This window comes from Moschus berezovskii, chromosome 2 (assembly GCF_049115385.1).
Source record: "Moschus berezovskii isolate FMDL1 chromosome 2, NW_MosBer_1.0, whole genome shotgun sequence".
Lineage (NCBI taxonomy): Eukaryota > Metazoa > Chordata > Mammalia > Artiodactyla > Moschidae > Moschus > Moschus berezovskii.
In genome coordinates this window covers 56,379,153-56,523,331 of record NC_142461.1, presented here as the reverse complement: position 1 = coordinate 56,523,331, position 144,179 = coordinate 56,379,153, and the positions used below count along the sequence as shown (strand labels likewise).

The window sequence follows — 144,179 nt, the reverse complement described above, 5'->3', positions numbered from 1 at the left end:
AGCAAGCTGAGATTATTTCTAATCTAAAGGAAACTTTCCATTCTTAGAAGAACTAGTTTTCCCACCTGAGCCAATAAAGGTTGGACAAAAGTGTCTAGCCTTATTCTACTCCTTTGTTATAATAAAGGCATTTAATTGTCTATCTCACACAGCCAGACTCTTTCTTAAACTGCCAAGTTTCAAAAGCCTTAGCAAGTTATAACTGAAATCTTATGCTTAGCCATGCTGGTTTCTTGGACTTGAATGGTAAGAAAGTTCTGAGTCTTAAGAACAAACTCACTAAAAAGACTATAGTGAAAAAGACAAACAATAACAACTATTAGTGAGGATGTAGGGAGACCGGATGCCTTATAAATTGCAGATAAGAATGTGAAATGGTTAAGCCACTTTGGAAAATAGTTTGGCAGTTCCTAAAAAGTTAAACATAAACTTGCCAGATGACACAGCAATCCCAGTCCTAGATACTTACCCAAGAGAAATGAAAATGATTGTCTATATGATAACATGTATGGGAATGTTCATAGTATGTTATTCATAATATAGTGCTACACTGAAAAAAATACAAATCTCTATCAACTGGTAAATGAAAAAAACCAAAACGTAGTACATCTGTACAGTGAAATACTCTGCAATGATAAGAAGTAAAGAAGTACTGATACATGCTGCAAGGTTGAGGGGCCTCCCAGGTGGTGCTAGTTGTAAAGAACCCACCTGCCAATGCAGGGGATGCAAGAGATGCAGGTTCTATCCCTGGGTTAGGAAGATCCCCCAAAGAAGGAAATGGCAACCCTCTCCAGTATTCTTGCCTGGAAAATTCCATGGATACAGGAGCTTGGCGGGCTATATTCCATAGGGGCTGCAAAGAGTGGGACTCTGAGTGGCTGAACACACAACACACAAGGTTGAAAAGCCTCAGTAATGGTAACATTATGCTAAGTGAAAACAAACAAACAAAAAACTTATATGATTCCATTTATGTGAAATTTTTTGTAAAGGTCTATCAACGAGAGACAGAAGCAGAATGGTGGTTGTTTGGGGGCAGGGGCTAGGAACAAATGGACAAAGGTCTTTCTGGGGTGACAGAAAGTTTGCACATTTTGCACTACTGTAAATTTAGTAAAAATCATTAAATTTTATGCCTAAAAATGAGTGAATTATATGGAGTGTGAATTACAATTCAATGAAATTTTAAAAAACCCAACACAACAAATAAAGGCCTTTGTTAATTAGACTTGGCCATTGATTTTCCTTGCCGGATGACAAATCCCAGCATGGCTACGAGTCACCCAGTCACATCTTTTTCTTAGTAGATTAGGAAAGTGGTAAATAAGTTCCTAGAGGAGGCAGTGGTAATATCAGGCCCAGAAAACCCACAGATGCACTGACAGATTTTTTTTTTTTTTTCAGCTGTGGGCACACTGATCATGTTGTCTACAGGGAAGGACATGACTATTCATTGAGTAACCACAGCTGGCCCTAGGAGGGAATGATGTTCTGTGGAGGAATGTGTCCCTGTTGTCATCTGCATACTGGGGGAGCTGTATTGGATGTAGGGTATTGCACTATCTTGATCCCAGGAGACAAAGATAGTTCTTGAGATGGTTTCTTTTACCACCAACCTCTTTCTTAACAAATGTCCTCTCTTTGGGCTATAGCAGAATAGGAATCTCATAGGGAACCTTCTGGTTTTAACTTGGGCTTTTGCTGTTGCCAGTGAAGAACATACTGGAGCTTGTTCCAGAACAGTCATATGTAAGATGGCAGTTCCCATAAGGGGACCGGGCCAGGAGTTGGGAGAGCAGGAACTTTGGCAAGGAGTCTGTGATATTATTCCAGGCCTAGGGGGAAAACAATACACTACTTTTGTCCATAAAACTAGCAAACTGGGAAATTAGGAAGTACATACTGTTTTAATTTGGAGTTCTTAGAAAATAATGGATTTGGGAGTATAGTCTGGGTGACTTAATTTGCTTCCAGAAATACCTCTAAGGAATGTTTCACACTGGTGGTCTAGTTCCTCTGCCCTGTGGCCCCACCTACCTTTTCATCTTCATGTTCTTTTATTTTCTTGTATGTAACTGATTTTTAAGGTGTATTCACCCCTTAAAAAGAAACTTTAAAATTCTTTTCCTATGCTAAAAAAAACATGAGTTCTGCTTTCCTGACAAGTTTTAAGTACACAAAATACAGTATTGTTAACTATATGCTGATGTTGTACAGCAGATTGCTAGAACTTTTTCTTTTTGCACAACTGAACCTTTATAACCATTGAATAGTAACTCCTCATTTATCCCTCCCCCAAGATCCTGGCAACAACCATTCTATTTTATTTCTATGAACTTACTATTCTATGTACCTCATGTAAGTGGCAACATTCAGTATTTATCCATCTGTGTCAGTGATATACCACTTAGCATAATTCCCACCAGGTTCATCCATGTTGCCCCGCATAGCAGGATTTCCTTCCCATTTAAAGCTGAATAATATTCCATCATAGGTATATATCACATTTTCTTTATCCATTCATCTGTCACCTGGACATTTAGGTTTTTTCTATAACTTGGCTATTTTGAGTAACATAACACTGCAGTAAACACGGGAGGGCAGAAGCCTCTCAAGTATTTTGGACAAATAGTACTGGGGTTGCTGGATTATACAGTAGTTCTATTTTTAATTTTTTGAGGAATATTCATATTGTTTTTTATGACAGTTGCATAATTTTACATTCCTACCTACAGTGCACACGTGTTCTCTTCTCCACATCCTCACCAACAGTTAACTTTTGTTTCCTTGGTAATGGCCATCTTAACAGCTGTGAGGGGAAACCTCACCGTGGTTTTGATTTGCATTCCTCTGATGATTTGTACTTACCCTTCTATTACTAGTGCTTGGCAATGCCTGCAACACAGCAGATGTTCAATAAATATTTGTCAAAGAAGTAAATTATTTAAAAGTAAAGTCATACTCTGTACATGTACAAATGAAGATTCAACTGGGGGTGGAGGGTGAGGGGGCAGTAAGTAGTGTCTATGACACAAAAGCAAAAAGTCTCCAGGCTGATTGGAGTTCCTTCTGCTTTCATATTAGAAGGCTACCCAAAACAGCTGGGACCTGAGGACTTGAAAATTTCACCACAATGGAAAGAGATGAGTAATTTTAGAAGGAGAAAAATTTAAATGTTTTGCACAATCTTTTAAAAATCATTATCTTAAATATTTACATTTTCTGAATGTTTATGCTCTGGAGCAAACCCCAGAAATTTTTTTTTTTCTCTCTCCTGTCCTTCACGACTTGCCTTAAAGCATCTATCTCCACAGTTGCTTTTCCTGAATCTTTCAGATTTTTTTTCAACAAATATTTGTGTCCTACCTTCCTTTGAACCCCCGTATCCTTTGCAGCACTCTTCCTGCCCACTCACTCGCCCCACCTCTGTCTCTTGTGACAGTTCTCTGTTCTTATCTAATTCTCCCCTCTTGAAGGCAAGCTCTGTCGTGACAGCAGCAGCTCTTTGTGTCCCATACATAAACTCTAAGGTACTAAAGATTTGTTTGATTGGACTGATTGATCACTTGGTTGGTAACAGATTACTTTCTTAGGAAAGAGATACAGCTCTGAAGACATGGCTTATAGACCCCATGTACTATTTTAAAATATTAATAGCTCCTCTTCTGGAAACTGATGTCTATACATAGGTGTTATGATCCAATTTTTAAATAGAAAAACAACACTTTTTTCCCTAAGAACATTTACCAACTTGAAGGTAAAGAGAAAATATTTTCAGTTGATCAAGTTTATCAAAACAATGCCTAATTTCATGAAGGAAGGAAGAACTGGGGTGAAATTCCATTGCTATATTTGATTTTTGCTATGAAAATACGTAATCAATATTTCACACTAGTAAACAGTATTTATGAAATGTTTTTCCCTGTGTGGATAAGTCCCTACGTGATATTTTTTAATATGGACAATTCAGTTCAGTTGCTCAGTTGTGTCCAACTCTTTGTGACCCCATGAACTGCAGCACACCAGGCCTCCCTGTCCATCACCAACTCCCGGAGTTCACTCAAACTCATGTCCATCAAGTCGGTGATGCCATCTAACCATCTCATCCTCTATTGTCCCCTTCTCCTCCTGCCCTCAATCTTTCCCAGCATCAGGGTCTTTTCCAATGAGTCAGCTCTTCGCATCAGGTGGCCAAAGTATTGGAGTTTCAGCTTCAACATCAGTCCTTCCAATGAACACCCAGGACTGATCTTCTTTAGGATGGACTAGTTGGATCTCCTTGCAGTCCAAGGGACTCTCAAGAGTCTTCTCCAACACCACAGTTCAAAAGCATCAATTTTTTGGCACTCAGCTTTCTTTATAATCCAACTCTCACATCCATACATGACCACTGGAAAAACCATAGCCTTGACTAGACGGAACTTTGCTGGCAAAGTAATGTCTCTGCTTTTTAATATACTATCAAGGTTGGTCATAACTTTCCTTCCAAGGAGTAAGCGTCTTTTAATTTCACAGCTGCAATCACCATCTGCAGTGATTTTGGAGCCCAGAAAAATAAAGTCAGCCACTGTTTCCCCATCTATTTGTCATGAAGTGATGGGACCAGATGCCATGATCTTCAGTATTTGAATGTTGAGTTTTAAGTCAACTTTTTCACGCTCCTCTTTCACTTTCATCAAGAGGCTCTTTAGTTCCTCTTCACTTTCAGCCATAAGGGTGGTGTCATCTGCATATCTGAGGTTATTGATATTTCTCCCAGCAATCCTGATTACAGCTTGTGCTTCCTCCAGCCCAGCGTTTCTCATGATGTATGCTGCATATAAGTTAAATAAGCAGGGTGACAATATACAGCTTTCACGTACTCCTTTTCCTATTTGGAACCAGTCTGTTGTTCCATGTCCAGTTCTAACTGTTGCTTCCTGACCTGCATATAGGTTTCTCAAGAGGCAGGTCAGGTGGTCTGGGATTCCCATCTCTTTCAGAATTTTCCACAGTTTATTGTGATCCACACAGTCAAAGGCTTTGGCATAGTCAATGAAGCAGAAATAGATGTTTCTCTGGAATTCTCTTGCTTTTTCAATGATCCAGCGGATGTTGGCAATTTGGACAAGGCAAGCTTTAAAAAAGAAATCAGTTTAGACTTTTGGAGCTGCATAATATCTGTAAATATTTCCAATGTACAGCATTCCTGATATCTTTGCCATCCTCTTATTAGCATGGGCATTTCTAGGAAGACCCCAATTTTCCTTTCTGTCTCTATATGGCATGAAGGAAGCCATACTAATTGGGTAATATTTATGTGAGCTGGATTCTAGCTTTGACTTTGGCAATGCATAACTGAGTAATCTGAAATAAGTCTCTTGGCATCTCAACTTTCTTATCTGAATCTGAATTATGAGGGAAGTGGACATCAGGATTTGCCGTGTATAGCTTAGGATTTCCTGTCCCCTCAACACTGAGGATCTTTAGTTCACTTCCTTTTCTCCCTCCATCCAGCTGCACCCAATCACTGTCCAAAGAACCAGATTCATGGGTCAGGAGGCTGAGTGACAGATGACCTGTCCAGGATAGAAAGGCTATGTTGACACCCTTGGGATAGATATGTGGTGAGGTGGGATGACGTGAATAAGCCTAAGCATAGACAGAACAAAGGCTGGAGAAGAACTTGCAGTAAGAATGGATCCTGCACGTGTAGCATCTTGGGGAAGAGAAGACAAGGGGTGAGGACAGAGGGCACCAGCTGGGCTGGGAGACCTGTGCTCAGGTTGACTAGACTCCAGGTTCTAAGTTTGTCACCAGGAAGCCTGGGTCCTTAAACAGTACCCTCTCCCTTCCAATCCACATAAACTCCTGGACAGACTTCTAGAAGCCTCATTAAGGGCCAATTCTGACCAACCTAGATAGCATATTAAAAAGCAGAGACATTACTTTGCCAACCAAGGTCTATCTAGTCAAGGCAATGGTTTTTCCAGTGGTCATGTATGCATGTGAGCGTTGGACTGTGAAGAAAGCTGATCATTGAAGAATTGATGTTTTTGAACTGTGGTGTTAAAGAAGACTCTTGAGAGTCCCTTGGACTGCAAGGAGATCCAACCAGTCCATTCTAAAGGAGATCAGTCCTGGGTGTTCATTGGAAGGAGTGATGCTAAAACTGAAACTCCAATACCTTGGCCACCTCATGCGAAGAGTTGACTCACTGGAAAAGACTCTGATGCTGGAAGGGGTTGGGGGCAGGAGGAGAAGGGGATGACAGAGGATGAGATGGCTGGATGGCATCACCGACTCGATGGATGTGAGTTTGAGTGAACTCTGGGAGTTGGTGATAGACAGGGAGGCCTGGCGTGCTGTGATTCATGGGGTCGCAAAGAGTCGGACACGACTGAGTGACTAAACTGAACTGGTTTAAAACCTTCTTCATTATAAGATAAGTAAGTTATAATACCAAGTGAAGATAAGACATTGAGCCAAAGGGCATGAGAACATTGTGAGTCTAAAGTGGGACCAGGCCTTCTCTCCATTGGCTCACAGGGGAAGGTCCTATGAATGAAGGAAGCCCGTGGGATCTTCTTTCTCTTTCCCAGTTGGAACTCATATAAGCCCACCAGTGCCGCACTGGACTCTGCCTCCTTGAAGGTTTACCTCTGCTCCTGGGCTCCATGCTTCCCAGTGTTCTCATTTTTCTTCAGGATTGTTGTCTATGAGCCCCTCAGGGCTGGACATCAGGAATGCAGGGCTAAATGCTTCCATTCCTCTCTTTAGGCCCATCTGAAACATTCTTTTAAATTGGTGGAGGAGTTATAAAGAGGACGCAAACAGGAGTCACAGCTTGTGTTACTTTCTAATTTTGCTTGAGATGGCTGAGCCTCCCAACAAAGAGACGTTTTTTAAACAGACTAACTCCAATACTTTGGCCACCTCATGTGACAAGTTGACTCACTGGAAAAGACTCTGATGCTGGGAAAGGTTGGGGGTGGGAGGAGAAGGGGACGACAGAATGAGACGGCTGGATGGCATCACTGACTCTGTGGACATGAGCTTGAGTGAACTCCGGGAGTTGGTGTTGGGCAGGGAGGCCTGGCGTGCTGTGATTCATGGGGTCGTGGAGAGTCGGACACAACTGAGCGACTGAACTGAAATGAAAGTAAAGAAGCCAGCAAACAAAGAGTGCAGGCAGCGTTTGGTGTCATGGAGTGCCTCATGTACTTTAAGGAAACATGCTGCTCTCCATTTCTTCTTAAACTCTTCTGCCATGAGTCATGCCTTTCCACCTTGGCTGATAGTTGTGAGCTGTGCCTTTCTGCCTTGGCTGATAATTGTGACTCTTGACTTGTATATCATGTCTCCCTGTCTTGTCTAGGATTTAATTTACTTTGAAACTTTCCTGACAGGACAGGTATACTAATGTTTCCTGAAAGCATTCATTACCCTAGTCCTCCCCATAATTAAACTTAAAATTTTTTTTTTCTTTTAGAGAAGACTGTGAATAGAATTTAATATTTCAGATGACTATTAAAGAAATCTAACTGCTTTGCCCTCTCTGCCTTTCAATCCAGATTCTACAGGACATTGTTTTATTTAGAGTTAGGGTGTGCATGGACATGAACTTGGGCAAACTTTGGAAGATGGTGAGGGACAGGGAAGCCTGACGTGCTGCAGTCCATGAAGTCGCAGAGTCAGACACAACTGAGTGACCGATCAACAACAGGGTGTTGAAAATGTTAACTCCTTCATCACTTTATCCTCAGTTTGGAACGCCTGCAGAGAAATTTCTCCTGGATCTAAGGGCAGGAAACCTTTTGCTTCTTCTCTTTAATCAGTACATGTTCATAGATAGTCTTGTGATTCTTATAATAATCATGTTATTTTTTATTTTGGCACAGTTCTACTATAGTAATTGTGCAAAATGCTATAGCATGTCTCCTGTCTACTAATTTTCATATTGGGTCTCATCACTGCCCAACTTTGTATGGCTGGTGTTGATTTTTTTCTTAATTCTGGAAGAAGAGTTCTCTCCAATCTGTTTATATTTCAAGCTATTTTAAAACTCTTTATTTTGAGCAAATTTTAGATTTATAGAAAAGCTGCAAACATAGAACAGAGAGGTCCTGTGTACTTTTTACCCATCTCCTCTTACTTTTAATTTTGTTCTATTGTATGTATTTGTAGAAGGCACTAATAATTCCTTTTCGAGCAGGCATACCGGTGTGTCACTATTTTGGCCATCTGAAACTCTGAGCCTCTGGTCAAATGGGTTGGAAATTACTTATGCATACACCTCTGGCAACTCTGACATGGGAAGAATGCCTAGCTTAAAAATGAACTACACCTTCTAATAATTTGCTAAAAAGTGACTTGGCCACAAGGAAATAGGAACTAAAGTATATGATTCAGAAAACTGGCCAACAGGGCAATCTGGTTAAAATTCTGAATTTGTAGAAACTGAATTTTTTAATGTTCATAATCAGTATTAATCATAAGGTGGTTTCGTATCTATATAACTGTCTATAAGCATTTGCGTCCATGTATCATATTTTCCCTGTACTATTTGGACTTAAAATAATTCATAACTAGTTTTTCATCAATAGAACATTAGTAATTTTTTCAGCGATCTAGCAACTAGTGGCCTTATAATAGATTATATTAGAGGTTATGAAACATAGAATGAACCTACTTTTAAGGAGCAGCTGTGCGTGCGTGTGTGTGTGTGTTGGAAGGAAATAACTCAAGATTTCAAAGTTTCAACTAGATAGACTGAATTTATGTGTTCATAATATCCCTTTTTGCATGTCTATATTTTCTAAATTTTTTGGATTGAGTAACTTTGCTTTTATACCAAAAGAAAGTTAATGAAAGAACTTTAATAAAGCATGGAAGAAAACATAAAATTCTGTTCTAATGAATTCCCCTATAAAAGGATATTAACTTGTTTTAACCAATCTACTTTTGTCAGCCATTTAGGCTATTCCACTGTTGTTGAACAATTCTTTTTTTCAGCTTTTCGGACAAACAGCATAAATGATTGGCAACAAGAGCAACACCCAAAGAAACAATTTTAACAACCAGACAGTATGCTATGATTTTACTAAAATCTGAAATGACATTGGAATTTTGCCATAAAAAACATTTTATCTTTCCAGGTATTGACTTTGCAGGCAATTGTCACAAAGCTAAACTGAATGAAGACATCTAGTGGCTATTGTCCCCATGTTACAGCACAGTGCCTTTTGTACACATTGAATTTGGAAAGGGGAGTCAGGGACAGGCTTAGGAATCAGTCTCCTGGATGGTTGGTAACCGAAGGTGACTTGCAGAAGAGAATCACGAGTTTAAGTTTTTCATAAGAAGTCTTTTTTATTTTTTTTTGGCGCCACATCACCATTCTTAAAACCCTGCACAGTCTGAGGCTGTGATTTCAGGGATTTTTTTGTTTTGTTTTGCCTCTAGTATCCCCACACTCTACTTGTTCTAGGATAGTTTTACAGCATTTATTTTAAAATAAAAATACTGGGATTTCCCTGGCTGTTGCGTGGTTAAGACTCCATGCTTCCACTGCAGGAAGCTTGGGTTTGATCCCTAGTTAGGAAACTAAGATCCCATATGCCAAACAATGTGATCAAAAAATAAAAAATTAAAAAAATAATTCTGCATAGACCAAGCAAATCTGTGGATTGGAAAACAGCCCTAAAATCTATGGTTCTCTTCCTAACTATGCAGCTAACTTCTTGAGAGTGCTGTGATAAATCATTGATGACTTTGCTCCTTAGTTTCCCATCCATCTATTCATCCATCCTTCTGACAGATAATCATTAAGCACCATGACCCTGTGGAAACAAAAATCAGTAGAACCTGATTCCCTTGTCAAGATACTTGGAATTTAGGGGAAAAGACAAGCAAAAAATCAAAGATTATAATTCAGTGTGGCAAGTGTGATATTGAAAGTGTGCAAAGAGTGCTAAAAGAGCAAGAAAGAACATCAAGTCACACTTGGAGATGTAGAGGGGAGCTCCAGACCACTGTGAAGAAAAGATGATGTCTTCATGGAAAGTTGAACTCTATTAAATGGGAGAGATTCATTAGTTGATCTAAAAGAAGTGTCTTACATCTATACTCCTATGTTAATTGAAGAAATGCTCATGTGAGCTCCCCATACACGAAGAAGCTTTGCAGAGTTTCAAGGAAGAAACAAAAGATACATGAATTTGCCTAGTTTATCCATGGCTGCTTATATCCTAAAGAGTGGTCTAGGTCTTAATCCCTTTTTCCTAATGTGCCCCAAGAAGAAAATATTTGTTTATAGGATCTTCCTGTCACTTGGTATATTTATAAGTAGTCATTTGAAGGGTACCTGACCTTCATGAAAAGCAATCACCTCTATAGCCCCCTTCCAACAGGTTTGTCCTCCAAACATTTCCTTGTGGTAAACTGTGTAGTCTTGTTTTTCTAGGTTAATCCAAGTGCTATAATATGGACAGAGAAGCAACCCCCAAATTTTGTTTCCATTTATGGGCACACATACTCTCAACATTAGTTTTCTGCTAAATATCTCTGGTTACCATTAAAAAAATTTTTTTATTAAAGTATAAATGCTTTATAAATATTAGTTCCTGCAGTACAATGAAGTGAATCAGCTATATATATATATATATACATATATTCCTTCCCTTTTGGACCTCCCTCTGCCATCTTTGATCCCACCCATCTAGGTCATCCCAGAGCACTGAGCTGAGCTTCCTGTGCTTTACAGCAGGTTCCACTAACTATCTGCTTTACATATGGTGGTGTATATGTCAATCCTAATCTCCCAATACATAATACCTCCCTTTTCTGAAAATGATCTGCTCCAAATGTGAATTATAGACACAGTTGCAAATCTAAAAAAAATTGTTTTAAAAAATCATAAGCAAATCATTTCAGTTCCTAGAATACACTGCTGGTTCCTTTCCCAATGTTTACTCCCCACGCCCCTCCCCCCGCCCCTGCTTCTTTTTCCTAAGGGAATTCCACTTTGGCCCAGGGTAGATGCTAATTAGCCCAAATCAATCCTGAGGACTCTATCCCCTTCGTTAGTGGTTGGTTTAGGAAAGGGAAATCACCTGGAGTGGAGCGGCGGGGGAGTTCAGGAAAGGTTCCCTTCTCCTAAAAGAGGAGGAGGTGTTCTCTTTCCTTCTGGAACACTGCTGGGTCCAGATGTGCCTCTGGAACCACTGCAACCATAGTGCCTCCAAAGGGAGGATAAAGCCAGTCATGGACAAAAGCAGAGCTAGAAGAATCATCCAGGAGTAAAACAGCCTGAAGTATCATGCCTGGATTCCATCTTCCTTGGGCTGTCTTAGTTCTATGGAACAATAAACAGCCTTGCTGTTTGAGCCATGATGAGTCAAGGTTTTCAATTATTTGCAGCCAAACACCCTAACTAGTAGCCAAGTACACACTAAAGTTTGTGCACTCTGTTTATAGAGCATGATGTCAGGCATTTAGTTCTAGGAAACAGGCTTATCCAATTTCCCAGTTCATGGCAGATTAGAAACAACAGCATGTTCAGAAAGAAAGACTGTTAGAGACAGGTAGCCAGAGAGAGAAGGAAGAGAGGTAAAGGAAGAAACATGAACTGAGGCTGAAAACAGTAAGGGCTTATTTAATGTTGGAACAAACAAGTCCACCCACCTCCATAGCCTTTGTGGGTATCAGAGTGCATCTCAATGACTAATCCATAACGAAGGCCACATATCATCAATGGAAGTTTGCTTTCTGTTTAGTGTATTCTGTTTTGGAAGGGATTAAAGCTGATTAATATTTAAAAAATATTTCTTTGTAAGTAAGGAAAAGGTTAAATGATTAAAGGGATAAGATTATCTGAAAAGGCACACAGAGAACAACTCTCTCCCTTTCAAAGCTCAATAAATGAGTGCTCTGCTGCTGCTGCTAAGTCACTTCAGTCGTGTCCGACTCTGTGTGACCCCATAGACGGAAGCCCACCAGGCTCCCCTGTCCCTGGGATTCTCCAGGCAAGAACACTGGAGTGGGTCGCCATTTCCTTTTCCAATGTGTGAAAGTGAAAAGTGAAAGTGAAGTTGCTCAGTCGTGTCCGACCCTTAGCGACCCCATGGACTGCATCCTAAGAGGCTCCTCCATCCATGGGATTTTCTAGGCAATAGTACCGGAGTGGCTTGCCATTGCCTTCTCCGAAATGAGTGCTCTACATATATGCAAATAGAATCTGTTAGAAGTTTGCTTCATTGAAAGTAAAGGGAGGGGGGAAATAAAGTAGTATTTTGTTTGCTACACTGAGAGGCTCATTTCACTTTTGATCCCCATGTGGAGCCCCAGCAGAGCAGAAGCAAAGCTGACAGATGAGGACGTGGTGCTGCTCTTCTGCAGGTTTCTTTATTTTGGTTGAATGGCTCGGCAGGCCTGGCTAAGCTGTTTCCTCAGAAGCCTGCCTGTAGCAAGTAAATAAGCTGCTTGACTCTTCTCCTAGAGGGGGTTGAACACTTGTAATTAAAATGTAAATAATTCTCAGGGCCAACAGCTCATAGACAAAAATAACTGGAAAGATCATAACCGAAACTGCACGCAAAACAGGTCCTAAGTCTTTGTCTACACAAACGCTATACCCACCAGTTGCTTCAGTCACCTTGGTGAGAAATCATGCAAACCAAGTCATTTGCAAGCATGAAAAGGAAACCAGCTGGTTGCTGTACACTGCTGACGCCAGGGACTAAAGTTGAGGGAGGCTTGTTTACCAAGTTCCCAGGGCATGGACAACTCAGAACACAAACGTTACAATGAATTCAGGGCTTTTCTGCAATCAGCTGGTACATTTGCAGGCCCACACACCTTCCACTCCCTGATTGGAAGAGCTGCTCCTGGCCCCACAGCTGTAGGCTCAGCCCAGACCCCCACAAGCCTGCCCACTGCTGAGGCTGGAGGTGTAAGATGAGCTGTCTGCACAGGTCCCCACCCACCCTTTGGTTTTAAAACTCTCCTTCATTTGAAGAGGTTCCTAAACTTTAAAAAAAATGCAAAGGCTCAGTGGTAAAGAATCTGCCTGCCAAGGCAGGAGATGTGGGTTCAAACCCTGGGTCGGGAAGATACCTGGAAAGAGAAAATGGCAACTCACTCCAGTATTCTTGCCTGGGAAATCCCTTGGACAGAGGAGCCTGGTGGGCTACAGTCTATGGAGTCACAAAAGAGTCAGACACGACTTAGCGACTAAACAACAAAAAGTTAAATAAAATGGAAGAAAACCTAACATCTTTCTATCTAATTACTAACAAATGTTCATGTGCCTTACATAGATAACAAATGATTTATTAATGAATATGAGAGAAATAAAGAATTAAAGAATTTTATTAAGAACGAAGCTTAAGATTATTTCAGTTAATGGTTTTCAATGGCATTTTTTTCACCTTCACACTAGTATATTACCATCCATACTGAGAATATTAGTGATAAGCTGTTGTTGTTGCCAATATTTTGGTATTTCCTATATGCTCTACATTCATCGTTTCATTCTGTTATCACGATAGCATGTGTACAATTATTAAACCCATTTCACGGATGAAGAACATGAAACTTTGAGATGTAATTGGCCTGGACACATGGAGGAAATGGTTGGATTACCAAACAGGTCCATTCCAATGCTAAAGCCCTAACCACTACATAGTTACTGACAATAGTTGTACTGACAGTTTCCAAGAGTTTCTAGTTTTTTATTTAAAAAGAACTAAGAATGTCTCACTTGCATTCTAATATGTTGCTTTGAGAGAGTGATGAGGCTAGAATCATGGCTAATATGTGGAAAATAATGAGAAACCATGTATGCTCATGAAATCTCTTGTATGTTTGTCACAGGGAGAAAAGATTGAGACCTAATTTTAGAGTTTCTTTTTCAGGGAATTCTAATTTTTGAAACTGAGTTTAGTCCAACATTACAGTACTCTCCAATTCAAGGTTCTAAATACTCTTGCTTCTAGTTTTTTCATTCTGAAATGCTTGCTTGATTTTTAAGTTTCATTTTAAAAAACTGATTTTAAAGTTTTTTTACATTACATTCATTCATATTTTAGACTCATTCTTTCAAATAGTCATTATTTATTGCCTTCATAATGTCTAAACAATTCCAAGCCTGCAGAAAAAGGTATGGTACTAGTGGCTTGTTTCACAGTCATTCTTGGAAGATCCCACTTTCCTCCTTGATTACCTGGTTTGGGTTCACAAGGTATACAGGGTTTCATTTTGGTGATCTCTAAGTGGCTTCTACTTAAACTGCCCTTGGGATATATAGGCTAGTTCAGGTACCTGTATTTTAGTATACTATTTTTCAATATTAAGTATATATATATATATATATATAAATATCATATTTAAGTTAATATATGTGTATGTATATTTGCATGCTTAGTCACTCAGTTGTGTCCAGATCTTTGCAGCTCTTTGGACTACAGCCTGCCAAGCTCCTCTGTCCATGGATTTTTCAGGCAAAATACTGGAGTGGGTTGCCATTTTCTCCTCCAGGGGATCTTCTCCACTTAGGGATCAAATCCACATCTCCTGTGTCCCCGGCATTGCAAGAGGATTCTTTACCTGCTGAGCTATTGGGGAAGTCCTTATGTATATATACATATATGTATATACATGTGGATATATGTTATAAATACATGCTTGCTATTCCAGTAGCATATGCTCACTGGAATAAAGTATTAAATAACAAGAAGCATATGAAGTTGAGGTGAAAAACTTAGATATTTTACTGCCAAAGATAAACCTTTTATGAAGTTTAGTGTTTTACCTTCAATGTTTTGGAGTTAACAACCTTGTGAAAATTCCCAACTCTCCACCACTTTGTGGCAATTTCTTTTCCCTTCATATTTTTAACTGACCCTATTCTACTTAATTTGAGCCTCTTGATGAAAGTGAAAGAAGAGAGTTAAAAGTTGGCTTAAAACTCAACATTCAAAAAACGAAGATCATGGCGTCAGGTCCCATCACTTCATGTCAAATAGATGGGGAAACAATGGAAACAGTGAGAGACTTTATTTTGGGGGTCTCCAGAATCACTGCAGGTGGTGACTGCAGCCATGAAGTTAAAAGACACTTGCTCCTTGGAAGAAAAGCTATGACCAACCTAGACAGCATAGTAAAAAGCAGAGACATTTCTTTGCCAAAAAATGGTCAATATATTCAAAGCTATGGTTTTTCCAGTAGTCATGTATGGATGTGAGAGTTGGACTATAAAGAAAGCTGAGTGCCAAAGAATCGATGCTTTTGACCTGTGGTGTTGGAGAAGACTCTTGAGAATCTGTTGGACTGCAAGGAGATCCAACCAATCCATCCGAAAGGAAATCAGTCCTGAATATTCACTGGAAGGACTGATACTGAAGCTGAAACTCCAATACGTTGACCACCTGATGTGAAGAACTGACTCATTGGAAAAGACCCTGATGCTAGGAAAGATTGAAGGCGGGAGGAGAAGGGGATGACAGAGAATCAGATGGTTGGATGATATCACTGACTTGATGGACATGAGTTTGAGCAAGCTCTGGGAGTTGGTGATGAACAGGGAAGCCTGGTGTGCTGCAGTCCATGGGGTCGCAAAGAGCCAGACATGACTGAATGACTGAACTGACTGACTGATTTTACTCAATTTGATCTCACTTCCATCTATTTCTCCTCTGGGTGGTGCCCTGTCCAGGAAGGGAGCTGCTGTCCCCAAATCTACGACTTTGTGGATCTCCTTGTCTAAGATTCTCCAGACGCCCAGTTGCTCCTCTGCATCCATCTGCACAGATGCTGTCTGTGGTTTACTGTCACCCGCTTTTACTTCATGGTCTATGTACACACCTTGCACACAGTGCAATAGCATATATTATTCATGGGTTTTGGGTATTGTTGTGTTTTAGTCATTTGTTTTCACGCAGAAATACAGAAAGATTAAAAAACTATGTTGCTGCTACTTCCGTCTTCCCAGAATCTCCCTCTACTCTCAGATTTTCTATTTTATAACAAGTTAAACTAGCTACAGAGAAAGATCAATGCATCTTTAATGGGACCCAGTCTTAGACATGAGGTTCTACATAGGATATGTTTGTCAACTTTGGCTCACATCAGCACACCTTGGGAGCTGTAAAAGCACCTGACGCCAGGGTCCCATTCCCGAGATTTAATTGGTCTGGGGTGGTTTGCTCCCCAGGTGATTCCAATGCAGAGCCAAGGTTGACAACCAATAATAGTAAGAAATAAGAAAAACAATTTTCAAAGCCCAGCAAGGTCTTTAGCAATCTTATCGCATGTGATTCAGGCTAGGCTGGCCCATACTATAGCCACTGGAGTAGTCAAGTTACCCAGGTGTAGCCAATCAGGGTGCTCGATGAGGGTAGACACATGACCCAAGTTGAACCAATGAAAAAAATTTCCCACCATATTTGCTCGAGTTATCATTAAAGAAGTACTTTCTTTTCCTAGAAATTATGAACTGCAAGATTACTGAAACCTTGAAATTCCTGAGGCTGTCGTTACTCCAAATGAGGAAAATCTGCCTGAGACTCAAGCATAGAGAGGAAAGCACTGTTGAGAGATGGAAAGAGTAGACAGAATCTTGGTAATGGTACTGATGGAGTTTTTAGGGGTCCAAAATATAATGCCCCTCTTTGCCTAAATTCAGGATAAAATGAGAGAGAGATGCAGAGGTTAGGTAAATGGAGATGAAATAATTTTATTACTGAGAATCTGACTGAGGTCATGGCTTTGGATTGCTGCCCCAAAGAACCTTCTAACACTCCGTTCCTTAGTTAATCTGATTTACAACCAGTCACTGTCAAAGTCTTTAGACTTTGCCCTCCATTGCAGGTTGCATGAGGTAGGAAGGCAGACTGAAAGACAGACTTTCTGACCAGAGAAAATGAAGGGTACTGGGAGAGCAGAACCATGTCCACATGCCAGATCCTTTCCCCAGTTCCTCAGCTGAATAACTCTCTCCAGAGCCATGGCCCATGGTGTGGGGACCTGAGTTTCTGCTAAATTTTGGCCTCTACTTGCCCTACGATATCAGTGCGCCTTCAGACCCCGATCACGCCTCCTACTCTCTGGAGAAATGAATGAGGAGAAGGAGAATGCCAGAGTTCTTCTCATGCTTGTTCATCCTGAGCGAGTCACAACTGCTTGAGTTCCTGGATCCTGCTACATATAAAGCCACTTGCACTCCTGAATTTCCTGACTGCGGTCAAATAAATTCTCTTTGTTTAAGTCAGCTTGACATAGGTCTTTGTCATTTAGAAGTGAAGTTTTGATGAAATAAAATCAATTTCAAGAAATATGTAATGAGTGGCTGTAGGGAAATACCATTTTTCTAGGGGCACAAATGGGCCTCCTTTGAGGGCATACATGTTAGGTTTGGTATTGGATTTGTATATGATTGTGCTCTTGAAATCTTTGTAACATGGCCTTATCGATAGACTTTCCAAGTTCCCATCACTGTTCCTTCACCCTTTGCCTTCTGCTCTGGGGTGATGAGTTTCAGTATTGCTGGTCCCAGCATACTGCACCACTTAGTTACCTGCCTACACCTTTTGTAAACAGTCCTTTGATTAAGCCTCCTGGAGTTATTCCACTTGTTCTTTGACTGTCACCTTTCCCCACTGGCCTCCTACCTGATAGCAGATCAGTTACTATGTTACCTTGACATAGACATACCTTCACAGGCACTACAAGGTCTGCAGAAGAGCTGACATAGTCACTTCTATATTTAGCTACTATACAAAGGTCAAAACCTTTGAAAGTTTTACCTAAGAGAAACTTTTTTTCCACCCCACCCACTCCCCCGCCTGGCAAATAAGGATAACATTTGGCTATCTACTGAAGAAAAATGAGTTTTTCAAAAGAAATAGTCCCCTCCTTTTATCCCTGATCAGATTATCAAGAATAAAACACACAAAAATCCAGATAGGAAAAGTATGCTCATCTCAGAATTCTCCAAGTGGTGAGAAGACATTTAAAAATTCACTTAGTTAATTTAAATTGTAAATGTTGGTTTAAAGTATCACATTAAAAAAAAGAACTTAAGAATAAAGTGTTTTTTTGTGGGGGAGGAATAATGTGCTATGGCTTTTTATGTAGTATTATCAGATGAGTGAATAATTTCTTTCTAGCTTTTCTCCTCTTTTCTCTCTTTAACCAAGGAAGAAAGAATCAAAAATGTTCTAATTTTTGTTTTTTCTCATTTCCTATCTACTAACTTCATTTATTATTGAAAGAGCACTATACATAATTAAAATTACTTTTTGAAAGGGTATTTTAAATGGTATTGAAGTGATACTAAAGTTCTTTTAGTTACACAGTATAAACAAGTCAATATCTTCAACCACATTTCAAAATAACCAATGAGAAAACAAAGGAGAAAAGACACATCCTATGCACAACAGTATGAAAGAGCATAAAATATTTATAAGTAGCTTTAACGAGAAATGTGCATGACCTATATGAAGACAATTATATAATTTTATTGAATGTATAAAGGAGATGAATAATAATAACAAACAATAACATTTCTTTGTACTTTGTGCTAGGCTCTATTTCCCTGTGATACCTTCTTATCTGTGAAGCACTGCTAAGCACTGCAGTAGCCAGCACATTCCTGAGCCTGACTCAGTTTCCTTAACTTCTCTGTGCTGCAGTTTCTCCACCTGAAAAACCAGGAGAGGTACAATATGTATCTCACACAATTGTAATAAGATTTAAATGTCACTGCAAATAAGGTGCTCAGAATGGTCCCTGGCAAATAGCAAGCAACTGCTATATATTAGTTATTTTCACCAGTTCTTACAACAATCTCATGACATAGGTCCCATTATTATAATCAGTTGTTGTTGTTGTTTAGTTGCTAAGTCACGTCAGACTCTTTTGCAACACTATGGACTGTAATCCGTCAGGCTCCTCTGTCTGTGGGATCTCCCAGGCAAGAATACTGGAGTGGCCATTTCTTCCTCTAGGGAATCTTCCTGATCCAGGGATTGAATGCGCATCTCCCATTTTCTCCTGCATTGGCAGGTGGATTCTTTACCACTGAGCCACCCGGGAACTGATTATCAGGGAGGCAAGGGGCTTGTCTAATGTCATCCAGTAAGTAAATAACTGGGATTCCTATGCTGGCTTGTCCAACTCAAGAGCTAGAACTCTGTACTTATATATTTGTGTTTCTAGATGAGAAGGCAGTGGTATTTGTTTTGATACTTTGTAGAGTAATTCTAGAGTTCATCTGGTAAAAATTAACAGGTAGAGTATTTTAAAAATAGAGAAGCAATGGGAGATTAGTCATAGATGATTGCATCAAAATTATAAATAGTTCTATGTTAAAATAAAAGATAATTAGGCTGATGGACCTGCTCTCTATCTTCGTTGTAGCAGTAGTTACACAACAATGTGCTCAGTCGCTCAGTCGTGTCCGACTCTTTGCAACCCCATGGACTGTAGCCCACCAAGGCTCCTCTGTCCATGGGGATCCTCCAGGCAAGAATACTGGAATGGGTTGCCATACACTCTTTTCAGGGGATCTTCCCAACCCAGGGACTGAACACAGGTTTCCTGCATTTCAGGCGGATTCTTCACCGTCTGAAACACCAGGGAAGCCCTTCCCAGCAATAATCCTAGCTAAAACTCTTAAACTTTATACTTACACGGGATGAATTTTATGTATGAAAATTTTTCTGCAATAAAACTTGGGAAAAAAGAAGCTAACCATAGTTAAAAAGATAAGCAATCAAGTAGGGGGGAAATTTACCTAAGTAGAACAAAGAGTTAACAAACTTGCTATAGCACCAACCAAAGCTAGTCAATCATATAACCTATGATGCAGCAATTTCAGTCCTGTGTATAAATCTGTAAGTGTGTGATTATATCTGCCAAAAGATATGTAAAGAATGTTTATAGCAGCCTTATTTGTAATAGTTCCAAACTGCAAACAACACAAATTTCTAACAACAATAGGATGAGTAGATGAATTATGGTATATCCATACAGTAAAATAATAACACAGAGGTGAAAAAAGAATAAATGATATGTGCAACATGGATGAATCTCCCAAACACAATGGTGAACGAAAGAAGCCTGACATATGATTACATACAGGATGTTTCCATTTATAAGACATATAATACAGGGTAAACTTATCTATGATGACAGAGATTAGAATATTTGGGAGTGGAGACTACTGATGGGAGGAGGTAAGGAGAAGTTCTGGGTGCTAAAAGTATTCTATAACCTTATCCACCTAAATGTTCATAGCAGCACTATTTAAACAGCTAAGATATGGAAGAAACCTAAGTTTCTATCAACAGATGAATTAATAAAGAAGATGTGGGGTGTGTATGTGTGATAAAATACTACTCAGACATAAAAAAGAAGGAAATTTTGCCATTGACAACAATATGGAGGGACTTGGAGGGTATTATGCTTAATGAAATAAATCATACAGAGAAAGACAAATATGTTATACATGGAATCTAAAAAAATAAAACTAGTAAATATTAAAAAAAACAAAACAGACTCACAGATAGTGGTTATCAGTGGGGAGAGGAAAGCGGGGAGAGGCAAGATAGGGGTAGTGGTTTAAGAGATACAAGCTACTGTGTTTAAAATAAATAAGCTATAAGGATATATTGTAGAGCACAGGGAATACAGTCTATATTTTATAATAACTATAAATGGATTATAACCTTTAAAAATTGTGGTTCACTGTGATTCCCTTCTCCTCCCACCTTCAGTCTTTCCCAGCATTAGGGTCTTTTCCAATGAGTCAGTTCTTTGCAAAATATTGGAGTTTCAGCTTCAACATCAGTCCGTCCAATGACTATTCAGGACTGATTTCCTTTAAGATGGACTGGTTGGATCTCCTTGCAGTCCAAGGGACTCTCAAGAGTCTTCTCCAACACCACAGGTCAAAAGCATCAATTCTTTGGCACTCAGTTTTCTTTATAGTCCAACTCTCACATCCATACATGACCACTGGAAAAGCTGTAGCTTTGACTAGACAGACCTGTGTTGGCAAAGTAATGTCTCTGCTTTTTGCTATGCTGTCTAGGTTGGTCATAGCTTTTCTTCCAAGGAGCAAGCATCTTTTAACTTCATGGCTGCAGTCACCATCTGCAGTGATTCTGGAGCCCCCCAAAAATAAAGTCTCTCACTGTTTCCATTGTTTCCCCATCTATTTGCCATGAAGTGATGGGATCAGATGCCATGATCTCAGTTTTCTGAATGTTGAGTTTTAAACAAACTTTTTCACTCTCCTCTTTCAATTTCATCAAGAGGCTGTTTAGTTCTTCTTCACTCTCTGCCATAAGGGTGGTGTCCTCTGAATATCTGAGGTTATTGATATTTCTCCCAGCAATCTTGATTCCAGCTTGTGCTTTATCCAGCCCAACGTTTTGAATGATGTACTCTATATTTAAGTTAAATAAGCAAGATGACAATATACAGCCTTGATGTACTCCTTTCCTGATTTGGAACCAGTCTGTTATTCCATGTCCAGTTCTAACTGTTGCTTCCTGACCTGTATACAGATTTCTCAAGAGGCAGGTTGGGTGGTCTGGTATTCCCATCTCTTTAAGAATTTTGCACAGTTTGTTGCGATCCACACGGTCAAAGGCTTTGGCATAGTCAATAAAGCAGAAGTAGATGTTTTTCTGGAACTCTTGTGCTTTTTTGATGATCCAACAGATGCTGGTAATTTGATCTCTGGTTCCTCTGCCTTTACTAAGTCCAGCTTGAGCATTTGGAAGTTCACGGTTTACGTACTGTTGAAGCCTGGCTTGAAGGATTTTGAGCATTACCTTACTAGCGTGTGAAATGAGTACAATTGTGCAGTAGTTTGAGCATTCTTTGGCATTGCCTTTCTTTGGGAATTGTTGTACACCTGAAACATAATATTACAAATCAACTATATCATACATGCACAAAAATGTTCTATATTGATCTGGATGGTGGCTACATGGGTGTGTACATAAGTAAAAATTCACTGGACTGTACACTAAGGTTTGTTTACTTGTCTGTATGTAAACTACACCTCAAAAATAGAATAAGGAGCAGAACTTGGTGTGTAAATGACATTGCATAGTTTATTCTGTCTTACGTGATCTGGGCTTTCATACTCCTCCTCTATTAGTCAGAAGTTGACTACCTGTTGCCCTGGGGTGACGGGGAAGAACATCAACTTCTTCCCATCCCATTCCCCATTTCTGGCTCCCAGTGCATCCTGCCTAAGAGGTTGTTGTAGCTCAAGGACAGGTTTCTGGGTCCAGAAGTTATGCTAAAGTTAATCATGCAGAAGTTAGGGCAGGGGGTGGAGGTGGGGGTGGGTAGGGGAGTGGACAGATACAACACGGAATCTAGGTGGAGTGTTGATGGTATCTGCAACAATTGTCTTGATGTGATGTTAGGGGTTTAATAGCCTGAGGTATCATCTTGCATAAGATAGAAATGACCAGTTATGACCAGTTGAGCAAGTAGATAAATACAGCCAGGAATGTGAATGAATAAATCTTGTTTCCTCAAACTACTCTTTCCAATAAATTTCTTATACTTTTTATATAAAACAGTTGCTTTATTGCCAAGATTAGCCAAAGGGACATATAGGCAAAGAGGTGAGGAGTTGATTTGTTCAGGAAACTTCAGATTCTATTGAAATCTTAGAATTTGACAGGTCATGTTTATGTGCCACTTGGGTTGTGAAACTGTGTGTTTGTTTTCTCTGGCAGGTCTATTTAGTCAGACTCCACTCTTGTCCTACCTTGTACAGTCATATATAGCCCCCTTCTTTGCTAGAGTATGTTGCACTTTAAGATATTTTACCTTTAATGATATCCTGTGAGGCAGCAGGGCCAATTGTTTCCCAAATGAACTAAGTGTAAAGTTAGATCCTTTCTTTCTCAAATTTAGCAGCACATCACAGTCAGTCATGAGAGTTATGTAAACTGTTGCTTGGCATGCCTGGAGGTGCAGAGTGATCCTTGTTTTTTAAAAACCTCCCAAGGTGATCCTGAAGTACAGCCAGATGTGGGAACACTGAGATTAAGTGACCTTCCCAGGTTCCTGAGGAAAGTAAGAAAATACATCCAGGCCATTAATTTATTTCTTAATCATCCACCCACCTATTTACTGAGCATTTCAATTTATGACAAGCATTCTGCTAAATATTGCATCAGTAAAGACAGTTGTAATCCCCTTGGCCTCATAAAAGATCATGATCTGGGGAAGGGCTTAAAGTGGGAGCAGTTGGGTATTGCAGCACACAGTTCCCTGGATGCCATTCAAAGTTGGGCAGACAAAGCCTGCAATGAACTTGGGAATGAGATAGACACTGAACTAAGAATTCCAAATATGATAAACCTTATAAATTAAAGCTTTAGTGTATTTAGGGAATAATAATGTCAATCATCTTCACATATAGGTGTATCTCTGGTCATTTGGGGGCACTGGCACTTTCCTGTGAAGGCAATCAAAACTGCTAACTGGCTATTTATATCAAGTGCTCTCTTTCATTAAAATATTACAGAAGCTATGGGTTGGCTGTTGCACAGAGGTGACCCTGACCATTTGATTTCAAATTCCACAAACCAGATTAAACTCCATATTGTGGTTTTTTGTTTTTCAGTTAACTAAGCCAAAGACAGTCCTACAGAGAACTTGCCAAGAGTCCAAAGAGATATACAATTCATCTTTTATTTCCTATCTTCTCCTAATAATTCAGTAGAGGACTAGAGGACATTCTCAAAGATAAGAGAGGTAAACAAATGGCACTTGGTGAAGGTGAACCACAGATTTTAAGGTTTTAAGGTCTTTAAACAAGCATCCATCTATCTTACATGTATGGATGTGAGAGTTGGACCATAAAGAAGGCTGAGTGCCAAAGAATCGATGCTTTTGAACTTTGGTGTTAGAGAAGACTCTTGAGAGTTCCTTGGACTGAAAGGAGATCAAACCAGTCCATCCTAAAGAAAATCAATCCTGAATATCCATTGGAAGGACTGATGCTGAAGCCGAAGCTCCAATACTTTGGCCACCTGATGTGAAGAGTTGACCCACTGGAAAAGACCCTGATGCTGGGAAAGACTGAAGGGAAAAGAAGAGGGTGGCATAGGATGAGATGGTTGGATGGCATCACCAACTCAACGGACACGAGTTTGATTAAACTCCAGGAGCTGGTGAGGAACAGGAAAGCCTGGCATGCTGCAGTCCATCAGGTCACAAAGAGTTGGACATGACTGAACGACTGAACAACAACAGATAAGCATTCTCCCGAAGCTAGTGTGGGCCATTTGTCTGAATCCTATAGCAGAGAACATGGTGAGGGCAATGGAATGGAATTCCTCTCGCATGAGCACTGGAGAAGAAAGGCTTTCCTGGATCAGGGCAACTCCATGGAAAGTCCAGGGAAGAGATGAGGGGACTTGACTCTGGCATGCTTTCCTCTACACAGCAACTGACAGGACATAAATTTGCCCCATAGAGTTGAGCTCTCTTGGTGTTTAAAAATCTAATCTATTTCTGCAGTGTATCCTTAGCATACTTTTAGCAAGCCTCAAGAATATTTTGAAGAATGATTTAGTCTTCCTAACTCTATTCTTATAGACCTTTGCTGTTCTGATTGTCAAATTGTCTTTTTTTCATGTTGAATTCATCAAATTCTCCCTGACAATCATGTCAATTTCTTTAAATTCTTCTCCTTTTTCTTCCTTTTTGGTATTATTTATGATCTCATTTGGGGTGTGTGTGGGGTGGTACTACCTGAGTTGGTTAAGATTTAGATTTCAAAGTGTTTCCCTAAAGACAGTGTAAGATCAACAAAGCAAGTAATTAAACTGAGTAGATGCTGACTGTGGATGAAGTGTATGCCAAGATGTTAGCACAGCAAGTCATTAAGCAAAGTGACTACTAAACTCAATAAAGGAAGATGTGCCTTGGATAAGCTAACCTGGGATAATATGATAAACGAGTTGACTGCATTAGGAAAACTTTCAACCAGGGAAAAGCTTGAAGACAAAAGATAATTTGGCACTAAACAACCTTTCAGAATTGGAGAACTGGAGATCAGAAGATCTCAAAAGATCATCAGGTCCAAGCCCTGTTCTTAAATATATGATTAACTGACCCCTCTGGGCTATATTGGTTGGATGGCATCACCGACTTGATGGACATGAGTTTGAGTAGGCTCCGGGAGTTGGTGATGGACAGGGAAGCTTTGTGTGCTACAGTCCATGGGGTTGCAAAGAGTTGGACATGACAGCAACTGAACTGAACTGAACTGGGCTATATTCCTGTCAACTCTAGTTTTCAAAGTTAATCAGAATATATATGAAACTTATTTCTTAAAATGGCTAATATTGTAAATGGTTCTTTCTTGTGTTCAGGTGAAGGCTCTCCCTCATTTAAGATGTTTTCCTTGGTCAAATTTCTGGCCTCTTGAAAGGAATTGCTCATCATATTTTTCATTAAAGGGATTAAACCTACAGACTCTAGAGTCAGGTTGCCTTGGGCCCAAAGCTTCTCAGCCTCTTTCTTAACCTACCTGAGTTTATTAATTGGTAAAATGAAAATGCTAACAATTAGCTAACTCAGAGAACTTCTGTGAGGATTAAATGAAACAATATTTTTAAAGTTCTTGAAAAGTAATAGACATACTCTTTGCTCTTATAGTGTTTACAATCTGGCAGGAGAGGCAGATTTAGTAAAGCAGTAATAAAGAATGAGGATGTAATTAATAAGTGAGATAAGTACTATAAAGACAAGAAGCATGTTTCTGTGTGACTATATTAAATAGAAGCCTGACCTCACCAGGTTTCCCTGAGGAGGTTAACTCTAGAACCAAGACCAAAGCACTCAGTAACAGGCTGGAGCCAAGTGAAGGGGGCAGTTAGGCTGATTGAAGCAGCTGTGGGAGGGAGTTGCTTTGCCTGAAGGGGCCTGTGGTGAGGGTGGGTGGTGGGGAGAGAATTGGGAGAAAAATGAGGATCAGAAAGAAAGGCAGTGTGGCTGGGGTACTGACAGCAAAGAGAGGAGTACCACTAGATAAGGCCAGAGGAGATAAGCCAGTTCCTGCAGGCCCGTACAGGCCTTGCTAAGGATTACTGTTCTTATCTACAGAGTCTGGGAAGTCACTGAAGATTCTAAGCAGATTGTGTAGAACAACATCTGACCTGCATTTTGCAAAGGTGACTGTGACTGCAGTGAGGGAAATGGACAGGTAGTTCAGTTCAGTCGCTCAGTCGTGTCCGACTCTTTGCGACCCCATGAATCACAGCACGCCAGGCCCTCCTGTCCATCACCAACTCCCGTAGTTCACTCAAACTCATGTCCATTGAGTCGGTGATGCCATCCAGCCATCTCATTCTCTGTCGTTCCCTTCTCTTCCTGCCCCCAATCCCTCCCAGCATCAGAGTCTTTTCCAGTGAGTCAACTCTTCGCATGAGGTGGCCAAGGTATTGGAGTTTCAGCTTTAGTATCAGTCCTTCCAATGAACACCCAGGATTGATCTCCTTTAGAATGGACTGGTTGGATCTCCTTGCAGTCCAAGGGACTCTCAAGAGTCTTCTCCAGCACCACAGTTCAAAAGCATCAATTCTTCGGCGATCAGCTTTCTTCACAGTCCAACTCTCACATCTATACATGACCACTGGAAAATCCATAGCCTTGACTAGACAGACCTTGGTTGGCAAAGTAATGTCTCTGCTTTTAAATATGCTATCTAGGTTGGTCATAACTTTTCTTCCAAGGAGTCAGTGTCTTTTAATTTCATGGTTGCAATCAGCATCTGCAGTGATTTTGGAGCCCAAAAAAATAAAGTCTGACACTGTTTCCACTGTCTTTCCATCTATTTCCCATGAAGTGATGGGACCAGATGCCATGATCTTTGTTTTCTGAATGTTGAACTTTAAGCCAACTTTTTCACTCTCCTCTTTCACTTTCATCAAGAGGCTCGTTAGTTCCTCTTCACTTTCTGCCATAAGGGTGGTGTCATCTGCATATCTGAGGTTATTGATATTTCTCCCGGCAATCTTGATTCCAGCTTGTGCTTCTTCCCGCCCAGCGTTCAGGTAAGGGGGCTGTAATTGTTGCAGGGAGATCAGTAAGGAGACAACAGGAGAAGTGTGAGTGAAATGTACTGGTGATTTGAATGGGTGTTTTCAAAGGACGGATGGGAAGAAATGGACTCATGTTATAAATATTTAATAGGCAGGACTCGTTGATAGTTACCGTGGGGGCTGAGGAGGAAAAAAGAGTTAGAATGACTCCTATGTTTCTGACATAAGTAACTGAAAGAATGAGGTACCACTTACTAAGATGATGAACACTGTATGAGAACCTAGTTTGGGTGTTAGATTATTATGAATTTTGCCTTAGACATGTTGTTTTATATAATTAGAAGATTTCCAGTGAGCATGGAATTCAAACAAACTATGGGGAGTCCTTATAGACATTGCGTCCAACTATGTTTATCTAACACAGCTCTTTGGTGGCTGTGTTTTTGTTTCCTGGGTTTAGTATCTGTCCTTCTAGAGTAGTTAGAACAAACCTTGCAAGTTTTTCTATCACACACTGATAATGGCTTAGGATCTGGGTCAGTCCTGTTAAAGATGTCATATTGAACATAAACATTCAAATCCCTTCCTTCTTTCACCCAGTTAAGAAGACAACAGAATGATTTTTAATGAAACATAAATGCACAAGGACAAAGGGAATAGGAAAGGAGACAGCAGCAATAAAATATAAAAAACTAGGAAGCAGAGAAACAAGTACGAACTGAATTAAGACAGTCAAGAAAGCTGAATCTTAAACTTAATGATAATAATCCAATTTACAATACAGAGCCCGAACAAAATTGGAGTAACAGATACTTTAGTAAATGAGAATGAGAGTGGTGATTACACAGGGGGTTTGGTGGGAAGTCTGTTTAAGAAGCTGGTAGATCAGATTCCCAATTCCCTACTCCTATCCCTTGCAGGCAAGAGACTGATTCTTCCTTATTCAGTATGAAACTGAAGGCTTATTCCCATGCCAAGAACTAACATGGGTACTCTAGACTGAGATTACCAGGAAAGGAAGAGGACTGCTATATTGGAGACTGCGGAATTAAGTATAAATAATTAATGGTGTGTTGAGACTTCCTCAATCTTCTTCCTCCACTTGGTTCCCAGAACACTGTTAGCCAGGCATATGTTTTCTTGTCAAAGGGCTGGAAGAATCCTCTGGGTAATCTAATCAGCCTAAGAGAAAAAATACTGACATGGGTCCTGTATGTTGGCTTATGTTACATCATTCTGTAGTAAATTCAATGGAGAATCCTCTTTCACATGCAGCACATCCTCTTTTCAGTGCCCTGTCTTAAAACTCGACAGTCAGTGATCACCAGATATTTGAGGAATGCCTATTAATGCAAGCTACAGACCAAAACAAGCAGAAGAAAGCAACTTGAAGGAAACAAACTCTGTCAATACAAAATTTAGAAAATGAACTATCTTGTCTTTGGAGAGATAAGAGAAGATATGAAACAATAACAGGGTTGTCTATAAAAGGAACGGTCAATAAACTCAAAAGGAACTTATATATTAAAACTATGACATTAGAAATGAGAAATTCAATATAAGAGCTAAAAGATAAAGTTAAGGCATTCTCCCAAGAAGTAGAAAAGAAGAAAAGACTAACATACAGATAGTAGGAGAGAAAAGATGAAAATTATTAAAAAGCAGAGACATTACTTTGCTAACAAATGTTCGTCTAGTCAAGGCTATGGTTTTTCCAGTGGTCATGTATGGATGTAAGAGTTGGACTGTGAAGAAAGCTGATCTCCGAAGAATTGATGCTTTTTGTGGTGTTGGAGAAGACTCTTGAGAGCCCCTTGGACTGCAAGGAGAGCCAACCAGTCCATCCTAAAGGATATCAGTCCTGGGTGTTCATTGGAAGGACTGATGCTAAAGCTGAAACTCCAATACTTTGGTCACCTCATGCGAAGAGTTGACTCACTGGAAAAGACTCTGATGCTGGGAGGGATTGGGGGCAGGAGGAGAAGGGGACGACAGAGAATGAGATGGCTGGCTTGCATCACCGACTCTATGACATGAGTTTGAGTGAACTCCGGGAGTTGGTGATGGACAGGGAGGCTTGGCGTGCTGTGATTCATGGGGTCGCAAAGAGTCAGACATCACTGAGCGACTGAAATGAACTGAACTGAACTGATAGTAGGTCCATTAGGGCTTCCCTGGTGGCTCAGAGGTTAAAGTGTCTGCCTGCAATGCAGGAGACCTGGGTTGGATCCCTGGGTCGGGAAGATTCCCTGGAGAAGGAAATGGCAACCCACTCCAGTATTCTTGCCTGGAGAATCCCATGGACGGAGGAGCCTGGTGGGCTACAGGCCATGGGGTCGCAAAGAATCAGACAGGACTGAGTGACTTCACTTTCACAGGGGGGTCCAATATCTAGTAATCGGGTTACTAAAAGAACTCCACAGGGACTGAGCCAGAACTGTGTTTGAGTGTCTCCTGTGGAGGTATGGGTCAGCAGTGGACTGCTGCAGGGGCAGGGGCTCTGGATGCAGTAGACTTGGGTATGGCATAAGCCCTCTTGGAGGAAGTCATCACCAACCCCACCATAGAGCCACCAGAACTTACACAGGACAGGGGAAGTGACTCTTGGAGGGCACAAACAAAAGCTTATTTGCCCCCAAGATCCAGGAGAAAGGAGCAGTGACCCCACAAGAGACTGACTCAGACTTGCCCATGAGTGTCCAGGAGTCTCCAGTGGAAGTGTGGGTCAGCGGTGGCCTACTACAGGGTAGGGCACACTGCGTGCAGCAGTGCATGAATGGGAACTTTTGAAGGAGGTCCCCATTATCGCCATTACCTCCACCATAGTTTGGCCTCAGGTCAAACAACAGAGAGGGAACATAGCCCTGCCCATCAACAGAAAATTGGATTAAAGATTTACTGAGCATGGCTCTACCCATCAGAATAAGACTATTTCCCCCTCCATCATGCTCTGCCATCAGGACGCTTCTATGAGCCTCTTATTCTTCTCCATCAGAGGGCAGACAGAATGAAAATCACAATCACAGAAAACTGACCAATTTGATCACATGGACCACAGCCTTGTCCAACTCAATGAAACTATGAGCCATGCAGTGTAGGGCCACCCAAGATGGACAGGTCATGGTGGAGAGTTCTGACAAAACATGGTCCACTGGAGAAGGAATGGCAAACCATTTCAGCATTCTTGCCTTGAGAACCCCATGAACAGTATGAAAAGGCAAAAAGATAGGATACTGACAGATGAACTCACCAGGTCAGTAGGTGCCCAATATGCTACTGGAGATCAGTGGAGAAATAACTCCAGAAAGAATGAAGAGACAGAGGCAAAGCAAAAACAACACCAAATTGTGGATGGGACTCGTGATGGAAGTAAAGTCTGATGTTGTAAAGAGCAATATTGCATAGGAACCTGGAATGTTAGGTTCATGAATCAAGGCAAATTGGAAGTGGTCAAACAGGAGATGGCAAGAGTGAATTTCGATATTTTAGGAATCAGTTAACTAAAATGGACTGGAGTGGGTGAATTTAACTGAGATGACTATTATATCTACTACTGTGGGCAAGAATCCCTTAGAAGAAATGGAGTAGCCCTCGTAGTCAACAAAACAGTTGAAATGCAGTACTTGGATGCAATCTCAAAAACAACAGAATGGTCTCTGTTCGTTTCCAAGGCAAACCATTCAATATCACAGTAATCCAAGTCTATACCCCAAACAGTAATGCAGAAGAAGCTGAACAGTCTGATGAAGATCTACAAGACCTTCTAGAATTAACACCCCCAAAAGATGTTATTTTAATGATAGGGGACTGGAATGCAAAAGTAGAAAGTCCAGAGATACATGGAGTAACAGGCAAATTTGGCCTTGGATCACAAAATGAAGGAGGTCAAAGACTAACAGAGTTTTGCCAAGAGAATGCAAACACCCTCTTCCAACAACACAAGAGAAGACTCTATACATGGACATCACCAGATGGTCAATACCTAAATCAGATTGATTGTATTCTTTGCAGCCAAAGATGGAGAAGCTATATATAGTCAGCAAAAACAAGACTAGGAGCTGACTGTGGCTCAGATCATGAACTCCCTATTGCCAAATTCAGACTTAAATTGAAGAAAGTGGGGAAAACCACTAGACCATTCATTTCAGTTCAGTCGCTCAGTCATGTCCAACTTTGCGACCCCATGAATCACAGCACACCAGGCCTCTCTGTCCATCACCAACTCCCGGTGTTCACTCAAACTCATGTCCATCGAGTCGGTGATGCCATCCAGCCATCTCATTCTCTGTCGTCCCCGTCTCCTCCCACTCCCAATCCCTCCCAGCATCAGAGTCTTTTCCAGTGAGTCAACTTGTTGCATGAGGTGGCCAAAGTATTGGAGTTTCAGCTTTAGCATCAGTCCTTCCAATGAACACCCAGGGTTGATCTCCTTTAGAATGGATTGGTTGGATCTCCTTGCAGTCATGGGACTCTCAAGAGTCTTCTCCAGCACCACAGTTCAAAAGCATCAATTCTTCGGTGATCAGCTTTCTTCACAGTCCCACTCTCACATCCATACATGACCACGGGAAAAACCATAGCCTTGACTAGACGGACCTTGGTTGGCAAAGTAATGTCTCTACTTTTTAATATGCTATCTAGGTTGGTTATAACTTTCCTTCCAAGGAGTAAGAGTCTTTTAATTTCCTGGCTGCAATCAGCATCTGCAATCAGGTATGACTTAAATCAAATCCCTTATGATTATACAGTGGAAGTGAGAAATAGATTCAAGGGATTAGATCTGATAGAGTGCCTGAAGAACTACGGACGGAGGTTCATGACATTGTACAGCAGGCAGTGATCAAGACCATCCCCAAGAAAAAGAAATGCAAAAAGGCAAAGTGGTTGTCTGAGGAGGCCTTACAAATATCTGAGAAAGGAAAAGATACAAAAGGCAAAGGAGAAAAGGAAAGATATACCTATTTGAATGCAGAGTTCCAAAGAATAGCAAGGGGAGTTAAGAAAGCCTTCCTCAGTGATCAATGCAAAGAAATAGAGGAAAACAACAGAACAGGAAAGACTAGAGATCTCTTCAAGAAAAATAGAGATACATCTCATGCAAAGATGTGCACAATAAAGGACAGAAATCATATGGACCTGAAAGAAGAAGAAGATATTAAGAAGAGGTAGCAAGAATACACAGAAGAATTATACAAAAAAGATCTTCACGACCCAGATAATCATGATTATGTGATTACGCACCTAGAGCCAGACATCCTGGAACACAAAGTCAAGTGGGTCTTAGGAAGCATCACTACGAACAAAGCTAGTGGAGGTGATGGAATTCCAGTGGATCTACTTCAAATCCTAAAAGATGATGCTGTTAAAGTGCTTCACTCAATATGCCAGCAAATTTGGAATACTCAACAGAGGCCACAGGACTGGAAAAGATCAATTTTTATTTCAGTCCCAAAGAAACGCAATGCCAAAGAATGCTCAAACTACTGAACAATTGCACTCATCTCACATGACAGCAAAGTAATGCTCAAAATTCTCTAAGCCAGGCTTCAACAGTATGTGAACCATGAACTTCCAGATGTTCAAGCTGGATTTAGAAAAGGCAGAGGAACCAGAGGTCAAATTGCCAACATCCAATGGATCATCGAAAAAGCACAAGAGTTCCAAAAAAAAATCTGCTGCTGCTGCTGCTGCTGCTAAGTCGCTTCAGTTGTGTCCAACTCTGTGCGACCCCATAGACGGCAGCCCACCAGGCTCCCCCGTCCCTGGGATTCTCCAGGCAAGAACACTGGAGTGGGTTTCCATTTCCTTCTCCAGTGCATGAAAGTGAAAAGTGAAAGTGAAGTTGCTCAGTCGTGTCCCACTCTTAGTGACCCCATGGACTGCAGCCCACCAGGCTCCTCCATCCATGGGATTTTCCAGGCAAGAGTACTGGAGTGGGGTGCCATTGCCTTCTCCGAGAAAAACATCTACTTCTGCTTTATTGACTATGCGAAAGCCTTTGACTGTATAGATCACAACAAACTATGGAAAATTCTTAAAGAGATGGAAATACTAAACTACCTGACCTGCCTCTTGAGAAACCTGTATGCAGGTCAGGAAGCAACTAGAACTGGACATGGAACAATAGACTGGTTCCAAATTGGGAAAGGAGTACATCAAGTCTGTATGTTGTCACCCTGCTTATTTAAATTATATGCAGAGTACATCATGCAAAATGCTGGGCTGGATGCAGCACAAACTGGAATCAAGATTGCTGGGAGAAATATCAATAATTTCAGATACGCAGATGACATCACCTTTATGAGAGAAAGTGAAGAAGAACTAAAGAGCCTCTTTTTTTATTTTTAATTTTTAAAGTTTTTAAAATTTTAATTGGAGGCTAATTACAATATTGTATTGGTTTTGTCATACATTTACATGAATCCGCCTTGGGTGTACATGTGTTCCCCATCTTGAACCCCCCTCCCACCTCCCTCTCTATATCATCCCTCTGGGTCATCCCAGTGCACCAGCCCCGAGCATCCTGTATCATGCATCGAACCTGGATTTGATGAAAGTGAAAGAGAGTGAAAAAGTTGGCTTAAAATTCAACATTCAGAAGACTAAGATCATGGCATCTGGTCCCATCACTTCATGGCAAATAGATGGGGAAATAATGGAAACAGTGAGAGACTTTATTTTTGGGGGCTCCAAAATACTGCAAGTGGTGACTGCAGCCATGAAATTAAAAGATGCTTGATCCTTGGAAGGAAAACTATGACCAACCTAGATGGCATATTAAAAAGCAGAGGCATTACTTTGCCAACAAAGGTCCGTCTATCAAAGCTGTGATTTTTCTAGTAGTCACATATGGATGTGAGAGTTGGACTATAACGAAAACTGAGTGCCAGAGAATTGATACTTTTGACCTGTGGTGTTGGAGAAGACTTTTGAGAGTCCCTTGGACTGCAAGAAGATCCAACCAGTTCATCCTAAAAGAAATCAGTCCTGAATATTCATCGGAAGGACTGATGCTGAAGCTGAAACTCCAATACTTTGGCCACCTGATGCGAAGAACTGACTCTTTGGAAAAGACCCTGATGCTGGGAAAGATTGAAGGCAGGAGGAGAAGGGGACGACAGAAGATGAGATGGTTGTTTGGCATCACTGATTCAACGGACCTGAGTTTGAGTTAGTTCCGGGAGTTGGTGATGGACAGGGTAGCCTGGTGTGCTGCAGCCCATGGGGCTCTAAGAGTCGGATATGACTGCGCAACTGAACTGAAAAGAACAGAGGATAGTAAATCACAACAAAAATATTAATGGAAATATCCTGCAGTCCCAGTTTCCAAGGTGAAGAGCCCACCAACTACCCTTAACAATGGGTAAAAAAGATCCCTACCTGAAAATATCATGATAAATTTTTATTGACATAGGATAGCACCTATAATAGTGTCTAGCACATAGTAGGAACACAATAAATTTGTACTGAGGAATAAGCAAAAAATCCAAAACAAGAGGGACAAGGACATCTAACAGAGAATATTAGATGTAATGAAAATCACAGTATTACTGTCTTAAGTCTGTTCAGGCCACCATAACAAAATACCACAGACTAGATGGTTTGTAAGTAACAGAAATTTATATCTCACTCTTCTGGAGGCTGGAAAGTCCATGATGAAGGCATTGGGAGATTTGGTATCTGGTGAGTGCCCACTTCCTGGTTAATAGATGATGCCTATTGCTCTAACCTTACATGCCAGAAGGGCTTCCCTGATAGCTCAGTTGGTAAAGAATCCACCTGCAATGCAGGAGACCTCGGTTCGAATCCTGGGTTGGGAAGATCCGCTGGAGAAGGGACAAGCCACTCACTCCAGTATTCTTGGGCTTCCCTTGTGGCTCAGCTGGTAAAGAACCTGCCAGCAATGTGGGAGACTTGGGTTCGATCCCTGGGTTGGGAAGATCCCCTGGAGAAGGGAAAGGCTACCCACTCCAATATTCTGGTCTGGAGAATTCCATGGGCGGTATAGTTCATGGGGTGGCAAAGAGTCAGACATGACTGAGCGACCTTCACTTTCACTTTACATGGCAGAAGAGGCAAGGGAATCTCTCTGGGGTCTCTTTTATAAGGGCACTAATTCCAGTCATGAGGGCTCTACCCTCAAGGCCTAACCACCATGGAATGGCCCTAATTCCAAACATAATCACATTGGGAATTAAATTTCAAGAAATGAATTTTGGAGAGCCACATTCAGGCTACAGCAGACTACACAGAATGGGCAGAGGGGAAGAGAGCTCACGATGGGAGTCGGGGATGGGGGAGACAGAGGACTAAATCCTCATTTTCTAGGGTGGAATGACAATAAAGAATGTCTAAAATGTAAAACCCATGAAGTAAGAATTCAAATATGTTATTTAGCAATACGGAGGCAAATTCCTTAAGAATCAGCTGTTTAGGTAGGGAATGACTCTAGACTGTGAGAAATAGGATAGGGAGGTAAGGAACAGGGACTGTTGTTTTCAAATAAACCTCGAAGAACTCTGATTTTTTAAATTATGTGTATGTATAACTTTAGTAAAAATAAAATATGAATTAGACAAATCAGACCCTGGAAGTGCCCACGGGTCCAATTCCTAACACATTAATTGTATGGTGTTGAATAGGTTATTTAATTTCTTTGCCTGTCAGTTTCTTCATGTGGAAAATGAGAATGGCAATTGTACCTATTCTGTAGGGCCACTGAGATGATTAAATTAAGTTTATAAAACTTTATCTAGCACCATGCCTGGTCTGCATTCTGGCATTTGGAGGGTTCCTTTTGCTTTACTTCTTGCCAATCATTTTTATTTTATTCACTCAGTTTTTCCTTGGATTATCATATTACTATCACGTTTCAGATCAGATTGGCTTCCCAGATGTTAAACCCACTTTATTTTACTTGGAATTCTGAGTGCTCTCAAATACATTGAATGATTATACCAGTATCTCGCTAAGTGCCAAAAGCATATACAGCATGGTTACATGTACATGAGAAATTCTTCCACAATATCTGGTATGCATTTACCATGAGTTATGCGCAATCCATATTTTCTCCTTTATTGTCTTTTTTTTTACCCCAGTACAATGGACACATTCCCCCTCTATAAAATCAGGGGGAAAATAGACATTTTAAAAACAACTCTTCTGTCATAAATTTATAATTTCATCTGTCTTTCTCATCTATTATGTGTGAATTTTACTAGTTTGACTCTGTAAGAGCCAAATTATTCCCAAGTTTCTAAGGACACCTCATTGTTCCTATCCGCCAAAGCAATATTCACAGCCTGTTTGGGGCATAAAAGACTCCAGTGTGCCAATATAGAAACTGAGGATCTCTGGCTTGTTTGCAAATCACCACCAGAAAGGGGCAGGGTGAAGACTCAAGTTCATCTTTTCTCATTCTAAGCTAAGTATTCTTTCTGCCATATGAACTGAGTGCCCATCAATAAATGACTTAATCTCTCTGGTCTCAAATTCATGACATGAAGGTATAAAGTAGATAACCTATAAGTTTCTACTAGCCTGAACATTCCATGAATTACTGAGGTATTTCAGGAGTTTCTGACTCACAAGAGTTAGCCTGTATCATTAACCATATTTATTTCTTCCATATAGGGACTGTGGTTTCCACCAAGTGCCAATAATCTGTATGATTGTGTAGTCCAAGTTACTTACGTGGAATTTTCAATCTTTGTCTTATTCATAAATACCAAGGCACAAAATAGCTTTGGGTTTTATTTTCACATTCACAATCACTTGGGAATTTTATCAAGGCTGAGCAAGAGATTTGGAAAGTCATAATGCATTTCCCAGGAAGCTGCAAGGGTTGTGAAATTCACAGGGCTCTAGCCTTCCTGAGAGAGTGGGAGCTGACTGGACAAGACAGCTCATTTCCAGTAATGTTCCTGGGTAATTCTCTGGAAATAATGGCAAAGGCATGGTAATTGCTGCCCAGTTTTCTGCTTTCAGCTAGGGTTTGTAAGCAGTGGAACACCCACAGGCTTTTCTCCTCCCTCAGCCCCAGACTTTCACTCAGCAAGCTCCACTTGGAGCTAGGAGAGGCCATAAATAATACAGCCCAGCCCAATCCCCTATGGGAACTCAAAGGTACAAAAACCAAGTTAATGCCACTGAGAGTTTCAAACTGGATACAGATCAGAGAGGGAGATTGCTTTTTGTTTAACTCTTGGCTAAACTGTGTGCAATTAACTGTTTGACCCACTTTTTTAGGCATTCCACTTCACTTGCACACACCTTACATCAATTAGTCAGGGGTCTTCCTTAGTCTGAGTGGTTTTAGCCCTTGATAAATTATACCTCTGTGAGAGATAGCCATCAGTCTATGCTTAAAGACCTATGATCAACTCTTAAGAAAATTCTTTTGAAAAAGAAATTGCTATGAAACTTCTTTTTAGAGCTGATTGGGAATAAAGGCATAGTACTAAATACCCTTCATAAGAATCCATAAGCAACTAAAGATAGTCTGATGCACTGATTAGAAATTACTGATCTTTGAGCATGTCAATGCTTAATGAACCACTAAGTAAAGTTAATTTTTATAACAATGCAGAGTCAAAAAATCTATCCTGGCCTTTGCTTTTCCCATGCCTCATAAGGGAGGGCAGGCAGTTTGGGGCATAAAATTGGGAGAGGGGTGATGGTGGTGATTATATTTCAGGGACTACTCTTGAGGCAAACTGAACTTTTACTGTGTGTCAGTGCTTCCTTGTCAGTGGCAGTCTATCCCCACCTAACAATGCATCCATAGGGCTCCCCCATTAAAATGGTGTCCTGTAAAGAACATGATAACATCAAGCAAAATGATTTATAAAACCTGGTTCCATTTACAGTGTTCCCTCTTTCAGAGATCTTCCCTGGTGGCTCAGATGGTAAAGAATCTGCCTGCAATGCAGGAAACCTAGGTTTGATCCCTGGGTTAGGAAGATCCCCTGCAGAAGGGAATAGCTACCCACTCAGTATTCTTGCCTGGGAAATCTCACGGACAGAATTTGGACAAGCTGTGGGAGTTGGTGATGGACAAGGAAGCCTGACATGCTGCAGTCCACGGGGTCGCAAAGAGTTGCACACTACTGAGTGACTGAACTGAACTGAACTCAAAGACAAGAATGCTGTAAAGCTCTTAGCATAGTGGTAGGCACATAGTGAATGCTTAATAAATGTTTTCATTCAATCTCTCAGTTGTGTCTGACTCTTTGCAATACCATGTACTGCAGCACGCTAGGCTTCCCTGTCCATCACCAAGTCCTGGAGCTTGCTCAAACTCATGTCCATTGAGTCAGTGATGCCATCCAATTATCTCATCCTCTGTTGTCCCCTTCTCCTCCTGCCTTCAATCTTTCCTAGCATCAAGGTCTTTTCCAGTGAGTCAGCTCTTCACATCAGGTGGCCAAAGTACTGGAGTTTCAGCTTCAGCATTAGTGCTTCCAATGTATATTCAGGACTTACTTCCTTTAGGATGGACTGGTTGGATCTCCTTGAAGTCCAAGGGACTCTCAAGAGTCTTCTCCAATATCACAGTTCAAAAGCATCAATTCTTTAGCACTCAGCCTTCTTTATAGTCCAACTCTCACATCCATACATGACTACTGGTAAAACCATAGCTTTGACAATATGGATCTTTGATGGCAAAGTGATGTGTCTTTTTAATATGCTATCTAGGTTGGTCATCGGAGAAGGCAATGGCAAGCCACTCCAGTACTCTTGCCTGGAAAATCCCATGGATGGAGGAGCCTGGTGGGCTGCAGTCCATGGGGTCGCTAGGGGTCGGACACGACTGAGCGACTTCACTTTCACTTTCACACATTGGAGAAGGAAATGGCAACCCACTCCAGTGTTCTTGTCTGGAGAATCCCAGGGACAGGGGAGCCTGGTGGACTTCCATCTATGGGGTCACACAGAGTCGGACACGACTGAAGTGACTTAGCAGCAGCAGCAGCAGCAGGTTGGTCATAGCTTTTCTTCCAAGGAGCAAGCGTCTTTTAATTTTATGGCTGCAGTCATTGTCCACAGTGATTTTGGAGCCCAAGAAAATAAAGTCTGTCACTATTTATATTGTTTCCCCATCTATTTGCCATGAAGTGATGGGACCGGATGCCTTGATCTTTCTTTTTTGAATGTTGAGTTTTAAGCCAGCGTTTTCACTCTTTCACTTTCATCAAGGGACTCTTTAGTTTCTCTTTGTTTTCTGCCATAAGGGTAGTGTCACCTGCATGTCTGAGGTTATTGATATTTCTCCCAGCAATCTTGATTCTGGCTTGTGCTTTATCCAGCCTGGCATTTTGCATGATGTACTTTGCATATAAGTTAAGTAAATAGGGTGACAATGTTCAGCCTTGACGTACTCCTTGTCCAATTTGGAACCAGTCTGTTGTTCCATGTCCAGTTCTAACTGTTGCTTCTTGACCTGCATACAAGTTTCTCAGGAGGAAGGTAAGGTGGTGTGGTCTTCCCATCTCTTTAAGAATTTTCCAGTTTTGTGGAAAATTAGCAAATGTTAGCTAGTATTTTTATTATAATTTTATCATTATGTATCCTATCACTTAGCTCCTGAGGGTACCAACTGAACATTCGTTGATAAGAAGGTGGCATCAGTTCAGTTCAGTTCAGTCACTCAGTCGTGTCCGACTCTCTGTGACCCCATGAATCACAGCACGCCAGGCCTCCCTGTCCATCACCAACTCCCGAAGTTCACTCAAACTCATGTCCACAGAGTCGGTGATGCCATCCAGCCATCTCATTCTCTGTCGTCCCCTTCTCCTCCCGCCCCTAACCTTTCCTAGCATCAGAGTCTTTTCCAGTGAGTCAACTCGTCGCATGAGGTGGCCAAAGTATTGCAGTTTCAGCTTTAGCATCAGTCCTTCCAATGAACACCCAGGACTGATCTCCTTTAGAATGGACTGGTTGGATCCACCTTAAATAAAGTGCTTGGGGCTTGCTCAGAGTCTATTGGCTTCTGGGCTGGTAACTAGAAAGCAATGCATTTAGTTTTCTTGACCCTTGATAATGAGATCCTTATAATCCAGGGGCTTATAAATTTACAAACTCTGACAAGAAAAAATTTTCAAAGTTTTGGACATATACACACTTCCCCAGAAGGGCCGCAAACCAAGAGACTTTGCTGAGATGTCAACTTGAACTGAAAGGAGTTTTCTGAGGCCAGTAAACAAGTTGTTATGCTGATGAACAAGGCCAGAAAACTGCCTGGCATGTGTGTCTCAACTTTCTGGTATTGTTCTTAACTCATTTTACAGGCAGTCGATGGTGTTATTATTTTGTGTGTCTCCCAATTGCTAGTTCTGGCAACGCAAGTGAAGTTCTAAGAAAATGACTGTTTTTAGCCAGGCAGCAGAGTTTTGGTGTAGATGAGTATGTAGAATGTATAATTTGGAAGTAATTTCAGTCTATGACAGCCATGAATGAGTCTTTCATACCAAAAAAACAAGAGTTTAAAGTGTTTTAGTGAGTATTCCCAGTGCAAAAATTGTTTATCAGGTGAAAAGAAAATTTTGGTGAAATGAAAAGGCAGTAATTTATACAATAGATATCTTCCCAAAATGACATATGCCTCAGCTTAAACATTACAGCATTGTTTGTAATATCTAAAAATTGGAAAAAATAACTCAAATATCCATCTGACTCTAATCCCATGGACTGTAGCCCACCAGGCTCCTCTGTCCATGAAATTCTCCAGGCAAGACTACTGGAGGGAGTAGCCATTCCCTTCTCCAGGGGATCTTCCTGACCTAGGGATTGAAACTGGGTCTCCTGCATTGTAGGCAAATTCTTTACCATCTGAGCCACCAGGGAAGCCCATCAAATATCCATCAACACAGGATTAATCAAATAAATTATAGTACATCCATCAATGGAATATCATTAAGACCTATAAAGTAATAAGCAAGCTATATATCAGATAAAAAGATCACCAAGCCATATTATAAAGGAAAATAAGCAAGGGGCAGAATATTGTAAAAAAGAAGTGGAGGGAAAGAATATATATATACTTATTTACTTATAAAGGCACAGGTTATTTCTGTAATGACACAGAAGACACTGGTAACTTTGGCAGTAGAGGGGAATGGGAAACTGGGTGACTGGGGACAGAGATAGGAAAGACATCTCACTAGAGACAATTTACCTTAAAATTTTTTAATCATGTGAGCATGATATTGTCTCAAAAATAAACTAGATTAAATTTGTTATTAAAGATGGAATTAAAGGCAGTAATTTGTAGGATGTGATTTTGTGTACAGGAAATGACATGTCTACCTGAGGAACAAGCAGAAGCCAGAAACATATGAAATTTTTCTTTTTTTCTCAATTTTGTAAATTTCAAAAGTTTTTAGAAATACCCTTTAGAAATGTCAAGCAATGACACTGAACTTGTATGATGAACATTTTTGGTCATTTATGATCAGTTAAATCTGTGAGTGTCAAACGAGAGAGTAATAATGACAAACCAATATGCTTAATTAGGATTGTATTTTTTTATACTGTATCATAGCAGGCCCTCCATTACAAAATCATGTTTATTATAAGTGAATATGGTGATGGTCTGTCAACATCCATTTGATTCCACCTTTAAGATTAGTTGTCCTATTGTTGGGTGGCCAGTGGTGGCCAAGACTACTGTAAAACAATCACCAAGGACTTCCTTTATGGTTCAGTGGTTAAGACTCTTTGCTCCCAATGCAGGAGGCACAGGGTCAATCCTAGGCTGAGGAACTAAGGTCCTTCCTGACATGGCTGAAAAACAAAACAAAAGAAAAAACAATCGCTGTAATGCCATCTTCCTTACAAATATTTAACTGGTAGCCTAACCAAATGGGCAGCCTAAACCAAACCTGAAAAGTTTTTCTGTATGTATTAGTTTTCTATTTCAGTTCTATTAATTTATTGGTAAGGTTATATTTTTATAGCAACAATATTATTTAATGTTTTTCTTCATACATGTTTTCAGCTATCATGTTACCTAAAGAATAGTCTTTGTAATGAAATTCCTTGATGGACAACAGGTCAGGGCAAGAAGAATTGACTCATTTTATAAAATGCTTCCTCCAGGATGGGGAAGAGTCCACAGATTCCCCAGCACCTCCCTAGCAGTACAGCTTTCCAAGTGCCTGTCTGACATTGAACCTTACTCCCTGACACAGCACTGGATATTGATTGACAAAGGTTCTATTCCAGAGGTTGCTACAGTTTTTCTGTAAAAGGTCAGATAGTAAATATTTGGGGCTCTGAGTGGTCTCTGTCACAACTACTCAACTCTGCCCTTGCTTAGAAGCAGGCTTTGGCAATGGGTGTGGCACTATTCCAGTACATCTTCATTTACTAAAACAAGTTTGGGGTCATAGTTTGCTGACCTCTGTTCTATTTTATTTTTTTAATTCAATTTCTAAGCAGAAAATTCCATTTGGGGGATGATATCCAGCATAGGCTACATTTAATTAGAGCTATTTATATCTTGTGATCTGATAACCCGGCCTCCTATATTGGGTGGTAGAGACACAAACTCTGGAGTCAGAGAAACTAGGTTGAAATTTCAGCTCTGCTCTGCAGTGGCTATGTGGCCTGGAGTTTCTCTCTTCTAGCTTTATTTTCCCATCTGTGGAATGTGGATCAGGGTCCTATTTTAGACGGGTGTGTAATGATTAAATGAAAGTATATGTTAACTACCTGACACAAAGAAAATGATTAAAACATTTTAGTTTCCTCTCCACCCCCACAAAACCACATGCAAATTGGGCAATACCCTACCTTATTCACACATATTTTGCAAACCCTCTCTTAGATGGCTAATGTTGGAAATTAAAAATTAAATCTAATTACCTTTAATTTCAGATTATGCTATTTTTTTTTTTTTTTTTTAGCTCTTTCTAACTCCTACAATTTAACAGCCAGCCAGGACATGTCATCAGAGCATTCAAGCAAAGGCCTTAATTCTGATAATTCTGATTAACTCTCTAGGGAAGTAAAGAAAAGCTATAAACACATATAACTGGATTTTAAAAGTCCAATACTCAAAAGAGATTCTGCCAAAAGAGTAACAGTTTAGATTCTATTTGATGTTTGCTATGACCATGACTCAGCTTTTTAGAACTGATTTTATTGTAAAACTTCTTAGGGAAATCACTCTCAGTGCCATAAGTGGTGGATTTTAACAGCTTGACATTATTCCCCTTTGATACTTAATACTACTTTAAATTACCCCCCTTTGATAAGTTTAATTTAAAAATATACATGCATATATGGGGCACTAGTAATAGGAAGTACTTCCACAGCAGGAGAGCGATTCTGTGTGTTTATTTACTTGTATAAATATACTGTTACCACAACATTGAGTATATTTATCACACGCTTTTTCAGTTGGGAAATATTTAAGTCCTCCCATAATTAAAAAAAAAAAAGCTTCAAAGCTTCCTCACTAGGGAAATGATGTGAATCAATGTCAATATGGCTATTTAACATCAATAAAACAATAACATCTTCAAAGAAATATTGTACCACAAAAGCAATATAACTTTGGAAAATAATAAAACATCCCAAAAGATATTTATTGTTTCAAGCATGAGAACTGAGAATTGTCTTGGTCAAGGAGTCTTGTCCATTACTTCTGGAATCAGAACTCTTCAATAAGTGACTCAATACATGTTTCTTGGTTCCTTCATTCATTCATTTACCAAATACACACTTATTTAAAAAATTACCATTTGTGAAGCACTATGCTAGGTTGTGGTCAGTCTCTAAGTTGTGTCCGACTCTTTGCAACCCCATGGACTGAAGCACGCCAGGCTTCCCTGTCCTTCACCATCTCCCAGAGTTTGCTCAAACTCATGTCATGGAGTCAGTGACACCATTCAAACATCTCACTCTCTGTCGCCCCATTCTCCTCCTGCCCTCAATCTTTCCCAGGATCAGGATCTTTTCCAATGAGTTGGCTCTTCGCATCAGGTGGCCAAAGTACTAGGTTCAGTAGGAACTTAATTCATTTGGAAGATAGATGCATAAAGAGTTAATTATAGGATGTTTTACAAGTGTTACTGCAGAAGCATACAGCCGTAGCTAAAACAGGAGTGCAAAGAGGAGACTTCTTTTAAACGATGGCAGACGAGAATGTGGGTAGAGCAGTGGTCAGAGACACTTCACGGAGGATGTGAACAGCATCCAGGCTAGGTATTTTCTGAGGACGAAAAAATAGGAATTCTGGACAGAGTGAAGTACATGATCAAAATTTTAAAAGGATAAAAATATACTTAGCACCTTTGTATTAATAACTATTAATATAGTTGTGAGTAGTTTAATAAAACTGGAGCATAGTTTCATGGTGGTGTGGGATGGTTCATGCTATATTACAAATCTGAGTCTTTCAATCTGTTGATCAGTGATCCCTTGATCACTATATTGATTTTCTCTCTAACGTCTACCCTCTGAATGGCTAAAAAAGCAGGTGTATTAATGAGGCCCTTTCAGGTTATGAGGAGCACAGACATGATGCTAATCTTGGGTGCTGGGCATTTACTATATGAGGAGCCTGGCAGGCCATGGTCCATAGGGTCGCAGAGAGTCGAACACGACTAAGCATACATGCACGCATAAGAGGAAACTAGGAAGCAAACATATGGGAGGTCACTTTTGATAAAACAGTTAGGCCTCATGAAGAGCACTGTTTACTGGTCTCCAGGATCACCTTGTAATTCCCATTTCTGCAAAGGAATACTGGGGTGGTCATCATGTAAGGGTGCTTATTCTTCCTGCACAAGATGCCCTTCCATTCTATTTGGCTTCTTTGTTCTCTGCTTCTTCCTCCTGCTGTTGTTTCTGCTCTCTGGCTACTCAGTTTATTTACCTCATGGCTTCTGAGCGACTGAATTGAACTAACTCATGGAGTCTGCTTAGTCTCTGTTTAGTTTCCTGGTTTATATTCTGCTCCGCTTCAAAGAGATCTCTCTCTGTGCCTTTATGTGAAAGAAAATGAAGTTGCTCAGTCGTGTCCAACTCTTTGCGACCCCATGGACTGCCGCCTACCAGGCTCCTCTGTCCATGGGATTTTCCTGGCAAGAGTACTGGAGCGGGTTGCCATTTCCTTGTCCAGGGGAATCTTCCTGACCCAGGGATCGAACCCGGGTCTCCCGCATTACAGGCAGACGCTTTACCGTCTGAGCCACCAAGGAAGCTAGAAAAGTTAGTAACAGGTCCAAGACTACTGTTCTTAGAAAGATCTGTTTGCAAGGGTGGTCCTTGACTGGCATCTGAGAATTTAGGTTTCTGTAGAATTCTGACCATTTGCTAAACGATAAGCATGGTTCACTGTGTCTAAACTGTTTGTACAAACAATATGGTTTATGCTAGGCATCTGTTTTCCTTTTGGCGGTCAGAAATTGGTATATGCTAGGAAGAGAGTTAGGGCTTCCCTGGTGGCTCAGAGGGTAAAGCATCTGCCTGCAATGCGGGAGACGTGGGTTTGATCCCTGGGTTGGGAAGATACCCTGGAGAAGGAAATGGCAACCCACTCCAGTATTCTTGCCTGGAGAATCCCATGGACAGAGAAGCCTGGTAGTCTACAGTCCATGGGGTCACAAAGAGTCGGACACGACTGAGAGACTTCACTCACTCATTCACTCAAGAAGAGAGTTACCTATGTGACAAATTCTCAATACAAACTTTGGGCACTGAGTCTGTAATGAGCTCCCTGATAAAATTTCATACCTGCTGTCATAATCTGTTGCTAGAGGGATTAAAATCTCCTGTGTGAGTCTACTGGAAGAGGACTCTTGGAAGCTTGCACCTTGCTTCCTCCAATCTGTGCCCTATATGCCTGTTGCCTTTGCCGATTTTTCTCTGTATCCATTGATATCATAGACTTAAGTATGACTATAAGCTAAGTCCTTAGCTTGTGAGTCCTCCAGGCAAATTGTTGAAACTGGGGGTGATCTTGAGGAAATCTGACACAACTTGGCTTTCAGGCTCCTGAAGAAAGAATGTCTTATTCCCAATCTACTATTTGGTCCTCATTATGACCTGGACTCTGGCTATCTCTTCATCCTCATCTCTTATCCCTCCCTCACTCCTTATTCTAGTTATGCCAGATTCCCTGCTGTTTCTCAAACATTCCAGGCATGCTCCTGCTCCGAGGCCTTTGTACGCACTGTTCCTTCTGCCTGTGACTTTTCTTCCAGCTATCTGCATGGTTGTGTTCATTCATGTCCTACCTACCTAAAATAGCTATCCCCTCCCACTCATATTTCTTAACTGTCTACTCCTTCCTCTAGATGAATTCTTCATAGCAATTATCAATTTTTTACTTTATATTGTTTGTTTACTGCCTATCTTTCCAAACTAGAGTATAACTAAATGAAGGCAGTGACTTTGTTTTGTTCACTGCTCTATTTTTAGTAGCTAGGAAGGTGCTTGGCACATAGAAAAGACTCAATAAATACTGTTTGCAGAAGGAATAATTGATAACACATCTCTGTTGGGCATATGTCTCATACCAGGCCACATTATATGCCCATGGATAGTATACTGATGTCTGCCTTTCAGCTGAGCACTGTGGCAGAGACTGCTGATTATCCATCATTATCTACTCTTTCCATATCCTGTAATAATAGGGCCCCTAAGTTTTGGCTTGGCACATAGCTATCAGAAATAAAGAGTGTAGTACCCAATCCCCTATGCTGATAGCTGTAGCCGTGTAAGTTCAGGCCAATGGGGTATGAATGGAAGTTGGATGTGCAATACCTAGGAAACATCCTTATAAGAGTGGATTCTATTTTCCCTACCTTTTTTCCTTCCTGCTGGGTGAAACAGACTGTAATAGTTGGGGTTTTGGCAGCCATTTGGATCATGAGCAACCTTGGTGATGGAAGGTACAGTCAATGGAGCAAAACAAGAAAGAAGAGACCAAATAATGTGGAGTCTAATGCCAATTCTGAAGAACCTACCTCTTTAACAAGAATCAGAAATAAACTTTTATCTTCTTTAAGCCATGAATGGTTTCCTCTCACTTGAAATTGGCTCTAATCCTAATAATACAAGCACGAATCTCCAGTTTGACTTCTTGAAGCCAGGTGGAGAGTTACAAAGTACAGAGCATGATAACATACACACTATTCACTCACTTGTTTAAAGGGAAGTTGTGGGCATGATAGGAAGGCCAGCAAGCGGAATGTTATCCTGTAGGAAATGGCAGCTGTGGGAAAGCATTATACTAATGTCCCTCAGTGATTCACACCTTCCTGAGTCCACATACTTTTTTTCAACTTTCATCAAGAAAAGGAGCCTATCTCTCCACCCTCTGCATCTGGCTTGGCCTTGTGACTGACTTGGACCAACAGAATGTGACAAAAGTAACAAAATGCCTGTTCCAAAGTCTAGTCTATACAAGACCTTGTAGCTTTCACTTTTGCCATCTGGAATCCTGAGGTCACCAAGCTCTGAAGCCTCGTGTAGCTCATAAGAGGATGTGAAGCCCTGTGGACAGCAACAGAAGCACCCCAGTGCAGAGCCAGCACCACCTGCAGACATGGGAATGAGACCACATAAATGATGGCAGGCCAGACAATCAGCGGTCACTCTCAGATGGCCAGTCGACAGAATCATGAAAATGAAATGGCTGCTGTTTTAAGTCACTAAATTTTGGCAAGGTTTGTTATTCAGCAATAGGAGCATGAAAATTAATCTAAGTGAATACCTATTTCTTGCTGCAGAAAGATCTTATGACAAAGGCAAATATAAGTGATAAGTACTTAAGCTTGGCAACTTTTCTCTTTTTTTGGCTGTACTACATGGCTTGTAGGATCTTAGTTCCCCAAAGAGGATTTGAAACCTGGGCCCCAGCAGTGAAAGCTCTGTATCCTAACCTATGGACTGCCAGGGAACTCCCAAGTTTGGCAACTTTTAAAGAGAAATATAAAATCTTCAGCTTACTGACTTTAACATTAAAAATGAGGAACACATCTTTATTAAAAAATTACAAATTTTTAAAAAGAGTAGTATAAGATAGTAGAAGGAATGTTGGGTGAGAAATTGGTAGAACTGGGTAAGGTTCTCTTTTCATTAACTAGCTTTGCGACCTAGAAAAAATTGCTTAGCCTCTTGGTGCATCATTTTTTTTCAATATGAAGCATGCTGTAGTCCATTGGGTTGCAAAGAATAGGCCACGACTGAACGACTAAACAACAAAATGAAGCCTACCCTTTGCTTGCTCACTCATTCATTTAAGAAAAACACTGATTATCCTTAACTGTTAGGAGACACTGTCATGAGGGGTGAGATGATAGGAGACTTTGACTTTTATTTACCCATTTCTATATGCTGCTGTTGCTGCTAAGTCGCTTCAGTCGTGTCTGTCTCTGTGCGACCCCATAGACGGCAGCCCACCAGGCTCTGCCATCCCTGGGCTTCTCCAGGCAAGAACACTGGAGTGGGTTGCCATTTCCCTCTCCAATGCATGAAAGTGAAAAGTGAAAGTGAAGTCGCTCAGTCGTGTCCGACTCTTCACGACCCCATGGACTGCAGCCTACTAGGCTCCTCTGTCCACAGGATTTTCCAGGCAAGAGTACTGGAGTGGGTTGCCATTGCCTTCTTCAATTTCTATATGATTTGACTTAAAAAAAAAAAGATTACTTTTATAATCAACAAAGATCATAAACATGTTACGGGCAGAATTTTGCCTCCCCAAAATTGGTATGTTGAAGTCCTAACCTCCAGTAACTAAGAATGTGACTGTTCTCGAAAATAGGGACTTTAAAGGGACAAGTTAAAATGAGGTCATTAGGGTCCTAATCCAATCTGACTGGTACAAAGAACAACAGTAACCCAGTCTGACCAGTGTCCTTGTAAGAAGAGGAAATTTGGATCATAGACAATAAGGACCCATGTGCCCAGAGAAAGGACCGTGTGAGGACACAGTGAGAAGGTGGCCATCTGGAAGCCAAGGAGAGAGGCCTCAGAAGAAACCAATCCCGCTGACAACTTGATGAACCCACCCCATCTGTAGTATTTTGTTAGAGTAGCCCTACCAAATACAGATATTTTCACCCTGAAAAAGAACTAGTACCTTCAGTGAGCACATGGTCCTGATTCTTGAGGTGACCTTGTTCAAGCTAGAGAGAGACAGTGACTTTTGATACAATGCAGTGTGATAAATGCTGTGGTAGGACCATATAAAGAGTACTACTGGAGTCCAGAGAAAGGGGACCTGACTGGCTGTGGAGAGGGAGATGATGTCAGGTCCAGTGCGGAGAGTTTAAGAAACCTATCCTGTGTTGAGATGCCGCCTTCAGTATCGACAGAGAAATAGAGATGATCACACTCCTAAATACTGGCCTTTCTGCTGACCCTCCGTGCTTGGTCGTCATATTGGTCTCAGAAAAGGATTTCAAGAATCAGTAAAATATCAACAAACACAGAGAATTTGAGGAATGGGTATATTGATAGTAGTTTTTCTAATGTTCTATTTTACCTGTTTTTAAAAAGGACATTTAAAATGCTGTGCATATCATTAAAGATATTTTAACATTTTCTCATAATAGATATAGTCTCTTACATTGAATACGTTTAGCTTTAAATTTCTTTCTTGTTCTTGGTTTGTACTGCATATGCATTAGTAGAATTAGACCAGCATTTGTTGGCCACCAGGGTTTCGAGGCAACTTTTATTAGTTAGGTTAGGAAAACAATATTTCCTTATATGGCAGAAACTAGATTTTCTCCAAAATCCATACCTGCCTTCTTCCATAGAAAGAGATTACACTAGATACATGGCTACTCAGCTAAAGACTATATACCTCCATCCTCTTTTCACAGTTAGATGTGATTATGTGCTAAGTTTTGGTTGACGGAATGTAAGTGGAAGTAGTATGTAAACTGATGTTTATGTGATTTCTGGACCATCTCTATAAGTAACTTGCCTTGGAGTTCCTCTTTTCCCTTTCCACAGGTTGGAACACTGAATGTGCCCACATGAACTGTGACAAAGAAGCAATAAATGAAAGGAATCTGTGTCCTTGAATGACTCTGTAGAGATTCCCTGCCAGGCTGGACTGTTCACCTTATTATAACATAAGAAAACAAATTATTTAAGCCCCTGTATATAGATGTATACTTTTTGGTGTTTCTTTCTTGGGACAGCTTAATCTTTATCCTAATAAGCAAGTCCTGCTTTCTTTTGCTTTTATAGTCATATTTGCCTTCCAACTTCCCCTTCAGAAGTCCCATGCTGCTGCTATGTATCCCACCCACATGAGATGCATATACTACTAGGTCACCAGAGACAGACATTTGCAGAAGAGTTTCCTACCTAAGTGTGGAATTCCCCCAAAGGAGAAGCCTAGTTACCTCCCTTCCCCTTTTGCATAGTTTCTCCCACACATCTCTACCTTGTTCCTTTGATCCACTTAGACTGCAGTGAAGGAAACCTTTTGCCTGGTAGTTCAACTGTTCAGCCAATGGACACAGCCCGTTGTCAGGACTTTCCATCCTGCCTCTATCACTTCCCTTTTTACCTTCTGAGCACTGCCTCTTTTACTTTCCACAGAACCAGATAATACACATTCCCTTTCAAATTACAAGACAATTTCAACAAATAGTCATTGAACTGGCACTCTATAGTATGTACAATGATGAACAGGGAAAGTGTTTGCCTTTTCAGTCTACTTGGAGAAAGTAGATGATTAAGTTGGCAATTATAAGTTAAAATACAAAGTTCCTCTAAAATTGGAATAAGTACAGTGTGTCGTGGGAAGACTCAGAAAAGGCACCTAATCCAGCATTTGTACAGGAGAGAGTGTGGTCAACAGTGCCAAGTGAAATAAAGGCATAGAAAAGGTCAAGTAAATGGGTACGTTGGCTGCATAAGTCTTTACCCTGTTAGTAAGACATTAAGACTTCAAATAATTTAGAGTATGTGAAATAAAAAGTGAAAGTTCTTACTTCTACACATACTAATTTTAATACTCATAGTGATTCGTTAATTTTTAGTTCATGTTCTTCCAGGTGTATAGATAGGAAAATAGATTCATGAATATATATCCATGTAATGAATGTATCCATTTTACTTTTCAAAAAATCTAATCACAGTATACGTACTGTCATGCAGCCTCCTTTTTTCCATATGGACTTATTTCCTTATCATGCATATATATTTACCTAACTTAAAAGTAGTTTATAGACTTCTCTACTAAGGATACACTAACTCACTTAATAAATGTCTTCCTTTTACTATAATTTTATTTATTTATTTTTGGTTGTGCTGGGTCTTCGCTGCTGCTTAGACTTTTCTCTAGTTGCAAAGAGTGGGGGCTGCTCTTCACTGGGATGCATAGGCTTCTTATTGCAGTGCCTTCTCTTGTTGCTGAGCATGGGCTCTAGGCCCATGGGCTTCAGCAGTTGCTCTGCATGGGCTCAGTAGTTTCAGTTCCCCAGCTCTGGGGCACAGGCTCAGGAGTTCTGGCACATGGGTTTAGTTGCTCTATGGCATGTGGGATCTTCCTGGACCAGGGATCAAATCCATATCTCCTGCATTGGAAGCCCAAATCTCTTCCTTTTGAACACTTAGGTTGTTTTCCATTTTTTCCCCTTCTAATAGTAGTATTTCCAAGAACATTCTATCCGTTGGACTTAGTGACAAATACTGAGAAAAGGATTACAATATCAAGATTCTACACTTGCCCAAGATATGATAGGTGGCTCATTGGTAAAGAATCTGCCAGCCAATGCAGGAGATGCAGGAGATGTGGGTTCGATTTCTGAGTTGGGAAGATTCCCCTAGAGGAGGAAATGGCAACCCATGCCAGTATTCTTGCTGGGAAAATCCCATGGACAGAGGAGCCTGGTGGTGGGGTCCCATAAAGTCAGACATCACTGAGCACGCACGCACACAGAAGATATGATAAGTGTATGAGAAAAAAATTAGACATTTTTGGATCTGTAAAGTACTGTTTCTCTTTCTGGGGAATTTACTTGAGAAATCATTCTAGCAAAATCAAAAGCAAAACAAAACTATATCTCAGGGGGATTTAAAATGTATAAACTCATGAATGAGTGGTTAATCTGGCAAAATTTAAAAGACTAGTGTAGAAGATCATAGCATGGTTCCTAAATGGGGAACTTGGATATTATAAAGAAATTGATATTTCCCAAACTAATGATTAGGCTTCTTCCAATTCCAAACAAACCCTGAGAGGGGCCTGTTTTTGAACCATGACAAATTTTTCTAGAAAAATAAGTAAATAAGGATGGTTAAAGAATGTTTATCAAAAGGGGACTGGAGGTTGGTATTTACCTTATCAGATGCTGAAGAATTATAAACATACAGAAGTTAAAGCATGTTAAGTACTGAGAATAGTCAAATCAGTGATTCAGAAGTGATACTGTGGAATTAGATTTTATAAAATATAAAACAATATAAGAACATATTTTAAAGAAATTACAAATCTCAGGGTAAGGAACTGTTTTCTTAATAACTAATATAGAGAAAAGGGAACTTTTTGACGACTACTTTATTAAAATTTTGCATCACAGAACACACATGGATAGATTAAAGAGAAAAATTCAACCCTAAAAAATTAGGGTAGGTATAGAAGTTCATGGGCTTCCCTGGTGGCTCAGATGGTATATCATCCCTTTATGAGGAAGGACTCCCTCAAGCCAGAAAGCAAGGAAAGAAACCATAGGAACAGATAATAGATTTTACCATATAAAAATGTAAAATTTCTGTAGTTCTAAAAATACATAGATAAAAGGAAAAGGCAAATCCCAAACTGGGAAATATTTGTACAACATACATTTTTGCAAAAACCAGGATTGCTATTGCTTGTCAAAAGAATTGGTTAAATCCAATTCTTAGCCTAGTTTATGCCTAAACCTTTATAGATGAGTGTGTCTGCAGAGAAATACAAAACTATGTGCACTGGTTTACTGTTAATTGCTTTCAAGGGAGACTTTAGTCCTGTTCTAAAATGGTAATATATTTCCCTAGGTCAATCACTCTGCCGTGTTCCCTGACAACTATTTAGTAGCACCTTCTCCCCATCTTCACTCTAATTTGATGATCTTGCTTATAGTGGCAATCAGAAGAGGACTGACATACATGTACACCACCATACCATCCCACCCAGTAGCATCTCTCCTCCTGTTGGAGAAGAATCTTCTGTGCTCCCAATTAATACCTTCACAAGGGCACTGATTCGCACCCCTCTCAACTATTCACGGACAAGAACCTACCTCCAGAAATTCCCATTTCTCCTTTTCTCTAGTGAAACACTCCCTTCAACCCCAGTCACATATTTTTTCACATCTTAAAAAAAGATGTCTCATCCACTTTTCCCTCAAGTTCTTGTACCATTTCTCTTTGCTTTGCAACAATCCCTCCAGGAGTTATACACACTCGATTGAACATTTTCAATTCCTTAACTTCTGTTCTCTTTTGAATGCAATCCATTGAGGTTTCCATCTCCACAAACTCCTCTGCAACTGCTCTTGTCCATGTCATTAATGACTTTCATTATGCTGAACAACTGAGTTTTCTCTCACGTGATCAGCAGTGCTTGATGCAACAATCACCCCTTCCCAGAAATATGTGATTCATCTGGCATCCAGAACACCACTCTCCTGGCTGTGTTCTTCCTGCCTCCCTGTTTTTCATGTCTAAATGGCCCTCCTGATCTTCTACAACCCCCTGTTTCCAGTGTAGTCTTCTCCATTTCAGTGAGTAACAACTCTTATCTTTCCAAGCGCTCAGGCCATAAATTTGAAAGTCAAATTTAACTCCTCTCACTTTCTCATATTCCACTTCCAGCCAGACTGAACCTATTGGCTCTATCTTCAAAATAGATCCAGGTGCTGCTCATATTTTACCATCATCACTGCTCCCACTCTAGTGCAAGCCAGGGCACATCTCCAGGGATTAATGCATAACCAAACTGATTGCCCTGCGTCCACACTTGCTCCTCTTATTCTCCACCCAGCAGTCAGAGTGATGCTGTTAAGTCAGATTAGCATGCCAGGTTTTTGCTGACCACATTCTGAATTCTTCATGTATGATAACGTGCTGTTCTCATCTTTTACACTCTCCTAGCTCACTCTGCTTCAATCCCAGCAAATGGTTTACTGTTCCTGAAAAAAAGCCAGGCAGCATGAGCCTTTTCAGTGGCTCCCTTCCCTCCTTTGTATCTTCAAATATCTTCTTCCTCACTCACTCTCTTTAGCCATTTCTGATAAATCCCTACCCCTTTCTTTGCTTCATTTTTCACCTCAGTTCTCATTACTTTCTAATGCACTATATAAACAGAAGAGGAGATATTAAGAAGATGTGGCAAGGATACACAGAAGAACTATACAAAAAAGATCTTAATGACCCAGATAGCCATGATGATGTGATCACTCACCTAGAGCCAGACATCCAGGAATGCGAAGTCAAGTGGGTCTTAGGAAGCATCACTGTGAACAAAGCTAGTGGAGGTGGTGGAATTCCAACTGAGCTGTTTCAAATCTTAGATGATGCTGTGAAAGTGCTGCCAGCAAATTTGGAAAACTCAGCACTGAAAAAAAAAAAAGCCTCACCAGTGGCCACAGGACTGGAAAAGTCAGTTTTCATTCCAATCCCAAAGAAGGGCAATGCCAAAGAATGTTCAAACCGCCACACAATTGCATTCATTTCACATGCTAGCAAAGTAATGCTCAAAATCCTCCAAGCTAGGCTTCAACAGTATGTGAACCAAGAACTTCCAGATGTTTCAGCTGAATTCAGAAAAGGCAGAGGAATCAGAGATCAAATTACCAACATCTGTTGGATCATAGAAAAACAAGAGAATTTCAGAAAAAAACATCTATATCTGCTTCACTGACTACGCTAAAGCCTTTGACTGTGTGGATCACAACAAACTGTGGAAAATTCTTCAAGAGATGGGAATACCACACCACCTTACCTGTCTCCTGGGAAACCTGTATGCAGGTCAAGAAGCAACAGTTAGAACTGGACATGGATCAACAGACTGGTACATCAAGGCTGTATATTGTCCCCCTGCTTATTTAACTTATATGCAGAGTACATCATGAGAAACGCTGGGCTAGATGAAGCAGAAGCTGGAATCAATATTGCTGGGAGAAATATCAATAACCTCAGATATGCAGATGACACCACGCTTATGACAGAAAGTGAGAAGGAACTAAAGAGCCTCTTAATGAAGGTCAAAGAGGCGAGTGAAAAGGCTACCTTAAAACTCAACATTCAAAACACTAAAATCACGACATGCAGTGCCATCAGTTCATGACAAATAGATTGGGAAACAATGGAAAGGTGAGCTACTTTATTTTCTTGGGCTCCAAAATCACTGCAGATGGTGACTGTAGCAATGAGATTAAAAGACACTTACTCCTTGGAAGAAAAGCTATGACAAACCTAGATAGCATATTACAAAGCAGAGACATCACTTTGCCAAGAAAGGTCCATATAGTCAAAGCTATGGTTTTTTCAGCAATCACGTATGGAGGTGAGAGTTGGACCACAAAGAAGGCTGAGCGCCAGAGAATTGATGCTTTTGAACTGTGATATTGGAGAAGACTCTTGAGAGTCCCTTGGACTGCAAGGAGATCCAACCAGTCAATCCTAAAGGAAATCAGTCCTGAATATTCATTGGAAGGACTGATGCTGAAGGTGAAGCTCCAATACTTTGGCCACCTGATTCGAAGAACTGAGTCATTTGAAAAGACCCTAATGCTGGGGAAGATTGAAGGCAGGAGGAGAAGGGGATGACAGAGGATGAGATGGTTGGATGGCATCACTGACTCAATGAACTTGAGTTTGAACAAGCTCCAGGAGTTGGTGAAGGACAGGGAAGCCTGGCTTGCTGCAATGCATGCGACTGCAAAGATTTGGACACGACTGAGCAACTGAACCACAGATTAAATTTTACAGATTTAATTGGTTTGCTGCTGCTGTTGCTAAGTCACTTCAGTCGTGTTCGACTCTGTGCGACCCCATAGACGGCAGCCCACCAGGCTCCTCTGTCCCTGGGATTCTCCAGGCACGAATACTGGGGTGGGTGGCCATTTCCTTCTCCAACGCATGCATGCATGATTTGGTCTATTGCTTATTTACCTTTGAATGCAAGTTCTACAAAGACAGGACTTTGTTTGTATTGGTTTTACCGATGCAGTCCCACGGCTGGCACATAGTTGTTGTTCTCCTGTCTGTGTTTCTCCTTGGCTTTTCTTTCTTACACAGTACTTAAAAGCCAATCAACCCACTGACCCAGCAGCTGTTTTTCCTTTAGTGTCTTTGTCACATTTGCTGTTGTTAAGTCGCTAAGTTGTATTGGACTCTTTGCAACCCTATGGACTGCAGCACACCAGGCTTCCCTGTTCTATGTAACCTATGCGCCTCCAAGGTTGGTTGAATCTCTAGATACAGAACCTGCAGATATGGAAGACTAACTATACATATCAGAACACTTAACTATACACTGAGTAACTACACTTTTAGAAATTTATCTCAGTTTATCTTGGATTTTCCAAGCCTTTATAAAGAAAATATGTACTGTTTCAGATTTTTAATAGGTATATGAAAAAGAAAGGACATATTCTGAACAAGTGACAGAAATCGTCTAACCTTTTTTGGTTCTCAAACTTGGTTGCACATATTAATTATCTGACGGGTTTAAAATATATTTATGCCTGAATCCCACCTTCAGAGATTCTGATTTAATTGGTTTGGATTAGTTGTCTCTCTTGTTATGTATTAGCAGCCTTTGATGATTAATACTGAGATCCATTAATTCACCAGGGGCTGTAGATGGTAATTCTGTTCAAATCTGTGGGCCTGTATTTTTTTCACAAACAAAATTAAGGGGTTAGAGTACATTATCTGTAAGCATCTTTGCAACTGGAATAGTCTATGTTCATACAGGAAACTCTCTTATTTAGATTATAGGAATATTTGCCATCTCTTCCTACTGGTTTATTGGTGTATATGTGCACACGCGTGTGAAAGCACAGCACATGTATCAACGTCATAATGCTCGGAAATAAGAAAACGTATTTATTTTTATTATAGAGAAACTGAGATAATAAATCAAAATTTCATAAAGAGTCATCAAGTCTTCCACTCCAACAGGTGTCAGGCGTGATATTAGGGCAAACTGTTACATGCTTATTGTAGGGCCAGCTAGAGCAAGAAGCAGCCCTCTGAAACCAGGAGAGCTGTTTTTTTTAATAAAATCGTCATTTATTTTTTATAAATGTCTTAGTCTGTAGGGGCTGCTATAACAGAATGCCATAAACTGGTGGTTTAATTTCTAAACAATAGTAATTGAGAAATATAAATATTTCACAATTTTGTTGGCTGGAAAGTCCACGATCAAGGTATTGGCAGATTTGGTATCTGGTGAGAAACTGCCTCCAGGCGCACAGACATCTGTCTTTTTGTTGTGACCTTACATGGTGAGAGGAGCAAGGAAGCTTAGTGTCTTTTTTAAATGAGGATTAATTACACCTATAAGGGCTCTGTCTTCTATACCTAAGCATCTTTCAAAGATCTCACCTCCAAATACTAAAACATTGGTGACTAGATTTTAATACAAACACTAAGGATACAAACATTAAGTCTACAGCAACATAGGATGCTGAGAAACATTAGCAAACAAGTAATTCTTTCTAAAGTGTCTAGGTATATAGTATGAAAAGGACTTTTGATTTTACAGAAGCCTTCTTATGCTCAATTTGTATGCATGATTTGTAGCATTTTCTACAACATCCTTTTAAGGATAAGGAGTATGATATATACTCCAGTTAGATAAACCTTCCACCAATAAGAAATAATTTTATTAGTTTTGAGTTCAATCAGTTGCCAATAATATTTTGTTTTTTCAGCTGAATAAACAATAAATTCAGGCAGACATTTACATGTGTGGTACACCTGAAAGTTTAGAACACAGAAGTCAAAGTCATTCACTCTGTCATTAAAAAGATTATGTAGCTGAGTTGAATTAACTCATTCAGGAATGCATTTCTTCCCAAGGGAAACTACAAAGTTATTCCTCACAAACTAACCTCATTGCCCCCATACAACTAGACATTAGAGATCAGATAAAATGTCACTGCATTTACTGGGCTTCCCAGGTTGTACAGTAGCAAAGAATCTGTCTGCTAATACGGGAGACACAAGAAACAAGGGTTTGGTTCCTGGGTCGATAAGATTCCTTGGAGTAGGAAATGGCAGCCCATTCTAGTATTTTGCCTGGAAAATCCCATGGACAGAGGAGCCTGGTGGGCTACAATCCATGGGGTCGCAAAGAGTCAGACACAGCTGAGAACACAAGGCATTTTTTTTGGGCTTTGCCAATCATGCTACAAAGTGGATTATCTCTGTAATGTGAGAACACAGTAGTTCTTGTTAGTTTTTTTTGTTAATTTCACCACACAATATGTCTAGTACCACACAGGCCTTGGCCAGGTGTTTTCCTGATGTTGTAATATTTTAAAATAGATGGATAGTACAAAGAAAGTGAAAATGACCATTGGGGTCCCAGAAACCAGAACCTAGAAGTGAGCATGGGTAGTAGTCCTGGCCAAACTTATGCACAAGATTTTAATGGATGCACTTCTGTATTGTTCTGGATCTCACTAAGCAATACCTTCTTTATACAGAGTAGTGGTGTTGAGGTTCTGGGCATAAACATCATCATCTCAGAATAAGATGTCTAGGCTATGAAAATGAGGAAATCCCACAGAAAACTAGTCTTAGAAGCAACACCTTGAAGTAATCTTGTAACTATAGTAAAAGAATCAGCAATATAGTCCTTATGGTCTAATTGGCTGGGCAGAGTGATGAATCTTTATCTATTTCACTGAATGGTAATATTAAGAAAGATTATCTGGGTGACAATAGTCACTCTTCCAGATATCTTTTCTTTTTTTTTTAATAAATTAACCACCACCCTTGAGGAGTGATCAGTAATTTAAAACTGACCTAGGCTGAAGAATTACTGAAATGCCCACTTCAGTTTATTTCTTAAGACTGCCTTTAGTTTTGGTGAATGAGAAAGCACTTGTTGCCATTTCCTTTCTGAGAACTGCTGAGTTAGTAGGGAAGGAAGTGAGAGATGTTCAATTGAATTCTGTCCTGTGGGGGAAGGACAGGGCTGGGCTGTGCCTCTGAGCACCAGTTTCTGCTTTTGTGGGGCTGGCATCCCAAGTAGCTGGTTCCTATTTATAAATGTCTGTAAAATTGGTTTGAGGAGTCCTACCTAATCCCCTTTCTGGAAACAAATGACCCCAGGTTTAGGGAGTGGCTAACTTTCTTTGCCCAAACTCAGGGCCACAACTTAGCGGAACATTCTTAATTGGTTTCCTATCCATAAGTATTTTAAAGGTTTGGTCAAACCTTAAGAAAAAAAGAAGGTCTGATTTAAATGTTGCTTCTATGAGAATTTTTCTTTGGTCTGTGTTGAAGAATATAGCTTGAGATAAACCTAGTTGAAGCATCAAGTCACATGAGATAATGATTATTATTCTGATCCAGACGGGGAGTTTATGGGAGCCCTAATGTTGAATGTAGTTCTGCCATTAACTGACATGTTTCATTATTTATTTGATATTGAAATCATGCTTATTATTTTATACCATTTTCCAGCATTACATCAATGTCTTTGGCACACTGGACCTTATTTGTCGATGAACTGAAAGTTTCTTAAGAATGTCTTGACTCTCCTGCTAATGTTGTGATTATTGTTGAAACTCATTTCGTGTGCTGTAATATATCTATGCTGCTTGTTTGTAGATGTTTGGGAAATGGTGTGGTTGAAATAAAAATACTCAGAAAGATTCAAGGAAAAACTAAGTCTTCTGACAACTAAATTCTCTGATATTCTTAACATATGTTACCATCTCAGATAGTTAATGAGATAAAACTCTAAAGCGCTATCTTGCTGCTAATACTTTTATTTCTTTACTCTGTTTTTTGACTCATAATTCCACCATTGCAAATTAACTCTAAAAATTACCTTTAGGCTGGAGGACTCTGGGGTCAAGATTGCCTAGATTCAAAACTCCGTTTGCCCTTCTCTGGGCTTCCCTGGTGGCTCAGAGGGTAAAGCGTCTGCCTGCAATGTGGAAGACCAGGGTTTGATCCCTGGGTCGGGAAGATCCCCTGGAGAAGGAAACGGCAACCCACTCCAGTACTCTTGCCTGGAGAATCCCATGGACGGAGGAAACTGGTAGACTATAGCCCACGGACTCCCAAAGAGTTAGACAAGACTTCACTTTCTTTCTTTTTGGCCTTCCCTGGCTATTCATCTGTAAAATGGGGATAAAAATTAGCAATCACAGAATTATAGGATAGCAAGGGGGGAAATATTCCTTGAGTTTCTACTATTTGTTAGGCACTACTGGACAATTTGGGGCTTCCCAGGTGGCAGAGTGGTGAAGAACTCGCCTGTCTATGCAGGAGACATAAGAGATGCAGGTCTGATCTCTGGGTCAGAAGATTACCTGCAGGAGGGCATGGTAACGCACACCAGTATTCTTGCTTGGAGAATCCAATGGATGGAGGACCTAGCAGGCTACAGTCCATAGGGTCACAGAGTCAGACACAACCGAAGTGACTTAGCATGCGTGCACACACATCGGATAATTTATGAGCCCATGTGATGCTCTGTGAAGTTGGCATCCTTTTATTTTTGGATGGATGATTCAATTATGACCAGAAAGCTTAGTCAATTGTCCTAAAGGTCACACAGCTGGTAACTACTTCAAAAGCTCAGGTTTGTTTCTAAAGCATATGTCCCTTTCATTACATAAAGAAAAATTTACTCTTTTCCCTCCCCAGGTTATAATGTTTCAGGGTTTCCCACTGCTATTACACAGTTGTTTTGCACGTAAAAAACAAATGCGTGACTTGATAGGTCATGACATGGAGGAAATTTAAATGTGACAGAAGTGAAAGAAGACAATATGAAAAAACTACATACTGTTTGATTTCAACTACATTACATACTGGGAAATGAAGATATTTAAATATCAGTAGTTGTCAGGGATTAGGGGAGAGGGAAGGATGAATACGTGGCACACAATATTTTTAGGGTGGTGAAACTACTCAGTATGATACTGTAATGGTGAATACACATTATACATTTATCCAATGTATAATATTATAAATGTATTATTATACATTTATACAATGTACAACACCAAGAGCTGACCCTAAGGTAAATTATGGACTTTGGGTGACATATTAATGTAGATTCATCAACTGCAACAAAGGTACCAATCTGGGGGGAATACTGATAATGGTGAGAGGTTATGCATGCGCAGGTTAGAGTGTAAGGGAAATCTATGTACCTTCGTAACTTTTGCTGTGAACATAAAACTGTGCCAAAAAAAAAAAAAAGTCTACTAAAAAACAAAAGAAAAGCAAAATGGTGAAACGGTGTACCTGAGAGAAGAGTAAGGAAAAATAAATCTGCAAAAGAACTTATCTGCCTAGCACTATTGAGTGAAAAACACGAAGTCGGACAACTTGTGCTGACGTCCTGCTTGCTCACAAAGTTACTAGGTGACCTTCAGCAACCTACCTCACCCTTCCGGCGTGTCTGCGTGCTCAGTCGCTTCAGTCCTGTCTGACTCTTTGCGACCCTATGGACTATAGCCCACCAGATTCCTCTGTCCATGGGATTTTCCAGGCAAGAACAATGGAGTGGGTTGCCATGCCCTCCTCCAGCGGATCCTCCCGACCCAGGGATAGAACCGGCGTCTCTCGCACTGCAGGCAGATTCTTTACCGATGAGCCACAGGGAAGCCCCCACCTTTCTGGATCTGTTTCAAAATGCATTAAAATGTGCCGGTTAAACTGATCTCTAACTTCTCTTCCGGCCCTAAAATCACAGCTTTATACCTAAGGACCCATCCCTACTTTCTGTTTCTTTCAACTCAGAACCACCACCCTCGCCTAAAGCTTGTTCTTACTCAACTGCGTACTTTCTGACGTCCCCGCTGGATCTTAAAACACAGCAACTGGTCCCCGTGACGGCGAAACTAAACAGTGGGGGTGGAAGACTGAACTCTGAGGGGAAAAAAGATGCACGTAAGCCCAGAAGTCCCAGACCCAGCGGCAGCAACCTGAAGAAGGAAGACACGGATGGGTAAAACTGACGCTACGCAGCGACGGCGGAAGCGGGAGGAGGAGGGGGTGAGGCCGAGAGCCGATTGGATGGCTGAGGAGGCAGGGCCCGCGCTCCGCGCTGGAAGAACGAGGGAGGAAGCAGGGAAGCTGCGCGCGCCGCGCTCGCTGGCTTCTGCTCCCCGGCTTCGCTTCCCCGGAGCCTGCAGGGCGGGTCGCCGGGCGTGCCGACGCCGTGTGACGTCACAAGGGGCGGGGCGACCCGAGGGTCCTGCTGGCGCGCGGGCGCGTTCCGCAGTCGGTGTTTGGGACGCTGGGTGTGCGGCGGCTCGTTCTCTGCTCCGGGTTCGCAGTCACAGCCCAACCCTCCCCGGAGTCCGGGACGGACAGGGCACGCTCCCCTGTCTGTGTGTCAGCGGCACTCAGGACAGAGGCGTCCTCTCGCTGCCTTTTTTTCTTCCTTTTACCCAAAGAAGGGGCAGTTCTCACGCTTGCCTTCCTGTCGCCCCGTTGGGAGCGGGGTTGTTGTGCGGAGTGGTTCGTCTTTTTTTTTTAAACTTGTGAGCGCTTTTTTTTTTTTCCCTACCCCTTTTTTAGGCTCAGTGCCGTCTGGACTGGTTTCCTCGGTCCCTGACTAACCGCTTTCTGCCCCTTCTCTCGCCACCCCCGCCCAAGGTCGCCCCTCCGCCCTCGCCCCTGGCCCGGGGTGGGTGGGAAGCTTTGTCCGGCTCCCTCCCCACCCGAGTCTCCGCAGCGTAGCCGCACCTGCCTCAATATGAACGGGGTCAGGGACCCCCCTCTTTTTATAAAAGATATTAAGCCCGGACTGAAAAACTTAAATGTCGTCTTTATTGTCCTGGAGATAGGTAAGTGGGGTCCGCAGCCCGCCCCGCCGCCCTGTGCGTCCCGGGACAGGAGGGAAGGGCGCCGCCGCTGCGAGCCGGGGGCTCCCCTCCCCCCGCCTCCCTCGCCTCTCCCCTCCCCCACCCACGTGGCCCCGCGGGCCCCTGCCGGCTCGGCAGCCCGCCTGCGGCGAGAACCCGGGGCTCGGCCTCTTCCCACCCTTCAGGTGCATTTTGATCCCGGAGGAGGAGTTCGCTTTTTGCAAGTCCTCATTATCTAATACACCCCTCCGCCTTTTGATTTTTAAATCTTCACAGGACGCGTGACCAAAACCAAAGACGGCCATGAAGTGAGATCATGCAAAGTAGCAGATAAAACTGGCAGCATCACGATTTCCGTGTGGGATGAAATCGGAGGTCTAATACAGCCAGGGGATATTATTCGGTTGACCAGAGGGTAGGTGTGCTTAAAAGGGTTGGGGAATGAGTGCGCCTCCAAAGTAGCAGTCTGCAGAATCCGAATTGGCTGACGCCGGGCACCTTGGCAAGTTCTGGATAAAGTTTAGTGTTTTCTGTGGGCCACTCCGAGGATTTTTGAGCCGCACCGATGTTAACCTGAGATGGTGGACGGCGTTGGGATGTAACACCTTTGCCTTTAAAAAATTTCAGCTGGGAATCTAAATAGCCACACCTTGTTTACAAATTAGGTAGATTTTTAAATACCATTCTAGAATTATTCAGTCTTTTTAGTAGATTATTAAAACTGACATAGTTAATACTTCATCTTTTTTCATTAACTATATAATGTAGTTGTCACTTAGTTTATTTCCCCAACCTTTTCCCCTTTTAATAACTTCTGAAGTCCTACCCATATTTTATTTGTATACACATTTAGACCGTGTATACTTAAATTGAGATTGTAGCTGGAGAATTTAGTCGGTTTTGTAGTGTGTCAAATTTGTACTCGGATGTAAAAGTTGAAAGGAAGTTTACAATATCTGGAAGATACATTCTTGAAAATGATTCTTTCTGCCTACTATTGTAAGGTCAGTGTTGCACAAAAACCAGAATGTTGTGCAGAAAATGTTTGACAGGTATCTATGATACTTCTGTCCAAAAGAGTTAGTTGGCAGATTGGCTTTTAAGAATAATTTAGTACCTTCTTTTGGAAGGAGGGGGTGGGGGAGGTAAGAAGTTAGGCTGCATTTACCAAGATTTACCAAGTTTTTAACTTAGGAAGATAAAATACTAGAGAAGGATCTTTAGATTTTGGAAGCTTTTTGGTTTACAGAATTGTAATAATTCATTGGTCATACCTGTAGGAAAAGTGGGTGGAGATTGGTGTTAGCTTAGTGAATAGAATCTCAGAAAAGTGTTGGATCACCCTGAAAATAGGAACTTAAGAGCCCCTTGATAGGATTTTACAGGTCTTAGAGCACCTTCAGGAAGTGAGGCACAGTATCATCAAAGGAGGAAGTGAGAGTCAGGACTTAGACATTTTTTTTCTCATACCCTGTGACTCATTATGACACTGGTTAAGTCTTTTAAACTTCCACATTTTTAACTTAAACAAAAGAGAATTTCTACCAGGGAGGGTAGGGTGAAAATTAGCATAATTAAAGTTTTTTGGCTGCCAAAGTATCTCATCCAGCGATTAGAAGTTATACACTGTAAACAGCTTCTCATTTCGATTATCGCATATTTTGTAGTCACAGAAAATACATGATGTGTCCATCAAAAAAACTGTGGAAAAACTAAGTAGCCAAGTAGTGTCTGTAGGATCTTAAGGAGTATAGTTACCGAGAAGTACAGTGTAAAGGAAAATTCAACACCAAAGAAATCTACTATTTTCTAACTTCTGTTTAGTCTTGAAGTTACTACGTTTTCTCAACTTTTCTGTAAAATGGGAATCCCAGGTGGCGCTAGTGGTAAAGAAACTGCCTGCTAGTGCAGGAGACATTAAGAGACAAGGGTTTCAGTCCCTGGGTTGGGAAGATCCCCTAGAGAAGGAGATGGCAACCCACTCCAGTATTCCTGCCCAGAGAATCCCATGAACAGAGGAGCCTGGCAGACTACAGTCCATGGTGTTACAAAGAGTTGGACACAATTAAAGCAACTTACTTACTAAGGTAACATATACAGTGAAGTCTGGCCCATTTGTAAGGCCCTTAAATTCTTGTTGAATCTAACAACAGAACTTTGGAAGAAAGATATACATCTCAATAAAGGTAATTTGAATATTGGCATGCATATCAGAAAATCCTGCAAACATTGATCTCATTCCTGAAATAAGTGAAAGTTAAATGTTTTAGTTGCAGTAACTTCAATTTTTCTCTCAAAATAGGTGTTAATTTTTACATTAATAAGGGAAGATATTAGTGCACTGTCTCAGTCACTTTTTTGTGTAACAAAATGATGAATGGGCTCTTTAATAAATCCAGTTCAGTTCAGTTGCTTAGTCGTGTCCGACTCTTTGCGACCCCATGAACCACAGCACTCCAGGTAGCATTTACTAAATAAAGAGAAATATATAATGTGAGACTAGAAGAATTTTATTAACTTGTATTAAAAGGTAAGCCATCACTGTACTTAGTTAAATAATGCTTGTTTATAATTTATCTTTGTAAATCATGAAACTTAATAGTAGTTGTACAAAGAACCAAGCCTTGGGCTTATTTTATAATACTAACATATTTTTCATAGTTTTGTGTATAGGATTATTTAATGATACTATCGGAATTCAAAATTGTTTAAATGTTCAGCTGTTATTGCTAAAAATAGGGAATTTGGAAAGACAAATCAGTGTAAGATTATGATCTTAGTTTTTTAGTCCCTTTGATTAAATTTACTAAATTTTTAGTAACTTAGGAATAACACATACTAACCTGGGTTTTATAGAGACAAAGGAAAAACAATTTTACCAATATCTGGTAGACCAATTACGTAAGTGTAAAATTAAACACTGGGATGTAGATTTTATATGTCCTGTGATTGAATAAAGTAATTTCTGCTTAAGTCTCTGCAGTTTGAAAGTTCTCCCTTTGAATTGACTAAAGATGTGATCTTTGGAGTATAATAATGCTTCCTTTGCAAAAAGACTTCTATTTTCTAGGGTTGGTTATTGTTTAATTATATCAAAATTTGGTAGTAGATTTTTCTTCACATTATTATTTAGTAAGTAACAAGTTAATCAATGGCAGACACAGGGCTTGAGCCCCACCTGCACCACAGTACAAAAGATACAGTATAAAAATTTATTTAAGTCGAAGGAAACATACATATTTCCATAGAACTGATGTTTCTTTTCTTTCTAGGTATGCATCCATGTGGAAAGGATGTCTGACACTTTATACTGGAAGGGGTGGAGAACTTCAGAAAATTGGGGAGTGAGTATTAAAATATGTTTCATATAATTGAATAAATTACAAATGATATGAACAGAATAACTGGTAGGTATAAAGTATGTACCTCTTCCCAGACCTTTTTTGACTGGTAAACTGAATGCTTCCAGGAGCTTAACTTTCTGTGTATGTGCTAGTTTGACAGTTATTAATACTGTTTCCTGTGGTTGAGAATGTCAGTTTTTCCTGGCAAAGAGCATTAAGAAGCTGAACTTGAGACCATCCCCCGTCGGCCCATTTCTGTAGGCTTTGGGAACGTATATCTTTCACGTGTCACAAGTACCATTTGAAGTAAACTCTGTCATCTAGTGAATTTTCAGTTAAGAAGCTGAGTATTAGTTTCAGGAAGTAACTTTAATTTTTCTTTTTCTCTGTTTATGGGTGAATGTGTACCCATATGGAAAAGGACTTGAAGCAGTGACAGTTGAAGTCCTATATTTATCCAGTCTAGGTACTGTACAGGTTGCCACAGTGCGAGCTTCCATAAACTACTACCCTGGTAATCTCCACCTTGACTTGGAGGAACCATCCTAGGGGTGTAAAGGTGTTCAGTCTCTACACTGGCCTAGACATTTGGGATGTACTCATAAAGTATGGTGTAGGCAGTGAACCAAACCATTAAGTCCATTCTATATGGTTTATGCCTAAGACACATACTTAATACCTATCAAAATAGAGGATATCTAAAGGGAGAAGCCACAAATGGCAGCAGAAAACAAAATATAGGAAGAATGTTTTCTACACTGCACGCTTAAAACTTTTAAAGATAATAAACTGGTAACACTGCTTTCGCTAGGAGGAAAATTAGAGTTTACTTCTGTTCATGTTTAGAGTTATGTGCTATGAGAGGTCTTAGCATCAGTATTACAGAAAGATTTAGGATTCTGACTCAACCTTCACATACATGTACAATATTTATAGTAATGAAGGTCAGTTACATGACGAACCACTGGAGGTCACTCAATGCATAGTGACTTTGTGTTGGGGTCAGTATAGGAGTTACCAAAGCTGATTCTAATTTGTGGGTTGAGGAGCTGAGAAGATGCTTATGTGTGATGTTAATTAATATACACCATAGTCAGTTGATAAGAAGTCTTGGGATGAACTGTTTTCTTAATAGCCAGTTGTCTTTTATTAATTCCTGTAAAATCCACTTTTAACCTTGAATGATTATCTTTGCAGATTCACAGTGATTGGTCAAAGAATGACTGTGACTGGACGAGAGTGTGTGAGTGGATCAGTGCAAATCCATCACCACTGCTGGAAAAACCACTCTGGAACCCTGTACATGGTTCAGAGGCATCAATCAGCCTGTGTGGAGAAACAGGACAAAGATGTGCTCCTGTGTCCTTGATCTCTGACATTTAATTTTTGCAGTACAGAATTAGAACTAAAATACAAAATAGAATGTTTTTAACATTGTAGACAATCAAGTATTTGAGGTTTTTTTTTTTTTTTTTAATGAAACAAAGCTTTTAGGAAGTTTTATTGTAAATGAATAGAGTTAGTTAGCATGTTTCTGTTTGGTTAATTCACTGACATCTAAGTTCTTTATTCCTGTCAGTTATGCATACTATATAAAGGTTGATTATTTCATTCAAATTGTCCTTTATTGTCTTTCAGATTTTGTATGGTTTATTCAGAATTGCCAAATTTCAGTGAACCTAACCCAGATTATCGAGGACAACAGAACAAAGGGGTAATTAATCCAAATGTATTGTCTGTTTTTATGATTAGGCTAATTTGACTGTGTAATATAATTCTATGGCTAGGTTGCCAAGCTTTTCATATCCTAAGTATAATGGAGACAGTTTTAAAAAGAATCTTCTAAAGGTCATTTTCATTTTATGTGTTTTGTGAGTCTGTATAGGATCTGAAATGGTGCTGATGAACCTATTTGCAGGGAAGGAATCAAGACAAAAACGTGGAAAATGGACTGGTGGACAGAGTGGGGGAAGGACAGGGTGGGACGAATTGAGCAAGTAGCGTTGACATATATACATCACCATGTATAAAACGGTTAATGGGAAGCTGCTGTATGACACAGGGAGCCCAGCTGGCGCTCTGTGACAGCCTTAGAGGGGTGGGACTGGGTGACTGGTGGGAGGGAGGTTCAAAAGGGAGGGTACACGTAACACACACATACACATAGTTATGTCAGATTTGAGTTGTACAGCAGAAATCAGCACACATTGTAAAGCAATTATCCTCCAATTAAAAATAAAATTTAAAAATTGTTTTAAAAGGCATTGAAAGTTAAAAAGCAGAATGGATACATGCTATATGTTTATTTTGAAATCTTTATTTGATTAAAGTAAAACTTTTTTTTTATAGGCACACAATGAACAGAAGAATAATTCCATGAACAGTGTGGGTACAGGTACATTTGGACCAGTGGGTAAGATTTCTTTTTGGCAAATTTGTGATCAGGTATAAGAATTAAGGGAATCTCTTAAAATTGTCTTTAGGCAAAAATTAGTACTAAAACGGAAAGTACTGTGAAAGAGGGAATTCTCAAATAACTAATTTTTCTGGAATAAACAGGTACCCTCTTAAGCTAATTTATTGAGCACATTCTATATTTAAACATTTGGACCAGTTACTGGGAACTCAGTGATTAAGAAATTAAGTTTTGATGATGCATTATGCTATTTTTTTGTTGATTTTTACGGAATTTGTATAGTAATTATTTATAGTAGATGCAGAATAACTGGCTATTTTTGTGTACTGAAAACAGTTTAACCTCAGATTAATAGCTCACCTTAGTTTTTCATATGCTAATAGCTGGCCTTTACCTCTCAAATACCTTCAAAGGTCAATGGCTCTTATACCTTTGTTAAAGGTCTTTTGAAGCCTTTATTCTTAAAGACTTAGGGAAAAGTCTTTAGTGATTGGAATTCATTAGGGTGGCTCAGGGCTTCTCTGGCTGCTTAGACGGTATAGAATACACCTGGGTTGGGAAGAGCCCCTGGAGAAAGGGCCTAGCAACCTACTCCACTGTTCCTGCCGAGAATCCCCATGGACAGAGGAGCCTGGTGGACTGAGGTCTGTAGGGTCGCAGAGTTGGACACAACTGAGCACACAGCACAGTGTGGCTGGAATTTACTTGACCTGTTGGCTGCATGTTTTGGCACAGCTCTGATTGTTATGTTGTGGGACACTTTGCTGTTTTTTCCTTTAAAAAGTTAAAATTATAGTCTCTCTTAAAACATTACTAACCTTATTTGAGGGCTTCCCTGGTGGCTCAGAGGTTAAAGCGTCTGCCTCCAATGCAGGAGACCCGGGTTCGATCCCTGGGTCGGGAAGATCCCCTGGAGAAGGAAATGGTAACCCACTCCAGTATTCTTGCCTGGAGAATCCCATGGACGGAGAAGCCTGGTAGGCTACAGTCCACGGGGTCACAAAGAGTCGGACACGACTGAGCGACTGAACAGAACGGAACCTTATTTGAACCAAATGCCAATACTTATATACTATTTTTCTTTTACATTTTCTTTTCTCTTTTACTTTTTCCCTCAATATCCCACATTATCTATGCTTTTTTCCTACTTTGTTATTATCTCATTCAGTTGCCCAAGTTGCCCTTTTCCCCCATTCCTTATTGATACAAGCATCAAGTTAATACATTTGAAGTAATTACACATTTGGAAAAACCTAGAACTCACACTGAATTTTTTCCAGTAGATTACAAATAAAGGTGTTTGTTTTCTATAATATTCTTATAATCATTAATAGCTTCTGTTACAACTTCAAATAGATGTTAATTCTGTCTGAAAATGGTGATTTTTTTTATATTCTTTCTTAGGAAATGGGGTTCAGACTGGCCCAGAAGCGAGGGGATGCCAGTTTTCATATGCTGGTAGAAGCAATGGCCGGGGACCTATAAATCCACAGCTACCAGGAACAGCTAATAATCAAACAGTCATGACCACAATAAGTAATGGCAGGGACCCTCGGAGAGCCTTTAAAAGATGACCTATGCCAAATACTCACATGTAGTTTTTAAACTACATGCCCTACTTGAACACTTACTGCACTTTTATTTATTGTTAACTGTGAAAACTGTCCTTTATCTGTTTCTTTTTATGTTTTTGGTTTGTTAACAAGAGTGGTTTGTTTTTTATAGAAGAACTATTAAGCTGCTCGAGTCTCCTATTGAAGAATGGGAACACTCTGAAGAATAGGGGCATTTATTTTTAGAGCAAAAAGATCTTTGGATATCCTCTAAAAAACCTGCACCCATTTCATGGGTGAGTTACTTATGCCATCAGCATTTTAGCCTCTATGAGTCTGTCTTCTATATAAATTTTGTAATATTTAAAATAAGGCTTAGTGGGAGATGTTCTTTTGTCTTAAATACAGATATTGCCAACTAAAGCAATAACCACCAAAAAAACAAAAATCTGGTCAATGTTAACAGCAATTTTTGAGTGTAACTCCAGGGAATGATTGACTTCTTCATTGAGTGACTGCCATTAAGATTTTCCAAGGACTGAATCATCCTAAACTCTTGTTTTATTACCAAAAAGCATATTCTTTATCAGAATTATGGAACAGAATGTGATCTGTATTATGACAAATTTTTAGAAGGAATCTACATTTATTTTAGGGTAGTCCTATTAATATTTATCAGCTTTGTGCATTACACTGAATGGAAATTTAAACCTGAGGCCTTGAATGTTTATTTTTTGAAACTACCATGTCAAATATTGAAGTTTAATTTGAGGGAGTTATGAAGTCATAATAAACATTGATCTAATTTTTACAAATTATGGTAGATAAATATTATAGTGAAGGCAATTCAAATTGAATAAATGTAGGAATATTCAATCTTACAGGGTCCTGGGTACTTGCAGAAAATCAGCCTGGAGTGAAAATCCTAGGTATTTACTTATTTGAAGGGAGTGTGTGTGTGTGTTTATTGTCAAAATTTCTGAACACAATTCACAAAGCCTTATCAGCAGAAGTTAAGAAATGGCTCTCTCAAAGAAGCAAATACAGCTTTATTTAGAAATATAAAGGTTAAATTTACTCATGTGATGTTAAATGGTGTCCAGTTCCACTTTTCACTGTAGGGTGGATAACTGGAAAATTTTTCCTTTGTCAGAATTAAACTTCTTCAAAATTATCTCTTGAATAAAGTTTGCATTAATGTTAAGAGACCTACCTTAGTTTTACTCTTTTCATGTTTTACAGTGGAGAGCCAGTACTTTTTTTTTTTTACTGTAACTGTAGTCATGACTTCAGCCTGGGTGACTACTTAGCTCTGTATTTGTCACTTTGTCTTTTTTCTCGCACCTCAAATAGCAAAATAGTTTAAGTAGACTTTGTTTTCTGAAAGTGCCATGGCGTTTGAATATAAAAATCAGTGCCAGATACTTATTTGCTCTAATCCAATTTCTAACCGTGTGCCACATATCAGGCACTGTATTGGTAGTGTTAAGGGGTAAACGAAGTAATTGAATAAGCTCAAGAAGTTTCTTTATGGTACTTAAGTAACTGGGAATTATATGTTAGAGGAATAAGTTTTCCCTTTATTCATATACTGATTATTATAGTTCATTTGGTTTTGTGACTAGTATTTTTTCAAGATGTTCACAAAAATAGATGTTTGAAGTAAAAAAAACTGCAAATTAGTGTATATATATATATATATTTTATATCTTTAATTAAGCGTAGGAGCCATAAGACTGAGTTATTTGTGGGAGATTAGTATTAAAGATGATTTTAGAGTTTTATAAAAATAATCAGGGTAATGGCTTGCTGAGATACTAATCCTGGCCTGATTCTCTTCACCTGTGGTACTGGACAAGCTATTCACTTAAAACCTCTGTAAGCCTTAGGTTCCATAACTGTAAAAGTAAGTAAGTGAGTTATTAAGAGTTAGAGTTATTTAAGATTTTTTCCAAGTGAATGATTAGAATGATTTCTGGCTTCTAATAAGCAATCAGATGTTTGTTTTCTAATCATACCTCAAGAATAGAAAAAAATGCAGGCGTTAGGTGTGGAGTTACCCTTTAATGTGTTGAGATTAAGTAGAGAACGACCTTACATTTTACTTTTGTGATTGATGTTTGCCTCAATAATTTAACCTTGCTGTTCTGTGGGTTTTTTTAAAATCATTTATTAACACATTTCTTTTTTCTTAAGGGAAGCCTCCAAAACCAAAGCAAAGTGAGTTACAATTCACATTGAATATATTGCCTTCTCAGCCTGCTTGGACAGTACTCATCAAGAAGTTAAGAGGAAGAAAGTTTCCTACCTTCCTCCTTCCTGGCGCTTTCAGCTAACAACTTCATAAGTTTAAACACCTACTGAAAACAAAGGCCTTTGGTATAGAAATACAAACTACTGGGTTTGGGTCCCACTTTATTTTTCTAAGTCAGTTCTGAAGTGGATTGAAGTGAATTGAAGTCTCATTAGGCAGGTGGCCACTTCTCTCTGGGCAGGTTCTTTGGGGTGTTACTACAATACAGACTTGGAAACTTGAAACCATGAAGCAAGCTGGTGATACATATTAGTGAAGCCCGCAGTATGCTTTCCCATGGACATTTATGCCAACTCATTTTTGCTTGGTTCCTGTAGTTTTAGTAATTGCATTTTAAATTTGAGGACAGTTTAACTTGAGGCTCCCCTAAATGTATCACTGAGAACTGAGTATTTGTCACTCGTAGTTTTATCTTTTAACATTTTAAGAGAATGTTTAATTTGCTGGGTTGAGTAATAATGCCAAGGGAATGATACTAAAAACAGATAGATGCGAGGTTAGTAAAATCTATGATCTATAAAGAACATGTAATCAGAAGGTAGTTAACCAACCCTAGAAAGTTTTCTCAGAAGGTACAAATTTGAGAGTATTTTACATCAGTCTTAAGACACAGTAGCAGTTCTTAGTTTATATGGATCTGACATTCCGGTTTAGTTAACTGACATGCCTTCCTTTTTCTTATACCTTAATAATACCATTATCATAATGTACCATAATGACAGATTGCTCCAAGCAATTGTAGGCTGCTGTGACTTAATTAAAGAGACTATTCACAAAGGTTCTAGAAACAACAAACAAGAAAACCATGTGAAAAGCAGTTTTAACGTAAGACTTTTTCACACCAAAGTCCGTTTTTTCCTATAGACTTGTTTTTGGGGTAGCTTCTGCTATGATGTCTTTTTTTTTTTTTTTTAAATCTACTTTTCCTTCTGGTAATTTGTTTTATCCCCTATCTGATGGAAGTGAACATATCTAGTAGAAGAGAATCACAGTTCTCTGGTACAGGATTAATGATGAGTAAAAGCAGATATACTTGGCCATAGTGACAATCTGTGTATTGAGGTTCCAGCCAATTATTAAGTAGATACTGGGGTAAACAGCCCCACATTTCACAAAGTAGCCATAATGACTAATAATTGAGGTATGCTTTTAAGGAAAACTTATCATGACCTTGGGAAAACAGCACTAACCTGAATGGTATGTTAGGACCTGAGGGGGAGAAACTAGAAAAACTTTCCAGGTGTGTTCAAGTTTTCTCCAAATCTCTTCAGGTTTACTTCATTAAGGATGCACCAGAATTTGTTCCAGTGCTGTGACCACAGTACTCCGGGTTTCTGAGCTAAAAGTGTATAATGATGTTTCTTAAAGCACTGATCACAGACGAGAGACTGATCCAGACCATCTGACAAGCCATTCATATAGTGTTTCCTCATTAAGAACATTAGGTCCAAAGATATTCCTAAGAGCTGTTTACCACTGAGATAATCAGTCTGATGAAAATGAGCATTTTAACAAGTTTTGACTAGTAGACATTCCATTTGTCTTTTTCAAGGCCTTGATAAGTAATATATGTCTTTAAAAATCAGATCTTTAACCATTTTTAACCAAAATTTGAGTACATTTTTGTTTGATGCCAACAAAATTTATACTTCTGGACAAAGAGTCCAGTTTCTTTGTCTACGTATTGATACTGAATAAAACTCCAAGAATGGTTTATAAACCTGTAAGATTTTCCCCAGGAACTTGTTAGGTGTATGGATTATTTCTGTGGTCCACCAGAAGAATGTGTAAGTGTAGGTTGGAGAGAGCTGCATTTGAAACAAAGTCCCTGAAGACTTTTGTCTCCTGCCCTTGATATTAATGCAGAAATAACTTTATCTTGAAATATATGTACACATGCACATACCAGTTTATTTTTGTGAGGTTAATGTATCAAGGTTCTAGATTATAAAAAATAGTACTTAGACATACACACCTCCAAAAGTCAGAATTGATGGGTAAAGCAGTGTAATTCCAAGCAGGATAGAGTTTGAGTACAGCCTCTGTCAGTACTCTTGAGTTTTGAACTAGGTTCAAATAGGGTCAGGTTATCCATAGTGGAATTGCCTGGCTTCTTCTGGACCTATATTGATCTAAGTGAAAATACACCTTTTCAAACCCTGCTGCTGCTGCTGCTAAGTCACTTCAGTCGTGTCCGACTCTGTGACCCTATAGACGGAAGCCCACCAGGCTCCCCTGTCCCTGGGATTCTCCAGGCAAGAACACTGGAGTGGGTTGCCATTTCCTTCTCCAACGTGTGAAAGTGAAGTCGCTCAGTCGTGTCCGACCCTTAGCGACCCCATGGACTGCCGCCTACCAGGCTCCTCCATCCATGGGATTTTCTAGGCAAGAGTACTGGAGTGGCTTGCCATTGCCTTCTCCGTTTCAAACCCTAGTTTTCTGTTGAATTAAAATACATTTTATCGCTGCTTATTTCAGCAAGCCTGTTTGCAGCAGCCTCTGCCTTCCTCCTGTCTCCCAAAGCATTCCTCAATTCCCTTTATTGTGTAAAGAGGCTGGCCAAATAGAAAAGTAGTGGAATTGGAGGCCTGATAAACATTGCTGAGAATACTTCCAGAACCTACCCGCGTTGACCTCAAGCCTGTTCTTCAGAGAGGCAGGTATCATACATATTTTACATAAATGAGTGTAATGAGGCATAGTTGGACTGCCAGGTGGGGCTAGTCTTGATTAAAGTATTTATAACCCTAATAGGAAGCTGAGTAAGACCTCTGACCTAAGACTAATATAGAAAACCAATAAAAACAGGGTAGTTGGCATAATTAGTGCCATCTACTGGATGGTTACAAAATCGTTTCAGTAATTTAGGAGTCTGGTTTAATGTGGGGAAAAGTTGCCATTATTCCATCAGGTGGGACTTTTTTTGATGTTTAAACATGTGTGGAAGATCAATCAGGAGTTGAGCTATATGTTTATAATTGAAGAACAAGCAACACTGACATCGAAAGTAGATTCCTTTCAGTTAAGCAGCTTTATTAAACCCTGAACAGCTCCCTGAAGGGTCAGAAAATATGGGAATGGTTGCCAAGTTTTGTACTCTTGTTACATATTTCAATAATACTAGTGGGAAGTGTAAATTGTTAAAAATACCTTTGGGTGGGCGATGGTTTGGCAAAAACAGTTGGAAGTAGAACACGAAACTGCTCTTATAAACTTTATTCCTTAACTAGTCATATTTTGTCAAATCCTGGCCAAGTGACTGCTGTTCTTGAAGTTATGTTAGCTTTGCAGAACATAGCCTGTTTTAATTGCCAGAGACAGTGTGCTTTGGTGACAAGAACATGGTTTTGAGCTGAGGAGATCTTGGTTTGAGACCTGGATCTGTTTACTGGCTCTATGGTCATGAGCTTCATTATAAAAAGAGGAATCGGGGTCTGTCTATATACTGACAGAGCAATGAGAGCTATGTGAGCCAATATATGCAAAACATCTGTTCCATATCTAGAGCTCAACAAGTGTTATGTTTTTTTCCCCATGAGCAATGGAAATAGGCAAATACTGGTCATTTCTCCATGCCATTATTAGGAGACAACCTTTTCTATAAAATCTGGGATATTAAGCAGTTTATATAATTGCAATTAGGTTCCTTTTTTTTTTTTTTTTTAAAAAAACAAGCTTTTAGAGTTTTCTGCATGCAGAAAAGTACTATGCTGAGAATTTACCATGACAGTTGTTGGATTGAGTCTTCATCACAAAATCTAATAGCTGAGTACCGTGCACTGTTTTTTTCCATTCATCCTTTCCCAGAGGGTGAAGGCATGAGTGAAAGTGCAGGGGAAGAAGAAGAATGTGTGGGCTAGGGTTTGTGTCAGGGAGAAAGTCAGTGGCCAAGGGGAAAACGGTACTGGAAGGGATTCTGTATTTCCAGTGACACCCTCAGTGTTGCTGTATACCCAGAGTTTGCTGGTTTGCTTCTGATAAAGCATTAGGTAACTTTCCCCAGCATTCTAGTACAAAAAATTTCAAACGTGTTGAAAGAATTGTAGACACGTGTACTCTCCAGTGAGGTTTTACCATTACTATCTGACTTTGTTTTTATTCCATCCATCTATTCATCCTATTCTATTCATTAGTCTTTTTAATACATTTCAAGTAAACTGCAGACATCAGTGAACTGAATATTTCACCTTTGGGGCATACCTGTTCATTAATGGAGTTCAAGGTGGGTTTTTAGTGTAAAATTTACAAAGAAATGCACAGATCTCAGGTGTACATTTGTGAACTTTAATGAATGCCTATGCTACCTGTGTAATTCCAACCCCTGTGGAGATATGGAACATTGTCATCATTCAAGAATGTTCTCTCATGTAGCTTCCCAAGTGAATTCCTCATCCCCACAGAGCCAGTGGCAGTCACTTTTCTGATATTTTAAAAACCACTCAGCTTAAAGGTAATGGTTTCCCATGTACCAAGGTCAGCTCTAGATTGCCTCACTGAGTTACATAATTCCAGTTTCAACCATGCCAGAGTACAACCAAGCCCAGCACCCTCACACCCCTCACAAGTGTAATTCCATGACTTTGGTATTTTTAAGTCTGTCTCCTTGTTTCACTTTAGCTCCAGCTCTGGCCTTACTAACATTTAATTTTTTCCCCCTCAAGATTTACATCTGACACTGTAGACTTGGGGCAAAAATTGCTGGAATGAAGACCAGCTGAGCAATAGGACTTGCAGTCCTACGGATGTGGCTGGAGGGAGTTGGTTACCTGGAACACACCACTGCTGAGAGCAGCTCTGAGTCAGGGGTTAGAGGGGGAGCCTCTGGCAGGATATGATATGAACTCCTCTGGGATGGAGTGCCAGGAGTAGAAGAGACACACTGGAACTTCAGTGTTTGCAGGTCAAATGCTCAGCTGTTTAGCAGATCTTGAGTCTAAAACTGGTTTCTTAAGACATGAGTGACCAGAAGTGTTTTCTGCTGCTTATGGTTTTGCCTTTTCTTCCCATCAGTGGGCTTCAAAGCTGGCATACTCAGAGAGTCTGAAAGTTCCTTGCCAAGCAGAGGCCTGCCACTCTCAATCTATAGGGGAGCATCACCAAATGAAACATACTGAAGAAAACATTATTGTGTGTTCTTTCCCAATTTAAGTGCACATGTATACACACATTCAGTTCAGTTCAGTCTCTCAGTAGTGTCCGACTCTCCGCGACCCCATGAATCACAGCACACCAGGCCTCCCTGTCCATCACCAACTCCTGGAGTTCACTCAAACTCATGTCCACAGAGTTGGTGATGCCATCCAGCCATCTCATTCTCTGTCGTCCCCTTCTCCTCCCGTCCCCAACCTTTCCTAGCATCAGAGTCTTTTCCAGTGAGTCAACTTGTCGCGTGAGGTGGCCAAAGTATTGGAGTTTCAGCTTTAGCATCAGTCCTTCCAACGAACACCCAGGATTGATCCCACCAAGGGACTCTCAAGAGTCTTCTCCAGCACCACAGTTCGAAAGCATCAATTCTTCGGCAATCAGCTTTCTTCACAGTCCAACTCACATCCATACACGACCATGGGAAAAACCATAGCCTTGACTTGATGGACCTTTGTTGGCAAAGTAATGTCTCTGCTTTTTAATATACTATCAAGGTTGGTCTAACATTCCTTCCAAGGAGTAAGCGTCTTTTAATTTCCTGGCTGCAATCAGCATCTGCAGTGATTTTGGAGTCCAAAAAGATAAAAGTCTGACACTATTTCCATTGTTTCTCCATCTGTTTCCTATGAAGTGATGGGACCAGATGCCATGATCTTTGTTTTCTGAATGTTGAGCTTCAAGCCAACCTTTTCACTCTCCTCTTTCACTTTCATCAAGAGGCATTTGAGTTCCTCTTCACTTTCTGCCATAAGGGTGGTGTCATCTGCATATCTGAGGTTATTGATATTTCTCCCAGCAATCTTGATTCCAGCTTGTGTTTCTTCCAGCCCAGCGTTCCTCATGATGTACTCTGCGTATAAGTTGAATAAGCAAGGTGACAATATACAGCCTTGAAGTACTCCTTTTCCTATTTGAAACCAGTTTGTTGTTCCATGTCCAGTTCTGACTGTTGCTTCCTGACCTGCATACAGGTTTCTCAAGAGGCAGGTCAGGTGGTCTGGGATTCCCATCTCTTTCAGAATGTTCCACAGTTTATTGTGATCCACACAGTCAAAGGCTTTGGCATAGTCAATGAAGCACACCCAACACCCAAAAAAGATGTCCTTTTCATTATAGAGGACTGGAATGCAAAAGTAGGAAGTCAAGAAACACCTGGAGTGACAGGCAAATTTGGCCTTGGAGCACGGAATGAAGCAGGGCAAAGGCTAATAGAGTTTTGTCAAGAGAACACACTGGTCATAGAAAACACCCTCTTCCAACAACACAAGAGAAGACTCTACACATGGACATCACCAAATGGTCAACACCAAAATCAGATTGATTATATTCTTTGCAGCCAAAGATGGAGAAGTTCTATACAGTTAGCAAAAACAAGACCAGGAGCTGACTGTGGCTCAGATCATGAACTCCTTATTGCCAAATTCAGACTTAAATTGAAGAAAGTAGGGCAAACCACTAGACCATTCAGATATGACCTAAATCAAATCCCTTATGATTATACAGTGGAAGTGAGAAATAGATTTAAGGGACTAGATCTGATGGATAGAGTGCCCAGTGAACTCTGGACGGAGGTTCGTGACATTGTACAGGAGACAGGGACCAAGACCATCCCCATGGAAAAGAAATGCAAAAAAGCAAAATGGCTGTCTGAGGAGGCCTTACAAATAGCTGTGAAAAGAAGAGAAGTGAAAAGCAAAGGAGAAAAGGAAAGGTATAAGCATCTGAATGCAGAGTTCCAAAGAATAGCAAGGAGAGATAAGAAAGCCTTCCTCAGTGATCAATGCAAAGAAATAGAGGAAAACAACAGAAAGGGCAAGACGAGATCCCTTCAAGAAAATTAGAGATTCCAAGGGAACATTTCATGCAAAGATGGGCTCGATAAAGGACAGAAATGGTATGGACCTAACAGAAGCAGAAGATATTAAGAAGAGGTGGCAAGAATACACAGAAGAACTGTACAAAAAAGATCTTCACCACCAAGATAGTCACAATAACGTGATCACTGACCTAGAGCCAGACATCTTGGAATGTGAAGTCAAGTGGGCCTTAGAAAGCATCACTACGAACAAAGCTAGTGGAGGTGATGGAATTCCAGTTGAGCTATTTCAAATCTTGAAAGATGATGCTGTGAAGGTGCTGCACTCAATATGCCAGCAAATTTGGAAAACTCAGCAGTGGCCACAGGACTGGAAAAGGTCAGTCTTCATTCCAATCCTAAAGAAAGGCAATGCCAAAGAATGCTCAAACTACCGCACAATTGCACTCATCTCACACGCTAGTAAAGTCATGCTCAAAATTCTCCAAGCCAGGCTTCAACAATACGTGAACCGTGAACTCCCAGATGTTCAAGCTGGTTTTAGAAAAGGCAGAGGCACCAGAGATGAAATTGCCAGCATCCGCTGGATCATGGAGAAAGCAAGAGAGTTCCAGAAAAACATACAATTAGTCACTGTCAAAGTTTTTTCTTCATTAAGCCCACATTTCTCAGTCTTTGGTACTTGCCTTTTTTTTATTGGTCTCTCCACTTCTTTAACGGGTACCCATAATTTACTGAGCCCTTACTATGGGCCAGCACTGTACTTATGAGTTCCCTACATTATCTCATTGATCCTATTAAATGACCCTGTGAAGAAGTTTTTCTTATCCTCACAGATTAAAGATAAAAATGACTTAAGATTTAGGAGGGTTGAGCAATTTGCCTGAGATCACACAATCAGGAATTTATACTTTGAACTACCCCAGTAATATGGAAACTGGGAGGCTCCTGCTGACTCACTGGGCAGTGTTGACAGGACTTGGGGTTTGAGTTAGTTTTAAAAGGGGGTGTAAATCCAGCTATAGATAGAGGCAGAGAGGGAGAACAGGAATACAGAATTTGACTAAGTCATATTTTCACTTGGAATTAGTCATACTTTAAATGTCAACTGAACACACACCCAATTAGTTAAAGAAATTTAGTCTACAACAAAGGTGGTATCTTGATAGGGAAACGAATAATTAGATCCCCTCCTGTCAACACACAAATATAGAACAATATGGGTGAATTCCCTCATTATTTGGAAATGGAGAAAAGTTATTCCAACGATGGCTCAAAATCCAGAAATATGTTTTGTTTTTTTTTTTAAAAAAAACCATGAAGACAAATTGGGAAAAATATTTGTAATTTATATCACTGATAAAAGTCTAAAAGTCCTAATATATGAAAAACTTGTAAAAGTAGAGGAGACCAATTACTATGAAAGAAATGGACAAGAAATATAGGCGGTTCACAAAAAAATTCAAATGGTTCCTAAGCATATGAGAAGAATGCTCAATCTCATTCATATTGGGAGATGTAAATTAAATTGCCACTGAGACCCATCACTCACTTTTAGATCAACAAAAATATAAAAGTTTGAAAATATACTCTTTTGGTGACACTGAGAAACAGCCACTTGCTTTCCTAGTAGGAGGGAATACAAATGGTCTAATGCCTAGGGTTAGGGGTAGGGAGAATTGGAAGTTTTACATTGGAATTTGCCCTGTGACCCAATATCTTAGTCCCTGGGGATCTATCCTTGTGGTGGATTGTAAATTACTTCTAGAATACCTCTGCCTGTATGCATATCTTTGGGGCGTCACCCTCTTCCCCAAACAGTGGGTTTGTCTGAGTACCCTGGGACAGTAGCAAAGTTAATGCAAGCAGAAGATTGAGAAGTACTTGTGCACTGGGGATTGTTTTCTCTTGATGTGCGTGGAACCCTGAGATTGGCACAAGAACATATAAACGAGTGCTATCTAGCCTACTGGGTGGTGAGAGGCCACTCATGGCATCTCCTGGTTGACAGTCAACCAACCTGCTGACACGTGAATGAGTCTACCTCGGATTATCCAGTTCCAACTGAGATGACAGCTGACTTTAGTCACATGAGTGGGAACATGTGACTGAAGTCAGCTGTCAGTCACATGTTGAACTCTGCCAAAATTGCTGCCCTACAGAAAGATGAGCTAATATATGAGGTTGTTGCTTTACACCACCAAATTTTGAGGTAATGTGCTATAGATAGCAAAAGCTAACTGATAGAATTCTAAAGATACTCTGACGAATGAAAAGACATGTTCACTGAAGCATTGCCTATAATAGCAAAAGACTGGGGACAACTCAGATGTCTACCAGTTCAAGGATGGTTGAATACAGTACAGTGCGTTCACTCAGGGAATACTGAGCAACTGCACTAGAAGTATCTTTATATTTATGAAGTGACTCAGGATATGTTTTTGAGTGGGGAAAAAAGCAAAGTACAAAATAGTCCATATATGTGCTACGTTTTTAAGGAAGGGGAATGTGAATATCTTTGCTTTTATTTTTTTAAATGGAAGAACTGACAATATTAATAAATTATTTCTTAAAGAAAAAGGAAGGGGACACAAATGAGACTTCACTAATATATTTTGTTTTGTAACTATAATTTTAGAATCATGGAAATGTTTTATATGTAGTATACACACACACATGAAATCATGAGAGTATTTTATCTCACAGCTGGGCACCTGTGAGACACTGGAGGTTGGCCAATATGCCAGCAGAACTCATCAGGAAGCCACCCATTTGGGTGCTGCTGAAACTCAACGGGAGGTGAGTGCTCCTGTGAAGCTCCTGAGCTTGGTTGCCATCGACCACAGACAAGCAGTGGAGAGCACAGTAGAAGCTGGAAGAGATGCCCCTCCCTCTTCCAGTGTCTCTCTGATGTCCTCTAATGACAAAGCCTAACATCTTGCCAAAAGAGCAATATTTCTAGGGTCTAGCTTCAGGATCACACCCTGGAACAAGGAAGGGTGGGTTTGGAGCTGCACAGTGTTAAGCTGATAACTAGCGCAGGTACTGCGGTATTTATAGATGATATAATAGGATGTCTGCAATTCACTTCAAAATAGTCCTGTAGGTATAGATGAAACAATATCATTCACATGTTGATAATTATTGAAGTTAGGACAGCTATATAAGGATTCATTTTACTTTTTATATGAACTTGGGCAAACTCCCGAAGATGGTGAGGGACAGGGAGGCCTGGCATGCTGCAGTCCATGGGGTCGTAAAGAGTCGGACACAACTGAGCAACTGAACAACAATACTTCTTATGCATGGTTTTCTGGTTTATATGTACATATATATGAGGAAAATGTGTATACATTTGTTTTCTCATGTATATCTCATGTACATGAGATAGACATATAAATGCAAACACATGTATGTTCAGTTCAGTTCAGTTCAGTCGCTCAGTCGTGTCCGACTCTCTGCGACCCCATGTATGTATAAATGTTCCCTACTTATTTTCATTATCAAAGACATTTAAAAAGGTGAATGTGAACATAGGATCGGTCCCTGGGAAGTCTACACTTTACTTTGTAATCTAGCCATCTAGGACTGCTAGTGCTGTTCAGAATTTGGGAGAAGCCAGCTATCAAGCTTATGCAGTCTGGGTGTTCCCTGACTGCGGAGACAGAACTGTCATTCCTGCTGATGACTCCAGAGACAGGGCTTTACCTCCTATTGGAAAGTTTAGTGTGAGGCTAGGAGGCCAAATTACAGGTACCAACACGTTCTTAGTATTGAAAGAGACCAAAGTAATTGTTTGAAATGAGTTCATGTGTGTCAAGCACTTAATACCTAGAGTGTTCTAAGTGCTATGTGAGTGTTTGTTGTTATTATTTCATGTTAATGATTTTCCCATCATCAACCAACCTGAAATAAGCCCTCTGCTGAAAAGGTCCCTGCTTCCCTCCTGAGGTGATGTCTTTGATTCCTTATAACCCAGGAATTCAGACCTTGAACTCTTGAAGGAGAGAGCTGACTGGTAGCCAAGAATGTTTTGTTTTCCTCTGTTTCTTGCTTTTTGTGGGGAGAGGCAGCCAGCAGAACTGTTCCCTCAGCAATTGCAGCAACAGTTGAGACTAGCACGGTGCTGGGGGCAGAAAGGTGATGATGGCCAAAGTGCTGGTCATGGTGAGGCAGGAGCGACTGTGGCACAGAGCAGGGCCAGGGACAAGGGCAGGCTGCTTGTGGGGCCCCAGAGGAGTGCAGTGCGCATAGAGTCATTGGTACCATGTAAGTATCTCAGGGACTCAAGGAAGTAGATGAGACATCTGGCCACATGGCAAGGGTGGGATGAGGGTTGTAGATGCCAGGGCGTTTGACGACTAGTGGGACAAAGTTGATGAAAACTTGACTGGAGATTTTGGAGGGAGATGTTTCATAGTCTGCCCCCTCAGTGGTGGCAGTATGTCATGTGTTCGTGTGTAAATATGGACATCATTTTTGCATGCAGCAGTGGCAATAGGAGGTTTAGTTGCCCAGTAAAAAGGAGTCAAACTTCATATTTCAATTAAATAGGCAAATAAGTCTACCGGGTAATCAACCTGATATATGTTTTTTCCTCTACAGTGGGGTTGCATTTCATACACATTCACATTTACATTTAATTTATTGGAATTTATTTAAAAGTGCTTGGCTTAGAAAACCAACAGCCTCCGCAACAGTAAAAGCAAGGTAAAAGTGAGCTAAAGACAAAAGTATTCATTTTAATAGTGCATCCACCATGACACCAACAACTGCTGCTCCCCTGCGCTGTCTCAGCTCTTGTGTGATTCTCAGAGAGCAGCATCTTGCTGCTCTGTGGGATTCTAGCCCTTAAAGACATGGTTTCGTCTTTTGTTTGTTTTTTAATAGAACATGTACTCTAAATGCAAACCAGCTGCCTCATTCAGAACTCAGTGAAGAATACCAACTTCTCACTCTTAAAAAATTAAACAATATTGAAAATTATGTTCTTCATTAAATGGAATTATTTGAAAGTGATACATATTAGCAAGTAGGGCAAGTATACACAACATTATACACTCGAAATTAAGGGTTTAACAAATTTAGCTGCTACATGGTTTGATTTTACATGCTGACTTTAGATCCTATCCCTGTATAAAACTTGGCTCCTCTTGATGATTTCTATTACATATATGGAATCACAACAAATGTCTCATTTGTAGGTGTTGAATTATTGTTGCACAGAGGACGTGTCAAAATTTAATGTTTATCATTTTGTTTCATTTAAAACAACAGATCCTTAAGAGCAAGTGGGTTCAGCATTGGAAAGTGAAGAGAAGGTTTAAATGTAGCATCTAGCCAAGGAAGGGCCGAGGCATGCTAGAAAACAACCTTTTCATATCTCGAAGAGACTAAACAGTCACGAGTAGAAATGTGGCAGAATTGCCACAAGCACTTGAACTTGGCTATGTAAATTTCCAAACCCAAGTCTGATTTACCTTGTCTTTTGTGACAACGTGAATATTACAGACTTCTTATCATATGTGAGCCATTTGTGCCTGCCCTCAGCCCTACATTTTAGCCATACTGTGTAATGGAGTGACACATCCATTCAGTTCAGTTCGGTCCCTCAGTCGTGTCCGACTCTTTCTGACCCCATGGACTGCAGCACACCAGGCTTCCCTGTCCATCACCAACTCCCGGAGCCTAATCAAACTCATGTTCATTGAGTCTGTGATGCCATCCAACCATCTCATCCTCTTGTCGTCCCCTTCTCCTCCCGCCTTCAATCTTTCCCATTGTCAATTGATCCAAAGCAATCTTGTGGCTGTCTCTCTGTAGGACTGAAAGTGTTCTTGATTCTGCCTCTTACCTTCCCTGTCCTCTTCCTGGACTCTTCCTTGGAACTATCAGTTCTGCTGGGGTTTCAGCTTGCCTGGATTTTTTGTTCATTGGAGGCAGAAGAGCCGCCTGGGAAGTAAGCTTAAGCTGGGGCTCAGGAACATTGGCTCTGGAAAAGCTGGTGAGACTGCCTGACACTTGTGTTTTGAAGGGGAGAGGAAGGTGGTGGGAAAGGGTCAGAAACTTCCTGGGAGGAAAGAATCTGAGCATGTGGACTGTGACCTGGAAGAAATTCTTAGTAATCAGGGTTAAGGTAGGAAGATCTGAATACAATGCCATGATTGATCTCAGAAAGTGTCCTTCAATGCTGGCTGGATCCTGGGGAAGGAGAGAGCTGAGAAGATAAGGGAGTGCTGCTGCACTAAATTGTTGTCACCACCAGGCATTGCTGAGATTCCTCTAGCAAGGGGTCAAATGCCACTCTAGTACTCCTGCCTAGAAAATCCCATGGATGGAGGAGCCTGGTAGGCTGCAGTCCATGGGGTTTCTAAGGGTCGGACACGACTGAGTGACTTCACTTTCACTTTTCACTTTCACACATTGGAGAAGGAAATGGCAACCCACTCCAGTGTTCTTGCCAGGAGAATCCCAGGGACGGGGGAGCCTGGTGGGCTTCTGTCTTTGGGGTCACACAGAGTCGGACACGACTGAAGTAATGCAACAGCAGCAGAAGCAGCCTGTTCTCACCTAGAGCCAGACATCTTGGAATGTGAAGTCAAGTGGGCCTTAGAAAGCATCACTATGAACAAAGCTAGTGGAAGTGATGGAATTCCAGTTGAGCTATTTCAAGTCCTAAAAGATGATGCTGTGAAAGTGCTGCATTCAATATGCCAGCAAATTTGGAAAACTCAGCAGTGGCCACAGGACTGAAAAAGGTCAGTTTTCATTACAATCCCAAAGAAAGGCAGTGCCAAAGAATGCTCAAACTACCGCACATTGCACTCATCTCACACGCTAGTAAAGTCATGCTCAAAATTCTCCAAGCCAGGCTTCATCAATACGTGAACCATGAACTTCCAGATGTTCAAGCAGGTTTTAGAAAAGGCAGAGGAACCAGAGATCGAATTGTCAACATGCGCTGGATCATGGAAAAAGCAAGAGTGTTCCAGAAAGACATCTGTTTCTGCTTTATTGACTATGCCAAAGTCTTTGACTGTGTGGATCACAATAAACTGTGGAACATTCTAAAAGAGATGGGAATATCAGACCACCTGACCTGCCTCTTGAGAAACCTATATGCAGGTCAGGAAGCAATAGTTAGAACTGGACATGGAACAACAGACTGATTCCAAATAGGAAAAGGAGTATGTCAAGGCTGTATATTGTCACCCTGCTTATTTAACTTCTATGCAGAGTACGTCATGAGGAACGCTGGGCTAGAAGAAGCACAAGATGGAACCAAGATTGCTGGGAGAAATATCAATAACCTCAGATATGCAGATGACACCACCCTTATGGCAGAAAGTGAAAGAGGAGAGTGAAAAAGTTGACTTAAAGCTCAACATTCAGAAAACTAAGATCGTGGCATCTGGTCCCATCACTTCATGGGAAATAGATGGACAAACAGTGGAAACAGTGTCAGACTTTATTTTTTTGGGCTCCAAAATCACTGCAGATGCTGATTGCAGCCATGAAATTAAAAGACACTGACTCCTTGGAAGGAAAGTTATGACCAACTTAGATAGCATATTAAAAATCAGAGACATTACTTTGCCAACCAGGGTCCGTCTAGTCAAGGCTATGGTTTTTCCTGTGGTCATGTATGGATGTGAGAGTTGGACTGTGAAGAAAGCTGATCGCCGAAGAATTGATGCTTTTGAAGTGTGGTGTTGGAGAAGACTCTTGAGAGTCCCTTGGGCTGCAAGGAGATCCAACCAGTCCATTCTAAAGAAGATCAGCCCTGGGTGTTCACTGGAAGGACTGATCCTAAAGCTGAAACTCCAATACTTTGGCCAACTCATGTGAAGAGTTGACTCACTGGAAAAGACTCTGATGCTGGGAGGGACTGGTGGTAGGAGGAGACGGGGACGACAGAGAATGAGATGGCTGGATGGCATCACCGACTCAATGGAGGTGAGTTTGAGTGAACTCCGGGAGTTGGTGATGGACAGGGAGGCCTGGCGTGCTGTGATTCATGGGGTTGCAAAGAGTCAGACACGACTGAGCGACTGAACTGAACTGAACTGAGCCTGTCCTCAGGCCAACGGACAGAGAAGTTTTTATCCTCGGTACTCACCTGAGGATTCAGGGGGCTGCCAACTGGTAGGGTGTTCATTGCTGGGCTCAGGGGTTAGAGGGGGAGCAGGTGCACACCCAGAGAAGTGGTGGCCCCTGGGTTGGGGGTAGGGTTTGCTAGAACTCTCAGGTGGGAGCTGGAGTGCCTGCATCAGCCCTCCAGTGTGGGTTAAACTCAATATTAATTAACTCTTTGGGTTTTAAGTTTTTCTAGGACTTCAAATTATCTCCTTACATATAGCATGGAATTATATGGCTTTATAAAAAGTAGTTCCAAATGTATTAATGTGAAATAAGTTTATTATGCTCTAAAACTTTAGCTGACTCATTGGAAAAAAAAACCCTGATGTTGGGAAAGATTTGAGGCAAAAGGAGAAGGGGGTGGCAGAGGATAAGATGGTTGGATAGCATCACCAACTCAATGGACATGAAGCTGGGCAAACCCCAGAAGATAGTGGAGGACAGGGGAGCCTGGTGGGTTGCAGTCCATAGGGTCACACAGAGTTGGACACGACTTAGTGATTGAACAACAACAAAAACTTGTCTTATCTGTGGATGATTCAAGCCTCTTCTTATAGGGCACTAGTATGAGATTTTAACTTTCCTGTTGTATATTCTTTAGACTTTGGATTGTTAATACATAAAGCAACTAAGTTTTTAAAATAAGAAAGTACTTTGGAAGATTTTCAAGAATGGTTTGGGAAGAAAGTTTGTGTTCTCAGTTTGTTTTATGTGATTTTCATACAAACCTCCTAAAAGCAAAATCAATATGCAAAAAAATCCTAGAGCAGATGCTGTCAGTTTCTCACTAATAAGTATGTTAGGTTGAGTTCCCTGTCCTACTCATGTACTTTCTCTAAATTCTGTTTCCAGGCATGGAAATGCTTTTGATATGCATTTCCAAATGCGGAAATGTCTTGCTGTATAATCATTTCCATCTTGCACCCCTGCTGCTGCTGCTGCTAAGTCGCTTCAGTCGTGTCCGACTCTGTGCGACCCCATAGACGGCAGCCGACCAGGCTCAGCCGTCCCTGGGATTCTCCAGGCAAGAACCCTGGAGTGGGTTGCCATTTCCTTCTCCAATGTGTGAAAGTGAAAAGTGAAAGTGAAGTCGCTCAGTTGTGTCCGACTAGTAGCGACCCCATGGACTGCAGCCCACCGGGCTCCTCTGTCCATGGGATTTTCTAGGCAAGAGTACTGGAGTGGCTTGCCATTGCCTTCTCCGGCACCCCTGCTACCTCTTGCAATTATTCCCCCTGCTTCCTGTAGAAGTTCTGTAAAGTTGCATTATATATATATATATATATTTATTTTTTTAACGTCATAGGAAGAAGAGAAGGTCAGTGTACAAGAATGATTGGCTGCTTTTCCTGATCACAGAGGAGGGAGAGAAAAATTCATCAGCAGGCAACACTCTATCCTCTGTTGTTTAATTTTTACCACCATTTTCCCTCTTTCAGATTGGTGTCAGAGTTCATCCCGGTTCCAGAGGAGGCTGGCTTGATCATCACCTGGGCTACGTGGAGGCCTGGTCCTCCTTCACAGCAAGTGACCTTGGACCCAACTCTGAATCCAGCCATGTGAACACTGCCTGTGAAGCACTGGCAGGTCAGTCTACCTCCACTGGCTTCTCTTTTGCTTTCTTCCACAGTCACACGCGGAGCCTTGATTCAAGCTTCTAGGAATTAATAAAGGAGGAGACAAACATTAGCCTTACCAAGATTCTAATTAACTTTGATGTGGATTTATGTGTAAAGTTGGATGAGTCACTGATTTTTAATAAATGAGAGAGAAAAATCTTAAAGATTAATGTAATAGCTGAGAACACAGGAGCGAGAACTTTGATGCTTGCTTAATTCTTTTCCCCAACCCACGTCATTTGGAGGAAAAAATATCAAAGAACTTTACAAAGGGTGGAGTGGGGGAGGAAAGGGGATTATGCAAATTAAAAGTTCACAGGACTAAATCATTACTCTTGTGCAAATGAGCTTCTCCTTCATGTGCTTTTCAGGAGTGTTTTAGGGCTGTATTTACCGAGGATATATTCCTGAGAATAATGAGAAATAGAGGCATGGTAAAAAGAAGAGAGGGGATTATAAACTAATTGATCATCAAAAATTTCTATGTGTTATGGACTTCCAAGTATTCAGTTTCCCCCTCCTGCCAGCTAGTCCAGGCAGCTGTCAGAAACCTAGATCAGTGTGGCTGTGTTATCAGCCATCCTTAGAGTGGTCTAGGCTCTTTGTGAGCTTCAGGGCCATTGCTGTCCTGCCCTATCTTTTGCTCTGATTTGAGGACTAGGGCAGAGTGAACGTTTCTGACGGCTAACAGACGCTTCTCTTCCTTTGGTGCAAGAGATAAAACCAGTAGCTCTGTGGGTTTCCAAGCCACTCATTTTCCCATCTGATGAAATGTTCCAGTGTTGAGTGTCATCAAGGTTAAATAATTTAGCCTCAAACTCTCTGTGGCCTGACAGTAGACAGCTATAATATATAAAGATATATTTTGAGTTGTTGTAGAGATTAAGTATCCAACTTCTTCCTAAATGGTAAACGGACACAGTGATGGATATGAACAATGCACAAGGCCTTATTGTGTTTGATTAACCTTGACTGTGCATGCTTCCATGGCTTAGATAGCTGGTTTGAACAAAATTGTCATTTCATGGCCATCCCCCCAAAAGTCATTAATCTTTTATCATTTTATAAAGTAGAAACTTAGTATATATTTACAGATAATGAGGGGACACATGTAGGTTGATATAATTTATTGAAACTTTATTTCACATTTGATTTCTGTGGACAAATATTTATAAATAACCTCCTGGGATATTCATCTTTTCTCACCTGTCATATTTTTGCTTAGAATAAATTCATGAGACTATATGCCACAGAGACTGCTGAGAAATAACTAATAGCGGTAAAGAATTTGAAGGCAGACTTCTGGCTTTATCTCTTATTAGCTGTGCAACTTTGTGTAAGTCCCTTAACAGCCCAATTTCTTCAGCTCAAAGATAGAGATAATACCACTCCATCTTAGAGTTCTGTATTAATAAATGAAATAACATTTGCAATGTACCCAGGCCAGTGGCAGGCATGTAGGAAAACACTTCCTAGCATAGCTATTATTCCTAGAAATAGAATTGCCAGGTTAAGGGTATGTATATTAAAATTATTGATGCAAATTGCTAACGTTAATCTTAAAATTTGATTATAAGGTTGCAGGACTCATTAATGAATATATGATAGTAGTAGATAACAGGCATGCCCACGAATGCAAGAATCTACTCCTAGTATTCACCTGTTTGTTTCATATCTGTTCTCACTTCTGCTGACAACAGCATCTTGATTTTCCTTGGGAGAACCACATTTCCTCCATTTTCAATCCATGTAGTACAGTGGGGCTGACCCCACCCTGTGTCTTCAGCAGGAAGCAGGAGTATGGGAGACAGTCCTGGGTAATCAAGACAATGTATCCCCCTGCCACAGTGACTGGTTCATTAATGGGCACAGTCTGGACCAATAAGAATCCACCCTAGCATGTTTATTGACACTGTTGGGAAAGTGACATGATCTTTTTGCTGGGGTTGCTAAGACTGGAGCTGCTGGTGACTATCTTTCCTTCTATCTGGAAAGGATCTACTGGCGAATAAAGCATGAAGAAATGCAGAATTGAGCTGTGTTTATATTTGAATACTTGGGTATAACCCTGCCATATTTTGAGTTACACGAGTCAAAATATTCCCTTTATTGCTCAAATCACTTTGTATTGGGTTCTTATTGAAAGGTGATCAAACCTGACAGATCGTATTATGTCCCTCAAGGTCACATCCTGCATTTGAAATAAGCAGAATTTCTATCATGTAAGATGTCTGAGATAGTTACGTTCCAGGATATTTCTGAATGATGGTAGGTCACAAGTCAATACGAGTTACACAATTCTTGTCTGAAGTTGTCATTGGATTAAGGCCTACACTGGACAAGTTTAGGTTTCCTTCAAAAGCATGACTGCAGCTATGGATACTTGTTGATCACCTGGTAACTTGCCATGGTTTTATGAAAATATGTATGTGTCTGTGAATGTAAATATAGGAAATATTTTTTAAAAGTTGAATAAGTTGTTAAAATGAAAATCTGCAAACTGTATCTATTGGTGTTTATTTCTAAGACTTCTTCGCTATAGGTTTGTCTTGCAAAACATAAGCGCTGTCTGTATTTGACTTTTTCATTTGTCCACAATGAGTGTACAAAGGCTGAAATGGAGACCTTTCCTGAGGGGTTACAGAAAGCGAAGCCAAACAGAACATAAAGACCAAACTTGGGAGAACTTTAACCACTAGTCCAGAGCATTTGCACTTCATTCTTTGTGTCATGAAGAGCCCTTAAATATTTTGAGAAAGTTTCTAGAAGATTAATAGGGTGATGATATGCAGATGAGAGGAAAAGAGAGGAAACAGGAAGCAAGGAAAGGAATTACTGGACTGTTGGCAGTAATTCACGTCGAGTGTTTTTTTGTTGTTGTTCAAAAGAAAAGTGGGACAATGGGAGTGGAAAATAAGCAATGGACAGGGGAGACATTGAGGAGGAGGAGTAAACAAGAATTGCCACCTCAAGAATAAGGGGCAACAGGGAAAGAAGAGTCAAAGAAGAGCTTTTAGTTTTTAAAAAGATAAGTTAGTTTTGAGAACTGATTTGGTTTGGTGGAGGAGCTGTGGGTAAGACAGTGACTTTGGTTTTATGTTTATTTGAATTCTTTTTGATTTGGATTTCAGTTCTCTGAGAAGCTGAATGTAGTATGCAGAGTGGGGGATAACCATGAGGAAGCCCTGGAAGTTGAAAACTATTCTCTCAGAGCTATATTTAGAGGGAAGTATGAGAAATAACTTTAAGAGCAATAATCTTTATCCATAGCTTGTGACTCTATTAGCTCATCTAATGAAAGAATGGCTCATTAGAAAGGGGGTTATTTGGTAATGAAATAAATAAAATGGTGAGCCATGAAGACAAAGTTTGGCAGTGTCCAAAAAGCATTGTTTGGAATGGTCTGAGGCCTTAGACAGTCTGGTGTGATTGGCAGCTGTGATCCCAGCCTGTTGATAGATGGATGTACCAGCCTATTTTAACCTAACAACACTTCATAATTTGTTCTAACTTTATGCTCACCAAATCAATTTTCTAAATATACTTTGGCTCCCCATATGGTTTCTATGCCAGGAGAAAAATTCCTTTTGGGTAGCAGATCTTTTTTCATTGTCTGTCATTAAATTGATATTCCGGGCAAGAAGCACACATGTCAATTATGAGTCTCCACAGTGTTGAGTTATCACCCTCATGAACTGTGCAACCCCGAGGCACAGGCAAAACTGGCTTTTCCCATCTGTGAGGCTGAGGGCCAGTCTCTGCCTGGTGGTGACCTTCTGGGTCAAAGCCTCACAGTGGGTAGGTAACTGAGTTTCCCCTTGGTATGTTTTGACATTTCTAGAATCTCTTCTCAAGCATATATATTCCCTGACCCAGAACACACCAGGCAACAGAGAATCAGCAACACGGCCTGAAATCTACTAGATGATCTGTCACAGGCTGGAAGAATTAGTAGCTGGGACATTTTTTCACTTGGGGAATTTTAAGGCAACATCCGTATCCTATTTACTTTTAGCTTTGCATGTGTATGTGTGTATGGGGTGTGTATGTGGCATGTAAGTGTGTTTGTATGTGTGTGTGTGAGAGAGAGATCATAAAAGTTATGCTTAATCATTGTGGAAAAAATGAGGAAACAAAGATGCATAAAACAAGTTAATGCCCCTACCCACAGGCAACCATGGTTTGCATCCTGGCATAGTTCTACCTAGGCGATTTCTTTTTACTTTAAATTATATGCAATTTTAAAACCTTCATTATGTGGTTCCCAATTCCACTATAGATTAGAAGCAGCAATTGAAAGAAAAGGAATAGAAAGAAAAGTCGTAAAACGTAGATACAATTTGTTGAAGTGTGTAGTGCTCTGGATCATTTCATGGACTGCAATGCACAGTTCAGTAATTCCTGGGATCAATCCCTGTATTTTAATTGGTACAATGATAAATTTTAAACATCATGACCTCAAATCATCGTTAAATGGTTATTTTATGTTCAGTATACTTCTATTAATAGTAGCAGATATAAAGAATATACTTTTGAACTATGTCATTCAAGTCAGTTAATATGTATAAGGAGTACAGCTGTGGGGAAACTTGACTATACAGAATTCTTCTTTTTCTATGGGTTCTAAATACACAAGATGTAGCTAAAACTCTTGACTGACTCTCTGGCATCCATTCTACCCTTCTCCAATTAGTTAGCAGTCATTCTCTTGGAGGGACTGACTTACTGCTTGCTCCAGAGAAAGGCTCTGCTTCACCTAAGCTAATCATGATAATCATTGGAAAAAACCCTGATGCTGGGAAAGATTGAAGGCAGGAGGAGAAGGGGATGACAGAGGATGAGATGGTTGGATGGCATCACTGACTTGATGGACATGAGTTTGAGTAGGCTCCGGGAGTTGGTGATGGACAGGGAAGCCTGGCATCCTGCAGTCTATGGGGTCGCAGAGTTGGACACGGCTGACTTAACTGAACTGAACAGAATCATAATAATCACATCCTTTTGCCCCAGTAACTGATTCAGGAAGGAACCTGGAGCTATGTCCTAACCAACAGCTCAAAGCGTTTCTCTGGCCACAGTGACCATTCAGAGGTAGATGCTGACCCTGTTCATCAGTCAGGATAAAGCCGCTTACTTCTGTTTAGCAGCTGTGGAAGACAGGTTATCTTCTCCTGTAATCTGAGATGTACACTTGAGTCCTGGGACTGTTGCAACCATTTGTTACCATGAGAAAGTCCACCTGAGGATTTTCCAGGAAGAGAGACGATTTATTGTACATGTGTTACACTCAGCCACAACTGGGAACAGGGCTAGTGCGGAGCGTCACAGAACCAAGAGAGCCTGTTTTGGTATGAGCAAGGTGGGGCTGTCAGTGGGGCTGTCAGTGTGGCTGACAACAGAATGGCTTTGGAAGTTCTAGATCCACTGAAATAAGATTCAGGCCATGGCATGGGGTCTCACAACTTGTGCCAGTTTGCCTAGCCTCCTGCCTTCAATATTTCTGCTCTTCTAGTCCCAGTGGGTGTACAAGATAGTGATTTACTTGGACCTCTGACTCATCTTTTATTTTTCCCCGCTTTGGGCTTCAGTCTGCACATTTGCTTCTTGCACTTGTCTCTCATGGTTTGGAGGTTTCTAAGAAGAGGGTGCTAAGGCCAATAGCCTGTTTGAGTATTAATGTAACCTATGGAACAAGCCATAATTGAGGCGAAGAGAAAAGAGAAGCTAGAATCCTGAAATTCACTCTACACCTGGGCTTGAACAAATGATTTTCATTTATATTTAAGTTATTTTGATTTGCATATTCACTACTGTGCCTTCTTGGAGGTGAAGGTAGGCCATCAACACATAAATGTCAAGAAATTCTGTTAAGGGCATTCATCTAATGTTTCAGAGATGAGTCAGAGTGAGGCTTGAGTCACAATGAGGAAGACGATAGCATGCCACATAGGGACTGCTCAATAACTTAATATTGGTTGAGTGTGGTGGAGTAAGTCAGAATAGATCAGGACTCACTAGGAGTAAAGATAGAGTAGAGGTCTTGAAGACTCAAATTCCACTGAGCATAAGGAGGAAAAACTGGAATTAGTGAAGGAACCACTGAAGAGCTAGGGAGAGAGATAGCATGTTGTCCTATCATTATGCTTAATGAGAAAAAGATTTCCATTAAGAGCTGGTGATCTACAATGTCAAATGTTACAGAGATAGCAAGATAATCAATGGGCAAGGTGACCTTGGTGATTTGGAGGTAACTGGTGACTTGGTGAGATGCACTGAAACAAGTAGTAAGTGACTTTGAATTTTATTAGATTTGGGCTAAGTATGGTGTAAACAAATTTCCCAGAGACACGGGCCCAACAAAGTATAGAGTCATATCATAGGAATAGGTACAAAATGGATTTTCTTTGGTTCTACTCCAGTGTTCTTGCCTGGAGAATCCCAGGGACAGGGGAGCCTGGTGGGCTTCCGTCTATGGGGTCACACAGAGTCAGACACGACTGAAGTGACTTAGCAGCAGCAGCAGTAGCACTTCTACTTTCTTTGTAGAAAAATCCAGAGATTTAATTCTTTGTACATTTCTAAGAGACTTCAGGGTGTTTTTATGTGTTTATTACAAACCACTGGTTGCTAAATGTTCACCATTTTCCTCTTGTGCTCTTCTGGCTCTCTGGGGGGACAGATGATATTGGTAAATGCACTGGCAGGAAAGAGAAGACACTTCCAGAGGATTAGCCTGCCACCAACCACTTTCCACAGCCTGTGGTTTCACTACCATCAGGGTGTTGGTACTCCTCAACCCTGGGGCCCAGAAATCTCATTTTGCCAGCACCCCGAGACAGTGCCGTTAACCTGGCTCTGAGAGTCTTGTCTCCTATGCATGAATTTGTCAAATTTTAGGAAGCATTGTAACTGTCAAGAAATAAAAATGCCTGGGTTGGCAGAAGATTGGTGAGCAAGGACTGCAAATATTAGGAGTGATTTGATTCAAGAAATGCACCGCAGCTGGAACAGATGGAGGTACACTGGGGATGATGTTGCCAGAAATTCAGAATTGTAGTGTTCAGTCAGAATTCCTTTTCCTCTATGTTTCTTCCTCTGGGATCCTGGTTTTTCCCCCCCTGCTCATGTAGTTGATCAACTTCTATTCATGTGGTTTTCTTTCAAACATGAGTCTGATATACTTGATTAGGATTCTACTTACAGTCAAATGCCAATTCTGCCTCCTTGAGACTGTTATGTCACCTTGATTGGTGTTTTAAGTGTTCACAAACATTCCCTTCATACATTTTTAAAGACAGTCTTTGAAGTGTATTCCATAGTTGAAAATGTGTATTCAGTGACTTTGATATTTTCTAGTTTGTTCGTTCATTCATTTCTCATCCATTTATTCACTCATTCATTCCATAAATGTTCAGTATACGCCTACTGTGTGTCAGGTATTGTGTTGGATGTTGGGAAAATAATGACTTGTATTACAGGCACTATTTGGCCCTTCTCAGCTTCTGACGAGGAGGTCTACCTAAAACTGCTTTTGCTGTGTCCCATAAGTTTTGATATGTTATGTTTCCATTTTCTTTTGTTTCAAGATATTTTTAATTTCCTCTTTGACACCACGGTTGTTTAGGAGTATGCTGTTTAATTTCCACATATTTGTGAAATTTTTCAGTATTTCTTTTATTATTGATTTTTAGTTTCATACCATTATGGTCGGAAAATATACTCAGCATGAGGTTAATCTTTGTAAGTTTGCTAAGGTTTGTTTAGTGTCCTAATATATGATCTGTCCTGGAGAATGTTCAGTGTGTGCTTGTGAAGAGTGTGTATTCTGGTACTATTGGATGGAAAGTGATGTACCTGTCTGTTCATTTGGTTTAAAGTATAGTTCACGTACAATATTTTCTTACTGATTTTCTGTCTGAATGATGTATCCATAGTTGAAAATGAGGTATTGGAGTCCCCTACTCTTATTATGTTGTTTTCCATTACTCCCTTTAGATATTTTAGATATTTGCTCAATATATTTAGATAATTTGACATTGGTTCCATATATATTTCTATCAGTTCAGTTCAGTCACTCAGTCATGTCCGACTCTTTGTGACCCCATGAATCACAGCACGCCAGGCCTCCCTGTCCATCATCAACTAGTTTATTATAATACATTTTGAGGAAATAACCCCTTATCATTATATAATAACTTTCTTTTCTGCTACAGTCTTTGACTTAAAGTCTGTTTTATCTAAGTATAGCTTTTGCTATATTCACCCTCTTTTGGTTTCTATTTGCATGGAAAATCTTTTTCCATCCCTTTACTTTGAGCCTGTATGTGTCCTGAAAGCTGAAGTGAGCTTCTTGTAGGCAGCAGTTTGTTTTTAATTCATACAGCCACACTATGCCTTTTGATTAGATACTTTAGTTTACTTTAAAATTTTTGATAAGTAAGGAGTTACTTATGACATCTTGTTATTTTTTTTTCTGACCGTTTTTCATTCCTTTTTCCTTTCTTCCTATCCTTCTGTCTTCCAATGTGAATTGAATATTTTCCAGAGTGGTATACTATGTTTTCCTTCTCTTTATCTTGTTTGTATCAACTATAGGTTTTTGTTTTGTGGTTACTCTGAGGTTTACATCTTACAAGTATAATAAACAATCTGTTTAATGTTTTTGATGTCACAATTTACATGTTCTTATGTTGTACATTTATTGAGAAATTATTGTCATTAAAGCTATTTTTAATACTTCTGTCCTCTATATTAGAGTTAAGTGATTAGCATACCACCATAGTACAGTACTGAAGTATTCTATATATTTACCATTACCGGTGTGTTTTATATGTTCATATGTTTCCGTGTTACTAATTAGCATCCTTTTGTTACAACTTTACTCCTTTCAACATTTCTTGTAAGGCAAATCTAGTGTGATGAACTCCCTCAGCTTTTGTTTGGAAGCTTTCTCTCTCATTCTGAAGGACAGTGCTTGCTGGGTAAAGTGTTCTTGGTTGGAATTATTTTCTTCTAGCACTTTAAATATATCATTTTACTCTTTCCAGACCTGTAAGTTTCTGCTGAGAAATTTGTTCATAGACTTATGGGGGTTCTCTTATAAGTGACAAGTTTCTTTTCTCTTGCTGGTTTCAAAGTTCTCTCTTTGTCTTTTATTTTAGACAGTTTTATTATAATGTTTCTTGGAGGAAATCATTTGGGGTTTACATTTTGGGAGAATTTACGAGCTTTATGAACTTATATGTCCAGATCTTGCCCCAGTTTTGGGAAGTTCTCAGCTATTATTTTTTAAAATAGCTTTCTGTCCTTTCTCTTTTTCCACTGACATGCCAGTAATACGTGGATTATTTCTTTTTTCTTGTGTTCCATAGGTCCCATGGACTTTTTTTCATTTCTTTTCATTCTTTTTCCTCTTTCCTCACCTGACTGGCAAATTTCAAATGATAATTTCAAATGGACAATTGTTAAATTGTTTACCTCTGTTCATTTATAGCTCTCTGAGTATCTTTACAACCATTTTCTTTTTTTAATATTTTGTCAGGAAATTATTGTATATCCATTGGGGGAGGGGTCAGTTACTAGAAGTTCACTGGGTTCCTGTGGTGGTGTCATGTTTACCTAGTTCTACATGGTCCCCATAGCCTTGCATAGGTATTTGCACATTCAAAGAAGCAGTCACCTCTTTAGGACTTTATAGACTAACTTTGGTATGGAAAGAACTTCACCTCAGGGTGGGTGCCTGCTGGAGCATGCTGTAAACTGGGGCCTAGTGGTACAGATCACCACACGTGGGTGCTTGTGGTGATTCTGGGTCAGTGAGAGCTATAATGTCTTGTTGGCTTAGTACGCTGGGATCCATGGCATTGACAACTGTGTGGTCCTTGGCAAGCACTGCAGGAGTTCTGCAGTGGCTGTAAGGCCCATTGGGGTCTTTAGCAGGGTCTCCAGTTATCAGGGCAGGGCATCAATGGTGGTCAGCATTTGTGGTATGCATATATTTGACCATGGGGGCTCACTTCAGATGCCCGTATAGTGGTAGGGGCTGGATGCAGATATATACATAGTAGTCAGGGCCAGGGTCAGTAGTAAGTGCTGGTGCCAACTGTGGGTATGCTAGTAGCTGTGGGGGCCCTGGTGGCCAGAGTGCTCTCATATGGCTGTAGGTATCCCCATGGGTATGCATACAGTAGTGAAGGCCTGTGATAGAGTTGGGCTGGGGCATGCAGGTGCACCGCTGGAGGGGTTAGCTACAGGTGAGCCAGCAGTGCAGGCCAGTGACAGGAGACTGTGGCCAGGTCTGGGCCCACAGTCGGAGTTGGGGACCCTGGCTGTCAGTGTGTACTCCTGTGGCTTAAGGGTCTCCCATGGGCATGTGTGTGGCACTGGAGACTGGTGACAGGAGTTGGGCCAGGGTCTTGCAGGTGCACAGCTTGTGGCGGGGTTGGGGGGATAGTCCCAAAACAATCCTGTTGTAGGGGGCAGTGGCTGGTGACTAGGCTTGGTCTCATACTCATACAGCAGCAGAGACCAGTGTGGCTACCAGTACAGACCCCAGCTCTGTTGGGGAAGGGAGAGGGAAGGGCTGGGGAGGGAGCAGGGAGAGAACTGGTGTCTGCAAGTGGAAAAACCTGTTGGGGAACCTCAGTGATGACGTATGTGGGGGGCCTGTGCAGCCTTAAGGCCCTGGTTTCTTCAGTAGTGAAAGCTGCTGGGGTTTTCTGCAGAACCGGCTGCTGGGAACCTGCTCTGCATGGTTGCCCCCTGCTTCATGGATCCCACTCCATGTTTGATTCTGTTAGCCTCTGCTCTTCTTCCTTATTTCTAGCTGTCTCTAGCTGTCTCAGGCTTCCCTAGGAGCTCAGTTGGTAAAGAATCTGTCTGTAGTGCAGGAGACCCCGATTTGATTCCTGGGTCAGGAAAATCCACTGGAGAAAGGATAGGCTACCCACTCCAATATTCTTGGGCTTCCCTGGTGGCTTAGCTGGTAAAGAATCTGCCTGCAGTGTGGGAGACCTGGGTTTGATCCCTGGGTTGTGAAGATCCCTTGGAGAAGGGAACGGCTACCCACTCCAGTATTCTGGCCTGGAGAATTCCATGGACTATATAGTCCATGAGGTTGCAAAGAGTCAGACACGACTGAGTGACTTTCACTTTCACTTTCTAGATATCTTAGCTTTGTTAGGCTCTAGATGAAGTGAGACCTAAGAGGGTCTTGTATGACCCTCTTACAAGAGAGGGAAGTCTGCAGAAGCCGGTCACTCACCTTGTTCCTGCTTTCCTGGTGGGAGATGCTTTTTTGAGCCAGGGAGTTCCCTCTTGGTGCTCTGCAGTGTAGGCCCAGAGAATGGGATGATACAGGGAAAATGAAGCTATTCTTTCTTCCTCTTGTGTGTGTGGTTATTCTCAGAAGATATTTCGTCCCACTGTGTTGCTGGAGTTTCTTCAGTGGACTTCCAAGCTCCCCCAGGGCTATTTTTGTTCGTAGATAGTTGTTTAATTGTTGATCTTTGTTGGGGAGATGGAAGCTGGGGTCTCCTATTCAACTGTGATGGTGACATCACCTACTTTCTCACTCTTTTCTTGTAGCCATTTTTTTCTAGGTCTCACCACCCTCACCCCTACCACTAAATAGTGCTTCTTTACTCTCCCCTTAGAATGAGTTTTTTCCTAAAGAAATTCTTTTTTTTTTCCCTGCTGCAAGTAGACTCCTGATTTGCCTATTCCACAAGCCCTCCAGATGTATGAAGACACCCTAAATCTCTCAGTAAGCAAACCTACCTTAGGGTAGGTTGATAAAACAGTTTAGATACCTTTGATAGATTGATTAAACTCTATCACCTACACATACATAGATACACACACACACACACTCAGTCACATATGTGGAACAGTAATCCAGGGCCTAGTGAAGGAACTTGCATAATGAGAAGGAAGGACTACTAGACAGAGGGGGTAAAAATGGGAGGAAAATGAAAGGGGAGAAAAAAAAGGAAGAATGGAACAGAGTTAGTTCTAGTGCAGATTCAAGAAATTGAGTACATCGTAAATCCTTAATATTTAGGGATTTAAATATTAAATTTAATATTCTTCCATTTAAAATAGGAGGAATCGATGGAAGTAAATTTTAGTGATTCTGATACATTTTTAGAGTACATGTTATATAATCTAGAACTTATAAAGAGAAACAAGGTTATGATTGCCAAGATAAATGTAACTGGAATATGTAGCATAATATTTAAGGCAAAATCCTCAAATACATCTACACATTTACTTCATTTTTCCAGAGATAGAAATGTCATTTATTTGGAAATTTCAGGTTGTGCCAGATTCATATGAACCACTTGTGAAATTCATGTGAGAAAATAAGAGTATAGAAAGTGCTTATCCAGAATGTAAGAAGGCTGCAGCATCAGCTGGAAAGTTAGCCTGTGACAGGCTTTCCACATCAATGAGAGGCAGAGCCACATGCTGTGAGAGGATGAGGCCCCTGGTGGGAAATGCTGTCTGCACATTTGCTGGATTTCTTATGTTGCTGGGCTCTTTGTGTTTTGTGGTGCAAGTCAGAAGCAGCAGAATGTGTGAAAAGAGGACAGGTATATTAAAGATCTCTTGTAGCTTTGGGTTGCGTGCATTTAAACTACTTAGAAACAGTAGCTCCAGATTCATATCTTCTGTCCTTTGTATGTGTTTAATACAAAGCATTTCTTTGCTTTGTAAAATGATAACCAGAAGACTGATTTTTATGTTCAGAAAAAAAAGATGTGGCAGACATTGTTATCAGGTGTCTTATGTGTGTGACAGTGTCCCATAGCTGTAAAAGGACCAGGCTATTTCTTCCAGAGCTGAAATCGTTACTGTAAGTTTAACTATATATCTCTAAGCAAAGAGGGGCTTCCCCAGTGGCTCAGTGTTAAAGAATCCACCTGCAATGCAGGAGACATGGATTTAATCTCTGGGTCAGGAAGATCACCTGGAGGAGGGTATGGCACCCACTCCAGTATTCTTGCCTGGAAAATTCTATGAGCAGACGACCCTGGTGGGCTACAGTCCATGGGGTCACAGAGTCAGACATGACTGAGCGCCTGAACACACACACAGTCTAAGCAAAGCCCTTCTTGTCCAGCTGTAGAGACAAAAGAGTTTGCAGAGAAAATGATGTGTGCGGACTGCTCATCTGAGCTCTCTCTAAGGAGAAAGGGGCTTGGTCATCTCCCACTGTGTCTTTCCCCTACCTCAAGACTTTGATCCAGATAAAGTTAAGTGAGGGTGAAGAAGGTAGAAAACAGAAATGATTTGATAACAATGGAATCATGCTCTACGTTTACTTCCAAAATAATTTTTTAAATGTATTATATTAGTCATGATGTCTCTTTCAGTTACATGGAATAAAAATTAAAGTTGAATTGTCTTAAAGAAAAATAAATGTATTGACTCCAAGGTACATGATCAGGCAAGGCTGGGTCCTGGTGTACAAGGATTGTTGTCAGACACCTGATTCATTCCGTTCCTTGTCTTGTCTTTTCCATGGTTTTGACTTTGTTCTTAGGCTCTTTCCAAACAACTGGAGCTTTAGTTCTATCACCTCAGCAAACCTAGCAGAGTGTCTCTTTTTCCTTACAGATACAGAAACAGTTCTCCAGTTGATGATGCTCATTGGTCCAGGTCGGGTCATACATCTGGTCCTGAACCCGACATTTGCTCTGGTGGATAGAACCTGGGCCATGTGCCCACTCTGTCTCCTCAGTCTGATTAGGCTTGATGCCACCCACACCAGTGTTCTAAGAGTAAGAGAGGGATGCCTCTGCAAGCTATATGAGAGAAAAAACCCAGATAACTTAAACAAATGGAAAGATATTCTTTGCTCTTGTTTGGAATAGCTTAACCTCATAGAAATGTCAGCTCTCTCAAGTTAGTATGTAAGTTTAAGGCAAAACCAATAAAGATGCCAATGAACTTTTCCCCTAGAGCTAAACAAATTGAATCTAAAGATAATTTGAAAAATAAACAAGTTAGAACAACTAGGCAAACCCTAAAATGAAAAGCAGTGAAAGAAATTATACTTTAATACCCCATTAAACTTTCGAGTATTGCCTATTATAAACAACACAGCCAAGTATATTTTCTTCTTGTGCATATGTGCAAAGTTTTTCTTTAAGATATCTCCTTAGGAGAGAAATTACTAGGTTTAGGGCATGTCCATTTACTAAATCAGTTCTTAAAATTTTTTTTTCAGTTCTAAAGGTTTAAAAAATTAACTATAGTGGGCTTCCCTGGTGGCTCAGATGATAAAGAATCTGCCTGTAATGTAGGAGACCTGTGTTCAATCCCTAGGTCAGAAAGATCCCCTGGAGAAGGGAATGGCTACACACTCCAGTATTCTTGCCTGGAGAATTTCGTGGACAGAGGAGCCTGGCGGGCTACAGTCCATGGGGCTGCAGAGTTGGACACAACCAAGCAACTAAAATAGTGTGACATACATATTTCTATATAAATGTTTTACAATTACAATTTCTATAGTTATTGGAAATACTGAGAATAATAGAACCCACCCCATGGAATGAGAGTTAATTGAAAGTAGAGTTTACTCAACAACGAATATTGTAATTATATTAGAGAAAAATCTAAAACAGGCCTCATGATGGTATTAACTAAACCTCCAATCTCTTCAGCAAGGAAGTCACATAACTCTTGACAGGCCCCTGTCTTCTTAGTTCTTTGTGGCCCCTGATTTTTATTTTGGTTCCCCCGTTTGAATTGATTAGTCCCTTGTATCAGTAACTTTATTACTTAAGATTCTCAGACTCTGAGTTTTTAAAAATTCACACTTGACTGAATTTTCTGTCTCAAGCATCTAACACAGTGCTTGGTAAATAGAAGACCTTCTGTTCAACCAAAGTCTTTGTCAATTATAGTTTATAGCTCTAACTATCCCTGACCTTATTTGCATAGCTCCATGCAAAGTTCCATACTGAAACTTCTAATGCATGTTTGGAAATAGTATTGCCAGATGGTCCCAACAAGAATACTAAGATCACTTGAGAAAAAAAGAAACTGACCACAAACCCAAATTACACATGCCATGAGGAACAGTTTGTTGCTGACAATCTATATTACATCTTGTGCTTTATATTAGATAGGTTTTAATCAAATATTTACTTTGTAAAAACACATTTTGTTTCAAACAAGTAGGTAATATGTCCCAAGACGACAATTTTTTTTGAGCCAACACTTAATCTGCTATTAATTGGTCCATATATTAATCATGAGTACTGATGATTTTGTAAAGGAACTTCTCTGTTGTGTACTCCAGAACATTTTTTTTCCTTGAGAATTATGCAAACTAGAAATTTATAGCTGAATTTGTATTTACCAGTGAATTGTAATGTTCACATATCTTTCAGTTCAGTTCAGTTCAGTCTCTCAGTTGTGTCCGACTCTTTGCAACCCCATGAATCACAGCACGCCAGGCCTCCCTGTCCATCACCAACTCCCGGAGCTCACCCAAACTCATGTCCATTGAGTTGGTGATGCCATCCAGCCATCTCATTCTCTGTCGTCCCCGTCTCCTCCCACCCCCAATTCTTCCTAGCATCAGACTCTTTTCCAGTGGGTCAACTCGACGCATGAGGTGGCCAAAGTATTGCAGTTTCAGCTTTAGCATCAGTCCTTCCAATGAACACCCAGGGCTGATCTCCTTTAGAATGGACTGGTTGGATCTCCTTGCAGTCCAAGGGACTCTCAAGAGTCTTTATATGTCTATAATTTATCCATTACTGTATAACAAATTACTCCAAACCTTAGTGGCTTTAAATGACATTCATTATCACTCATAGCATTTGTTATTTTTGCCAGTCAGGAATTCAGAAGTGTTTTGGCTGGATGGTACTGGCTCAGGGATTCTAATGAAGTTGAGTCAGTTGTTAACTGGGTAGCAACCCTGTGAAGACCTAACTGAGGCTGGAAGATGCAATTGGCTCCAATCTTGGAGCAATCAAGATGCTCCAATCGGGTTGGCTCACTCACCTGATTGGCAAGTTGATACTGGCTGTTGGCTTCTTGTCTAGTTTCTTGCTTGGCTTCTTGTCCAAGAAACTACTTGAGTGATGGCCTGCACAATCATGACCCCCTGTAGCAAGAATAATAGGGTCTCTGTGTGGCATTTTTCTTACTGTGGGATTCTGATTACTTACACTGATAAGGATGCTATGGGAACAATTTAGAACTAGTGTGCATACTAGGAAGAATTATATCTTTGTCATGATTTTCTGAACTCAAAGCCAGACATATTCTGTTTACTAGTTTTAAGGTGTTATCTCAAGATCATATTTAGGACAGTCCAGTGAGGTGGTATTATTGTTACTTCCAGTTTATAGATCAGAAAACTGAGAGAGTGCCTGCTGAGATAATTGCTCCATGGAGCTAAAATTTGAATTTATGCAGTGGACTCTGAAAACTGTGCTCTTAAAAATCAAACTAACCATCTCTTCTTTGGCTCTCTCTCTCTTCCTTTTTTTTTTTTTTTACAAAATTAAAAACTTCATTTTATTATGAGAATTTGAATATACGATAAAGTAGAATACTCTCCTGAACCTACATGTAGTCAGTACCCAACTCCACCATCTATAAACTTATGGCCATTCATGGCTCATCTACACCTCTCTCTCCCTTAATTATTTTGAAGGAAATTTCAGATGTCATATCATTTCATCCATAAATATTTTAGTCTCTAAAAGATAAGGACTTTTAAAAACATAAACAATATCAGGGAAAAAAATTAACACTAATTCCTGGTTATTCAATGTTCAAATTTCCAATTACTTCATAAATGTCATCCCTTTTAAAAAAAGATTTTCATTTGAGTCACCATTTGAATAATGTCCACACATTGTGATTAGTTGATATGTCTTTTAATTTTATTTTAATTTATACATTCTTCTCCATCTATTTATTTTTTGTCACTGATGAACATGCATTTCTAAGACTTATCTATTATTATCAAAGCTGAAATAAATGTCCTTGTATTTATTTTTCTGGGAACTGATGCTTCATGTTTTCATCTATTTTTTTTGTTGGCATTTGTATTTGTTCAAACTGATTTTTGAGTTCTTTGAGTGCTACAGAAATTATCTTATTTTCTAATACATATATTACAAAATTCTTCCAGCTTGCCTTTATATTTTTACATCTTTTGTGGTGTTTTAAAAAGGAGATCAATCCTGGGTGTTCATTGGAAGGACTGATGCTAAAGCTGAAACTGCAATACTTTGGCTACCTCATGCGACGAGTTGACTCACTGGAAAAGACTCTGATGCTAGGAAAGGTTGGGGGCGGGAGGAGAAGGGGACGACAGAGAATGAGATGGCTGGATGGCATCACCGACTCTGTGGACATGAGTTTGAGTGAACTCCGGGAGTTGGTGATGGACAGGGGGGCCTGGCGTGCTGTGATTCATGGGGTCGTGGAGAGTTGGACATGACTGAGCGACTGAACTGAACTGAACTGAACTGAAAGTTTAAAATTTGTGTGTTGTCAAATTTATCAAGTGTTTGGGTGCCTCTCTCTTTTTCTCTTGACTCTTCTCGATGGCACTAACCATTTATGATTGATTTCTAGGTTTTATAATTTATTAGCTGTTGCAAAATGGTAATATTCTATTACTGTTTTAACCATTTTTATTTACTAGCTAGCTGCAATACTTGTATAAAGAGAAACATCCTTCATCTACTATTGGGTTACCCAATGATTTGGTTTATATAAGAAAGAGAGAAATCAAGAAAAATCTCTAACAATCTCACCTTGTATCTGAAAGAACTAGGAAAAGAAGAAGAAAAAAGTCCAAGTTAGTAGAAGGAAATAATAAATTTCAGAGTGAAAATAAATGATATAGAGACACACACAAAAAAAGCAAACCAGAAAAACAGTAGAAAAGAGCAACAGTTGAAACTAACAGTTGGTTCTTTGAAAAGGTAAATTTTGTAAGCCTTTAGCTAGACTCATGAAGATAAAAAGAAAGTTCAACTAAATAAAATCAGAAATGAAAAAGGAAATCAGAAAGAGAAATTAGGAAAACAATACAATTTATAATTGTGTCAAAAAGAATCAAATACCCAGGAAAAAATTTAACCAAGGAAGTAAAAGGCCTGTATTCTGAAACCTATAAGGCACTGATAAAAGAAATTGAAGATGACACAAACAAATGTATCATATTCATAGATTGGAAATTAATATTGTTACAATATCCATATTATCAAAAGCAGTCTACAGGCTCAATGCAATTCCTATTAAAATACCAATGGTATTTTTATGGAGCTGGAACAAATAATCTTAAAATGTGTATGGCGCCCAAAAAGATCCCAAATAGCCAGAACAAACTTGAGAAAGAAAAACAAAGTTGGAGATATCACATTTCCTGATTTTAAGTTATATTACAAACCTACAGTAATCAAAAAGTATGGTACTGGCACAGAAGCAGACACACAGATCAATGGAATAGAATAGAAAGGCCAGAAATAAACCAATGCTTAATTGGTTGATGAATCTACTGGAAAGAAAGCCAGAATATATAGTAGGGGAAAAGACAATCTCTTCTATAAATGGTGTTGGGAAAACTGGTCAGCTGCATGCAAAAGAATGAAACTGGATCAATTTCTTATACCATTTGCAAAAATAAAGTAAAAATAAAAACTTAAATGTGAACTTGAAACCACATTCTTTGACATTGTAGCAATATATTTTTTTCAATCTGTTTCCCTAGGTAAGGGTAACAAAAGCAAAAGTAAACAAATGCAAAAACAAAACAAAAAGCAAAAAAAAAAAAAACAAGGTAAAAAGTTTTTACACAGTGAAGGAAATTATCAACACAACAGAAAGATAATCTACTGAATGGGAGAAGATATTTGCAAATTATATGTCCAATAAAGGGTTAATATCCAAAATGTGTAAACAACTCATACAACTCAATAGCAAAAGAAAAAATAATTTGATTAAAAAGATGGGCAGAGACCTGAATAAACTTTTTCCAAGGAAGACATACAGATGGGGGAAAAAGAAAAACCAGAATAAATTGCTCAAATCACTGATCAACAGGGAAATGCAAATCAGAAACATAACGATACATAACTTTGGACATTTCAGAATGCCTATTATCAAAAAGACAACAAATAACAAGTGTTGGTGAGGATGTGGAGAAAAGAGAGCCTTCCTATCCATTGGTAGGAATGTAAATTGGTAGAGCCAGTAGGATAAAAAGTATGAAGATTTCTCAAAAAATTGAAACTAGAACTACCATACAATGAAGTAGTTCCACTACTGAAAAAGGAAAACACTAATTCAAAAAGATATATGTGCCCCAATGTTCATGGCAGCATAGTCACAGTGGTCAAGATATGGAAGATACCGTAGTGTCCATTGACGAGTGAATGAATACAGAAGATGTGGTATATTTTATTTATACAGTGGAATATTACTCAGCCATAAAATGATGAAATCGCTGTTTGTGACAAAATGGATGAACCTGGGGGTATTATGCTAAGTGAAATAAGTCATATAGAAAAAGACAAATGTAATTTCAGTTAAATGTGGAATCTAAAAAACAAACTGCCAATCAAATAAAGCAAAAACAAAACATAGATCCTGAGAGCAAACTGGTGGTTGCCAGAAGAAAGAGGGCTGGGGGAGTTGGGTGAAACAGGCACGAAGACTGAGAGGTAGAAACTTCCAGTTATAAAGTAAATGTCATAAGGATGTAATATACAGCATAAGGAATATTGTCACTAATATTGTAATAGCTTTGGAGATAGTAACTAGACTTACGCTGATCAGTTAGTAATGTATATAAATGTTGAACCACAATGTTGAACAATTGAAACTAATATAGCATTGTATATGCTGCTGCTGTGCTGTGAGAGTTGGTTCTGTCATGTCCGACTCTTTGCAACCCTATGGACTGTATAGCCTGCCGGGCTCCTTTGTCCATGGGATTCTCCAGGCAAGAATACTGGAATGGGTGTCATGTCCTCCTTCCGGGGGATCATCCCAACCCAGGGATCAAGTCTGCATCTCTTATATCTCCTGGTAGGCAGTTTCTTTAGCACTAGCCACCTGGGAAGCCCAGTGCTGTATATAAATTACCAAAAAAAAAAAAAAAAACAAACTAAAAATATTGTAATCAGATAAAGAAGAAAAAAAAAAAACAAGAACGAAAAATGCTAAAGTACATCTATTTATTTACCAGTTTTCAAAATAATGACTTAATATATATCTACAAGGATTTTTTATCATTATTATTAAAACAGATTTAAACAAAATGATATGTTTCAATCTGTTAAAGATATTCTTAACATGCTTAAATTATCCTGTCTTTGACCAATGAATTCCTCTTTAAGCTGGTTCCAGAGTCCTTCTGAAATAACTCTAGTAGTTTTCAAGAGTTTTTTTTTTTCCTTCCCCTTTTGAATATGAGAAAATATTCTAGACTTATCTTGTGTACTTCTGTCTCAGTCTTGAACTCGGGCTTTTTTTCCCCAAAGGTTTTGCATAGAGATGTACCAGAATATTTTAAACTTTAAGCTTAGCAAAAATCAACATCTGTTGGATAGGATGTGAACTACTAGTACAAGGCAGATTCCATTTTCAATATTATGTAGTGCTGCAATATTTTCAAAGATGGCATATTATATTTGCAGTTCTAGGTTTTCGTGGTTGCTGGAATATAAAGCAAGGAGCTCTGAAAATCAGTGTGGAACAGGAAATGAGAGTGGTGTGTCCAATCTGATTCCAAGGTTTGAGAGACTGTGCAGACCCCAACAGGTGCATCAATCCTATTAGTAATCTTCATTGTTAAAGAATGAAATAAATTCTTTTTTCAATTTATGTGTATTACTTTGTTTCAAATGACTACTAAGTTGCTGCTGCTGCTGCTGCTGCTAAGTCACTTCAGTCGTGTCCAACTCTGTGTAACCCCATAGACGGAAGCCCACCAGGCTCCCCTGTCCCTGGGATTCTCCAGGCAAGAACACTGGAGTGGGTTGCCATTTCCTTCTCTAATGTGTGAAAGTGAAAAGTGAAAATGAAGTCGCTCAGTCATGTCCAACCATTAGCGACCCCACGGACTGCAGCCTACCAGGCTCTTCCATCCATGGGATTTTCTAGGCAAGAGTACTGGAGTGGCTTGCCATTGAAATAAATAAATTCTTTGGTCCTAACTACTTAATAATTCCCAATGGTAAAGAATTTGCCTGCCAATACAGGAGACTCAGGAGACATGGTTCAATCCTTGAGTCAGGAAGATGCCTCAGAGTAGGAAAAGGCAACCCACCAGGATTCTTGCCTGGAAAATCCCATGGACAGAGAATCCTGGTGGGCTACAGTCCATGGGGTCACAAAGAGTCAGACATGACTGAGCCTGCACACACGTAACTACTTAATAAATGAAATTATTGAATTTTTAAACTTAAAAAAAAAAAAATGACAAACTAGGGCTTCTAGGTGGTGCTAGTGGTAAAGAACCAGCCTGGCAATGCAGGAGACATAAGAGACACAGGTTTAATCCCTGGGCCAAAAAATTCCCCTGGAGGAGGGCATGGCACCCTACTCCAGTATTCTTGCCTGGAGAATCCATGGACAGAGGAGCCTGGCAGGGTACAGTCCATGGGGTAGCAAAGAGTCAGACACTACTGAAGCAACTTAGCACACACCCACTCACATACCAAGAAAAAACTACTGAGACATCAAGACATTAGAAACGGAGAATGTTTGGGAGGCTCTGAATTAAACTCTCCTTGTTTTTGTCTGTATGCAGCATGTGGTTAGATACACTCCTTTAGCTGAGTGCTAACTTTGACATATGCGATGTCATATGTCAAAGCCCTTTGGGCTTCCCAGGTGGCTAGTGGTAAAGAATCCGTCTGCAGTGCAGGAGACGCAAGAGAAACGGGTTCAATCCCTGAGTGGGGAAGGGCCCCTGGAGAAGGAAATGGCAATGCATTCCAGTATTCTTGCCTGGAGAATCCTGTGGACAGATGAGCTTGGTGGGCTAAAGTCCATAGGGTCACAAAAGAGTCTGACAGGACTTAGCGACTAAACAACAAATATTATAGCAACTTCTTTAAGTTAGTGTCCCAAGATGTGAAGGTTCATTTAGCTAAAACAAGAACAATATAATAGAGCTGGAAGTGGTCACAGTGCTAGTCCAGTAAAATATTAGGGTCTATCTGTTTGTTGAGACTTTAACTTGCTTTATCTAACAACTTGTTTTTGATGCTTACTCCAGGGGCTAATTTCCTTATTGAAAAGTCACATCACCAAATAAGTATGGCTGCTTTACCAGGCCCAGGTTAGCTTCTGTATAATTATATAATATTTTGAAGACAGATGCACAAGTGCGGGTGTCACTGTCGACTTCATGAAACTCCCACTCTTGCCTCAAGAGAGTTTAGGAATTTAACATGCGCAAGACCACTTAACATATAGCACTATGCAAGGTGCCAGGGTCAACTGATACATAACAGGAAGGCTTAACTACTTTATTATTTTTCTTTAGATAAAATAGAAATAGTAGTCCTAATAACTTTTGTAGAACTCTTGGACTGTACTCCCTGTCTTTGGAGACCACTACTGCAAACCATACCTGAAGGTTTTTAACCAATATTTATCTGTACGTAAAGTTTATCCATTAACTGTTAAGTGTGAGAGAATTGTGCCACTACCTCTACTTACTCCTCCAACATACAGAGAAGAAATATAAACACCTTTTCTGCACTGAAGATGAAGACAAGCATTTTCAAGGGGTAATTATTTCCTCAACACTCCCATCCACCAAGATTGAGAGGGTGACTGCAACCCCACATAAAGTTTGGCGGATGCTGTGGAAAAGATCCTTATTAAAAGACTCATTTTAATAAGGATGTAGCCCAAAGAGACTGTCAGCTTCTCCATGAACCCACTGGCTTGCTTGGTGCTGGCATGGTGACTCAGTAGTAAGGTGGCTGCAGAGGGGCTGCAGGCAGCTTCATAGGTGTCAGACAGCAGAACATTCCTGATCTCTGAGAAGGTTTTAGTTTAGGCTGAAGGGTGAGAGGACCTGAAGGGACATTACAGTGGGAGTGAGGAGGATGCAGAATTCGTGGACTAGGCAATTGGAAATCTTGGTGAATATGCAGATTTCATGTCATTTACTTCTGCTTGCCTTATTACTATCATCTTTAACAATGATGGGCCAGGGGCATTCCCCCTTCTGCTATGACTCTACATGTGCCCAAGTACAAAGATACAGCCCCCAGGGAAAAGTGGGGTGGCCTGGAAGCTTGAAATGACTAAGATCCTGAAAAAAATGACTTCATTCAGCATGCATTTTTGAGTTTCTACAAAGGGGCAGAGATAGTTCCAGGGACTGAGGAAATAGTGGTCACCACAGGAGATAACACCTTTGCTTTTAGGAGCTGACATTTTCAAGGGGGTGCCTAGACAACAAAAAGATAAATAAACAAAATACAAAGCCTGTTTGACCACGTGTTACCCAAAAGATTAAATCAGGGAGATGGAATAAGTAGTATTACGTGGGAAGGTACCGGCAGTGATTCAGAGGAGAGATTAGAATTTTGAATAGTGTTGCCCAGAAAGTTCCTACTATGAGTATAAGTTTTGAATAGAGACTTGAAGGGAGTAATGGAATGAGCTATGTGAATAAGTGGGGAAAAAACATTTCAGGCAGAATGATAAGTGCATTTCAGGCAGAGTAAGTGCAAACTCCCTAAGGTCAGGACATGGCTGATGGGTTGATAAACAGCATAGAAGCCAGTGCAGCCAGCAGAGGGTATAGAAGGGAGACTGTTAGGAGAAAAACAGAGAGAGTAACACCGGGAGTGTGTGTGTGTATACTGAGATAGGACACATATGGAGTTTGGAGAAGATACAAATCTTCCTTACAAAAAATTCTGTTTTGCATATGTTGATGTGGGCTTCCCAGGTGGTGCTGGTAGTAAAGATCCCACCTGCCGATACAGGAGATGTATGTGACACAGGTTTGATCCCTGGGTCGGGAATATCCCCTGGAGGAGGGCATGGCAACCCACTCCAGTGTTCTTGCCTGGAGAATCCCATGCACAGAGGAGTCTGACAGGCTACAGACTATAGGATCGCAAAGAGCTGGACACGGCTAAAGCAACTTAGCATGCACAACACGCACATATTTTGAAATTCTCTTCAGGAGGTGAATTCCTCTCTACCTTGAGGATGGTCTAGACTTAGTGACTTAATTTAAAAGAAAAAGTCTATAGGAAGAGAGAAATAGTAGCTTTATAGTAGAAAAACCTAGAAAATACTGGAAAGTTGTTCCAGGAAATACTGGGAAATCGTGATAGACTAGAGGAGACTACGGAGGTGTGACATCTAACTGAAGTGTGGTACCCTTAGATCCTGGGGTAGAAAAAGGATATTAATAGAAAAACTGAGGAAATCCAAATAAACCTAGGAGGTTAATGTACTGAGGTTTTTGTTTGTTTTGTTTAGCTTTGGCAAATGTATTATGGTAGTATAAGATATTAATGATGGGGTGAGGGGTAGACTCTGTATCTAGGAGAATGCAAGTATCTCCTCTCATTTAGAAACAGCCCTCCCAAGATCGTCTCTATTACCTGGAGCTCTGAAGTTATCAAAGAGATTCATTATGGCTACAAAAATAACCCTGAACAGCTCAAAAGTATGGAATAGGTAACCAGAGCCATTATCAGTTGCCTTGGTTACAGGAGACTTGCTGCTTACAAAGAGAAAAAGTCAAGTGGATTCAAGCTTGACCTTGTTACCTGTGAACTATAAAAAGGAAAACATCAGTCCTTCCCAGGGAATACTACAGCAATAGGCCTGCTGAGTCTGGGTGATTAGGAAGGGAAGAAGGAGATCCATATGGCTGGCTAAGGCTAGTTACTACTGATTTCCATATATCTGGCTTGATTATGTGCTTTCCTTGATGTGGGCCCATTTTTTCAGAACTAGGATCTGACTAATTTATGTTTTAAAAGATTTATTTTATATCTTGTATATGTGCTACCAATATGGTTCTAGTAGTTTTTACTCATTTATTTTTACCCAAAGTGTTTCCATTCATTAAAACAACAATTAAAAGCAACAACAGAAAGATGGAAACCTAGGGGTTTCTGAAACTTATTACTAAGAGGGTGGAGAATATGTTCATGAATTCAACTTCTAGTTTCATCATTGACCATCCATATGATTGTGAATTTATTTCTCTTATTTCTTCAAAGTCTTTATTCTCAGATTATTTCTGTTTTAATTATACATGATAACTTTAGGGCATGTCATGTGCATTTGCTCAATCACAATTTTTTTTTTCACCTTGCTTAGATATATAAGGCACATATTCTGTTCTGTTGTAATCTAAAATCCCTAAGGGCACGTATACTATGGGAAAATGTTATCGCCTGAGAAAGCAATATTTCATTCTTTTAGAATTCTGTAAACATACTTTCATAATAATTCCATTTAAAAACATGCAGTGTCTGTTGACAGGTGAAAAGCAGTGATGTCACCACGGACTTTAGAATGTCTCCTTTGGCTTAGATTATTGTTGACAATTCTAGTTTGGGGCTTTTTCTCTTTATCTAACAAAAAATTTTTTTTCTTTTTAACCCTTTTATGGATCACCTGTGAAGCTGGTGGACAGACAAAACCTTTTTTGTAATTTATTTTTTTATTGAAGGATAATTGCTTTACAGAATTTTGTTGTGTTCTGTCAAACCTCAACATGGATCAGCAATAGGTATACATATATCCCCTCCCTTTTGAACCTCCCTTCCATCTCCCTCCCCATCCCACCCCTCCAGGTTGATACTGAGCCCCTGTTGGAGTTTCCTGAGCCATACAGCAAATTCCTGTTGGCTATATATGTTACATATGGGACAAAAGCTTCTAAGATAACATTTTGCTAGCATCTTTCATGCCATAGGCAGAGAAATCATTGTTAATTCCCACTCCCTTCACATTTCAACATGTGTGAATACTGCTATAGGAAACTCAGGGAGTATGAGAGAGAAGCAGTGTGTTGAAATCATCCCCATTTATTAATTTCCTAGAATAAGTAAAATTGTGACCTTAGTGACTTTGTATCTGAGTTCAAGTAAGGAATTTTGTTTTTAAAATTCTTTGTATCCCTCAAGATATACATTTCTAGTGATTTTAAGGAGGTTTAAAGGGAGAAGGGGACGGTCAGCTGGAATACAAACATGATTCAATTATCAAAGGACATTTTTGAACCTGACTTTTACTTAAGTTCATAAATTTTAGAACCTGGGAATTTCAGCTTCCTCTTTCCCCTGGGCATACCCCTGTGGGTTTAGTTGCTAAGTTGTATCTGACCCTTGCGACCTCATGGACTGTAACCCATAAGGCTCCTTTGTCTGTAAGATTTTCCAGGCAAGAATACTGGAATAGGTTGCTATTTCCTTCTCCAAAGCATCAGTTCAGTTCAGTTCAGTCACTTAGTCATGTCTGATTCATTGTGACTCCATGAGCTGCAGCTCCCCAGGCTTCCCTGTCTATCACCAGCTCCTGGAGCTTGCTCAAATTCATGTCCATTGAGTTGGTGATGCCATCCAACCCTCTCATCCTCTGTTGTCCCCTTCTCCTTCTGCCTTCAATCTTTCCCAGCATCAGGGTCTTTTCCAATGAGTCAGTTCTTCACATCAGGTGGTCAAAGTATTGGGCTTTCAGCTTCAGCATCAGTCCTTCCCATGAATATTCAGGACTGATTTATTTTCAGATTGACTGGTTTGATCTCCTTGCAGTCCAAGGGACTCTCAAGAATCTTCTCCAACATCACAGTTCGAAAGCATCAATTCTTCAGCACTCAGCTTTCTTTATGGTCCAACTCTTACATGTATACATGACTATTGAAAAAAACATAGTTTTGACTAGACAGACATTTGTTAGCAAAGTAATGTCTCTGCCTTTTAATATGCTGTCTACATTGGTCATAGCTTTTCTTCCAAGGAGTCAGCATCTTTTAATTTCATGGCTTCAGTCACCATCTGCAGTGACTTTGGAGCCTCCACAAAATAAAGTCTCTGTTACCATTGTTTCTCCATCTATTTGTCATGAAGTGATGGGGCTGGATGCCATGATCTTAATTTTCTGAATGTGGAGTTTTAATCCAACTTTTTAACTCTCCTCTTTCACTTTCATCAAGAGGCTTTTTAGTTCCTCTTCACTTTCTGCCATAAGGGTGGTGTCATCTGCATATCTGAGGTTATTGATATTTCTCCTGGCAATCTTGATTCCAGCTTGTGCTTCTTCCAGTCCAGTGTTCCTCATGATGTACTCTGAATATAAGTTAAATAAACAGGGTGACAATATACAACCTTGTTGTACTCCTTTCCCAATTTGGAACCAATCTGTTGTTCCATGTCCAGTTCTAACTGTTGCTTCTTGACCTGCATACAGATTTCTCAGGAGGCAGGTAAGATAGTCTGATATTCCCATCTCCTTAAGAATTTTCCAGTTTGTTGTGATCCACACTGTCAAAGGATTTGGCATAGTAAATAAAGCAGAAGTAGATGTTTTTCTGAAACTCTTGTGCTTTTATGATGATCCAACAGATGTTGGCAATTTGATCTCTGGTTTCAAAATCTAGTTGAGCATCTGGAATTTCATGGTTCATGAACTCTTGAACCCTGGCTTGGAGAATTTTGAGCATTACTTTGCTAGCGTGTGAGATGAGTGCAATTGTGAGGTAGTTTGAACATTCTTTGACATTGCCTTTCTTTGGGATTGGAATGAAAACTGACCTTCTCCACTCCTGTGATCCCTGCTGAGCTTTTCAAATTTGCTGCCACATTGAGTGCAGCACTTTGACAGCATCATCTTTTAGGATTTGAAATAGCTCAGCTGGAAATCCACCTCCAGTAGCTTTGTTTGTAGTGATACTTATTAAGGCCCACTTGCTTCTCCAAGGCATACCCCTATACATACATTTAATTCAAATGCTAAAACAAACAAAGCAAAAAAACCCCAAAACAAAACCCCAGAATTATTATCCTTATGTCATATTTTAAAGAACAATTAGAAACTTGTTTTTTTTCTAGCAGAATGGAGATGCTAAAGTTTCCCCAGCCTTCAGGGACTGGTTTCTCAATCATAAAGGATTGCTGCCCTTTGAGAGCTTCTGTTTGTCACATCAGACGATGGGTTTGGTGCCATCGAAACTCCCCATTCTAGTCACTCACTTGCAACAAACTAATGTCACTTATTTTTAGTAAATGTGTGTGTGTGCTCAGTCAGTCGTGTTTGACTTTTTGAGACCGTTGGCTTCCCTGGTAGCTCAGATGGTAAAGCCTCTGCCTGCAATGCGGGAGACCTGGATTCGATCCACGGGTCAGGAAAATCCCCTGGAGAAGGAAATGGCAACCCACTCCAGTACTCTTGCCTGGAAAATTCCATGGATGGAGGAGCCTGGTAGGTTACAGTCCACGGGATCTCAAAGAGTAGAACACGACTGAGCAACTTCACTGGTTCACTGGACTGTAGCCCACCAGGCTCCTCTATCCATGGAATTTCTCAGCCAAGAATACTGGAATGGGTTGCTATTTCCTCCTCCAGGGGATCTTCCTGACCCAGGGATGGAATCTGTATCTCCATCTCCTGCATTGGTAGGCAGATTCTTTACCACTGCACCACCCAGGAAACCCTCTTTTTAGTACACATTATAATCTGAGTTGGAGATAATGAAATCATTTGAATGTACCAAGAACATTATTAGGAAATTTTATATATTTTCTTGAAACATCTTTTCTGTATTAGGATATATTCATTTGTTTTAAAAGGCCAGTGTTTACTAACAAACTTGAGAGAGCTGAATAAGAATCATCAGATTCCATTTTAAAAGATTTTTATTCAGTCATTTGGATAGTTTATTTGGAGGATTTTAATAAGATATATATTTTGAATAGTCTAGGTTGGGTAGTAAGTACTAAGTCTCCTCTTAGGATTTAAGATAATTATGAGATAATATGGAGTTAAAACTTGAAATATAATTAAAAAGGTGTATTTTTGATACTACAACTCTGTAGTACTACAGAATTGTACTATGATTCTGTAAAGTTGAAGACAACTTTACAGAATTTGTACATTCCATTTTGGTTATCCTATCCTATTTGGTTATCCAACTAGTTATCTCTGTCTCCATAAACGTTAAAGTGCCATGTGGTATGCACATGTATTTTAAACTAATGTAGATTAGAATGAACTTTAAACTGTATGAAGTCTATTGTTCAAAGGAATTAGGGATTACAGAATCAAGGCAGCAATTAGCAACTAATTTTGAGCACTCATTGAGCTTCATCGTGGAATACCTAATCCTTGATTTTAACTGAATAATTTTGGTAGGAGAAAAATCAGTATTCCACAAATTCATGATGAAAGACTGTTATTGCTCAAGCTTAATTATCATGACTGACATAAATACTTGAAAGTAAGTAATAAAACTCACTCTCAACACTAACAGCACATCCTGTATTCGAAATTCAATTTGTAGATAAGGAAAATTAAAAAGAAGATGAGAAATAGTGTGCATTCCAATCTGCCATCAAGGTTATTCACTAGTCAAATTCCCTTGCTTTTTCGGTTTCATCGTATACTCTATCCTTTCTAAAAACTGATTATTTCAGCAATATGGCTTTATTTACTAAAACAAAAGTGTTTGTCAAGGAGGCAGTTTTCTCTCTGAAAAAAGAAAAAGAGAAAATCATGTTATAAAAGATGAAATGATGTGACTAGCCAACTTAAATGATACTATGTCTAAGCTTTAATCTTTTCTTTTTTTGCAGTTGAATTAACCTATATCTTTCTCTGTATCTTACTGGAGAAAATTACTAATAGTCAATAAGTCCTCACAGTCCTTAAACATGTGCTCCTTGCTATAAAGCCTGTTTTCTGGCCTAGCAGCAAGACTTGAGGGTTAAAGATCATGGTTATCAAGAGACCAACCACAGGAGCTGTAATTTTTACAGCTGTTACAACCTCATGTGTTTTTCTGCTTTAAGTTTCTCTATGAGCTAAGTTCCTGATTTACACGGTGACCTTGCACAAATTGCTTAACCTTTCTGAGCATCATTTTACTGTAAGACTCTTCATTAAGGTGCTACCCATTTTTGAAATACAATTGAAATTCTCTGAATACAGGGCACTTACAAGTCAAACAGAAATATGGGATTCATCCAATCAATAGCTAATAGCTTATATTCTTGTTTAGAAGAGAAATACATTATATTATATTCAAATACATTATATTCAAAATGCTCTATTACTAAGACAAGCTGTAGTCTGAAGGGATCTTTTTAGAGTTTGGAAGCAGGAAGGATTTCTCTTTGAAAACAGACCAGACACATTTTTTTTCTTTCTCCAAACTTGAAACTTTTAATTTTCTATTGGGGTATAGCTGATCAGACACATTTCTAGTGTAGCAGATCAGAATGTTTCTCCAAGAGAAGGCTCTTCTACTTCAGTTCTGTTTTTGAAAATTATTTAAAAATTAGAAATTGTTTAAAAAATAGAAAAATTATTTTAAAATCATTAAAAAATTGGAAACTAAAGGAATGGCTATGTGTCTTTTCAACATTGTATTGTAACATTGTCTCACAGGCCAATCTGAGAATTATTTAATTCTTTTGGGGGAATATCCTTTTGCTGCTGCTGCTGCTAAGTCACTACAGTCGTGTCCAACTCTGTGTGACCCCATAGACATATTATTATTATTTTTATTGATTAGGATTCATTTTCTGTGATAGTACCTTTTAATGAATAAAGTTTTATCTGGTAGAGATACAAATAATTTCCATCTAGTAGAAAATATACCCTAAGATGATGACTTTATTGCTTTGTAGAATATCAACCAGTTTTGCATCTAACCTAGCAATCTATTTCAACATTCTTCCTTCTGTTTCTGTAACTACTCAGTTCTCCAAATGCTCTTTGAACCAGCTTTATCATCCTGCGTTATGCATCCGGTTTCCCCATTAATGGGTTATGTAAATTTTGACATACTTAATATTTATGAGTCAGAGTTGTTAACATGAAGACATTTTTACTTTGACAGTTTGTTGTTGCTTTTGCTACCTTCCTGCTGCCACCACCTGGAGGAGCAGAGGGTTGCCCAGAGCAGAAAAATTTCCAACTCTGAATACTAGGAGCTGTTTAGATTCCCGTCCTTTCTTGTTTCTTATCCGTGTGTGATCCCTTTCTTCATGGTGTCTGTTGTAATGATTGAATCCAATTACAGTACATCATTGGCATTTGAATTTTAAAAATTTGTGCTCTTGACTATTTTCAAGCCATGTAACATGTAGGGATTTGCAGTTTTGCTGAGGAATGAATTTTGGTTGTAAGCTTTGCAATACTGATGTGCTGGAATGACACAAAAATAGGGATGCATCCACCACAGCCTCTGAATTTCGTCTTGGCTGTGTTCTTTCTTATCAGCATGCATACTAACTCTCTTAAAGTGATAAAAATTTAGCTTCTTTGTGTTAAATCGGCTATAAAAGAAAATCATCTGCTAGTGTTTGTGATTGGGCTTCCCTGGTGGCTCAGAGGTTAAAGCGTCTGCCTCCAATGCGGGAGACCCGGGTTCGATCCCTGGGTTGGGAAGATCCCCTGGAGAAGGAAACGGTAACCCACTCCAGTATTCTTGCCTGGATAATCCCATGGACGGAGAAGCCTGGTAGGCTACAGTCCACGGGGTCGCATAGAGTCGGACACGACTGAGTGACGGAACGGAACGGACGGAGTGTTTGTGATAGTAGTAAACAGAAAGTAAAAAAGTCTAAAAAAGTAGTCATTCTTGGGCACAAAGCAGAAGTTTTGGATGTGCCAAATACACCATCAGTTTGATTAATTCAGCAAAAAGCATGAAAAATGTTTCTCCTAATCATCAACTACTTCATTAAAATAATATATTTTACTCTCATTAAGTTGTCAAAATTTATGAAATAATATTTCAAGCATTTGAGAGAGGGTTGTTCTCATCTGGAAGGTAGAGCAAGAGAGTGGAAAGGTCAGTGAACTTGTATTCTTAATGCCTGAGTTCAAGTTGTAGCTCTTCTATTAATTAGCTGTAGAAACTGTATCTAAAATCTCTTGGTCATAAATTCCAGGAAGACCTTGTTTATTGGTTTATTGACTAGGTTACATGTAGTTCTAGGTTTGGGATAGATTAATGACTCTTATAAAGATCTCTGCCCTCAAAGAGCTTTCATTTTGCATTGTAGAAGGGAAAGGAAGAGAGAGGGGAAACACACTGGGAAGAAAATAAATAACCAAATACCTTCAGTTCAGTTCAGTTCAGTCGCTCAGTCGTGTCTGACTCTCCACGACCCAGTGAATCACAGCATGCCAGGCCTCCCTGTCCATCACCAACTCCCGGAGTTCACTCAAACCCATGTCCACAGAGTCGGTGATGCCATCCAGCCATCTCATTCTCTGTCGTCCCCTTCTCCTCCCGCCCCCAACCTTTCCCAGCATCAGAGTCTTTTCCAGTGAGTCAACTTGTCGCATGAGGTGGCCAAAGTATTGCAGTTTCAGCTTTAGCATCCGTCCTTCCAATGAACACCCAGGATTGATCTCCTTTAGAATGGACTGGTTGGATCTCCTTGCAGTCCAAGGGACTCTCAAGAGTCTTCTGCAACATCACAGTTCAAAAGCATCAATTCTTCGGCGATCAGCTTTCTTCACAGTCCAACTCTCACATCCATACATGACCACGGGAAAAACCATAGCCTTGACTAGACGGACCTTGGTTGGCAAAGTAATGTCTCTGCTTTTCAATATACTATCAAGGTCGGTCATAACTTTTCTTCCAAGGAGTAAGCGTCTTTTAATTTCATGGCTGCAATCAGCATCTGCAGTGATTTTGGAGCCCCAAAATATAAAGTCTGACACTGTTTCTACTGTTTTTCCATCTATTTCCCATGAAGTGATGGGACCAGATGCCATGGTCTTCATTTTCTGAATGTTGAGCTTCAAGCCAAATTTTTCACTCTCCTCTTTCACTTTCATCAAGAGACCTTTGAGTTCCTCTTCACTTTCTTCCATAAGGGTGGTGTCATCTGCATATCTGAGGTTATTGATATTTCTCCCAGCAATCTTGATTCCAGCTTGTGCTTCTTCCAGCCCAGCATTCCTCATGATGTACTCTGCATATAAGTTAAATAAGCAAGGTGACAATATACAACCTTGACGTACTCCTTTTCCTATTTGGAACCAGTCTGTTGTTCCATGTCGAGTTCTGACTGTTGCTTCCTGACCTGCATACAGGTTTCTCAAGAGGCAGGTCAGGTGGTCTGGGATTCCCATCTCTTTCAGAATGTTCCACAGTTTATTGTGATCGACACAGTCAAAGGCTTTGGCATAGTCAATGAAGCAGAATTAGATGTTTTTCTGGAACTCTCTTGCTTTCTCCATGATCCAGCGGATGTTGGCTATTTGAGCTCTGGTGCCTCTGCCTTTTCTAAAACCTGCTTGAACATCTGGAAGTTCACGGTTCACATATTGCTGAAGCCTGGCTTGGAGAATTTTGAGCATGTGAGATGAGTGCAATGTGCGGTAGTTTCAGCATTCTTTGGCATTGCCTTTCTTTGGGATTGGAATGAAGACTGACCTTTTCCAGTCCTGTGGCCATTGCTGAGTTTTCCAAATTTGCTGGCATATTGAGTGCAGCACTTTCACAGCATCATCTTTCAGGATTTGAAATAGCTCAATTGGAATTCCCTCATCTCCAGTAGCTTTGTTCGTAGTGATGCTCTCTAAGGCCCACTTGACTTCACATTCCAAGATGTCTGTTTCCAGGTGAGTGATCACGCCATCGTGATTATCTTCGTTGTGAAGATCTTTTTTGTACAGTTCTTCTGTGTATTCTTGCCACCTCTTCTTAATATCTTCTGCTTCTACCGACCTAGAATATGACAAATGACTTCCCTGGTGGCTCAGACGGTAAAGAAACTGCCTGCAATGTGGGAGACCCGGGTTCCATCCCTGGGTTGGGAAGATCCTCTGGAGACATGAACAGCAAGCCACTCCAGTATTCTGGCCTGGGAAATCCCATGGACAGAAGAGCCTGGCAGGCTATAGTCCGTGGGGTCACAAAGAGTTGGACATGACTGAGTGACTTTCACTTTATCGACAATAGAAATGACATAGAAAATATTTTAGAAATGGGACAGGGTCGGTGGCAAGTGGCAGTGTGTGTGTGTCCAGTTGTGTCATTGCAGTAATAAGATGGTGAAGGTAAACCTCCATGATATGGTGGCATTTGAACAATGCATGAAGAAGAGTAATGGTGGTTACTAAGCATAACAGTGGTTTCAATCCCGTGAGATCTAATAAGCCATCATCTTACTCTGTGCCAGTTCAGGGCACAGTTGGGGATTTGGAGCAATAGATTGATACAAGAGTATTTTAAAAGAATGACTAGCTGCCATGCCAAGGAGTCTTGTAAAGGGACAAGGATGGAAGTGGGTGAACTGTTAAGAGGCTATAGCAGAGCTAGATGAGAGATGATGACTTTGAGCAGGTGGTAGCAGAGAAGGTGGAGAAAAACATTCAGATTCTGAATATATTTTGAAAGTACAGCAAATAAGATTTGTGGTTGGAATGGATATGAGCTGTGAGAGAAAGAGAAATCAAAGAGGACTCCAGGGTTTTTCATCTGCTGAAAAGGAAGGTGGGGTTGCTATTAACTGAGAGAAGGCTGAAGGTAGAACAGGTCTTTGGAAGTAAGATCAGTTCAGATTTTGGGCATGTTGCGTTTCAGATGTTTATTTTATGTCCAAGGACTTACAAATCTGGAGCCTATAAATGTGGTCTGAGTTGGAGATATCCTTTTGAAGGTCAGCAGGATATCACTGATACTTTAAACCATAATACTGCTTTATTTCACTGAGAGAATCAGTGTCATGTAGTGAGAGAAAAGACTGAGCCCTGGGGCATTGCAACATTCAAGGATCTGAGAAAAAGAGGAAGAACCAACCAAGGAGATTAAGAAGGAGCAGCCAGCGAGATAGGAGAAAAAACAGAGAATGTCAAAAAACAGAGCTAAGTGAAAAAGATGGGGAAACAGTGGAAACAGTGTCAGACTTTATTTTTCTGGGCTCCAAAATCACTGCAGATGCTGATTGCAGCCATGAAATTAAAAGACTCTTACTCCTTGGAAGGAAAGTTATGACCAACCTAGACAGCATATTAAAAAACAGAGACATTACTTTGCCAACCAAGGTCCGTCTAGTCAAGGCTATGGTTTTTCCCGTGGTCATGTATGGATGTGAGAGTTGGACTGTGAAGAAAGCTGATGGCTGAAGAATTGATGCTTTTGAACTGTGGTGCTGGAGAAGACTCTTGAGAGTCCCTTGGACTGCAAGGAGATCCAACCAGTCCATTCTAAAGGAGATCGATCCTGGGTGTTCATTGGAAGGACTGATGCTAAAGCTGAAACTCCAATACTTTGGCCACCTCATGCGACGAGCTGACTCACTGGAAAAGACTCTGATGCTGGGAAGTATTGGGGGTGGGAGGAGAAGGGGACGACAGAGAATGAGATGGCTGGATAGCATCACCGACTCGATGGACATGAGTTTGAGTGAACTCCGGGAGTTGGTGATGGACAGGGATGCCTGGCATGCTGTGATTCATGGGGTCACAGAGAGTCAGACACGACTGAGCGACTGAACTGAACTGAACTGAACTGAAGTGAAAAAGTGTTATGAAACAGGAGGGAGTAATCAACTGTGCTAAATGCTGCTGATAGGCAAGTGAAGGACGCGGCTGCTGGATTTGGCAAGATGGTCACATTTAGAGTGAACAGTTAAGAGAAGTTTCATTGGAGGCAAAAATCTGACTAAATTGGTTTTAATGGAGAATGGCAAGAAATAAAAACAGACAGCAGGAATAAGTAGCTTCCTGGAGGTGTGTTTCTTTTAAAGAAAGGGAAGAAATGAGCCAGTTAGCCAGTGAGTTAAGTGGAATACAGATAAGTGATTGTTTTATTATTTTATTAAATGTTTTTTTAAAGACAGGAATGACATCAGTATCTTATTTGCATTTGAGTGTAAATGATCCAGCAGTGTGTCCTAGAGTGATATCTTTGAGTGGGCTGTAGAGGATGGGATTTAGTGACTAAGAAGAGGTGTTGACTTTAGGTAGGATTATGGATAGTAGCTGGAGAAGGCAATGGCAAGCCACTCCAGTACTCATGCCTAGAAAATCCCATGGATGGAGGAGCCTGGTAGGCTGCAGTCTGTGGGGTCGCTATGGGTCAGGCACGACTGAGCGACTTCACTTTCACACATTGGAGAAGGAAATGGCAACCCACTCCAGTGTTCTTACCTGGAGAATCCCAGGGGCGGGGGAGCCTGGTGGGCTGCTGTCTATGGGGTCACACAGAGTCGGACACGACTGAAGTGACTTAGCAGCAGCAGCAGCATGGATAGTAGCGGGCAGAGAGACAGAGATGTGATCCCTGTACTGGTAGGTGTGTAAATACAGCAGATGGAAGTCTATGGAAGTTCTCTTCCTATTGCTTTAATTTTCTCAGTGACAAATGATGATGAAAATAGGAAGGAGGTTTAAGTACTTGAGAAGAGTGAAAATGATTGTCTAGAAGAGTGGGAAACTGAATGATCTTGGGAAACTAAGTTGTGATATACTTGTTGTTATGGGCTTCCCCTATGGCTCACAGGGTAAATAATCCATCTGCAATGCAGGAGACACAGAAGATGTGGGTTTGATCCCTGAATCAGGAGGAGGAAATGGAAACCCTCTCTAGTATTCTCACCTGAAAAATCCCATGGACTGAGGAGCCTGGCAGACTCAAGTTCATGGGTCTCACAGAGTTGAACATAACTGAGCAACTAAGCACAATACTTCTTGTGATATCTGTAAGTAGTATTAAGAACATGTTTGAGGAACAATTCACAAGCTTGAAGTGAAACCATTCAGCATAACTCTATATCTTTCTCTAGCCACAGTTAGTGGAGGGTGGGGGTTTGGCATTGGCAGAGAGTTGCATTTTAACCAAGATTCTAGTTGTCCAAGTAAGTATGATAAATCTGAAAACAGGCAAAAGAGTCAAGGGTATACATAAGGGAGCAGTTATAAAGTTTGGTCTTGGAATTTAAGCTTGGCAAGTAGGGGAATGATAAGCGGTAGTGGAATGGTGGTAGATCAGTGGATTGGAGGTCCCAGTGAATTGGAATGATGATTGGGAATGGGATCTGGGAAGATTGGAAGTGGTGGTCAGATGGCGGAATGCATGACTTTGACATTAGGAAGACTTGCATTTATCTGTAATGACGTGGTCTTACAGCAATGATCATGATTAGAGGCTGTGGTAGATGTGGTAGAATGGCTAACATGATCAATGGAGAAGAAAAGAGAAAAATTCAAGGAACTGAAAGCCAGGGTGTGGGCATGATGATCTACTTGTGTGTTCATAGGTTCGAGAATTAAGGCAGGAGTAGCTCTGGAGGGTACAACTATGAATCAAGAACTAGAATCTAAAGAAATGAAAAGAAAGCAGAGTCATTAACCAATACGTGATATATGATGATGTTAGATTCAAGCTGGCACTTTCAGGGAAGAGGGAGGGAGAAGTGTCTGAAAGTCATGAGGAGCATGGATGATACCTACTCCTCTCCAGGCTTGAAGATCTGAAGGCTACAAAAGGAAAAGCAGTCTCCAATTGGAAAGTTGATAGGGTATTCTCAGGAAAGTTTTTGATGAAAGTAAGAAGGTGAAGGGGATGTTCAAAGCATGTTTGTGAAAACAAAGATGTGGCATCCAGCTATCAAGATGATACCCAGTGATCTTTACTGCATTTAAGCCTTTTTTTAGTTCCTTCCCTTACTTAATCAGCTGACCTCTGTGACCATAGAGTACTGCAGAAATGATGACATGTAATAAAAGACACTGTAGCTTTTGTTTGGTCTTTCAGATACCTGGTTCTTAGTGAATCCAGCCACCAGACCACAAGGACACTCAGGAAGCCCTGTCGAGAGGCCTTTGTGGAGAGGAAGAGAGGTTTCCACCAACAACTACCATGAACTTACCAGTATGCAAGTGAGCTACATTAAAAGCAGATAAAAGCAAATCCTTTCAGTCAAACTTTCAGATGACTGCAGCCTTGTGAGAGATGCCAAGCTAAAAGTGTCTAACCAAGCCATCACCTAACTTTTAGTCTGCAAAAACTGTGCTGTATAGTAAATGATTATTTTTATTTTAAGTCACTAATTTTTGAAGTTATTTGCTAGGCAGCAAATCTATTGATAATTAACATAAGGGTATTTTGCAAATAGTGGTACTGAATTTCAGAAAGCACAATGGATAGGTTTCAGGATTGGTGGAAGGGAGAGAGAAGATGAAAGAACAGGATATGCAAAGAGTTTTTTATTTTTATTTTTTTAATTCTATTTTTATTTATTTTTTAACCCTAGAAACATTTTGTATTTTTAACACCAGAAACGTTTTGTATGGGCTTCCATGGTGGCTCAGCTGGTAAAGAATCTGCCTGTAATACCACAGACCTGGGTTTGAACCCTGGGTTGGGAAGATCCCCTGGAGAAGGGAACTGTTACTCACTCCAGTATTCTGGCCTGGAGAATTCCACAGACCGTGTAGACCATGGGGTCTCCAAGAGTCGGACATAACTGAACAACTTTCACTTTCACAGCCAATTAACAACATAGTGATAGTTTTGGGTGAACAGTGAAGGTACTCAGCCATACATAAACATGTATCCATTCTCCCCAAACCCCCCTCCCATCCAGGCTAGCACATAACATTGAGCAGAGTTCCATGTGCTATACAATAGGTTTTTGTTGTCTATCCATTTAAAATATAGCAGTGTGTATGTGATCTTCCCAAAGTCCTTAACTATCCCTTCACCCTGGCAACCATGAATTAGTTTTCTAAGTCTGTGAGTCTCTTTCTGTAAAGAATTTTAAAAAGATTAGAGTTTGGAGATAAGAGGAAGTCTGGGAGGGTTTGTGGTGGCTGACATAAATTAGGATAAATGAAAAAAATGAGATCATTGTGAAGACAGATAATGGTGGTGAGAACATGTGTTTGGTGGTGAAGAAAGAGGGAGTTTCTGGACATTTATCTTCACCTTTGATGAAAGGTGATCTTGGTCCCAGGGACAGTTCACTGTTGGCCACTGATCTAATGTGAGTACTTTCTGTGGATCTCTGTTAAAAAGTCGGATATGACTTAGCAACTAAACAGTTAATTGTATATGGTGCATATCTCCCATTTGATTTTCATATTATTATCCTTCATGCATGAGAATATTGAGACCTAGAGAGGTTAAGTTACTGGCCTGAGGGCACACAGTAAGTAAGGCAGACTCAAAATTTGAATTAGGGTCTCCTGACTTTAAATTCTGCCCTAATTCCGTATTTTACCTGGAGACAGAAACATTTAAAAACCAAAGTACTTTAATTTTCTAAAGGTAGAATTGCAAGTTAGTCATCTCAGACATAGACCAGTGGAGTATAATTATAAATACTCTTTGAAAATACCCACATGATACCTGTGCATAATGACATAGAGAAGAATCCAATATGAGAGCCATTTACATCTGATCATAGTAATATCAAGTAAGTGAAAAATACCAGAAAACAGAAGAAAAGAGATAAGAACCACAAGTATAAAATGAATGCTAAATTCATTGCTCTGTTTTTCTCCCCAGTTAGAATGTAAATTCTTTGAGGGTAGAACTTTGCCTTGTGTCTAGCACTCACCAGGTGCTCAATAAATCTTGATGTACGGTAAAAAAATGAAGATATAGGGCTCAACCAGAGGAAAAGTCTTTTCAGTGAAAACATCCTAAGTAACATGCTCAGGATAAGAGACTAGTCAAGACAGTTCAATTCAGTTGCTCAGTCGTGTCCCACTCTTTGTGACGTGATGAACCACAGCATGCCAGGCCTCCCTGTCCATCACCAACTCCCGAAGTCCACCCAAACCCATGTCCATTGAGTCAGTGATGCCATCCAACCATCTCATGCTCTGTTGTCCCCTTTTCCTGCCCTCAGTCTTTCCCAGCATCAGGGTCTTTTCAAATGAGGCAGCCCTTCGCATCATGTGGCCAAAGTATTGGAGTTTCAGCTTCAACATCAGTCCTTCCAATGAACACACCCAGGACTGATCTCCTTTAGGGTGGATTGGTTGGATCTCCTTGCAGTCCAAGGGACTCTCCAGAGTCTTCTCCAACACCACAGTTCAAAAGCATCAATTCTTCGCACTCAGCTTTCTTTATAGTCCAACTCTCACATCCATACATGACCACTGTAAAAACCATAGCCTTGACTAGACAGACCATTGTTGGCAAAGTAATGTCTCTGCTTTTTATATGCTATGTTGGTCATAACTTTCCTTCCAAGGAGTAAGTGTCTTTTAATTTCATGGCTGCAATGAGCATCTGCAGTGATTTTGGAGCCCAGAAAAATAAAGTCAGATTCTGTTTCCACTGTTTCCCCATCTATTTGTCATGAAGTGATGGGACAGGATGCCATGATCTTAGTTTTCTGAATGTTGAACTTTAAGCCAACTTTTCCACTCTTCTCTTTCACTTTCATCAAGAGGCTCTTTAGTTCTTCACTTTCTGCCATAAGGGTGGTGTCATCTGCATGCTGCTGCTGCTGCTGAGTCACTTCAGTCGTGTCCGACTCTGTGTGATCCCAAAGACGGCAGCCCACCAGGCTGCCTCGTCCCTGGGATTCTCCAGGTCATCTGCATAGCTGGTGTTATTGATATTTCTCCCCAAAATCTTGATTCCAGCTTGTGCTTCTTCCAGCCCAGTGTTTTTCATGATGTACTCTGCACATAAGTTAAATAAGCAGGGTGACAATATACAGCCTTGACATACTCCTTTTCCTATTTGGAACCAGTCTGCTGTTCCATGTCCAGTTCTAACTGTTGCTTCCTGACCTGCATATAGGATTCTCAAGAGTCAGGTCAGGTGGTCTGGTATTCCCATCTCTTTCAGAATTTTCCACAGTTTATTGTGATCCACACAGTCAAAGGTGTTGGTATAGTCAATAAAGCAGAAATAGATGCTTTTCTGGAACTCTCTTGCTTTTTCGATGATCCAGCAGATGTTGGCAATTTGATCTCTGGTTCCTCTGCCTTTACTAAATCCAGCTTGAACATCTGGAAGTTCACGGTTCACGTATTGCTGAAGCCTGGCTTGTGGAATTCTGAGCATGACTTTACTAGTGTGTGAGATGAGTCCAGTTGTGTGGTAGTTTGAGCATTCTTTGGCATTGCCTTTCTTTGGGATTGGAATGAAAACTGACCTTTTCCACTGGAAATGGTCAAGACAAGTTGAGGACAGAGTTACGAGGTTGAAGAAATTTGTCATCAATACTGGTTCCTTGTCTACCCTGCCTGCTGATCCAGACTCCAGGGTAGGTTCACATTCAGAGATGTTTCATCACATCATCCCTGTAGCTGTTCTTCTCCTCTAGGTGTTTTAGGAGCATTAAGAAACCAGTAGTTCTTTCCTGACAATATATTCTATCATCTGAAACTTAATAAAATAATAATAAAAAAATGCAACAATAAACAGGGTCTGGGTGCTTCTCCACAACATGATTTAATTTAACTGGATTGGGGTTAGACCCAGACATTGGCAGTTTAAATTAAAAAAAAAAAAGTCCCTTAGGTGGTTTTACTGTATAGCTAGGATTGAGAAGCAACCAATAACTTAAAAATATTATCTTTCTCAGGAAAAGTTGAATACTGAGAAATCAAAGCTTGAAAGGAAAGGAATGCTGTTCTAACTAGCTCAGTTTCAGATATCAGTGGGTTGGGAGGTCCCCAGAATTTGCACCAACCTAGCTTTACCATGGCACTCAGAGAGGAAGTACTCAAGTATTTGCTGCAGGGATGGATGAATTCCAGTCGCCCCGTCATGTCTGACTCTTTGTGACCCCTTGAACTGCAGCATGCCAGGCTTCCCTGTCCATCGCCAACTCCCAGAGCTTGCTCAAACTCATGTCCATCGAGTTGGTGATGCCATCCAACCTTCTCATCCTCTGTTGTCCCCTTCTCCTCCCTCCTTCAATCTTTCACAGCATCAGGGTCTTTTCCAGTGAGTCAGTTCTTCACATCAGGTGGCCAAAGTATTGGAGTTTTAGCTTCAGCATAAAGCTTACTATTCCAATGAATAGTCAGGACTGATTTCCTTTTGGATTGACTGGTTGGATCTCCTTGTAGACCAAGGGACTCTCAAGAGTCTTCTCTAACACCACAGTTCAAAAGCATCAATTCTTTGGCAGTCAGCTTTCTTTATGGTCCAACTCTCACATCCATACATGACTACTGGGAAAACTATTGCTTTGACTAGATGGACCTTTGTTGGCAAAGTAATGTCTCTGCCTTTTAATGTGCTGTCTACGTTGGCCATAGCTTTTCTCCCAAGGAACAAACACCTTTTATTTTCATGGCTGCAGTCACCATCTGCAGTGATTTTGGAGCCCAAGAAAGTGACGTCTGTCACTGTTTCCATTGTTTCCCCATCATTTTGCCATGAAGTGATGGGACCAGATGCCATGATCTTTGTGTTTTGAATGTTGAGTTTTAAGCCAGTTTTTTCACTCTCTCACTTTCATCAAGAGATTCTTTAGTTCTTTTTCACTTTCTGCCGTAAGAGTGGTGTCATTTGCATATCTGAGGTTATTGATATTTCTCCCAGCAATCTTGATTCCAGCTTGTGCTTCATCCAGCCTGGCATTTCACATGATGTACTCTGCTATAAGTTAAATAAGCAGGGTGACAATACACAGCCTTGACATATTCCTTTCCCAATTTGGAATCAGTCCATTGTTCCATGTCTGGTTCTAACTGTTGCTTCTTGACTTGCATAAAGATTTTTCAGGAGGCAGGTAAGGTGGTCTGGTATTCCCATCTCTTTAAGAATTCCACAATTTGTTGTGATCCACACCATGCTCCTTGCTCTTACGTAAAGATTGATCTCTCTACCTGGAGAAGTTGAGCTATGGAGATGGCTTAGATGACAGAACAACCTGAGGAACAAAAATTCTAGGTCAGTTGTGAAAGGGATGCATGAGTGGGAGCATGCATGGTGATGAAACATAAATATGTGTTGCATATATATAGATATACTACTTTAAAAAAATCTATACAGAATATCATGGCAAATAAAGCAAAGTTTTCTTTTTAAACCTATTATTGAATTCACTGAAGCCTTTTGTATTTTCTTGTTCAGTAGATAACAAAATTACAATTATTATATTTGATTCTGGACTTATTTTTACTGTTGAAAGGTGTCATTATGTTTTAAAAGAATGATACTATATCTCATCTAGTCTGGAAAAAAGATGTTCTGGAGGAGTGAAGGACATGCATGAAAGTGAGAGGAACCAGTGGAGGACTATTCAGTGTATACTTAATATATTCCATTTTGTTTTGCACTGGAAAAAGCTGGAGTTAATATGAGCTCTGAGCACACAAGTTTGATGTAAAACAAAGGATTTGCATTCTGCCCTCCTCAAAGGGTGACCCAACATCATTCTTAACTTAAACAAATATAAAAGGAGACAGTCCCGGTGACCTGTGTGGGGATTCTGGGGTAGATAGTTTATCCACATTCCTGCCAACATAACCATAGCTCTGATTACAGTAAAAAGCAATAATATCTCCATCTTTCATGATGATTAGTAGTTAGAAGAGTCTTCCATTACTTTATCAGCTCCAGAGAAGAAAGGGTAAAGGATAAAGTAGCATCCTTGCCTAAAATGAATGAATATAAAGGCTAAATGCTTATTTTTGTAGTGACTCACTGTGTCAAGCTGAATTCTAAATCAAGTATACGCAGACCACTTATTCATTCTCCATCAAATCCTTAAGAAGTGGAATGACCGTGACCAGGCACTGTCTCTGACATTTATTGTATATGAAAATCATTCAGGAGATGTAAAGACTAGGCAGTTGTGAAACAACTATAAAGATGTAAGACTGAAAGCTCCAACAGTGGCATTCAGCTGCTCAGTTATGCTAGAAAATGGTTAGCACCCTTTTGTTTGTGACTTTAATTCTGATGTAGGCTCATGGCAGGAAAAGACCACCAGTATATAAAGGCAGAATGAATACTTGACTTGGAATCATATGTCCTGGTTCAGTCACTGCACTGACAATTAAAACTTGTTGCAACAATTACCTGAGCAAGTCACATAATCTCCCAGAGTCTTAATTTCCCCCTCTGTAAAGAGAAAATAACAAGAATTTCTGCTCTGCTACTTTAGTAAGTTCTGTGGTTTACTTGACATACTATTATAAAAGTATTTCATAAAATATAAAACATCATACAGATATTTGCTATTATTATTGAATTATTAATTTATAACCTTATTCAGTCCAAAATAGTGCTGCTCAGATCATGGCTTCATAGTCTGCAAGTTCTGGATTTATAAGCATCCCATATCCTTATCAACTGTAAAGATTTATTCTAGAGCCCAAGAGTAGTCATCTGACTTTATCTTAAAAGTAATTATAAATACGTTTCTATAGATATGCATAAACAAGTGGTGGAGAGGAAAAGTGCTAAGATATCTGGGGAGAGTCAAGTCTACTATTAATGTGAAAATATTGACTTTTAGGTAAGATTCATAATCAAAGGTTTTAAAAAGTTGTGGAAAGAGACGAGAGAGTAGGGGCAGGGGGAATTGGATGAAGGTGATCAAAAGGTACACACTTCCAGGTATAAGACAAATAAGTACTGGATGTAATGTACAAAATAATTATTAACACTGCTGTATAATGGCAACCCACTCCTGTGTTCTTGCCTGGAGAATCCCAGGGACGGTGGAGCCTGGTTGATTGCTGTCTATGGGGTCGCACAGAGTCGGACACGACTGAAGCGACTTAACAGCAGCAGCAGCATGTTATATATGAAAGTTAGAGTAAATCCTGGGTTCTCTTCACAAGAAACATTTTTTTCTTTTTCTTTTATTTTGTATATATATGAGATGATGGATATTCGCTAAATTCATCGTGGCAACCATTTCATGATGTATATCAGTCAAAACATTATGCTATATACCTTAAACTTATATAGTATTGTACATTAATTATATCTGAAACCTGAAAGAAAAAAATTTGAATAATGTTTTAAAAAAAAGGAAAAATGGAGATATTGGAACTTTCAGGAAGCTTGCCACTAGGAGGGAAGAACAATAGCTGAGCAAAGATCTGCATGAGCACCATGTAAGAGCCATCAGGAGCTGCCAGGTGCTGCCAGTTGCCAACTGTGTGCATGGAAGTTTTCAGTGGTGTTGCATGGAAGTTCCCCTTGCTTTCTAGTAGAGCACAGCGGAGACGATCAAAAATCCCATGTAAGATAGGGGAAAATTATTAGTATCTCAGAACTGAGGTTTTATCATATTAGCATCTTTAATTGCTTCACGAATGCTCATACTAGAGGCTGCTGCTGCTGCTGCGTCACTTCAGTCGTGTCCGACTCTGTGTGACCCCATAGACAGAAGCCCACCAGGGTCCCCCGTCCCTGGGATTCTCCAGGCAAGAACACTGGAGTGGGTTGCCATTTCCTTCTCCAATGTGTGAAAGTGAAAAGTGAAAGTGAAGTCGCTCAGTCGTGTCCGACCCCTAGCGACCCCACGGACTGCGGCCTACCAGGCTCCTCCATCCATGGGATTTTCTAGGCAAGAGTACTGGAGTGGCTTGCCATTGCCTTCTCCGCATACTAGAGGCTACTGGCATCATATGTAATTCTTGAGGACTCACATTTCCTCTGCCTGCTGTGCCCTGCTCAATACGGGAGGTCTTTTTAGTTCCGTATTTATTAACATTCACATTTCAGTTTCTAGTACTCAGATCACAACCCTAGACATTTCTGCCTTTGCCTCATTGCTTCCTGAATTACAATTATGAGATGAAGTTTCATATCCCAGTCTAAGTTCAGGTCTCCCAGACCCACAACAATTTCCACCAAAGGCCATCACCACACACCCTGTGCACCCGGGAAGGGAGAGTATACAGAGGTATTTATGGTGAAGCAACAATAAATACATAATTTTCAACTTCTAGACAACCAAGCAAGAAGGAAACTTAATGGGTTATATCACATTCACCTGGCTTTGGAGCATTGTATGGTCTCTGTGTACTCAAAACTTTTTAGCTTTGAACTCCTTTTCATCTCTAATCACCTCCTCTAGCTCCCTAATTACCTTGTCTAGGACTGTTTATTTATCTAGGCCCTCATTTTGCCTTTTCTTGTTTCTAGCATTGATTCCAATCTTTGATCCATTACAATTTCCTGATGAAAGATCCTGGAAAGTGAGTGGCTGAATAGGTAAAATTTGGAAGAAGATCTCATTTTTGTCTTTTCAAGGCTAAAAAGGACATGTGAAAATAAAAGAAATAATACAATCATGATTTTTTTCCAACTGTGCTAAGTAGAATGAATATAGGTTGAGTTCATCAAACATTTTTTTTCCAGTAAAGAAACATTTGGCCTGACCATATTTCTCCATTTCCTAGGATTAGTAGAGGATTAGAAATTATAGTGAAAGACTGATGGAGATGATTGTTGGCAGAATCAAAGCCAGTTGAATAGAAAGAATTTAGGTGCAGTGATTAGGACTATAATGTTAAAACCTCAGGATGCTCAGTGTGTGTGTATATACTCCCTTGACTCACCCCTTTGAAAATGATGGGCCATTATGATGTTTTTCTAGAAATCCCTAAGGGAGAGGTTGTTCAGCAGAAATTATCTTCATAATGATTCAGAAGATCTTCAACTTCCAGAAGAATAAAGCTTTCCAGTGAACAGAGGGTATTATGCAGATGTATCCTGCAGAGGAAATGCTGGACAGATTGGGATCCATGTGAATTCTTTTGGCAAGAGATACTGAAAGTTCTGGATTTGAGAAGTTAAAATCTGGTAACAAATGAGTTTAATGAATCAGAGAATGGCAAAGTTCAGCTGCATATATATATGATATATCCTATTAACACTGGGTGTTATTACTGACTGATGATACGGTGTAAATTGCACCTGAGTCAAACTGTAGTGCCTCTGATCAGGATAAAATTCAGTAGGACAAAATTCTCTGGTGAGTAAAATGAGTCAAGATTCATGGTATTTATTTAAAAAATTGTTTGTCTCTCAGTTTCTCTTTCTTGGGTTTATTTCAATTTTAATAATTTCTTAATCCCAGAATGAATTTATTTTTTTAGTATGATAATTTTTAAAATATACATTAATTTTTAGAATTTAGATTTGTGGCTTATTAAAAGTTTTTTCCCCCTAAACAGATGACACAAAGTAGTATATTAAACTTATACAGGTGTGTACTTAGGACAGAATGAGCCATTCATAGCAGTGAAACAATTTCTGCTGCCCCTTTTGTCCCTAACTCCACTGGAAAAAAAAAGCCACATAGAATATGTGCTAATATTTATTGAGTCATTTAATATTTTATAATAGACATTGACAGCTTTTAAAGGATGTAGATACAGCAGCACACACATTGCTGTTTGTTTTGTCATGGGTTTGGGATTCTTGTGCAGAATTTTCATGGTTCTCTGGTCTTTAAATAGATTAGTGGGACATTGTAGAACATTTCTTGTTAGTGGGGAAAAATTGGCAGCAATAAATGTCTAGCAAATATAGGGGACTATTTCCCAAATAGAGTATTCTCAAAGCTTTGAAGATTACAGGACTGGATTCTGTTGGGTCTTACTAAAACCGTTAGTTTCTCTATATCTTTCTCTTTTGCCTACTCTCACTCCTCACACCCCTCACTAACCCTGAAATGGCACATATACCAGAACCTGAATTAGATCTAGCTCTGTTTCTGTCAAATCTAAAAGAAACCCACATAAATCATAATGTTCCTGGATGTATTTACTGAAATATTTTGAAGAGACAGCAAACTGGAATGACCACGTTGTAGGGCACCTGGCAAACATTCCCAGTATTCACAGGTTACAGCATTACCTTCCCCTCCCAACTCTCTATTCACTCTGCTAAATAGTCAGAACTCAACCTTCTCCAAGGTTTGCCAGGTCCTTTGCCCTTCCCCTACTGTCTCCTTCAGCCTTCCAGATGGATTCAGTTCCTTGCCCTGCAGCTTTCTGCCCTCTTGGTTTTTTCTCTTCAACAAATACCCCATATCAGCATAAAGAAGGCCCTGGCAGTAAACAGCAATTAAATCATCTTCTGAAATTGGCAGAACAAGAAATGTGGTGAACACAATATATTTCAGTTCAGTTCAGTTGCTCAGTCATGTCTGACTCTGTGACCCCATGGACTGCAGCACGCCAGGCTTCCCTGTCCATCCCCAACCCCCGGAGTTTACCCAAATTCATGTCCATTTAGCTCCGTCAAATAGACATATTCTAATAAGAATTTAGAACTCAGACCTTGCATGGGAAATACTGGTTGTTACCAACCTCTGTAACTTCCTTCCACTTTCCTCTCAATATCTCCTGTTTTGTATACTTTGCTATATGTGATTTCTGTGGGGTAAAGAAAAGAGAAGAGCTGGTGTTTATTCAGGAGGCAGGGCCCTAACTCTTCAAAGGGAGGAGGCTTAGCTTGACTCTGGGATACGGCGCCGGGCCTAGGAGGATACTGTTGACTACAGCTCTGTAGAGATGCCTTTATTTGTGAGGGCAGACCCAAGCTCTGCTGGAAATGGATTTCTTTATTTATTTCCATTATAAAATTTATTTTTAACTGGAGGATAATTGCTTAACAATGTTGTGTTGGTTTCTGCCATACAACAACGTGAATCAGTCATAAATATATGTATGTCTTCTCTCTCTTGAATTCTGTCGCAGCCAAAACATCACAGAATCAGAAGCTACATTAATGGGCTAGTTCAGCAGTGTTGTTCAGGGATTTGGTCAAGAGCTGTGTATCTGACCTTTTCAGTGATTTTTGTAGCAAAATAATAATGAATTATAAATAATAAACCCTCCTCTGTTTACCTTACCTAGAAGGCATCTAGTGGGCAACTGCTGAATCCAGACTCATCCTCTGCTGCCTTCTGAAACTTTAACAAAATAAAAATAAAGTTTTTTTAAATTAAAAATGAACGTGGAAATGCTACAATGCTTTATTTTTCTAATTACTTGATGTTGATTCTTTTTTTTTTTCCTTCTTTACATCTCAGCTTCTAATGCTTTTCTTCCTGTGACCCTTCATCTAAGCACGGTCATTCCTTTTGTTGTTGTCACTCAGTTGTGTCTGACTCTGCGACCTGGTGGACTGCAGAAGGCCAGGCTTTCCTGTCCCTCACCATTTCCTGGAGCTTGCTCAAACTCATGTCCATTAAAAACTCATTCCTTTACAGGTTTTTTTATGGTAAAAAACAAAAGCAAATAGAACCTTATGCAGTAATCTTACATAATGGACAAGTTTCATGGGTCAGTATTTTTACAGTAGTCAGTTTATATTATTCTCTTAAAACATTACTTGAAAATTATAGGCCCTCTCCCATTTCTCTTCTTCACCTCTTGCCCAGCAAAGAGGACTCAGAGTTTTTCATTATTTTGAGTCTGAATATAAACATCACAAGACTACATTCTGGTCAGTTTAAATGTGAAAATGAAAGTCACTGAGTCCTATTTGGCTCTTTGTGTCCATGGAATTCTCCAGACCAGAATACTGGAGTGGGTAGCCTTTCCCTTCTCCTGGGGATCTTCCCAACCCAGGGATCAAACCCAGGTCTAGCGCATTGTAGGTGTATTCTTTACCAGCTGAGCCACAAGGGAAGCCTGGGTTTAAAAATGATTGAGTTATATTTCTGAAGTTACCCTCAGAGTAGTTAGATATTGGTGGGAGTGAGTGAGTGTAAAATCCTGTTAAAAAACCAATCCCCAGGCAGCATCATCTGGCTCTTGTGTTAGTATTCTAGTCACTAGGTGTAAAAAAGAGGAAAAGACAATGCATGCTTATTTTGAGAAAGCACAGACAGATATTTGTTGACGTGAAAGAGGAGAGAAAAGGTGAAACATAACTAGAGAGGGTGTCTCAGTTGAGGTCAGGAGTTGACAGAGACTGAAGGTAGAAAGAGAGTGAAAATTCAAGGGGGATGGGGTGGGCAGTGGAACCACAGGAAGAAGATGTTAAAGTTTCAAAACACCGTGGTTTTATTCTCTTTAAAGAACTTATCCTGTTTTGTTTTTCTAGTTGTTATTTGTGAACATGGCTTCGCTTTTCTTAAATCCTTGAGGCTGGGATCCAAGTTTGCTTTGCCCATGTTGTGGGAAAGGTGGTAAACCTTGGGCATTCCCAGGTATCCAGCACACTAGCACACATTCAGAGGGCCCTTGGTAGTCTGGAATGTTTGTGAGATGAAGCAGCTTTGGTACTGAGTGAGTGAAAAGACTTAATCAGGGTCTTGGGAATTCTGATGACAAATCTAACTCCAGTTTTGTGGTTTTGATATGTTGTCTATTTAAGAATTTGTTTAAATACAATTAAGTGTGATAATCTTGACTGCTACCTTCTTTATCTTTTATATCACCAGATACATATCTCATATATATATATATATATATATATATATGCTGTAAATACATTTAAATTACACTAGGAAGTCATATTCATTGTGGAAACAACTATGAAGCAACTATAATTCTTTTCAGACATATCGACAGCTGTAGTTGTAGGTATATATTTATATGTTCTGGTACCATGTAGTTATTTCACAAATTGCTATTTTATTTAATAATATAACATGAATAACTTTCCACATCATTAGACTTCAGTGAGTTGTCAGCAAATGTGTTTTGAGAGAAAGTTATGTTGGAATAAATCCATACGGTGAATCATTTTTTCTGTAACTTGGAAATCATGTTTGGAACAAATGGTATCGTTAGTAAGGAAAATACCAAATTCTTTCTAGGAACTTGAATAATCATGAAATAAATAATCTTTCGTTACAGAGCCCAGTACAGGAAAAGCCATTTGGAAGACAGGATAGGGTATGACCTCTTTTAATAGCACTTTTGCTATAATTTACAAAGGGATTTAGTAATGATTAATGATTTAATATTTGTAAAATATTTCACAATGCATTTAATTTTAAAACCATGCAACATATTACCCACAAATATCAATTTAGGGCATGGTTTTGTCTTTTATTTTTTTCTATGAAGAAGAAAAAAATGTCATTCAGGATAGAAAAATGTCTAAAGTATTTTCTAGTTCTTAGTTTTGAATGCATATTCTAGTGAAAAAGTGAGATATTTTAGAAAATGATTTACTGTCAGAATTACAATACCTGATTTATTATTCACAGCATAATTTTTTATTAAATACATTTTCAATCCTATTATCATTTTTTAAACTACTTAGCTCCAGTCAAAATGAAAATGCCCATTTCTTCATCTTTATTCATGCCTTTCACATTTCAGTGCCCTAGAAAGAGATTTTCTGCATTCATAAATGAAAAATTCTGGGTTGCTCATTATATCTGAAAGATAGAAAGTTGTAGTGGAAATGAATGAGGAAAAAGCTCTACAGCAGCAAGCATTTGCTTCATTGTGTTTGCTGCCCTAGAATAGTATTTATTATTTTTGTCATCATCAAACCATTTGGTTCCCTTGCCAGAGTAATTTATTCTCCCTACCTTTTTCTGGGGGTCTAGATGGCTTAGTCACCTGAGACTTGAGAACACGCTTTTCCCCCTTATGTGTCATAAATGAGAAAAGTTTTTCTCCAAAAGGAGCAATAGGTTGAAAATAAAGTTCTTCAGAAGACTGTAGTAAGAAAACAAAAAGATGTTTTCTTTCTAATGGATATAATGGGAATGTAGTATATGTAATGGGCCCTAAGAAGTCCTAGCTGATTTGTGACATGAAAATATATTTCCTCCAAAACTGTGCTTGTTGGAACTTTATTTTCAAATGACAGAACTCTTGGAAGGAAACATGAAAGGCCTGCTACTATTTAAATGGTTTGGGCTATTAAAAAAAAAAAATATATATATATATATATATGTATGTATTCCCAGATAAGACATAAATTTCAGAAGGATTGTATTCTAAGACAGATTGTTTTATTTTTTTACTTGGCATAACAGAGAATTCAACACCCTATTTCATAGATGCCATCTGTTTTTGCTTGACCTTAATTTTCTGGATGACTGTTTTTCTTCAAATATTTCAAGTCATGACTAAATTTCATTTAACAAGAAATGTTTAGGTTAGTTTGTGATCAAGAAATCAGATGTTCTAAATCCAAACATATTTTAAAACACTGATTTGTAATTGTGTTAATGCCAGAACAAAGTCCACTTTTTATTTGACTCTTTAAAGGCCAACAGCATCAGTTCAATTCAGTCGCTCAATCATGTCTGACTCTTTGCGATCCCATGGATTGCAGCATGCCAGGCTTCCCTGTCCATCACCAGCTCCTGGAACCTACTCAAATTCATGTCCATTGCGTCGGTGATGCCATCCAAACATCTCATCCTCCATTGTCCCCTTCTCCTCCCGCCTTCCATCTTTCCCAGTGTCACGGTCTTTTCTAATGAGTCAGTTCTTCGCATCAGGTGGCCAGAGTATTGGAGTTTCAGCTTCAGCATCAGTCCTTCCAATGAGTATTCAGGACTGATTTCCTTAGGATAGACTGGTTGGATCTCCTTGCAGTCCAAGGGACTCTCAAGAGTCTTCTCCAACACCACAGTTCAAAAGCATCAATTCTTCGGTGCTCAGCTTTCTTTACAGTCCAACTCTTACATGCATACATGACTACTGGAAAAACCATAGCTTTGACTAGATGGACCTTTGTTAGTAAAGTAATGTTTCTGCTTTTTAATATGCTGTATATGTTGGTCATAGTTTTTCTTGCAAGGAGCAAGCGTCTTTTAATTTCATGGCTGCGGTCATCATCTGCAGTGATTTTTGGAGCCAATAAATAAATAAAGTCTCTCACTGTTACTATTGTTTCCCCATCTATTTGCCATGAAGTGGTGGGCTGGATGCCATGATCTTAGTTTTCTGAATGTTGAGTTTTAAGTCATCTTTTTCACTTTCCTCTTTCACTTTCATCAAGAGGCTCTTTAGTTCTTCTTTGCTTTCTGCCATAAGAGTGATGTTGTCTGTGTGTCTGAGGTTATTGATGTTTCTCCTGGAAATCTTGATTCCAGCTTGTGCTTCATCCAGCCCGGCATTTCGCATGATGTACTCTGCATATAAGTTAAATAAGCAGGGTGATAATATACAAACTTGACGTACTCCTTTCCCAATCTGGAACCAGTCTGTTGTTGCATGTCCAGTTCTAACTGTTGCTTCTTGACCTGCAGCAACAGCATAGGGTCATATTTATTTTAATTTCACTTCATTCTGATATTTTCTAAAACAATGGCATATTTATTATAAAGGCAAATCCTGGATCATTAATGGTGAAAAGCTAGTTATAAGTTGTTAAAATTTAACTTAAAAATTACAATTTATGATGGGTTGATTCACAGTTCAATTGACAGGTGTTATTTTATTTTTGACCAAAAAAATCAATATTTCCCAAGTCAGTCCAGTTATATACATTACAGAAATGCTTGTTAAAATACAAACTCCCAGCCCTCTTATTCTGATATAATGGGTCTGGTGAAAGTGAAAGTCACTCCATTGTGTCCAGCTGTTTGCAACACCATGGACTGTACAGTCCATGGAATTCTCCAGACCAGAATACTGGAGTGGGTAGCTGTTCCCTTCTCCAGGGGATCTTCCCAACCCAGTCATTGAACCCAGGTCTCCTGCATTGCAGGCAGATCCTTTACCAGCTGAGCCATGAGGGAAGCCCAAGAACACTGGAGTGAGTAGACTATCCCCTTCTCCAGGAGATCTTCTCAACCCAGGAATCAAACTGGGGTCTCCGCCATTGCATGCAGATTTTTTACCAACTAATCTACCAGGGAGGCCCCCAGGGTCTGGGGCCCAGGTTTAATCATATCCCCATGTGATTTTTAGGACCCAACAGAGGTAGGAAACACTGGAGCGTAGCTAGTTCTCAACTCTTACAACACTCAGTTATATGGGGGAGTTTTTAGATAATGTCAGTGCTCAGGCTTCCTCCCAACACCTGTTAATTCTGTCTCTGTGGACACTGGAATATTCATGTAAAAATTCCACTTTACCAAACAGGATTCCAAACTATACACTGAAGGGAAATTGATTAAATAATTATGCAAAAGCTTCTCTGTATAAGATAACTAGAATTCTGAGGTGGTTAGAATAGCAGCTCTGTGAGTGAAAGAATCATCTGTGTCGTGTCATCTCTGTTCCTTTATCCCTGAGCATGGTGACTTTCACATATATCATGGATGATAATAACTATTTATTGATGAAATAGTTTATGTTGACTAAAGTTGTAAACATTTTCAAATGTTGAGGAGTTGCTACAAATGACTTGAACAGTTGGGCATGGGTTATGGTCCAACAATGGTTAAAATTAATACATGTCATGGTAGAGAGCTGGTAATATGAGGGGAAGACTGATTCCGAGGTATCCAAGGTGAGCCAGAGAGGACTTTCCCCAAGAAACCCAGAGTGGGAACCAATCTCAGCAGCCATCAGTCTGTTGATTGGTTGCACATGTGGCAATCACATTCCTGGAGGAATGGTACAGAGTAGCAGCCAGGCTCTGGGGACTAGGAGAGCAGAATCCCCTCCCTCT

The 144,179-nt window shown here is 40.0% G+C and overlaps 1 protein-coding gene and 1 long non-coding RNA gene across 4 annotated transcripts; both read left to right on the top strand.

Annotated features, from left to right (window-relative positions):
• The first annotated feature begins 62,222 nt into the window (after positions 1–62,222).
• On the top strand, positions 62,223–70,676 carry NABP1 (nucleic acid binding protein 1). 3 transcript variants are annotated; one of them, XM_088828718.1, is made up of 6 exons: positions 62,223–62,244; positions 63,383–63,521; positions 66,379–66,450; positions 68,089–68,164; positions 68,800–68,863; positions 70,271–70,676. In XM_088828718.1, the coding sequence occupies exons 1-6, from the start codon at positions 62,241–62,243 to the stop codon at positions 70,438–70,440; spliced, it is 525 nt and encodes a 174-aa protein (XP_088684844.1). In that variant the 5' UTR covers positions 62,223–62,240; the 3' UTR covers positions 70,441–70,676. The 3 variants fall into 3 exon arrangements, with proteins under 3 accessions (XP_088684844.1, XP_055253779.1, XP_088684845.1); XM_055397804.2 differs by lacking the exon at positions 62,223–62,244 and adding an exon at positions 62,526–63,088; XM_088828719.1 differs by lacking the exon at positions 62,223–62,244 and adding an exon at positions 63,207–63,291.
• An 11,534-nt stretch (positions 70,677–82,210) lies between these two features.
• LOC148778533 (uncharacterized) lies at positions 82,211–127,564 on the top strand. The gene is made up of 3 exons (XR_016038763.1): positions 82,211–82,493; positions 89,273–89,420; positions 127,440–127,564. It is a non-coding gene; the product is annotated as an uncharacterized LOC148778533 (long non-coding RNA).
• The last annotated feature ends 16,615 nt before the right edge of the window (positions 127,565–144,179 follow it).

Excerpts from the sequence above, each read along its gene's own strand:
- NABP1 (XM_055397804.2), top strand. The coding sequence starts at position 62,998 with ATGAACGGGGTCAGGGACCCCCCTCTTTTTATAAAAGATATTAAGCCC. Across the intron at positions 63,522-66,378 it reads ATTATTCGGTTGACCAGAGG|GTATGCATCCATGTGGAAAG; the intron begins GTAGGTGTGCTT and ends TTTTCTTTCTAG. Across the intron at positions 68,165-68,799 it reads GAGGACAACAGAACAAAGGG|GCACACAATGAACAGAAGAA; the intron begins GTAATTAATCCA and ends TTTTTTTTATAG.